At 47.2% G+C, this 105,474-nt stretch overlaps 2 protein-coding genes and 1 pseudogene across 3 annotated transcripts; 1 reads left to right on the forward strand and 2 right to left on the reverse strand.

The window, feature by feature from the left end:
- Nucleotides 1-13,738: 13,738 nt before the first annotated feature.
- On the reverse strand, nucleotides 13,739-94,372 carry LOC142578090 (uncharacterized). Of its 2 annotated transcripts, none has more exons than XM_075687508.1 (3): nucleotides 94,194-94,372; nucleotides 37,437-37,619; nucleotides 13,739-14,067 (listed from the first exon to the last, which is right to left on the reverse strand). In XM_075687508.1, exons 1-3 carry the CDS (start codon nucleotides 94,302-94,304, stop codon nucleotides 13,915-13,917), a joined length of 447 nt encoding a protein of 148 aa, XP_075543623.1. In that variant the 5' UTR covers nucleotides 94,305-94,372; the 3' UTR covers nucleotides 13,739-13,914. The 2 variants fall into 2 exon arrangements, with proteins under 2 accessions (XP_075543623.1, XP_075543622.1); XM_075687507.1 differs by lacking the exon at nucleotides 13,739-14,067 and adding an exon at nucleotides 34,208-34,488.
- LOC142579986 (uncharacterized) lies at nucleotides 75,110-80,419 on the forward strand. Its single transcript, XM_075690693.1, has 4 exons — nucleotides 75,110-75,859; nucleotides 76,383-76,635; nucleotides 78,487-78,596; nucleotides 79,384-80,419. Exons 1-4 carry the CDS (start codon nucleotides 75,715-75,717, stop codon nucleotides 79,581-79,583), a joined length of 708 nt encoding a protein of 235 aa, XP_075546808.1. The 5' UTR covers nucleotides 75,110-75,714; the 3' UTR covers nucleotides 79,584-80,419.
- On the reverse strand, nucleotides 80,853-81,831 carry LOC142578089 (uncharacterized; annotated as a pseudogene).
- Nucleotides 94,373-105,474: the final 11,102 nt, after the last annotated feature.

The raw sequence follows: 105,474 nt of genomic DNA on the forward strand, positions 1-105,474 counted from the left end.
ATAACAGCGGAAGCAGAAGAATATGCCATGCAACTCGCCTCGGCGAACTGGTATGCATTCTCCGACTCTTTTGGTGGCACCCTGGGTACGGCCATTACATGTCACATCCTAAAAGCCATCCTGAACCCTAGGAAAACCAAAGGAGAATGACAAGGCTCTGGAGCGGTTACTACATGCCTACCTAGGTAGCCAGCCGGACCTCACTGGCCAGTCCCACAAACCTTGTGGTTCCAAGCTATACCAACACGAACCCAAGAAACCTGCTCGGTACCTCGTCACGTCCAGGAAAGGTATCACGGTGCCCCAATACCACGCAACATGAACCCTAACCTACACTCCTGCAGGACGAGAGCAAAGGCCCAGTACATGGAGAAAGCATTCAGGTTCAATACCGCGGCCCGTTTTACGGACACCGCCATGTATGGAACGTACAACAAGGGCGCAGTGGCACTCGTATGGGACCACCGAGGCCACGTTACCTCCGCTGCGTCGACCCGCCCGTGCACGATCACGGAAGTCAAAAAGCTCGCCATCGCGTTAGCCATCCGCGAAGGTCAACGCGCAAACAAACCACTGACGATCCTCACGCATTCTCAGTAGGCCTGCCGCAACTTCCTACAGGGAAGAATTGAAAGACCTGCTGCACAAGTCCTAGCCGAAATACTAAAGAAGGACCCTGAGGGCATCACCACCCAAACCATCATCTAGATACCGGGCAACACTGGCATTACGGGTAACCTGCAGGCCGCCAGATCAGCTCGCGGATCCTTGAATAACCGAGCACTCATCATGCCGGCTGCAGAAGGCCCGGACCCTGTCGACCTCGAGTATTCAGCCATAATAGCCTACCACAGAGGAAGTCGCTTGCGATATCCACCAATCCATCGAAATCCAAAGACAGAGGACGCGTCTGCCTGTCGTAGGCTCCAGACAGGCACTTAGACGAACCTACTCATATTACATCGGATACACCCCACAGCCTCCAGGGACGAAGGCCCATGGGGCGGGGCCACACCAACCTATACCACATTACGTGGGAGTGCACACTACACAGCTAGAACACCCCGACACGAACGCCCCGAGGGAGCAATGTGAGGCACTGCTGTCCTGCTCGGCTGTTGACGACCAGCTCAAGGTGATAGAGCTGAGAAGATGGCAAGAGCCAGTGGAGCCCTGGACTAGGGGCCCGACCATTAGCGACTCTTCTCATCAGTCTTCTATTAGTCTATCTATAATCTATCTATATATATATCTATCTTACACGCCGCCCGGCCTATCGGTATCCTGCCTTACACACTGCTCGCTCGCCCTCCAGTGCGGTCGTTCGCTCGGCGGACACCCATAGAGTTACAGGTAATGAGAAATTAAAAATTCTTGTTGGGTACTTGCGCATGGATTTTCACCGTACTCAAGGTTTCTTTATTCTGTGTTGGGCTAGCAGTGATAATGGAACGCTGTGAGACTGGCAGAAGGAGATGATCTTTGTGCTTTTTCAGCGAGTAACTACGCACTTGTTTTGCCGCTTCATGTTGGCTGCCTACTTCTAGTTGGAAGCCTTGTGAGGCTAGTTTGGTGGACAAATTACTTTTAGTGTCGTGTTCCAGCACAAAAATCACTTTTTGTCTCGACAATAACGCATACGTGATGTACACGATGCTCATGTACCTGCCACGGCTTTATTTCAGTGTTGTGTCGTCCACGATTAATGTACGTGCACGCAAAAGCACTGTTGCGGCTATCAGATCAAGCTGCTTCTCGAGATATTTCTTTTCACTGATCAGATTCTTTATTTGCCTTTCTAAAGACACTTGCCCGGCGAGTCAGGGCTGCGATGAAGTCAAGGCTCCGCCGGTAGCGGCAAAAGGCGATGCATTTGCGTGTGTGCAGCACTATGTAGCGGCAATTCAATGACTTGGATGTGTTCAAGCTGTTCGAAGTGCGTACGTGTGTTCTTGCGTATACCCGATCGACTGCCGTGTGTCGAGCTTCTGCAGCTTCATAATTTATTCATCTTAGTACCATGATGACCTAACGTAAGGAGCGACATATTCGCCTGAGTAAGGTGAGCTTCATCAGGAAACGTGCGCGATCAACGCGGAGCATTTCAACTATTCTCGTCATTTTTTCATGATGCTGGCATCTCTTTATGCAGTGAAACGGGTGCCATTGGCTCTCAAGCCGAAACGTCACAGTGAAACCTGTACTTCATTTGTAAATAAAGCATATGCAAGGACGAAAGTTACACTTATAAATGTTTTCCATCAATGAACACTTTCCCTATTTTTATTGCGCAGTTCGAAGTCAACATCAGTCAAAATCGTCCAATGCTTTATTCTGCCGAGACGGCGAAGGGTAGAAAGCCTGCTCACAATAGTAAAAATAATTTCTTCTTGATAATGAACAGCTTGTCCTCACAAAATATGTTTGTGGCATCTCACAAAAGCATGGACTGATAAATCTACACACTCTCCGTACTAAAACTATAACGCTTGTTACGCTACCAGCGTGATATATGACAGAACACAGCCTACGCACCCCGTAGCTTCATATACCTGTAGACCATACCGTAAGCAGGAAAACAAATCTGAACGAGCACCCAGAAAAGCACCCGTGCTTGTGCTCCGCACAACGTCAACAATAAAAAACTCCGTTCGTACATGTTTGCACCTCCAATACTCTTAAAATCAGTCCCTAACGTAAACCAAACCAATTGACTTCTCCAATGATGCGGTTAGGCACGAAACTGAGCCAAAACACGGCATATCTCTTGCGAATGCCTCGCCACGGAGACTCGACGACCAAATGTCATGGTAGCAAGCGCGCCTAGACGCAATATATATATATATATATATATATATATATATATATATATATATATATATATATATATATATATGTATGTATGTGTATATATATATATGTATGTATGTATGTATGTATGTATGTATATATATATATATATATATATATATATATATATATATATATATATATAGAAAAGGACGCGGCAAATACCCAGCTGATGGAGCGCAACCAATTGGAAGACGCAGACCTTCTCTCCTGCCTCTCCGCGTGCTCGTCGCAGCAGCGGCAGCGGCAAGGTGAAGGCAGGGGTAGCACACTCTAAAGTTCAACAAATGGCCACAGAGGGCGAAAAAATCGACTGCGCGCCGCTGCTAACAAAACCAGCGTAGTAGAATCACTTCGGGATGCTTTCGTTAGTTCCAACATTTCCCGGTAGAGGCGTCGTAGTAAGCGCAATTTTATCTTACAAACTTTCTCTTACAATTACCGAAGCATTTTCTTTTACATAAAAACAGGGCAAAATTATCATTGCTAATTAGATATTGTACTCTATATCTACTCTTCGCCATTATAAACGCAAATAGCGTTCAGCATCATCGATCTTTCACGTGACCTCTGGCCTGGATTTAAAATTTTTACCGGTGTTTCCGAGTGCACGGCGGCACGGATTCATTCGTTCGTGCACTCAAGACTGGTTGCTTCTTTGTTTCTAAAACTAGTTTCTTGCGCTTCGATGTCTCGCGTTATTTAACTTGGGGTGAAGTTACGTGTTTGCAAGTGGACATGTGAGCCCGGCAGTTGGGTTTCGGTCGTGAGCCATTCGGAACAGGTCTGCATCGAAACGGGAGCTGGATTTTGCTGCGGCTGACAACGGCGATAACGGTGAGTCGTTTAACACCGCTGCTTGAATCGTTATATAATATCCGTCTAATTACCTTCCAGGCGGGCACAAGTTAACGAACTAGATCCTGCATTACATATGGGCAGTGAGGATCTCAGTTGCTGTTTCCTAAATAAACCTTTACTTGTGAGGCTGTCGTTGAAAGAGCGATATCGGAACGCGCGTCTCATTTTTCATGTTATTGTAGCCGTGGTAGTAGGTGACTGAGTAGCCTTATCAATATACATATTAAACTTTCTTTTCGAGTCCGCCGGCAACGTCTTTCGTCCACAAAACCGAATAATCCTTTGGTAAAATGAAGTGAAAGTACAGAATTTAATCTATTAAACAGTTCCAAGCATGATAATTCACCCATATTTCGTACTTGTTGGTTCCAAATGCTCTTGCTGTTCAGATTGGTTTACCGTAGGGCATTTATTTTTGCAGTAGTGAAGCGGTGCATCACGTTCGTGCAGAAAAATAATGCATCAGTTCTAATAGCTTCATCACTTTCATGCATTTCCTTGTGGAACTAGCAATGTTGACATGCATTGTAGTTAGGCAGACATCAATTTTATGGACAATAGCAATATTTATTTAACATGCTGCTTAAGCACCCTAGAACAGACAGTGTACATTTGCATGTGTTCTGTAGTCGCAAATCATTACAACATATATGTCACACCTTTTTGCATTTGATATTGCAAACTTTGCTTTTTCAATTTCTGATTCAGTCAAAATTTCTGTTCCAGACATGCAGGAATGAGGACGGCACCAGTATAAAGCAACATACTCCACGCACTAAACTGAAGCTGCTGCCTGCTACAACAAGGTCATTGTGTGGACATTGGCTACTACTACAAGGTAAACAACACATGGCTCAGAAATAAATCTTTGATATATGCTGTATTGGCTTGCTGTTTGCAGCAGATATGAATGCTTGTTCATATTTATGGTTCAATATAATTGGTTCGAACATATAAAACACACATACATTTGGCTAATCTGTGCTATATCTCATGTCACCGTTTTGCCCCAACAGAGTCTATGCCAAGCACATCTTGGTTATCACAGGAGCTCCTATCTGCGCCAACAGGAAGGGGCTGGAGCCGAATTTGCAAGGCTTTTACACCAAGAACAAAGCACATGCAGAAGAATATGAATGAGATATCAAGTCTGCAGAGGACTGTGTCAAGACTGAAAAGAGCTTCAGCCACCATTCCACCAGCACGGACATTTGGCTGAGTCATCCAGGTAACTCAGAAAGGGCTTTCTAGAAATTTTTCGTCTTCAGATGCACCTGCAAAATCTGACCAAGCACGGACGACGCTGGCCAAAAGATCGAGTTCCATCAGTTTGCCCTTAATCAGCTTCCTAGCCATGTTAATTCCGTTTAGGCCAAGTGTAATTTTTCTTCTATAAATGCAAGCTTTCTCATTGCCCATTTTTGTTAGAGACCATTCATCCTCATCCAAATATAAAGGTCAACCGATTGTTCGCTGATACTTAATACCAGTCACTGTCTAGCAGCCTAACATATCTGTAGCAGTATCTTCTAGTGTATGTTGTCATGCGTAATTCCTTTCCTGAAATAGCTCATGCAGCATCGGCATGCGTCTTGCATTAACCTATGCACATGTGCTATGCACCATTTTACTTTTCTTGATGTTTTTAGCCTTCAATGCTTGCAGAGCAGAGTGGCTTGTCTCTTGAATGCAAGCTTTCTTATTTTCCATATTCCTAGTCTCGTTGATGATTGCTCCTCTTCCTTGATAGCCTGGGTCTTTGTGCAAGCTACACCGAAGTGATTGATTCCATAATCTGGATTTGCTGCCACACTTCGTTGTGGTAACTGTGTTACGTTTTTCAGATGTGGGGGCCTGGTCAGTTGCATTGGTAAGCAGTCCCTCGAGGTAAGCATTTGCTCCTGCAGTCCGCAAAGCGACATAGACTCCCAGTATACAAACACCATAACTGGCGCGCCCCGTTCGTTCTGGCCTGCTGCAGCCATGGGCAAATTGTGCTTGTGGCCTACCTCGGCCATGATTTGCTCAAAACGGAGACCAGCATATGTGCTTACATGGTTCGAAGTGTATGAAGTTGATAGCCGTATGGGTGGAAAGGCCCGCAAGAATGGCTGCCGAAGGTGATGCCCACAAAAGTGTGGGCCACACATAGCGGCCCCCGAAAGAAAATAAATGTGCAGGTTGGAAAGGAGTTAACGCTAAAATGCCGGGTAGTCCATGTCGCTGTGATGGTTGCGGAAGCAGATGCCTGCGTCACCTGATTGCTTCGCAATGGAAGTTGCTCAGCTTCAACGGCAACTGTTGGTTCAAACAGGTGCGAGGCTCTGTCCAAACTGTTTGTACCGCAGGTTGTCGCTCGTTACCAGACCACCACATGCGACAAAGGCAAGCATTATGCGTATAAGATGGTTCGTGGCCAATGGATAATGTATTGTCTGAACCTCATGCGGTGACTGATTGCTGTTTAATTTTGCTGTTATGTCACTTGGTTACGGTCGCAGTTTTATGTTTTTCGAATATTGCGGCCTGGTCGGTTGCACTGGGAAGCAGCCTCTCGTAGTAAGCATTTGATCCTGCAGTCTGCACAGCGACATCGACTCCCAATTTACGCACACCGTGATTCGTGCTCCCCGTTCACCCTTTCCTGCTGCAGCCATGGGCAAATTGTGCCTCTGGCCTTTCTCGGCCGCGATTAGGCATGAACGGAGACCAGCATAAGTGCTTACATGGTCGGACGTGTATGAAGTTGGGTGGAAAGGCCCGCAAAAGTGGCTGATGAAGGTGATGCCCACGAAAGCGACTTGTCCATATTGAGACAATGTGGGACACCAAGTGTGAGCCACACGTTAGCGGCCTCCAAAAGAAAAGAAACATGCAGGCTGGAAAGGAGTCAATGCTAAAATGATGGGTAGTCCATGTCGCTGTATAGGCTGCGGCAGCAGATGCCTGCGTCACCCGATTGCTTCGCACTGCAAGTTGCTTATTTTTAACAGCGACTGTCGCTGCAAACAGGTGGGACACTCTGTCCAATCTGTTTCTGCTGCTGGTGGTTGCTCGTTACTAGACCACCACATGCGACGAAGGCAAGCATTACGCCTGTAGGTAGGCGGCTGAATGTACCGTAAGAGACCCGTGTATGGGAATGCTCACTGTTGCCATATGGTTTGTAGCCAATGTATAATGTGTTGTCTGAACCTTATGTGGTGATTGATTGCTGTTAATTTTGCTCTTATGTCACTTGGCTACGGTCGCAGTGTTATATTTTTAGAATATTGCAGCCTGGTCGGTTGCACTGGGAAGCAGTCTCTAGAAGTAAGCATTCGCTCCTGCAGCCTGCACAGCGATATAGACTCCCAATTTTCATGCACCGTGTTTCGTGCTCCCCGTTCGCCCTTTCCTGCTGCAGCAATGCGCGAATTGTGCCTCTGGCCTTTATCGGCCGCGATTAGGCATGAACGGAGACCAGCATACGTGCTTACATAGTCCGATGAGTATGAAGTTGATAGCCAGATGGTTGGAAAGGCCCCCAAAAGTAGCTGATGGAAGCGATGCCCACGAAAGCGACTTGTCCATAGTGAGACAATGTGAGACACCAAGTGTGAGCCAAACATTAGCGGCCCCCGAAAGAAAAGAAACGTGCAGGTTGGAAAGGAGTGAACGGCTAAAATCTGGGGTAGCCCATGTCGCTGTGTAGGCTGGAGCAGCAGATGCCTGCGTCTCCCGATCGCTTCGCAATGCAATTTGGGCATTTTTAACGGCGACTGTCGCTGCAAACAAGTGGCACACTCTGTCCAATATGTTTCCGCTGCTGGTTGTTGCTCGTTAACCTGACTACCACGTGCGACGACGACGGTGAGCCGTTTACGAGCTCGCGTCAATGATTCCAGCGTATCTCGACATGCAAATTTTATTTCTGCTATTGCACGAGAATGTACACTGCTTGTCTTCTGCCAATAAAGTTGCGCGTTCTGTTGACTCACTTGTGGCTTGTTTGTATGGGCGTCAGTAGAGGCTTTTGGAAATTAGAACGCACCAGCTACGCGGCAGCGAAGGCATTGAGGCATGCCGCATAACCTGCAGGGCAAGGACGGCCGCGACCGGGAAAAAACGGCCATATTGGATTTTGCTCTAAAAAAAAATTGCACTTCCGCTTCCGGATTGAGCAACGTCATCTGGCGTCCGCCTAAGTAAGTTCCATGCGCTGCCGCTGCTTATTTTCGAACCAAGGCGGAAGGTACAGTTTCGCTTCTCTAAGTTGGTTCTTTATTCTATGGTAAAGGTATGTCGCTACCTTTGGTTTGATCTAGGGAGTGACTTCGCCGCCCCAAGTATAATACCCCCCCCCTCCATAACAACGGCGGATCTTCTCTCCGTCGAGAATAGCTTTCAACATAAATCGGCCCAAGCGGGCAAGAGTGGGCGCACGCGCTGCCCAGAACATGCACTCCCATCCGTTCCATCCGCCCACTTTCCTCTCTTTAGTGCTCGAGAGAGAGCAGCGCTATCCGGATCAACCTCGCAAGCTTTCACTCTCCCACACAGACAGCAGACGGCGCGCGGCGACGATTTTATGGCCCTGGGACTTTATATGGAACCACACGGTGACGCCGACGCCAAAATTGTGCTGAGAATTCCCAAATAATTTGTATCGCAATAATATAATTGCATTGGGAGGCGACAGGGCAGTGCAACCAGAAGTCTTTTCTTAGGTCCAGGACATTGTGGCTAGGTATGGAGCTTTTGCCACGTGCCCTAATCCCAAGCAGAGCAAGACAATACGGAGTCAAAATTTTCCATATCTATATCACAACCGACAGTTCAGCCAATACAAAGAGAACGAGGTCACCCCCGCTATAGACGGTGATGCAAATCACATGAAAATTATCGTGAACGTCAAGTGCATGCACCGCTACCAACAGAGAAAAATATGTCGAACCTAATCTTACAGAATATAACATTGCGACGAATACATCGGGACTCAAAACGGAGTCGTATGGCAACTTTTGTGTACTTTGCAAACGCGATGTTAATGCAATCATTGGTGCCTGCTTGTGGCCTTAATGCATCGCATTGTATGTAAGGCAACGAAACTTGGGCCACAGCGTATTTTCCGTCAAAACTTGTATGCAATACATTGAAGAAAGAGGGTTAACCGAGGGGCCCGATTTTTATTATTCATATCATCAGAAGCCAACAAACACTGACACCAAGAACAACATAGGGGAAATCGCTTGTGCTTAATAACTAAAGTAAAGAAAGGATACATTAATGGAAATTAAAGCGGATGAAAAAACAATCTGCCGAAAGGGGGAACGGAACCGACAACCTTCGCATTTCTACCAATTGAGCTACCGCGGCTTTTTTTCCCCCTTATTTCCAGCTTGGCTACAAGCCTCAAAAGAGTTTGTGATCATAGATCACACTCGTTTTATATGTGTCAAAGTATCAAGTATTGACACCACAGCTTCATCACAGCCATTCCCTTTGTACACGTCACATACCTTCACAACCATTTCCACAAAATATTCATAAACAGATCGACCTTTAACATCACAATGTCTATATGCCAACAGACTACGCCAGACTGCGTGCACCCCAAGTAAAAAGATAACATCCCTCTGTTCAAAATCGCGTTCAGGTGGTAAAAAACGAATGCTATGTGGATTGAGAGGTAGGTCTATCTTTAACGTCCTCGGTAATATATCCCAAAAGAATATGGCATTATTATAATCAATGAAAACATGTTCGATCGTTTCAGCTTTCTTGCAGAGAAAGCATCTATTTCCGCGTGGCACATAAATAAGCTTGACGAAAAATATTTTAACGTTTGCCGGTATACAAATATTTTGAACCCTTTCAGGTATGTCTTGCCCAGGCCCTCCTTGCAAAATTAACCGATACACTGGAACAGGGAACACATTTTCAGTGAGATCCTTCATAAGACGCTTTCTTTTTACATTGGAGAGGTACTCAAGAGAAAATCTCGTCCTAAGGAAATGTTAAGACGTTGCAACTTCACGCAAGAACCTTGAAATTGTGTTGTGAGGGCCAATGGCTGAAGAAGCAAAAAATAAATCAGGCATAGAAACTGTTAACATAGATTGAAAAAAAACACAAACGGGTCTCTTTCGTCCCTTATCAATATGAAACGTTATACAACTTGCTGTAGAAACAAGTGGCACACCGACAGACCACCTTTCTTTACTCGACGAAACAAATTTGTCCTTGTTGTGCGCTCCCACGTAGAACACCAGATAACCGTGGCAAAGATTCGGTGAAATTTTTGAATGTGCTTACGTGTACAATACAGTGCCTGATGAAGATACATAATTTTCGCAGCGAGAAAAACGTTACAAATAGTGGCACGTGCGAAAATCGATGATTCACGGCCACCTCATGCTTCGGGCATCGCACGCATTACATGCATGTTTTCGAGCCAGAGTGACTCGTTCTCACAGAACCCATCCAAAGGTACCCCCAGGTAAGTACTAGGTGTCGTGAACCACCGGATATTTTCAAAAACACCGGGCGTGGCATTCCAATGGCCATGCCAGAGACCAATACTCTTTCGCTAATTGATTTCACTGCCCCTTTTCTCACAAAACCTTTCAGTAATTCTTAATAATGAGCTAACACTCTCCCTATCTGCCGCAAATAGGGCAACGTCATCGGCATAAGCTAGAACACGTACTTCACAGGACTGTATCTTAAACCCCCTGATTTCTGTGCTATTAACTATTTTTCTACAGAGCGGCTCCAAAAATAAAGCAAAAAGTAAAGGACTTAACGGACAACCCTGTCGAACGGAAGAGAGTATTGTACGCGTTGTGAGAGTTCACCGTTAACAATTAAATTGGTACATAGCTTTGATATGCCCTTTTGATGCCTTTACACATGAGGGAACCAAGTCCTACATAATTAATAAAACGAGAACACTATGTGGTACCATATCAAAAGCCTTAGCTAGATCCATTTGCAGCATCGCTACCTTCATAATAATAATATTAGGGGTTTTACGTGCCAAAACCACTTTTTAATTATGAGGCACGCCGTAGTGGAAGACTCCGGAAATTTTGACCACCTGGGGCTCTTTAACGTGCACCTAAATCTAAGTACACGGGTGTTTTCGCATTTCGCCCCCATCGAAATGCGGCCGCCGTGGACGGGATTCGATCCCGCGACATCGTGCTCAGCAGCCCAACACCATAGCCACTGAGCAACCACGGCGGGTCATCGCTACCTTGAGGAGAGCGTTATCGAAATAATCTAAAATGCTTCTAGCTGTATGAATATTTGTAAATATTTTCCTACCTCTGATGCCGCATGTCTTATGCGGCCCAACTAACTTCCATATAACTCCCTGCAGCCTTGATGCAACAATTTTCATGAAAACCTTGTACTAAACATATGTCAACGTAATTGGCGTGTATCCCTTCACTTTACGTAATATATTTTTATCTTTGCCTTTTGGGATTAGTACTGTGTGCGCACGATTGAACGATGGACGTAAGGTCTCCCGCTCAAGTGCCTCTGAAAACTCTTCATGGTGGTCTCGAATCCGGCAGCATTGATGCCTTCAGGTAGCATGCGTGGGTTTATTGACCAGTCGCCTTCACCCAAAAAGATCACGTACTCGTGACGCCTGCGGCAAAAACGACGTTTCACGTCCGCCGCGAAGGTCTGTGAGTGGTGGCGCTGGTTAACACTCCCAAGGTTCTACTAGGACACATATATACACAAGAAATCTAGATGGGGAGACAGCGCCGCGGTAGCTCAAGTGGTAGAGCATCGCACGCGGAATGCGAAGGTTGTGGGTTGGGTTCCCACCTGCGCAAAGTTGTTTTTTCATCCACTTTAACTTCCATTAATGTATCGTTTCTTTACTTCATTTATTAAGCACAAGAATTTTCCTCTATGTTGTGCTTGGTGTCGGTGTTCGTTTGCTTTTCATGATATGACTAATAAAAATCGGGCGCCTCGGTTAACCGTCTTTCTTCTTGTTTATTACATAACGAGGGTCTCGAATCCAGCAACATTGATGCCTTCAGGTAGCATACGTGGCTCTATTGACCAGCCGCCTTCACCCAACAAGATCACGTTCTCGTGACGCCTGCGGCAAAAACGACGTTTCACGTCCGCCGTTAAGGTCTGTGAGTGGTGGCGCTAGTTAACACTCTCAGGGTTCTACTAGGACACATAAATACCCAAGAAAAGTGGATCCGGAAACAACGCCACGGTAGCTCAATTGGTAGGGTATCGTACGCGACATGCGAAGGCTATAGGTTTGGTTCCCACCTGCGGCAAGGTGTTTTTTCATCCACCCTAATTTCCATTATTGTATCGTTTCCTTACTTCTTTTATTAAGCACAAGTAATTTCGCCTATGCTGTCTTTGGTGTCAGTGTTTGTTGGCTCTTCATAATATGCAAAACATTGTAGTTTAAGACATCAAATGTTCCCTACGACCCCAGAGGAAAGCTCTGCACGGTGATCATTTTTAGGTTTTATGAATTTTTCAAATTTAGCCTGTTGCTGATAATATAATGTTAGTGCTTGAGCTGGATGATTCAGAGAGAGCGGACATCAGTTCCACAAGAAACCGAAACACAGATTTAAATCATTATTATAAATTTACTAATTACTTTGTTAAATAATTACTCGATAGCTTATGTCGCAATTTACGATTTGTAACCGGTCAGGTTCCACGGCGTACCAACTTGGAATGAATTTCTAGAACGACACCAGTTTGCAGATGTGAGCCAAGAAACCTGCTGTAAAAATGCACTATTCTTGCCCTTTTTTCAAAGAAAACGCTCCTTTATGCATTGGTGGGCAAAAGTAAGTGGAACGCCCGTGTATTTTGTTCGACACTTGGAAAATAATATCTCGAAAGTGGTGTCATCCCGCAAATATTTACAAGCGTTATACCTCTTGCAAGCTCATCAGCACCAATATTTAAATTGCAACATGTACCGTAAAGTAATTAATTAAATATTATTGTCCTTTTTTATTATTTGAACATGCGCTTGGATTAATCGTGCCACTTATGTCCCTGTCTTGGAATAATCCAGCTCAATGACAAAGATTATGCTATCTGCCACAGGCGACCTTTAAAAATTCTATAAACCTTAAAAACGATCACATTGCATATGTATATTCATCACATTCATCATATGTATAACATCACATTGCATATGTTTTTAATACGAATCCACAGGCTAAGTTTTGTAAGAAATTGTAACGATATCTTTGTTTCTATCCTTATCTTCTGTAACCCCTCCTTATGTAATAGCCCGACAAGGGTCCTTAAGGAAAAATAAATGATAATGATGATGTATATGTATCAGTGATGATGATATGTATCAGTGATACGACTGATACTTCGCCAACCACAATGTTTTGCGACCCGCCAGCTAAAGCAATTGAGAAGCCATAGCTGATACACTTTACTGCATGAGGTGCCTTTAGTTTGCATCCCACATTGTAGGTCCAGTGTGCATGGAGCCTTGCATGTTTTAATAGTGGTGACAGAATTTTATTACCCTTTTCCGTCACTTGAGTTCCTTTGCGATAACTTTCCATTTTTCTTGCCGATCTGGAATATCTATCTTGAGCGAAGTAAACGCTGCGCCTCCAGTTGCTCCTTGCGAAAGCAAGAGCGACACCTTCAGGTCTGTAGTAGGGGCCTTGGGAGCCCGACTTCACCCCCCCTCCCCTAGCCTCCCTATGACATGCGAACGCGTCAGCGCTGGCACAATCCAGTGCGCGGCAATCCAACCCCCCCTCCCGCCCCCCGAACATTCAGTACTAGAAAATCTAGAAGGCTGCGGTGGACGCTGCCATGATCAAAACCTGACGACGCAAACGAAGTGCTAACTCCAGCCACTCATTGGTAAAAGCACGAAGATCACAATTTGCACTACTTGCGCCAATAAAGAGGACGCGTGTGCACATTTCGTCAAGTGTATCAGTTACTTGTGAAAGTATTCCGCTCATATTAGTTGCGCGACGTCCGAATTATGCATCTTTATATCGTATTTGTGATAGTCCCTTTTTTTTTGTCCTCTACGGCGTTCCCCCGTACAAGATTGTCTCGTTGGCGAGATGATGTGTCATCTATTTCAGCATGTCTTGTCAGAATTTGCCGCTTGAAAAGGAGCACTATGGCAGCACCGTCCATCGACCATGAGAAGCCGCTGTGCGGTCAGCCTATGATTTCACGCATCTTGTGGAGGCGGTTTGCTGCGCCCCCGCATTCACTCCGGGCGAGGTTAAACGTAAGGTTATGAGCCAGCCATCCAACTACATGGGTGGCAACAAGGTTCAGCTGCTGGAGCTTCAAATTCGTCTTGTTCATCTGCAGAGGAAGAGCAATACGTAAAAAGTAAATACAGATGTACAAATCTTTAGTTGCTTATCAGAGATACGAATTTGATACCGCACTTCCTCACCTGTGCAAACACACTGAAAATTTACACCAAATACTTTCTTTCACTCGAGTGGTCTATGAACAAGACTCTATGGTCACGTAGGTTGTTCAACCTCTCATCATATTCTACTGCATGATTTAAACCATATGAACTTTCCGCAAAGACAGCCATTGTGACATAGCCAGAAAACTGCCGGCCCAACATATGCGAGTACAACAGACATGCTGTTTCTTGTTTCATGTTATCAGCGCAGTAGTAAAAGGAGACGCAGACAGCAATATTTTGTTCAGGTCTATTAAGGACTTACCTTGACACGGTATTTCTTGATAGCAAGTCACGAGAACCCTCGAAATATATATCTATATTATTACGATATTATCGGTAGATACCCGAGAGACGAGCCGCCGTGAGAACGACGACGAGGTGGGTCTGTGCCCTAGCCGCGAGTGAATGTCGGCCTGGCGCTCTGGCTCCAGTCTAGTGTAAATAGTCTGTAAATAGCCTCTTTTGTCTGTGTCTTTCTACACGTAACATTCTGGTGGAGGTGAGCGATCCCCGTCCTCGCCACGGAACTCCGGAGTGGTCGGTACGTCGAGCTTGTCACTATGCCTCCCGGTGAAGAGCCCGCCTCTGCAACGGCTTTGGCTGCTCCGACTGCTCCCGTCGTCACGGTTGCTCAACATCGCGACCCTGGTGTGTTCTCTGGCCTGGGGGGACAGGACGTTGACGAATGGCTCAAGCTATATCAACATGCCAGCGCTAATAACAGGTGGGACCCAACCATTATGCTCGCCAATGTCATCGTTTATCTTGTCGGCACCCCACGCGTGTGGTACCAGACGCATGACGAAGAGATCAGCAGTTGGGACTCTTTCAAAGAAAAGCTACGGGATCTGTTCGGCGACCCCATTGGCCGCAAGGTTGCCGCAGGAAAGGCTCTTGCGTCGCGCGTTCAGACAACTACACAGCCGTACGTTTCCTACATCTTCGACGTCTTGGCTCTATGCCGCAAAGCTGACGATGTTATGTCTGAATCAGATAAAGTGTCACATGTCCTAAAAGGCATCGCCGACGACGCTTTCAATTTGCTTGTTTTCGGCAATGTCTCGACAATCGACGCCATCATCAAAGAATGCCGTCGCCTTGAACAAACCAAGAGCCGTCGTATCACACACAACATCACGTGGCTACCCAACACCGCCTCTACGCCGACATGTGATTGTTGATCGCGTCAGGCTACCACCTGTGACGACGTCACCCGTATTGTTCGCCGCGAGCTTCAGGCCGCCTGTTCGCCAGCTTTCTCCACGACGCCTCCCGATCCGCCAGCACCCACGATTGCCATGATTCAGGCCGTAGTCCGACAAGAATTTGAGAACATGGGTCTGAACTCCGTGTGTTCAACATCTCAACCCAGCGTTCCCCAGTTCTCCGCCGGCCCTCCTCTTCCCCGACAGTCCTTTTCCCCCACATCTCGCAGCAACCCGTCCGATTGGCGTACCCCTGATGACAGACCAATCTGCTTTCACTGCTGTCGCATCGGCCACGTCGCTCGTCACTGCCGCAACCGATGGCCTCCGCCTCCTCGGACATACGCCGCCACTTATCCCGCACCTTTGGACCTTCTGTTCCCTATGCCACCCGCCGTGAACCCACTGTCGCTGATGCTCCTGCTCCGAACCTTCGCTACAGCCGCTCGCCCTCACCTCGACGCCGTCAGTCCCATTCGCCCCAACCCCGCCGCTTCTCTTCGCCGCCTATCACCTCACGGGCACAGCCAGAAAACTAGGCACTGCAGCTTCTGGAGGTGAAGCTGCGTTGTCGACACTGCCCTCAAATCCTCTGCTCACGTTAAACACGAACCAAAACCTTCTTGACGTTGACGTTGATGCATATCCTGTCACGGCGCTCATCGACACAAGGGCACATCTTTCTATTATGAGTGCTGCCTTCCGACGACGATTGAACACGCTCCTCACCCCAGCGTCGGCACGCGTCGTCCGTGTTGCGGATGGCGGTACTGTGCCTATCATCGACATGTGTACGGCACGTGTTAGCATCGCCGGCCGCCACACTCCTGTCCTCTTCACCGCGATTGCTCATTGCCCCCACGACCTTATTCTCGGCCTCGATTTTCTCTCCGCGCATTCTGCTCTTATTGACTGCTCTGCCAGTACCGTTCGCCTTGAGTTACCGATTCTCGCAGAACCTTCTGACTCACCCCAGTGCCGCCTACGCCCCACTGGCTTTATTTGCCTGCCGCCAAAATCAATAGCCTATATTGAACCCTCGTCTTCCCCACCAGTCCCTGATGGCGAGTACCTCGTCACTCCTCTGCGCGACATTCTCTTACAGTATGACGTTACCGTGCCTCACAGTATACTTACTATTAATGCGAACCGCACTTTCATGCCTATCTAACTTTGGATTGGCGAAGCAAATTCTACCACAAGGTATTTGCTTTGCCAACGTTGATTGTCTCGGCGACCATCACTTGGCAAATTTATCAACCGATCCTTCTTGCGAGCTGAGCAGGCCTCTCGTGCCAGCCTCGGCCGACGATCCCAAGATACAGAAAATGGTTGCGACGGACCTATATATATATATATTCTGCTTTGCGCTTTGTGCACACGCTGGAGCAAGCATTTATGACACGAATGGGCACAGACACAGCTCTCCTAGGACTTCTTCACGGAGAAAGTTTTTCTTTATACGAAATCTGACGGAACGTGCCCTGCACGAAGAATGGCTATTTGGGTAACCGTACGGCTTGGGTACTGAGAGGTATGTAGCGGGTCCTTGGCGATTCCAAATATCATGGCATCTGGTTGTACGCCAGTAGTGTCCACATTATGCTCACAGATGACAACACGGCGGTCGCAGCTTCACACTTAGACCAATTCAGTGCTATTTCACCCGTCGAAACACGTCAATAACCATGCAGACGAGTTGAAGGTGCCGTTCCAATGCAGTTGAAAACACGATTAAAACGTCCTAATACCACAGCGATGTGAACCGCTTGAGTCCGTGAAGAAGGGTCTATCGTTCAGTGAAATGGGGCTGGCGCACTACACATACTCCAAGGCATGAGCATTAGGAGTGACAAATACTGTTTTGACTGGCTCCATATTATCCACCATAATTTTTCATATCCAGAGTGAAGGTGGTTAGAAGAGAAATACGCAGCGCAATACATGCAATCAAGGGCATGATCAATTGTGGCAAACGGTCTGCATCTTCGTAATGCTGTTGCCGTGGCTATAATCCATGAAAAAGTGCTATGACTCAAATTTATTTATAACGGCCGCAACCAGGGATTTCCAGACATAGGAGGATGGCTCGATAAGGCCAATGGCAAGTATGTTCGCGCTTTCTGCTGGATGACGCTGTTCTAAGGCGCAGACGCTGACTGGATAGGGGCACCGGTGAACAAGGCTGGCATTACTAGTGTGTATGCGCGGCGAGACATGTCTAGGCGAAATGCCTATTAATTCTAAAATTCCTGAATAGGACACGACAAGCAGCCGGCGGCCTTCAGGGTGAGTAGGAGGAAGACCTGAGATTACACTGTGGATTTTGTACCAACCACTAGTTAGCAACGTCGGTGTGCCCCTCTGAGGGAAGGCAATGTTCGGTTCATGGGTTCGGCGCGGAAGCATTGCAGTGCAAAACGGCGAGGCATGGAGATCCCCTGTGGTATGTCTCGCTTGGTGAAGCCAACATTCACAACTTGAAGGATGTTTCTAAAAGCCAAGACTGACCTTTGCAATTTTTAACACTCGGACCCTCTCGAGTGAAGCTAGCCTAGCAGAACTCCTTGAGGAAATATCAGGCTCTGTTTGGAATATCATTGGCCTTAGTAAGTAAGGTAAGAAGAACTGGTGAAGCTGTTACAGTGCTGACATATGGCCACGTCCTATTCTAAAGAGGACTAGCAGATAAGAAGCAGTTCGGAGTAGGATTCCTGATCCATAAGGTCATAACAGGCAAGACTGACGTATATTACACATTTATTGCGAGGGTTGCACTAGTCGAAAGAAAGCTAAATAGGAGGTATACTATAAAGGTAGCACAAACCTATGCTCCTACCTCCAGTCACGATGATGAAGAAATAGAACAGTTTTATGAAGACGTTGAATTAGCGATGCGAAAAGTGCAAACTCAGTATACTGTAGTCATGGGCGACTTCAATACAAAAGTGCGGAAAAAGCAGGCTGGTGAACCAGAAATTAGCAATAATGGCGTGGATTATAACAGCACTCGAGGAGAGATGTTGGTAGAATTCGCGGAACGGAATAAGCTGCGAATAATGATAACCTTCTTCAGGAAGCGTTGGAATAAAAAGTGCACCTGGAAAAGCCTTAATAGTCAAACAAGAAATGAGATTGATTTCATCCTTTCTGCTGATCCCAGCATAGTACAGAATGCAGAAGTGTTAGTTAGGGTAAAGTGCAGTGATCATAGGTTAGCCAGGGTTAGCATTCATCTGAATTTGAAGAGAGAAAAGATAAAATTGGTCAAGAAGAAACAGGCCAACCTAGACGCAGTAAGGTTGGCACTTTCGAACAAATTTGCAGCCTTAAAAGAGAGAGATGAAGATTTATGTTACATTAGATTCATAGAGGCAATGAATGAAACCGTAGCAACGCTGGCTCCAGTAGCAGAAATTGAAGTGGGAAGTCATGCCCCAAGGCAACCAGTAGGTAAGCGCTCCCAATGAACAAAGGAACTAATAAATAAACGACAAAGAATGAAAGTGTCCAACTCAAGAGATCAGACGGAATTCGCGTAACTGTGAAAACAAATCAAGAAGAAAATAAGGAATATTCGAAGCTATGAGGTGAAAAAACTAAGAAAGCAGTAAAAAAAATTGACGCAGCCTGAAAACAGTCAGAAGGAAACAAGGTATTGGACAAACCAAGATGTATGCACTGAAAGATAGGGTAATATCATCAGCAATCTCGAAGACATAGTACAACCGCCGGAAGAATTATATAGTGACCTGTGTGTACGCAAAGCAGAAACAATACCTCCATTCATATTAGTAATGAACAGGTTAGAGAGGCTCCTTCTAAACCTAGCGATGAAGTTAGAAGCGCCTTGCAAGGTAGATCTAGTGGCCCTTTATACGAACTGCCTATAGACTTCAAGGATCCCAGAGAACTGTAAGAATGCCAAAATTTTACCAATCCACAAAAAGGGAGACGTTAATGAATTGAAAAATATGTGCCCATAACCTTACATCCAATATTATATAAAATATTCACCAAAATAATCTCCAATAGAGTAAGAGCAACACTAGACTTTATTCATCTAAGCGAACAGTAGGTTTCAGGAAGGGGTACTCTACAGTGGACCACATGCATGTCATCCATCAGGTAATCGGCAAATCCGCAGAGTACACTCTGCCTCGCTATATGGCTTTCATAGATTACGAAAAGGCATTTGATTCAGTGGAGATACCAGCAATCGTAGAGGCATTACGTAAGCAATGAGTGCAGGACGCTTACGTAAATACCTTGGAGAGTATCTACAGAGATTCCACAGCTACCTTAATTCTCCCCAAGAATAGTGGGAAGATACGTATAAAGAAAGGAGTCAGACAAGGAGACACAATCTCTCCTATAATATTCACCGCATGATTGGAAGAACTATTCAAGCTTTTAAACTGAGAAGGCATAGGAGTAAGTACAAAAGACGAATATCTCAGCAAGCTTAGGTATGCAGATTACATTGTCCTGTTCAGCCACACTTGGGACGAGTTACCACAAATGATTGAGGACCATAACAGAGAAAGTATAAGAGCGAGGTTGAAGGTTAATATGCAGAAAAGACAGATAATGACGAATAACCGTGCAAGAAAACCAGAGTTCAGTATCGCCAGTCAGCCCCTAAACTCTATGAATGAGTAGGTTTACCTTGTTAAATTACTCACAGGGGACTCCGGTCATGAGAAAGAAATTCACACAATAATCAAAATGGGTAGCAGCACATACGGCAGACATTGTAATATTCTGACTGGAAGTTTAGCGTAATCATTGAAAAGAAAGGTGTACAATCAATGCATTCTATAAGGGGTAAAAACTTGAGATGTACAAAGAAGCTGGAAAACAAGTCCAGGACCACGCAAGGAACGATGGAACAAAGAATGTTATCCTTAATGATAAAAGACAGGAACAGAACGGTGTAAATCAGAGAGCAAAGAGGGATAGCCGATATTCCATTTGAAATTAAGAGAAAGAAATGAAGCTCGGTAGGCCATTAAAATGCATCGGTTAGATAACCGGTGCACCATTAGCGTTACAGAATTGGTGGCAAGGGCAGCGCAGTCAAGGACGGCAGAGGACTAGGGGGGGGGTTGAAATTAGGAAATTCGCAGGCGCTAGATGGCATTGGTTGTCGCAGGACAGGGGTGATTGGTGATCGCAGGGAGAGGCCTTCAACCTGCAGTGGACATTAAGTAGGCTGCTGATGATGAATGGTCAGTACGGCACTGCAGAGAGGAGCGACAGCGTAAGGGGCGACATGTACTACTTTCCATGTAGAACCACAGGCAAAGATGGTACCTCGGCAGGCGTCCCAGTTTTATTCGACAAGTGAACAATCTCGCTGGAATGTAAGTGACTCAGAGGTCGGACGTAGACGTAAAAAAAATTCTACGCAGTACAAGGTGCAACGCCCCGGTGAAGCCATCGGTCAGATTGAAATTAGAAGAAAGAATATGAAGTCTTGGTATTTTGTCAAGGGGCTACTGCGTAAGGACGACAAAAACCTGGTGACCGGTAACCGTAATCTGGATTCTGCTCAACCGAACAAGAGTGACTCTCGCACCATCGGCGATGCGTACGGCTTGTGGTATAGGAGGTGTTAAGATCTACATTCGATGACGAAAACTTGTACTTAAAACACAGATGTGTACTCCGGCGTCGGTCATAGCTCTGATTCAAAGGTCGTTGATGTATACTTCAAAGATATTCCAGTCGGAAAGTAATTTAGCAGAGCGTTTCAGCTCAAGCTTCACTTCCCGAAACTCTGTTGCGATACCGGCGCCTATGCGCGTTTTGCGTGCCGATGGACGCGCCACTGGTGGCGGCCTTGCGCAGAACACCGGAAAAGGAGCCAGGAGCGCGCCGTGGTTTTCTGCGTCTCTGAGCGTGCTTCTCTTTCTTATTCGCGTTTTCAGACAGAGCAAAATAAGCAACAACCTTCGCATGTGTGGCGTGGTCAAAGCTTCAAAGAATGTCGAAGAAGAATTCTGGCATGGTGGGTGGCTCAAATACCAGCAAGAACGTGCCGACGATACGGTTTTAATCATTTCCAGCAAACGCTCATCAGCGCGAGCAACGTTTGTAATTAATCGCCGCCGTTCAGCGGCAAATTTCTTGTTCTTATCCTTTTCTTTGTCATGTCGGTGTTTTTTCCGTTCGATAATATTTAGATGGGTAAGCGGTCAAGTTCGTCCGCAGTGATGCATGCCATTTAAAGGAAATTCGCTAAAGTTCTGAATGCCGTATGCCGGTTCATTACCGCGTGCGCTAAATAGGCAGCTGAATGGCTCGACTGAACGAGTGCGTCGTGTTGTGTGTTAAAGCTACTAAAGCTTGCAAAATCTAAATTGTTGGTTTTATGCGGCCCGGTAAATCCTCGCACTAGCTGTCGTGCACTTCATGTTTTTGCATTTGTTTTATGCGCGATATCGCGCACAGTTGCTTCGTGCAGACCTGTTGTCGATTTCTTGAGGTGCGAGATTTTGACCCTGCCTCGTTTGTAAAGGGTCTAAATCGCGCTCATAGATGTTGTGGTTTTTTGGGAAATGTGTTTAGAAAATAGGTAGTTCAAGGTGAGTATTACTAACAGTTGTTGCATATGCTATTTTTGTTCCATTTTCGTTGAAGAGGTTGCGTCACGTTTGGGGAGCCGTCACACCTAGATGCTGCCTCAGCAGATTTACCACGTCGGTTCATTGGTTTGGTTTACAACGTAGTCCCTTTCTGCATATTAATGTTGTGCTCAATTGAATTATTTCTTGTTATGCTTATGCCGCAGGGTACTAAACCTTGCATTGCCGCCAGCGCCCATTTGCTTCGACTGGCGCTGCTCTGCCTTTATATATATATCATGTGGAATATCCCTCTAGGAACGTTAAAAAAAAGTACTGAAAAGTTGGCGAGACTTTAGCTTTGTACCTTTCCAAGCAGCTCCCTTAGGGAATTTAATATTACAAAAAGGCCAGTGGGTACAGCAGTTCATCGACATATGCCGCAGAATTGCTTCGGCGGTACAGCGCTAACACTCAGTCTGATTAACCCTTGCGTTTGCTTGCTTCGTTGACTAGCGTACGCGTTTCCATCAATAAATTCGGAAATACTCTTCTTGAGTCGACTTTTACTGTACTAATTCGTCGATGTCACTTCTACTGATTGGCAGAAAGATCCGAACGGCATTGCACCGTGCGGATTTGTTCCGAGATGTAAGTCTTCACTAACGACGAGTGCTTATTATTGAGGTGCAGAAGCAGTATTATGGCGTGGGTATCATTAAAAAAAAGCGATCGGGACATCGCCTTACTCTATAAAATTTAGCGGCTAGTTGACGTGAGCTCCACATCGTTTATATGGGGTTCATGGCGTTTGTCTGCGGAACGCACCTGGCATGTATGTGGACCGGGTAGTCCCAAACATGGGCAACATCGTGTTCATGCCCGCTCCCACAGAGGCCCGCGTATTCCCTAGAGCTGTCAACGCAGAAGAAGCAGTCTGGCACCCAAACAAAGGAGAAATCGCAGCCGCTAACTTCTGCTATTCTTGCTGCAAAGTGTTGCCAGCCGCTACTACTCCTGTGCGTACAGTTGGAAGCGCCCTCTAGGTGGCTATCAGTGGCGCCTCAACTTTTAGCCTTACCAGGCGGTACGCTATGCGCACAGGACGGGGAGGTAGAGCGATGGCTTGCTGGTGAACGAGATGGACGGTGGAGGCGACTGGGCATCGCACGTACCGCCCTCGGGAACTGCACTTGCAGATAACTTGTTGTGGGACGGAAAAGTCGAGCAATGCTGCAGGGAGCGAGATAAGCGCGAAACGGAGAGGTGACAGAGAGGGCTTCTGGCCACGGTAATAGAAAAGGTGGTGTGCAGCACGATTAAACCGGAGGCATACAAGCTTATTTACAGCTCTTCATCATAAAGACGATTCCTGGCACGACAAAAGGAATACGCGCGGCCTCGACACGCTCCATCGAGGGTACAGCACCATGAATATTATTCATGGCGCAGACACTAAACAGGTCCATGTCCAGGAATTTCCGAAAAGCAACGGCTTGGATCAAAGAAATAGCCAAAGTCGAGGTGTCTGAGAGCACAGTGTTATGAGCATCCGGATAAGCTGCCTCGAGTTTACATCAGGCCATACGTGCAAGGTCGTCAGATGCAGACAGTTGACAAGTAGTTGCCTCGTATCCCGAAGTTGGAGCGGTGCTCGGGAGAAGCCCGAAGTGATGCGAGATGAGGTGGCTCTTCAGTTCCTCTAAGCGGTGGCACTATGATTACGCTGCCAACGGTCACCACGTTGCTAAGGACAAGGAGACGAATGCGTCGTCCGTGAGGGCTTTACGTTTGTGAGTCATCTGGTCAGTCACAGACATCGTCTAATGAGCTTCTTCACACAAAGCTAGAACGCCATTTATGTACGATAAGAAAGGCTCAGTTCACGTGTGGCTATGTAGCACCAGTTGCTTCTCCTCGGCAAAGTGGCAATCATGTGGTTTCCTGGAAAAGTGACAGAGGTGCTCTCTGAAAGCGTCCCAGGTGGTCTAATTGATATCGTGGGTCTGGACGTAGACGCCAGCAGGTCTGCCAAGGTGGAAGATGACGTAGGTCTACACGACGAATGAATCCCCATCATGGTTACTGTCACACTCTTAGATGTTAAGCAACTCGTCGACTTCATCACCGTCCATCTCCAACAATATGCCGAGATCGCCTGAATGTCAGAGGGTGGTGATCTGAATAGCTTCAGACGCAGTAGGCGGTGACGTGTCTTCACTTGGAGGCCAGGTGGTAGACTCTATGTGGTGTCCAAAAGAGCCCCGCCATCAAAAGAGTTACGAAGCACCTCCATCAAAACTCTAACCTGGAATTACAGAAAGCTGCTAACTGTTCTCACAGCGTATTTACAAGTCTGGCCTTGGCAAACCCTGGCCAAGATTAATGCCAGCACACATGCACATGTGATGCAGTAGCGGCTACCTTATTTTACAGTCATGTAGCAATAAGAATGATCATATTTCGATTCAAGATAGAGTTACAATAATTTTTTGCTAACACTAAGACGCACAACTTTTAAGCAAAACAAATGCGATTTTTTAAGGTTGCCTATAATACTTTGTTGCAAGTTTCTTTCTTCGAAGCTCTCTCTCCAGTCGTTTCTATTCAATTTAATTCTGTTGATTGAACATCTTTTCATGATGCCAAGAGCAGAACAAAGAAGCCATTTCGATTACTGGCTTGATGAAGTTACTACTCATTCACGACTCAAGGGGTCATTACTCAGGGTATATTGCAGATACAGGCTTAAGTCGGAAAGAATGATGGCGAGCAGCTTTGAGAAGAAGTAAATATCAACACCTTATGGGTATACACGTGGTGATAGGAAAGTATATAATAAATATTTCATGGGATTCTTCCAGACATCCGAACAGCCAAAAAAAAATTCTGATATGCCGCAGAACAAAGCTTGCGCCTCAGTCGCAGAAACAACAAAATGGACACGAGTCGTTCAAGCTGTTTCACTTCATTTGTTGATACCACAAGGATTGTTTTCCTCTACCCTGATACGTTGTGTTGTGAACAACAAAACATATTCCATGCCTCCAGTTTCGCTATGGAAAGATTCAGCCAATAAGCATTCCTTGTTTTGAAAGTTGACCGCGCCTGTTTCGTTTACGATGGTCACAAGTCAGTGAAACGCTGGTATTTTTCGTTGTGGATCGAAATGTCCCTGCATTCTGAGGAAACTGCACTAAATTCATGGCATGTCATGATACCTACAAGCACAAACAAATGCATCCGTAGTGCAGCGAGGGGGTGGAAAACTGGGCACGCCCTCCACCCCGACCCAGAAATTTCTGGGTTGGCATGCGATCGCCCACCCTCCCCCAGTTACGTGAGTGCTTCCCATGAGAAATTCTTCTGGCGACGCCACTGAAATGCACATATAGGCACCTATAGCGAACCATTTATGTAGCTACACCAGGCCATGATACGGATAAGTAAGCATCGGAAGCACACTAAGGCTAGCTTTGTACACGTGTGCTACAACAGTTGCTATATTTTAGGTCGAAGCACATATGACCATGCTCTCGAAATGAGGAGCTAGACTTGCGGCATTCGCAAGTGCTAAAGAGCACCGCGAGATTCAGACAGTCTCAGTTTCGATAACATCGTTTACGCTTCTCCATAAATTTGTTACGCGTTGGCCCTTTATCTCGTGTCCAACTCAAGGGATGAACGGGCATGCGTTCCTGTTGCACCAAATATTGCTCTTGCAGCCTCAGAAGTTAAAAGTGAGCCATTTAGAAAAGCTGGCGGGATAAATGAAACAGCCCTTATTTCATTTCACCGGCGCAGGAGACTTGTTCATAAATAGTGTGATGATGACTCGCGTTTATTTACTGGATGGAAGATGATAGCTCATCGTAGGCCGTTACAGAGACGCTCACTGTACATTACAACTTCATCCTCTCATTCTATCTTACGTTAATACGTTTCATTTCCCCGTTCGCAGACGATGACCACTGAACAACTCGGTCATGGGATCGATGGCGGTAAGGCTTTAGGCACGTGATGCCAGCGGCGAGCACCACTAGTGAGACGAGACATTACATACGTTGCGTCACTGAGACGATCCAGAATCACGAGTGGATCGGAGTAGTGCACCGATTACATCTGGCGCAAATGTCACTTGCAGAGTTGTGTACAAAATCAAACCTGGTCACATTAGGATAAGAAGTGTGTCGACTGCTGGTGTCGTAGCGCGCTTTTGACACTGTTGGGATCCCAGAGAGCCTAGGTGAGCGATAAGACGGGCCTCTCCTGCATGGTATAGCAAATCAGCAACTAAGGTATCCACGTCGAGTGTGAGAGGAAGAGTGGTGTTGAGACAGCTGCGAGGCGAGCTAGCTTAAAGAAAATAGATTGGAGGGAACGCGGTAGTTTTAGGCTGCACGGTGCTCTACGTGTAAGTCATGCACTGTAGCACTTTGTTCCACTTTTGTTGTTTAGAAAGAACATAAATGGATAGCATGATCGTTATAGTCTTGATTGGGCTTTCGACGAGGTCATTGATCAGTAGGGGACGTGATGTGGCATCATGAAACTGGCAAGGAGACACACGGAAGATTTAATCAGTGACGACAGCGACGAATGGATGTCCCCGATCGCTGATGATGACGCGTGCAGGGCCATGACGAAGAATTATAAACAAACGCACGAACTAAGTAAGGGAAAATCAGACATCCACCCGTTCGTAGCAATTGCTAAAAAGGTTTTCCCTTAATTATCACTCTGCACCTTGCGGGCTTCAACCTGCCAAAGCAGGAACTCTGAAACAAGCAAAGCCTTTGCAGGGCAGGTATTGCGGCAGTTTCTGCGTAGCGCGTCAGAAGGCGGACGCAGAAACTCACACACACCGTCCACCGTCCAACGGTGGACGGTTTGTCATCGTGCGAATGCGCTTAGAGGGTCCACACACATTCTCAAAGGGAGAATGAGGTGGTGGCACAGGATGAAGACCTGGCGGCATAGTTGGAGAGTGCTTATGACATTTGCATTGCTCGCAACCTGCAACGTATATTAACCTAACGGTCGTAACGTTACGGTCGTAACACTATATTAACTTAACGACGTAACGGTCAGCATATTGAGTAGCAGGACATTGCTTGTATGTGATGCAACACTGGCGAAACGAATGTGACTACAAGTTGGGTCACCTTGCATGACGCAAAAGACGTGTGAGTGTGTGGTCAGTGGAACGAGGAGCACACGGACTCCTTGGCAGGAATAACTTTTCTCGTAAACGCGATCGTCGTGAACCACAAAATAGCTTCAGCTTACATTGACTGGCCGAAGCGAATAAATGATCTAAGCTATGGTCGTTGTGCTTTGCTATGCGGAAATTAGCAATGTCAGGAATCGGAGAGTGAATAGCGGTAAGATGATCAATGTTGTCAGCATCACACTCAGTCGTTGGCAGAGGAAAGAGCGAGGGGCAGTCAGCGTCAGCGTGGCGGTTACCACTCTTGTAGTATACCAGAAAGTCAAGCTATTGCAAAGGTAAGCCCCATCCCGATAGAAGGCCATATGTCTCTCGTAGGCCACCCAACCAGCAAAGAGAGTGGCAGTCGGTGACGACTTAAATGTAACGGCCACAAATGTACGGACGAAATTGGCGAACGGCTAAAACCACTGCGAGGAAGTCTTGTCCTCTGACTATATAATTGCGCTCCGTTTTTCTGCACAAGTGGCTGTCATAGTAAAGTGCATGTTCAGCATTGACTTAGCATTGAATTAGCACTGCGCCGAGACTGATTCCTCTAGCATCGGTATGGATTCTTGTGGTAGCCGATGGGCAAAGGGTCGTAGCACTAGCCCTGAGGCCAGTACAACTTCAGCTCTAGAAATGATGATTCACAATACGGTGTCCTGTGGAAATGTACGTCCCTTTGCAGCAAGTCAACCAGGCAGACACACTACAGATGTCACGTTGTAGGTCAAGAACACAGTAGCAAAACTGTATGACGAAACCAACTTTTATTGGGCGAACTTGTGCCCTCAAAACAGGCGACACTCGATGCGTAACGATAGCGGCGAACACGGTCGGCGATCGTCGAAAATCGGATCTGCCGGTCAATCGCGTCGGCTTTTATAGATGAGTGATTGAAGTTTCTAGAGTAATCCCTGGAGCCCGCGCGTCTTCCAGAATGTGCTAAACAATTCGCGTCGCGCATACAATCAGATTACACAACTTTCGGTGACAACACAACGGATAGAACCGTCGGCAACATTCCAGTAAGTTCCAATCATGCTGGCTCGTCTTGTGCTGAGTGATAACTTTAAGTTATTAGTGGTTGGAAAGCAGTCCACGAGAAGGGAATAAGTACACGTGTGAATATGTCTTCTCAGCGAAATTGGGAACAAAGCGCCGGAAGTACGAGCTAAGGCTCAGGAAACTTCGCAGCTCCGGAGAGATACCGCGGCTAATTGAAGTTGCTGACAGCGGCAACTTAATGCGAGTCTGATGTAATCACATCCTTCATCAGAAGTTGTCTAAGAACCAGTGTTTCGAGTTCTCCAAAACGACATTTCTTTGAGTTCAATGCTAGCTCACCTTTAACCAGACAGGTTAGGGCAACGTCAAGGCAATAGTTCCTGAATCGTATGGCCAAAGATAACCACATCGTCCAGGTAGCATAGACAAATGTCCCATTTTAGGCCCCGAAGTACTTTTTGCATATATATCTTTCAAATGCTGTGCTGGCACACGCTGAACGGCATGCCATTAAATTCAAGCAAGCCATCTTGTGTAACGAAATGCGTCTTTTCTTTATCAGTTGGATCCATTGAATTTGCCGCTGACCAGATCGCAAATTCGCTGTACAAAAATAAGACGCTGAATGTGGGCAGTCCAAGACGTCATCAATGCGATGAAGAGGTTACACATTGTCTTGGTTATAAAGTTGAGAAGCTTCAAAATAGAATCAACCCCCGGAAGGTGAGTGCTAGTTTCGGTTTTAAGGTACGCGAGCGCTATAAGCGGCTGCCGGACATTCTAACGTCCTTTATTTCTCTTTTTCTGAATGGTAAATCGGGCGAAGCGCGGGCATTCGAAATCACCCACACACGCTTGCCACTCCCTCAGCGATATCAAAAGTCGGATCGTGGTTGGTCACGTGGGGCGCGATCGGAGATCTTTGTTCGATAGGTGTTCTTTTTGGTTGCCGCAACGTCACAACGTGGCCGCATGCAGAATTTCTGAGAACGGGGCGGAGAGAGCAGCCAATCGGCAAATAGTGACTCCCAGAAAGTTTATTTCCCTCGTTTGTCGTCTGGTTGCAAACAGTATACTGTAAAACGAAATGTTTCTCGTCTTCCAAATGAATGAAATCTTCATCTAAAAAATTTATTTTTTCCTTCGCTAGCCCAAACACGCTTTTAAATAGTACTACGTGTGACTACTGCAATATATAACAATTAGTTTCTCTGCGTCGTGCGTAGGTGGTGTGGCCCACAACGAGAAGAAAAAAAGAGCAAAGAAACGATGGGAACAGTGGCGCACTTTTCAAGAGGCAGCACCAACATGCCAGTGGAACGCTGGCACCGATAATGGGGTCAATTTCACTCTGCAACCAACGCACTATTTGTTTCGAGAAACGAATGTGACACCGAAATTCGCTTTGTGCCGATTCATCAAACGAGTTTCGCACTTACACCCGCTCTCTTTCCTCCTCGAGCAACGCCAGCGCAACATCCTAATTTCCCAAAGCACATGCCATTTTCTCGAATTAAACTATGGATTGGATCCGAACGTGCCATTCCGCAGCCGACGGTTGGATCCAATCCAATCCACCACACGTGCCATGCGAAGCCGGTCTAGTAACGAGCGTATGATCGCTCCAAACTTCACAACTCCCGTCGGGTTCGGCGGCTAGCAGACGACGTGCTCGGTTGCACGATGATTGACAGGAGCGTGTAGTCATTGTGACGTCACAAAAAACGTGGCTACGCCCCGCGGCTGGTGGCGTCGGCGCGAGTTGTCCAATCGCGCGTGCCGGTAACCCTCTACATTTTGGCCTCATCTGTGACATCATGGAAGCACTGCATTGTTTGTGAATTATTTCCAGTAAGCTATCCGGCAACCGCCAGTGGCGGAAGCGGCACTGCTGCCGCGTATCGGCATGCGACCGGGCGTCGCAATGGAGGTATAGGGAGTTACCGCCCCCTGACAGAATCTCCAAGAATCGTATTTTTTCTTCACCAGGATGACAGGCGGAGCCCAACGACTTGTATAACTTGCATAAATTCTGCAATTTGCGTATCGCTAGTTTGCTGTGAGATTACTTTGCACACTGACGAGGAAATTTGGTAGGGCGTCAGTCAGACAGGGTGGATGCATCCGGTGTTGATCGTTTGACAAATGAGCGCATTCGATGCGTGATTTTATGCGCCTTCTGAGCAAAATCGAAAATTTAGCGCGTCTCGACAGCTGCGTAACGAAGTCTTGGCGCTTCTACGAGGAAATAGCCTTGTTGATTATGCTAAACAACTCAGATTCGGTTGAGCAAACAGCTGTAGATTCCAACGTTATCACGTTGCATAAGGTTCACATGCAAACGCTGTTATATTTTGAAACTACAAGACGCCTACATTCCGGTAGTGCAACGGACTTGGATGAACAGTTTAGCACCCATAGCTAAGCTCTTCCGTCAGTGTGAGAAATTTCGCATTGCGAGACGGGGATATTTTTCTTCGGCGAAGGCAAAGGTAAGAACTAAATCATGGCGTCAAATGATTTCGCGTAAGTTTTAGAAGCATTAACTGACGCGCTAGCTGCACTATAAGCCAGTAGAAGGGCATCTTGAACTACGACATCCTGTCTCTGGGACAAGTCGGCTGTTTAATAAAAGCGCACAAGAGACGCTCGCCTGTTCCTCAGTCGACAGCGGCACGACACTCCTGCATAAAATCAATCCCAAGGATTATATCGTGCGGTAAATGAGCAAAGACTGCTTATTAGACGTTAACGCCTTGCGAGTGAAACAGACGGACACCGTACACACTAACTGGGCGTTACGACTCGCGGCTCACAGCCCGAAAGGTAGCAAGTTTATTCCAACCAAATATAACATTGCAGCGAAATCGTTCATTAGAAACATAATTCATCAGCTAAGCAGTTGCTCCTGTATCTATCGAAGCCATCGCAAAAACATCCCCGACAAACACATGAACCTTGTCTTGAAGCACTGAAGCTGGTAGTAGCTTACTTTTGTGCAATGTGGTATTTCCTGCGACTTCACCTCCAGTGCTCACTCCAGCTGGTTTCCCAGTAGTTTGGATGTGATCCGTGGTCGCGACCGTGACGAAGGGTATCGTCGCTGGCGCGTAGCAGCTGGCGTTGAACTTCACGAAAAGGCGGGCGAATCGCTACGCAGGTTCTGCTAGGGCATCCTCTGCAAAGAAGTGGGTGTCCAAGGCCACTTGGTGTAGTGGGGTCGTTGGCTGCGCGGTGGACATGTTATTGGTCGATGCAAAAGCGTCGCAGGTGGTGGTCGTCCAGTAGGTAAGAAACGAGCGATTTATCCAGGAATGCCGCAGTGGAAGTGTACATTGATACTTTTTGTACACGTGGAGTGGTAAAATTTGCGGCGTTCTGAGGGTTGTCGACGCACTCTTCCCACTGCTCGGCTAAGAGAGGTGGTCGGATAAAGTTGCCTCTGGGGGGGAGCAACAGATGGGTCGACGTAAGGAACATCGGGGAAAACGGGGTGCCTGAGCCGCGGTAGCAGTTTAGGACGGTCGTAATCATCGAATCTCTTGGCATTGATAGTTGTAGACACCGGTTAACATGGCCTGTATCTACTTTGTATGGGGAGGGCAGCATGCCGCCCAAGTGCCCTGTGCAAGATTGAATGGATGATTCATGAAAAGTGGCAAGGCAGCGAATCTTGTCTCACGTCGATGGTAGCCACCCCCTGGCGGCGTTGGCTAGTCAACCGAACTTAGATGTGATGCGACGTGTTTTCACAGTTTCGGAAGTTCCACAGTAATTAATAACATCAGCTACGCACTCCGGATTCTCATTCCCGATGAGGGAGTGATAAACCTGCTCGGCGCTACCTTAAAGAATGCGGTCCACTTTGTCCTCTTCCGCCATGAGGACGTCCACATACTTGCGCAACTTCAGTTCCTTTTGAATGCATGTTCTGCATGTCTCGCCAGTAACCTGAACAATCTGCGACATCTATTACGCGCATTTCTTCTTCGTTGCTTGGCCTCCAAACACTTTCTAATTTCTTCCACAAATCGTTCCCAGCTATCCAACGTGTCTTCGTGGGTCTCAAATCAAAACAACACGGTGAAATCAACGGACGACCCAACGTAAGGTAACTGGGTAGCAGTATTCCAGCCGTTCTTTATATTGGCTAACACGCTGATAGTGGCTGAGCCACTCGTCCACATGGTCGTCTGGCTTTTCAGTGAATGTATGCGGCTCCCGGTAGTGGTGTGCCAGCGTCCATGCGGAAGGCTGCTGGGTGTCTCAATCTAAGCACACCTGTTGTGGTAGCGGTCCGAGGCCGTCGAGTCGGTAGCCATGGCTAACCTCGTACTGCTGCGTTTCAGCCGTTTGTGGACGGCGATCTTCCGGAATCGATTCGTAATGGCCTACCCAGCACCTCGATCATATCTGCGGCGATGGCTCGTGTTTATTTATATGATTAAAGACGCCAGCTCAAGTTAGGCCATCTAAGGAAACGCTCGAAGTAGAGTACAATTTTATCCTCTCCTACCTTCCACTAGGACATTTCAGTGTGTTAGAAAATTGCTGATCTAGGAAACAGAAAGTTGAACATCAAGGAAACACATGAAGGAGAAAATTTTCATGTGTTTTATTGTGTGTCTTGCAAGAAAAGTGCTGTGGATCCGACTGTAAAATAATAATGAAAGGTAAAGCTTCCAATGATTTTCGCAGCGTAAATTCAGACGTAAATGCATGCACTCTTTCACGTATTATTTTCCCGGTAAATGTTTGTGGGAATGTGGCGACAGAAATGAGAACCGGAACTGCCAAGTAATAAATCAACAGCTTCAAGAGCGGGACACTACAATACTCAAGAACTGGAGATGGAAACTACTGTTTCTGATTCCTAATCAGACTAACGTGCACAGGACGAGTGAATCACCTGACTACTGTAAGTATGCGCACTGTCATGGAGTGGAGAAACATGCCAGGAGACGAGCAACTGAAGTCGCCTCTTCAAAGGTTGACGGACCGCCAAACAAGGACCAAATTGCCGGTTCTTCCCCAGCACCTCGAACCGCAGACTGTGATACCACAAGCCGTTCGCAATCGCCTCCAGGAAATAAGAGAAAAGCAGCGGATCTTCCACAAGCGGACGGCCAAACGTGCGCCCCGTCTTCGCAGCGGGTCTCCAGTATCAAATTCGCAAATGAGGAGGAAAAGCAAGACCTCGATAAGCTCATTTGAAAATTCGAGGCCCACTACAAACCAGCAAAGAATCTAACGTTCAACGAGTTTCGTTTCGGCTCCCGATAACAACGTGAGGGCGAATCTTTTAACGAGTGGCTGATCGATATCCGAACTCTTGCTCGCTTGTGTGAACGGTAGGGAGGCAGGGAACAAAGTGTGTTTATTATCAGACAAGGGGCTGCTTATATAAGGACCGATACAAATATGAGCATGCGGGATTCGTACCGTAAGCGCACGTGTTAACGTGACAATGCGCATACTTACAACTAGCATTATGAAAACAAAAGCACTATCAAAATAAGAGCATCACCAAAAGCGTCATCATCGAGATCAGCATCGAAAATCCTCAGATGAGAAAAAAGTAATGTCTTCGACATGAATGGAAAAAAAATGTATATCTCAAAAACAACGACCATCTAGCATCGCTGAATTTGGCCAGAGCACACGCGTGGGGCGTAGCCTTGAGCGAATGACAGATCATTTTAATTGCGGCGAATAAACTCAGAAGAGGCGCTAGAAACACGATGATCACTGCGACTTTAACGAATATTTTCACATATCGATTATTTCTACAGCGCTATTGCAATACACTTTCACCTGTGTCAGCACTAAATAAAGGAAACTAGCAGAATATTTTGACGCAGGTATAATTTTTGATGCAGGATAGTGCCAGAGTTTCATACGGCCGTTCGACAACTTTCATTATGTAGCTGTGTCTTTTTTCTCCTTTATAGTCTATTTAAATGACGAATGTCAGCAGCCATGGCATATGTTTGACTAACTGAGATACTTGTACTTCTGCCCGCTAACACTTACTCAACAACGCCAGCGCCCCCAAATGTCGAAGAGCCTTCATCCTCCTATCGAGCAGACCAATGTTTTTACGAATTTCGTGAAATTAGAGATGAAGAGCGCACAAAATTCTTTTACGCTATAACGTACCTTATCCTGTATAGACTGAGCCGTTTCAAAAGAAGCAACTCCGCTATAGAATTGATCGTTGAATTTGGCGAAAGTGCAACAGCCGTCGGGAAAGTACTTGAAGTTTACCCCGTTCATGTCGCTTTTGTACACACCGGTATAGCAGACCTGCGAAGGCAGAAGCAACAAATGTAATTCTTATTCTCTAAAACCGAGATGTTTGAAGGAGCATATCATGCGTAGCGTCCATTTGCACCACTTATTTCAGGGCTTTCGTCTTTGTAACGTGCGTGGACAACTTTTTGAGCGAATTACGCAGCACTTCAAAAGCTGTGCTGATTGCTCTGAATGACCATGTGATTTACCGTTTTCGCAAAGCCACGAGTGTGTATTTTTGTGCCTAGAGGGTTTACTTTGGCAGTATTGAAACGAAAGAAGATTCACGATTTCGGCAGATCACGCTGTCCAAGGGCCCTATAGCTTAAAATTATTCCAATATGTTTTTATTCCAATGTCCGAAATCAAATTTGCGTAACTGCCGCCGCAAGCATCGGGCGTTGTCCCGAAGGGTGGTCTAGAAAGACCAATCAAACGCTCTCCTCGTTCATAGGTCACTTTTCTTTGCTTGAAAAACAAATAATATGGCCTAGACTGAGCGGCTTGTCTTATCTAATTGACTGGCCAGAGACGAGGAGCGCGCTGGAGTTCAATGGGGCCGAGCAACTGCACTGAAACTCGATAACTCGATCAAGATGATGGTGCCGGCGTCTGCGGTTTGTCCATTTTTCCTAACTCTTAGCTTGCGGTGGCTTATCGAAAATCGCGGCGGCATGCAATGGAAGCTTAAGAATGACGCTGAAACGGATGCTCAGCAAAGAAAGAGTTGGCAGAACGAGGTGGTAAACGTGTGGAGAGTGCTGGAAAATGTTACACAGCCACGCAAAAAGTTTTGTTCTACGCAATTAAGCCCATGTTCTCCAGCAGGTGCGCGTCGCCAGTACCTGAGCGATCGGTGGCATCCATCTTTGATTCCTTTCAGAATGGGGCAGCCTGCGGCTATTCCGAAGAAACGTCAGTTTTCTTCGGTATATTAATGCATCTTTATCGCATACACGTCACTTTGACGCGGTGAGTTTTTGAGATTTTGTGACGTCGCGTGACAGGCGGGTGAAGTGGGTGCAGACCGAAAACTTTTGACCAAAGACGGAGGGCTAATGGCGAAGAGGGGTCGAATCAGAAAGAACTAGTTTCCCTTTGTTCGATAAAATCATACATAATCAGTGTAAACACATCGTATCAGAAGGGGACCTATCACGGTTTTCATGACGTCACTTGACAGACAGGTTAAGTGGGGTGGTCCAAAATGTTTTTGACCAATCGGGGATGGCTGATTGCAGAATTGAATAGAAAAGTTTGGAATAGTTTTGCGTTATAGCGCCCCAAGTTCCTGTTAACTATTAGATGATATGAAGTGTTGTTCTGCACTGCCACAGGGCGATATGTTCTAGTGAATTTTCTGCAACGAAACGTACCATGAAAACAAAAGTCATATGCGAGATGTTCCAGCTCTATGCACCGAGTTACAAAAAAGGCACGCCTTCTTTGCGAATCGTGTTTGAACTAATTCACTCGTATGAGGTGCTGTAGAGCTTGTGAAAAACTTCTTAGGCTGGAAGTTTTTGTTCTAATTTGCAGTGATAGCATATTGCTGCTATTCGTATTAAGTGAAATCCTTTAACACGATGAGAACTGTTTTGTTACGAACAGACCTGTTAATTTTACCAGGATTCAGTTCTTTCATATTAATAAATAAATATTTAAATAAATATGATTGGTAAAAGCTCTATATAAAAGATGCGTATTCGCATTTTCATTGCATGATGGTGGCACACGTAATGAGTGTCGTGTCTTGGTTAACAACACAGAGTGTATGAGGAATGTAAGCACATGTTTACACCTGCTTTTGAGTGTAGACTCAATGTGTATGCGCTACGACAGTGCAGCAGTCAAGTGACAGCTACAAATTAGGTTGAACTCAGGTGCGATATTGACAGTACGTGGTACCAGTGTTGATACTGGTACTGGTACCGGATATATATATAACAACGTGACCGGCATGCCAAACCAGAGGCATACGCTTTTTTGTAGTTTCACATTCATAATGCTGCCGCAATAAAGCGAAATCAACTACCGATCTGCAGCCTGAGCCTGTCCAGCCTACACACTTGCGAGCGCATCAACAAACTAGAACAAGTGTTTTCCAACGTTCGTTTCAGCGCTACAGTTCTCCGGTAAACACAGCGTCGCTTGTCTCATTGGCGTGTTGGCGACACTACTTTCGTATTGGTGCGCGAAACTGCGAATGAGAAAAAATGCTGCCTATAGTGTCTTAAGAATGACCGGCAAAAATTTCACGTTCTTCCTTCAAAGTTTAGAGGTCGGCTCATCGGATAAGCGAAAACGCCAAAAGAACGTGCCCCGCAATCTACCTTTTTCGCTAGAACTCGAAGTACGGGCTCGAGTTTCGCCAGCTGTCTCAAAAAAGGGGGAAAGCACGCTCTCGTAAAGGAGCACAAACAAGAAAAAACAGCCCAGCCGGGCGAATGGCAAACGAGAACAAAATAAACGAGCAGAGGCAGCGCGCCTGAGTACCAAACACTGTGTCAAGCCAAGCTGTGCTAGGCACAGTTTAGGGAAATTTAGCCGAGGAGGGTGTACAGAAGACAGGTTGTTTTGAACACCTTCCTCTCCCTTACCGAGGGAAGTCGCAGGACCAAACTGTAATTAAAATGTCCTTCTTGGAATACGCGCGTTTCCACCTTGGCATCCTTAGCCCATCACTAGCTCAGCACATCGGCGGCGGCCGTGCATTAACAGGTGCCATCGCTGGCGAAGGGAAGGGGGAAAATGTCAGTAGAGTGGGCTGCGAGTTATCGACGCAGTCTTTGCCATTGATGGCCAGTTGCAAGATATAAAGAACTAGAAGATTGATGTTTAGACAGAAAGTACGGCACGATATTACAGAGGACACACGCATTGTACACTGGAATAAATGAATTATTTTTTCATTTGCAGTTCAGAATTGTAGCCTAGCAATGCACTTTTTGTTTACTTACATGATTAAAGTCTTGAATTATGTGATTGCTGCTGGCTCCCACGCGTTCCAGGCCCGGCGTAGTTGTCTTCTGGCGAATTTGAGAGAGTTGAACCTTTGGAAAAATGTCGATTCGAAAGCTTATTGCGAGAGCAAACATATTCATGGGTGGTGTCACCATGCTGATAAGCCGCACCGCATCCTCCTGGGAAGATAAAAAAAATCACACCGCTTTCAAAATTCAAAACTTTGACGTGGGCATGCACAAATAAACTCCGATAAAACATCGCAACTGGGCATCTGTGAATTTAGAAATGTAGAAAGCGATCTAACATCTGAAAATGGATCTGGCCGAATCAAGCCTCGCAGTCCGAAAGTATTGTTTTCAAAAATGATGGAAGCGCTCCCGCGCTATTTGTGTACACATTGGACGCAAATATGTACACTCTATACAGGGTGTCGCAGCTAACATTACCCTGAGTTGAAAAAATATCCGAAAGCCATGTAGCTGTACAGGACCAACCCGTACAAAAAAAATTATTGAAAAGGCATTGAATTATTATTGGTCAATGTTGAGTTTGTTATTGAGCAATTGTGGAAATTTCGTTGGAGAATTGTTAGGCTGATTGTTGAGTGGTTTTGAATATTGGCCACTGAAATTTATTTATTTCGAACACCATTGGGTATCTCAATGTTGGATAATTGTTACGTTACCATTGAAATTACATTGAGCTTAAACTGCTCGTTGTGTTCATTTTGTTGAATGGTTGTTGGGTTACCATGGATAATGCATTGAACTGACGTTGTGGTAGTTCTGTTGACCTGTTGTTGAGTTACTGTTGTCACAGCACTGAAAAGTACGTTGTGGCCCAGTTGAGATGGCATTGAGATTTCAGAAGTGGCCATTGAAATATGATTGACATTTCTTTGGGCTAGTGGATTTTTATTCATATATTGCAATTGCTTTGCTATTCACATTTGCATGCCCCGGTGCTTGTTCATAACTTTCCCAAACAAAAGCAAAGGAGACTGATCAATTTGAAGTACCTTTATTTACACTAAAGATGCATGACCATGAAACATTACAGTACATAAGGCACCACTACATCGAACCTGGAGACATAGGCTAGTACCTACAGCACTCTTAACATTGTAAATACATCTGAAAAAACTTATACATATGAATTAAATCAAAACGATCATTGTGGTCTTCCCTTGCGACTTAAGTTTATGACTAGCAGACAAAGCCACTCAAAAGGCAGGGTTTAAGCATACCCTTTTAACAACCAACTTTGAACACATGAAGCTGCTTGCGTGTGAACACACACAAGATATCTGAATACGTTACATTAAAATGTTTCACACACTAACCCATCACAGGAACAGTTACGGCGGATTGTGAGAAGGCGAAATGACAGACGTGAAACAAATGACTTCACGTAAATATATACAAGCTTTAGCACACGTCTTTCACCGCGATTAAAATTGAATGAAATACCAAAGTAGACTTGTCTGAGCTTTTTGTCTTCGAGATGTATATTGACACGTGTACTTATCTTTATCAGGCGACCACGTTTCGCCGCTTAACAACTGTAATCGCAAAACGAGGGACGCGCCTGCATGCATCCGACGTTTCTGGAAAGTTATTGATGCTTCTACCCGGCTGTCTGCTGTCGCCGAACATTGTGTTATCTGATTTCATCGCGTAACGCGAATGGTGTAGAACTTTGTGGAAGACACGCGGGTATGAACGATTAGTCTGGAACATTCGACTGCTCTATAAAAGCCGACGCGCTTGACCTGCTTGACCCGCTGATCAGATTTACGACGATCGCCGACTGTGTTCGCCGCTCTCGTTGTGCTTTAAGTGTAGCCTGTTTTGTGGGCACAGGTTCGCCCAATAAAAGCTAGTTTTTGCCTTTCACAGTACTCCTACTGTGTTCTTTGACGTCACGACCACGTGACATCTGGTGGAGGTGCTTGTGCGTTCATGTACCGAACGCCCCCGCAAAGCCGCGATCCAAGCCCGAAGCCCGAGAACAAAACCAACGTCGTCCAAGACCAGCGTGCTAGCCGCCGACTGCAAGGACTGCCCCCAGAGCACGGACTTCTACCTGAGACGAGCAGGAAGATTGCCACCAAGTCCACCCCAATGGCAGCCCCAGCATCCCCCGTCGTGCTGCAGCAGCCCAGGGAGCCCCCCACGTTCCGCGGTTCAACATTCGAGGACCCGGAAACCTGGCTTGAGACGTACGAGAGAGTCGCTACATTTAACAACTGGAACAGCGACGACAAACTGCGATATGTCTTCTTCGCTTTGGAAGACGCAGCCAAGACGTGGTTCGAGAACCGAGAAGCCACCTTAACGACCTGGGAACTTTTCCGAAGCGGCTTCCTGCAGACATTCGCAAGGGTCGTACGCCGAGAACGAGCCCAAGCGCTATTAGAAACCCGGGTGCAGCTACCTAATGAGACGACCGCGATCTACAAGCAAGAAATGAGCCGTCTCTTCCGCCACGCCGACCCTGAAATGCCCAAGGAGAAGAAAGTCCGCCTGCTGATGCGTGGTGTGAAGGAAGAACTTTTTGCAGGAATGGTACGAAGCCCACCGAAGACCGTCGACGAGTTTCTTCGCGAAGCCACCAGCATCGAGAAGACACTCGAGATGCGAAACCGGCAATTCGACCACCGCACGAACTCGGCAAACTACGCCGGAGTTCAATCACTGGCCACCGACGACGTGTGCGAGACTATCCGAGCGGTCGTGTGGGAGGAGCTACAAAAGCTGTTCCCACCATCATAGCCTCAATTGGCTTCGATTGCCGACGCCGTGCGTGAGGAGCTCCAACAACAACTTGGAGTAGCCCCTGAATCGCCCCAGCCTGAGCCGCAAGCGACGACCTACGCCGCCGTCGCACGCCGTCAAGGTCCCCCTCCGCGACCGCGCCAGGGCGCTGTCACGCCGCAGTTCCGTCGTTCGCCGCCGCCACCGCCAGCACGACCACCCTTCGCCCAGCGCACCTACGCGAGGAAGACGGACATTTGGCGCGCTCCTGACCAGCGCCCGCTCGGCTACCACTGCGGAGAAGTGGGTCACGTTTACCGACGATGTCCATACCGGGAGATGGGACTGCGAGGTTTCGCCGTGAACGCTCCGCGCCCGCAGCAAGGTGAACGCCCCCGCGATATCGGCATTACCTCGCCGCTTCTCAGTGGAGCTCTCGACGACCGTCGCGTTCGCCATCACCAGGCCGCTACCTGTCGCCGCAGCCCCGACCATACACTGGCCCAGCCCGAGGCCGGTCAGCGAGCCCATACCCAGAAAACTAAAAGCAGCAACCGATGGAGGTGCGGTTGCTGTTCGTCGAACTGACGAAGATCCTCCGCCGCCGACGAAGACACCGAAGAAACTACCTCGACCACATAACGACACGCCGCCGTCCCGACGAAATCAGGAAGCCAAGACTACACCAATGAAAGATGACTTGACAACGCGACGTTCCAGCTTCAGTTCAACGCGACGCAGCCGTGATTCGACGCCAAGACCCAACTGCAACGCCAGACAAAGAACCACCGACCTCGACGTACTTCTCGACGGCCACGCAGTCACTGCCTTAGTCGACACCGGGGCCGATTGCTCCGTAATGAGTGGACACATCGCCGCCCAGTTGAAGAAGGTTAAGACTGCATGGGAGGGCCCCCAAATTCGGACCGCTGGAGGATACCTGATTACGGCGACTGGAATCTGCACAGCAAGAATTACCGTTCATGACCGGACTTACCCTGCCACCTTCGTTGTCCTCCAACAGTGTTCACGGACGTCATTCTCGGCATGGACTTCCTGAATCAACATGGCGCAATCATCGACCTGAAGTCGAAATCGATAACGCTGTCACAAGATCAAGCGATACCGCCGGAGAGCTGTCGTAGTCACCACGCCTTGAGTGTGCTTGAAGATCAAGTGAGCATCCCGCCGCGCTCCAGCATTATTATTTCCGTCGGCACTGAAACACCCGCTGACGTAGAAGGCGTCATCGAGGGCGACCAACATCTACTGCTCGACCGTGGAATTTGCGTTGCAAGAGTCCACTCGCTCGACTCCACGGAGGGCAAGTGGAAGTTATGCTAACCAACTTCAGCCAAGAGTTCAAGCACATCAACAAGGGCACGACAATCGCATACATCGAGGAAATTGTGGAAACCAGCAATGCCTTTGACCTCTCGGATTCAGCCGCATCTACCCCGATGAGAATTGTCCCCGAACCAGACTTCGACGTGAATCCAAGTCTTCCTACGAGTAAGCAGCAACAGATCAGAAGTCTTCTCCGACGATACAAAGACTGCTTTTCGACGTCATCGAGGATTCGACAAACACCAGTTGCAAAGCATCGCATAATAACCGAAGAGAGCACTCGACCACTCCGCCAGAGCCCTTACCGAGTTTCGACGCGAGAACGTGAAACTATTAGGCAACAAGTCGACGAAATGCTGCGCGACGACATCATCCAGCCGTCGAAAAGCCCGTGGGCCTCTCCTGTAGTCCTGGTAAAGAAAAAGGACGGAACCCTACGCTTCTGCGTCGATTATCGTCGACTGAACAAGATCACAAAGAAGGATGTATACCCCCTTCCACGGATAGACGACGCATTGGATCGGCTCTGGAACGCTAAATACTTCTCGTCGATGGACCTCAAGTCTGGCTACTGGCAAATAGAGGTCGACAAGAGAGATCGCGAAAAGACTGCCTTCATCACGCCAGACGGCCTCTACGAGTTCAAGGTCATGCCATTCGAACTTTGCTCGGCGCCTGCAACGTTTCAGCGCGTCATGGACACGGTGTTAGCCGGACTGAAGTGGCAGACGTGCATTGTTTACTTGGATGACGTTGTTGTGTTCGCCGGAAATTTCGACGAGCACCTTAGGCGGCTTGCGACAGTGTTAGAAGCCATCAAGTCATCAGGGCTCACTCTGAAGCCGGAAAAGTGCCGTTTCGCTTACGGTGAGCTTTTGTTCCTAGGCCACGTGATCAGCAAATCAGGAGTACGCCCCGAACCACAGAAGATAGCTGCCATCGCAAAGTTCCCGCAGCCAACCGACAAACAGGCAGTGCGCAGATTCCTTGGCATGTGTGCCTACTATAGGCGCTTTGTCAAGGACTTTTCACGCATCGCGGAGCCGCTAACACATCTAGCGAAATGGGATGTCGCGTTCAAGTGGGAAACGCCGCAGGCCAAGGCATTTCAAGAACTCAAACGACGCATACAGTCGCCGCCGGTACTTGCACACTTCGACGAGGACGCCGATACCGAAATCCACACTGACGCCAGTAGCCTAGGCCTCGGTGCCGTCCTAGTCCAGAGGAAAGAGGGACTTGAAAGGGTGATATCGTATGCTAGCCGGTCGCTGTCAAAAGCGGAAAGCAACTATTCTACGGCTGAAAAGGAATGCCTCGCCATCATTAGGGCTACAGCTAAATTCCGCCCTTACCCCTATGGCAGGCCATTCAAAGTCGTCAGTGACCATCACGCATTGTGTTGGCTAGCTAACTTAAAGGACCCTTCAGGACGGCTGGCGCGATGGAGCCTCAGACTACAAGAATATGACGTCACGGTAATATACAAGTCCGGCAGAAAACACTCCGACGCCGACTGCTTATCGCGCGCCCCCATCGATCCCCCGCCGCAAGACGACGAGGACGACGACGCCTTCCTTGGGATAATAAGCGCGGAAGACTTCACTAAACAGCAACGAGCCGACCCGGAGCTAAAAGGCCTCGTCGAGTATTTGGAAGGGAACACCGACGTTGTCCCTAGGGCATTTAAGCGCGCGTTGTCTTCGTTCATGCTACAAAACAACCTGCTCGTGAAGAAGAACTTCTCACCAGTCCGCGCCAGCTACCTTCTTGTTGTACCGTCAGCGTTGCGTGCAGAAATACTGCACGCCCTACACGACGATCCAACCGCTGGGCACCTCGGATTCTCCCGGGCGCTGTCGAGAAAACAGGAAAGGTATTACTGGCCGCGTCTGACCGCCGACGTCGCCCGTTACGTCAAGACATGCCGAGACTGTCAACGACGCAAGACACCACCGAAAAGGCCAGCAGGATTGCTACAGCCGATCGAACCCCCTCGCCGACCATTCCAGCAGATTGTGATGGATTTGTTGGGGCCGTTTCCGATATCAACATCGGGGAATAAGTGGATCGTCGTGGCGACGGACTATCTCACCCGTTTTGCTGAAACTAAAGCTCTACCAAAAGGCAGCGCAGCCGAAGTGGTGAAATTTTTCGTGGAGAACATCCTGCTGCGACATGGTGCCCCAGAAGTCCTCATCACCGACAGAGGAACGGCTTTTACAGCAGAGCTCACCCAAGCCATTGTGCAGTACAGCCAGACAAGCCACAGGAGGACAACTGCCTACCATCCGCAGAGGAATGGTCTCACGGAGCGCCTGAACAAGACCCTCGCCGACATGCTAGCAATGTACGTCGACGTCGAACACAAGACGTGGGACGCTGTCCCGCCGTACGTAACTTTGCGTACAACACGGCGGTGCAAGAAACAACACAGATCACGCCGTTTAAGCTGGTTTACGGCAGGAACCCGACGACGACGCTTGACGCCATGCTGCCGCACGTAACTGACGAAGAGAATGTTGGCGTCGCTAGCTATCTCCAGCGCGCCGAAGAAGCCCGACAGCTCACCCGCCTGCGAATCAAGAGCCAGCAGAGGACCGACAGCCGACACTACAACCTCCGACGACGCTTCGTCGAGTACCAACCTCGCGACCGTGTATGGGTGTGGACCCCGATGCGCCGACGAGGACTCAGTGAGAAACTACTCCGACGCTATTTCGAACCCTACAAGGTCATCCGACGTATTGGCGCTCTGGACTATGAGGTCGTGCCAGACGGCATTTCGCATTCACAGCGGCGCCGCGCACGATCTGAAGTGGTCCACGTGGTGCGCCTTAAACCCTTTTACGGACGCTGACGAACTTCGCCATTTTTATTTTCTTTGCTACGAGTGCTTTTGTTTATTACCTCCGTTTGTTTGCAGCATCGGGTCGATGCTTTTTAAGAGGGGGGTATTGACACGTGTACTTATCTTTATCGGGCGACCACGTTTCGCCGCTTAACAACTGTAATCGCAAAGCGAGGGACGCGCCTGCATGTATCCGACGTTTCTGGAAAGTTATCGATGCTTCTACCCGGCTGTCTGCTGTCGCCGAACCTTGTGTTATCTGATTTCATCGCGTAACGCGCATGGTGTAGAACTTTGTGGAAGGCACGCGGGTCCGAACGATTAGTCTGGAACATTCGACGACTGCTCTATAAAAGCCGACGCGCTTGACCCGCTGATCAGATTTACGACGATCGCCGACTGTGTTCCCCGCTCTCGTTGTGCTTTAAGTGTAGCCTGTTTTGTGGGCACAGGTTCGCCCAATAAAAGCTAGTTTTTGCCTTTCGCAGTATTCCTACTGTGTTCTTTGACGTCACGACCACGTGACAATATATCAATATATTTTCTGGTTGCCCAATTATTTTATAAATAACATTACTCAAATTAACTATTAATTGATGGGACATCATTTAGAAAGTTGTCTAGCATGGTGAACACCTGAATCATGTTTCTGACGAGCCAGGCTTGCAAGAACAGTACACCATTTGTATATTTTAAGTTGAGGTACAGAAGAGTTTGTTGGTGGTATTTCCTCAATTTAGTGAGCTCATTTTGAGTTAATTTTTCTGGACTTGCACAAAGCTAACTAGAACACTTTTTGGAGCCTTTTTCACTATAGCCAGCAACGAAGTGGTGCCTCAGTCAATAAAGAGATAAGGCAAGGCTAATACCTTGAACGATAAGAGAAAACAATTATTTAGCACAGAAAATTGGTAGTTACACACGGCTAACACAATTCAAAAGAGCCATATATATGGTCACCTGCACTTGCAATATAAGTACCCCAGAAATCGTCATAAAGGATGGGAAAAGGTTTCCATGACTGGACAGCCAGATTGGTGAGACAGTGAAAAACGCAAATAAATGCGTATACGAAAAACCAATCACCTCAATTGCGCAGGTAAAATGTTATTAAAATGCTACCAGAATTTTATTGCATAAAATACATAAAAGTTGCAAAAAAATTGGGACAAAGCAGTAATAAAGACGGAGGGAGATACAGCACCTGTGTTGAAAAAGAAATTACAAGTGATATACATGCATATTTAAGGTCAAGACAATTTTTCCTCCAATATATACAAAAAGAGCCCATGCACTGCCGGCATAAAAGAAGGTTCCTGCGCCTGGAGAATGCAGCACAGTACAAAACAGCGTCATGAGAACCGAAAACTAGAGCTCAGCATGTTTAAAAAGTACGAATACTTGCATACCTACAGGCTTGTGACATGTCATGCCTTGAATGGATGAAATTCATAAATCTCACACAAATGAAGTTACCATCACTCTTATTGGCTCACTCAGGAGACTCCTTGAAGTTGAACTAGAAAAATGTACATCAGTGTTAAAAAGAAAGAAGTCCCTATAGCGTTCTTCCTGAAATAAACGGCGCAAATATTTCATGTATGCATTCTATGGACACTTCGCCAATTCGGTGTGCATTGTTATTTGACAACCACCCAAACAGAGACGAGAAAGATGAATTATGGTAGGAACACACATGAACGCTGACTCAACTAGAAGTTTATTCGTGAAGCAAAGATTTTAAACACACTGGCCAACTTCACAAAGAAAAAGCCATGGATGTGCAGCAGAAACAGCCCGGCAGAACAAAAAAGGACCGAAAGACATGTCCTGTAGGACAAACATGTGCGTCAAAAACAAAAAAAAAACACATGAAAAGTGAAAGGTTTGTCCTGTAAGTGATATTAACGTGAAATACTGCAGCAACTCTTTCCCACTAAGGGTCACTGAAATCTTGCTTATGAATTTTTCTTCGTGATAAATAAATAATTCTTCCATAAGTTCTCTTGTGTTCTGGTCTTTGTGATGAAACAACCGTTCTTTCTGCTCTATACTTCAACATTAGAGGAGTTCCAGAAGCAATATTTATTGATCGCAAACGAAACAAATGCATAACCAAGTTATCTGTTGCCCTTAGTGGGAAAGACTTGCAGTTCTCAAGAGTATTTCTCGTCGGGTAGTATCACTCATCAAACAAATATTTCGCTTTTTCAAAAGATTTGTCCAATAGTTCTCGTTTTTCACTCATGTTTATTCTACATGACATGACTTTTTCATAATTTTTTTTCTTGTCGCTCGTGGCTGTTTCTGCCACGCATGCACGGCTCTTTACCTTTGTCAAGTTGACCAGCGTCTTTAATACCCCTGTCTTCAAAAAGAAACTTAGTTGAACTTGCGCGCGTGTGTGCTCCTACCTATTTCGTCGTCCATCGTCAGCCTCTGTTCGCGTTGCTGTTTCCAGTACGCACGTATCACTTGGTTAGGCTGGTAAACATTTTCGCAAGCAAAAGGAAATACCTCCCTCAAAAGGTAGCCTGTCCTTCACTACTAAAAGCCAGAGCAAATCAAAAGTAAGCCCTCATAGCGTCCATGCGGCAGCTAGTGCACCACAGAGCAGCACAAAAAATAGAAATCCCACTTGATGGAGAGTGGCAACAGAGATGCGAGTTGGCTTGTGAATCAGCCACATATGAACGGGTGTCTCTTGCACGACGCCAAGATGCTCTTGACGCACAACACTTTAGCATCTGGGCATTTGCTGCATGTGTAACCTGCGAGAAGGGAATGCGGCCAGAAAATGAGATTGCGCGGATTCAAAATCTGCCACACACTGCACATAACTACGCACAAAATAGAAGTACACACTATACTGGCAAGCAAAAATTTGCGACTCTTTACGAGTGCTGTCTAGAAAAGGAAGTGGGTCACTAAGGTAAATGTTAGCTAAGACACGCACAGCGATGTTTCACAGCGGGGAGAAATATTCCCGGCTCTCTCGCAGAACCAAAGACCACGCGACAGTGCATAGCCAACACCAAGCAGATATCGAATCTTTGGGTAGAAGTCCAGCAGCAGGAATGGCCTAAAGATACGCCGAGAGCGATGCTAGCGTGAGCGTGCCTGTACGATTGAGAACATGCACTGCTCCTTTGAAACTAGCCGCTCTGGCGTGTCTCCGATCATTCCACGCGATTTTGTTTGCAGAACGTCGCGTACACGCCCTTGCGCGTTTTGCGCGGTAGCGTCTGCGCAGTGAGCCAGCTTCATGCACGCGTCATTCTTCACCGCGCAAACGGTGCTCGAGGCGACACCGCGCCGAGTGGCGCTCCTTTCGCTTCTGCAAGCAACGCACATTCGGATCGGTCCAACTCAAAGAGGCAGCAGAGAACGGTGGCATGTTTCTGTTATCGCCAATTAAAATTGTAGAGTACGCCTTCAACAGAAACGCGCCGCGCTAGGTAAAGATGCTTACTGCGGTAGTTTTGGCAGTAAAAGGCCATAAGGCGAGCCCGTCGGCGGCTGTGTTCTTTGCCGACGTCGTCACCACACCTCTGTTCATTTGCGCTGTGTATCTGTGAACAGTCACCGTGCGGAAGCTGCGACTTGTCGGTTGGCCGTTCTCCGCAAATCCCAAAGAGGCGAAATATATTTTGCGGTGCGCCGCACCATTAGGCGCAACCTAAATCGAGGCGCGCTTAACCGCTACGGCACAAAAGGTGATCACACTAACCGTACGGTATACGATGAGCCACTACGGATTAAAAAAAATCATTATGATGTCTTACGTACGAAACCAACGATCTGATTACGAGGCAGGTCGTAGTTGGAGACTCGGTATTAATTTTGACTTCCTGGAAATCTTTACGTGCATACAATGCACAATGCACGAGCGTTTTTGCATTCCGCTCTTTGGAATGCGGCAGCTGCAGGGATCGTATCGACGACCTCGAGCCCCAAATTGCCACGGCGGCCGCCATAGTTACGAAATTCGTAAGCGTGACGTGCAACACCGCCTTCCCGTACGAGTGTGGTACAAACGTAGCACAGCTGCACACCTGCTGCACAATTATTTGTCGCGGTTCTCCTAAGCTCGTAGTGTCTGCCTAAATACCTTGAAAGGCAGCGCGTCTGTCACGTATCGGAGCGCGATAACAAGCGCATAGATAGCCCACGTGAGCCCCTATGAAAGATGGCGTGGCCACTGTACAAAATTATCACTGCACAGAGAAGCTGATCCTTATGTTCCAATTGTGTTCTCTCATACGAATTAAGGAAAGGTCATTAGGCAGGAACAAATGAAGCAACGCAATTTTACGCACGTGGGGCGCCGCTGCCTCTTCCCCTACTATTGTTTCAAACGAAGTGACAGCGGCAGCGAGCGTTAGTATCGCGCACTTTCGCTCAGGAGCACACGGTTTGCTTGAAGAAAGTGAACGGTGTGCTTAACAGCTCACGCTTGTCAATGTCAAAATAGAAAAAAGGCTACGTGCCCAAGAAAACGAGATTACTTACCTATCTGCAGAAGCTCGGCTGCGTCTCTTTCGGGCTGCCTTCTCTCCAACAGGCATCATGACCTCTGCTGCGCAACTCATCAAAACAGCCACGCTCGCACATCAGTCGAAGACTAGTAGCTTGCTCAGCCAACGACTTCAACGGATAAACGTCCCACTTATTCTCGATAAAGCATTTCACTAAAATGTGCGTCATGACGTCCGAAAAGGAAAAATACTTTAATCGAAAAGTACGAAACGTGAACCACCACACAAGGCAACCAACTAACTGAGTCCGAAAGCCGTTCACAGCTTCACTATCGTATGGAGCTATAAAAACATTTCAAACACAAAATAACCGCACGGAAAAACGACTAATTAATTAGCAATAATTTTTCATCCACTAACCTTCGGAAAGCTTTAAGAACAACCTAATTTGTAGCGTAAACAACAAATACTACGGCCAAAATATGCGGCTACGAAACTAGCAGTAACGATGTGTACTGGTGCGAAAGTGTGCTCAAAACGAAGCTACGATGGTTGCAACCGCGTGCGCACACGCACACACCCGAACGCTGCCTTGACGTTAGTAGCGCCACCTAGAAATAAAAATTACTACTAATTTTATTATTTTTACAAAAGTAACGCTATTGGGATAGTTTATAGCACCTTTGCAGATGACGAGGTGACAAGTAAGGTGTGATAAGAGTCCGTTAACTGTATTTCTTTCATTTGCCTTTAGTGTTGTTCTATTTAACTGAACATACGGGACCTGTCCTGCAGGCTTGGGAGAGGACAGCAGTTCGGCGAGGCTCAAATAAATCGCATGCTTCTTGCAAGGCGAGAGTCGGGAGCAGCCACAGATACAGCGATTAGCTGCGATACTGTTGCGGCTGTTTCTGAATCAGAAGCTCTTTGAAGTCGATGGTTACAGCGGCTGCGCGCTGCGATCTCAAAGCATGTTCGTTGTTTTATCTCTAGTACCACGGCCGTTGGATAAAAATAGCTATATTTACTTTCCGGACAGAGGGTGCGTCGCAGGAAATTCGAAGATCTCTCACGTGTATGTTTGCAGCATGTGCGCCGCTTCCATCCTACGGTACCCACAGCGCGTCGGACGCTCGCAGGCAGCATCGTCGCGTGTCGGCGCCTGTCTTATCGCCGGCCGCGCTGCCGCCGTGTCTACATTTGGGGAACTCCACATGCGCGTAGTCACCGTGTTTGCGAGTGAACTTCGCACTCTTCTGCTCCCCGAAACGTGCTCATTTTGGATCGTACCAACTGCTATGTCATCTAGTGTATGTAAAAACGACGATGGCATTTGTACACCGGCGAAGAAATAAATCGTTATGAACTTGGGTGGTCATGAAGCTAGTCTAATGCTGAAGTTTTTAGAGAGAGGAAACGGCTACGAAAGTGGGGTGGTCCCGGAGGTAGGCGCTTGAAAACGCCAGCTTTAGCGACAGCACGAGGAAGTGGCACGCTGCGCACGCGCCAAGCATTCCAGAACTTACTGGCTGTCGAACGAGAGGAACATGCGCGCGTTCGTGGCCTAATGGTTAGAGCAGCGGGCTCAACGGCCGACGTTCAATGCCACCCCATCGGTTACACATTATTTTCTTTAGACGAGGCGAAAGAAGAAACCTACCTGCCGCAAAGCGACAGCAATGAGGTTGGAACTCTTCGCATTAAATTCTTGGAATGTCTTCATATGCGAGTCCTAATTATTGGTGCTGGGCTCGACTGCTACACAACAAAAAAACAACTACAAAAATCAGCACAAATTACCCAATAAATTGTTTATTGAGAACACTCAACGGTAATATTGTTGTGCAAGCGTTGAGCGAACTCAATTGCCTTTGAAAACTTCTTGAAGTCCGTTGTTTCAACAATTCCCCAACAATATATCAATGGTTAATCAATAGTCATTTTTGTACGGGAAGGTAATGTTATTTGCCGTGAGTTGGAGATGCTCAAATTATTTTCTTTTCATTCCGCCAGATTAGATCATCATCCTTCATGAATTCGTCAACTTCTAAGATATTATAATTAGAAGAAAAGTATCAACGAGAAAATTGTAGAGCGACATGAGAAACTCTCTATGCAGCTTTCAGTTGCTCAGTACGTTCTACATAAAGATGTTTTTCCGAGCGTGAAAGAAGCTGGCAAATGCAGGCGAAATTGCCGCGCGACTGGCCGCTCGAGGCACTTTGCGTGTGTAGGCGGGCTTGCACTACAAGTTCGGCCCTTTCTCTTTTAGCGACGCTTGTGAAAGTCTTGAGGGGCTCGTTGCCTAACAGTTGCCACGTCGTTTACGAGGAATCTCCATTTTCGAAGCAAGTCCTGGCGAAAAATAGAAGTGATGAAGCTCGTTCTCAGGGATCCACTTGCTGTAGGTTGACACTGTCTCGAACGTATCGAGCCAGGTCTCCTGGTCTTCCGATGAAGCTCCACGGAAGATAGGTGGCTACCTTGGTCGCTCAACAACAAACGTTGATGGCGACGCTGGTGTTGTCATTATGGCTGTTGACATGGTACCAATCTTTCTGCTCTGCTCGGGTAAAGGTCGGTGCCCCGGGGGCAAGTTTTGTAGTCTGCGGCTTGCTCGATGGTCCGGGGTGGCGTTGGTGTTATTACGGTTCGGGCTGGGGTGCCGGCTTTGCGGGGGTGTCCGGTACGTGAACGCACAAACGGCTCTACCACATATCGCGTTGTAGTCACGGTGAAGAACACAGCAGCACAACTGTAAATAACGAAACAAAATAAAAATAAAAATTACATTATTAGGTTCTACGTGCCAAAACCACAATCTCATTATGTAGCACGCTGTACCGGGGCACTCAGGATGACATGGGGTTCCTTAACTTGCCCGCAGATCTAAGTAGACGAGTCTTTTCGCATTTCGCCCCCATCGAAATGCGTCCCCCATGGCCGGGATTCAATTTCGCGACCTCGTGCTTTGCAGCCCAACACCATAGTCACTAAGCCACCGCGACGGGTTAAACCACGATACGAACGCTTTCATGGGCGAACCTGTGCCCATAAAAGCAAGTGACCCTCAGAGCACCACGACAGCGGCGAGAGCAGTCGGCGATCGTCGAAGCCAAGCGCGCCGTCCAACGTCCCAGCGTAATCACTGGTGCCCGCGTCGCTTCCATACAGTACTGCACAATTAGCGCCGCGCATACATTCAGATTACAAAAGGTTCGGTGACAACAGCCCATCGATAGAACAATCCGTAACATTCGAGAAACTTCTGATGTATGCAGATGCGTGCAGTGGCGACCGACAATGTTTACCATTTGTTAGCCGTTGAAAAGTGGTAACCGAAGAAAGATAAATATGTGCGTCATATAATGCAAACACGTTAGAGAGTGCAGTAAAAATGCACTTACACGTGCCCATAAATTTCTGGTAGCATTTCGTGGTGAGGCACGCAATAAACATTAACGTACTGGACAGAACGGTTTCCGTTATATGCCTTATCTCTAATGTTTAAGAGAAATACACGATATTACATTTCGTACCGGAACTTAGACAACACATTACAGACTACTCAAAATAGCTGTTCCGGGAAGGTTACGCTATCTTCAATCGCAAGCTGTACATCTCAAATTTCAAGGCCCTGATATTACTGCCTTTTTTTTTCACTTGCGTTTTCATCTTACGCCAAAGCACGCCTATACGGGCAAACAGCGCAGAAGCTTCGCGTGCGAGCAGCTGCGCTGTGTCACACAGCCTAGCGAGTGGTGGACATAGTTTCAGTACCACGTACCATAATTTCGTGTCACCAAGTTCTCTGATCGTCCCGAGACCGAGACACACTTTTCATGGTTCCTCACATGACAGGGAACCAACGTGCTAGTACGTAGCAGCGCATGCACTCAACGCACCGCGTATGCCCATGGACAGAACTTGGCTATCGGGCTATGCAAAGTCGACGTATGCGCACGTGTGTTATCCTTAAATATGTTGTGCGATCTTCGCAGCCTCCCCATTGGATAGTGTCAGCATATTTTAGTTGCACAGTATAACTGTTGGCGCGACTCCTGGCCAGCGCTCCATGGTTCCCCATAGTACGAAACTTCCTAGCCTGCACCATCGAATCAGCGAGTTTAGTTCTAGACATTCCGAAAATGTGTAGTAGTAGCAATGAACAACTACACCGAAAATATTCGAAGCCTACATAATAACAAGAATTAATCAAAAACAGTGTGTCAAATTCGCTAATTCTCAAGGAAATTGCAAACCTAACTACAGCAATGTGGCAACACACCCTTGCCACACGGCCGCATCGTTCGTCGCGACTGCCTCGCGCGTCGTTTTTATGATCACGATGCAGCTTTCAAGCGTATTTACTCGTTTGACTCTCGCAAAATTATATCATTTGCTAAGTTAGCGGCATCGTGCCCATTGATGCCTTCACTTCGTCCTTTGCCTCAGCGCTCTCCTCACCGGCAAAGGAACTAATGGTTCTCTGTCACCTTGTAAACAAGCCCGACGTTATACCAGACCCACGAAAGGTAGCCGCAGCGAGAATTTTGAAGTTTGTGGCGGCAGCTATTGTGCAGACATTAGAGGCGAACTCGCGCCGTAAGCACTGGAGACTTGCCTCCAGGCGCGCGCGGCGACCCGAGCCAGGTAGAGCGCCCGTACTATCGGCGTCAAATGAAAGTTGAACAGCGGAGCGCGTGGACCAAGCATAAGTGAAGATATAGTGCGCGCCGTCCAGTCATCACCATTGACAGGCGCGCACATCCGGTTTGGCCGCACTGCGCGATCCCCCTCTAGTGAGATAATGTCGCTTCTGTTCTGGTTCTTACAATTGAAAGGGAGAAAATGAAAAATAAAGCTAATAATAATAATAATATTTGGGGTTTTACGTGCCAAAAACACTTTCCGATTATGAGGCACGCCGTAGTGGAGGACTCCGGAAATTTTGACCACCTGGGGTTCTTTAACGTGCACCTAAATCTAAGCACACGGGTGTTTTCGCATTTCGCCCCCATCGAAATGCGGCCGCCGTGGCCGGGATAAAAATAAAGCTAGAATATTGCAGTTTACGGCGAGTCTTATCGCACAGATCGTCGAAAGAACAAGCGCTGTCGGCGCGAAGAGCGGTGCGCGTTGTGCAGTTTGCACCGTCATCGCAAGGTAGATTCGCCCGCGCGGTTTGCAGCTTGCGCGCCACATTCGCTCTTTCGATCGGCAAACTTGCGCTGCGCGGTATCGCTGGCAGGCGCGACGGCGGCCGGCATGCCGAGCGCGTTTGGCCGTTTGACATGGTTTCACTCCCAAACCTTGCGCAGTGCGGCCAAACCGGATGTGCGCGGCTGTCAATGGTGATGACTGGACGGCGCGCACTATATCTTCACTTATGCTTGGTCCACGCGCTCCGCTGTTCAACTTTCATTTGACGCCGATAGTACCTGTCATGAACAGGGCCGGTACTTACAAAAAACTTGTTGGGGGTCGCTTAAGCTTCGTCCCTAATAAAGCCCGTTGATCTAAAGGTGACATCTCTCCTCCTCCTATGCCGGCGCCCCCTCCTTCTCTGGGCTCCTCCCGGGCGCCGATGGTGGCGGCAGCCTGGAGGGTTTGGTTGTTGTGTTCCCGACAGGAGAGCTTCATAAAAGAGTTACTCCAATAACTGCCGGTATCCACGTTTCACTACTTTATCGAAGCCCCTTCCACTGCCATCATTTCGATTGCGTTGTCAACGGTGGCGTTGGTGTGCTCAAGCGAGCTAACGGAGTGTTCTTTCTCGAACGGCGCCTTTTGATCAGCTTCATTTCAACTTCCAGGCCGCCAAGAGAAATTGGAACATGCACTTTGTATGTGGATATTTACCGTTTACTTTTTTAAACACAGGCACGGGGTCTAGGCTCCGTAAGGAACGATGGTGGTGTACCACTTTCATAAACTGTCAGAGGCGCGTTTCGTCGTACTACAAAAAGGCTTGGTAATGCATCGGACCTTCATTTCTCGATGCCGTAATTCCGAAGGATGTGGCTTTCAAATTTACCTTCGGTGAAGTGATCCTCAGATGAATAAACTAAGATTTGGTATGGTACAACTTTTTGAGAAACGATACTAGGCGCAGAAGAAAAATATACACCCTGACAGTTCACAAATAATCTGAAAAAGAACTGTGGGCATGTCAGCCCGCCATGTGCGTGGCCACAACAATTAGATCAATGTGGAACATTGAAAATGGTCTGGGTCATAGCGTGCCCCGTCGTTAAGGGGCTCCTTTAACCAGATCTATCCGCGTTAAAAATGGTTCAACCAGCTTAGATTTACACGACATCTTTGAACCCATTATATTTTCGGCTGTGTTTAGCAGATGTCTGGAGACTGATTTATTATACGCGCAGATATAGCCTGCTCACGATACAGCTGCTGTTACTGTGCCTAGGCACAGTAACCTCCGATTTTGTTAACGACCCCCCAAATAAATATTACGCGCAGCGATGCGCGCTACATAAAAGCTAGACCTGCACCGCGAGCAGCAGGAACACCGTGGGCCCAAACGACGACAACTGTCCTTTTAGTCGAGTTCGTGAGCAGACTCCAACTAAAAAAAAAACGTCTAGCAATACGCGTCACTTCAGAGGCAGACCTGAACAGCTAGCAGCGTGAACAGCGCGGCCGAATTAGCATATCAAGCGCAACTTTCGTGTCTGAGCCCAGAAACGGTTTCAACTACAGCGGAACGAGTGCGCCAAGCAACGTCCGCGACATCACAGTAAGGCCTGCCCAACCAGGAGCGTGAACGGCGAGGCTCCGACAACACGAAGCACGGCTTCTGTAGCAGCGAGTGAACGTTTCCAACTTCAACCATGCTGAACGTTATGTATTGCAAAGAAAGGCGGCAGACGCCCGGGCTTCTCACCAAATCTTGCGAAAAAATACGAGTGATTTCTGATGAATGGCACTTACCACCCACAGGCGCGGGTCGCACGCATTTTCTAAGCTTTCCTGTTTTCTCATCGCGTTTTCTCATATATTCAAATTACAATCCGATGATGTCATGTCTGTAGGTTGTGTGTGCCCTACTTTTCAAATTTTGACGCATTTTTTTCTTTGAAACATTGAATTCCTTCACTAACGCCTATGCGCCTCGCGGAGGGCCTGCGTGGTTCGGGAAGGTTTTTCACTGATGGACAACGCCGCCGACAACTGCACCAGATTTTCGGTGACATGGGGTCCTCAAGGCTATCGTGTTAAAATGTTATTAGGCAAAAACTGTTCATAAGAGCACGTGCTAGTCAATCCTACTGCTGAACATATCATCAATGAAGGCGGCTGGCCAATCGGAACAGCACTTACAAAACAAAACTCGCAGTTTCGCCCGCCAGACGAAGCATCGATTGGGACAGCAAATTAGTGCACGGCTGTATACGAAGGAAGGATAGTAATTTTATCCGCTGCATAAACTTGAAAACATTCGCTTACTAACTGAATTCATAAGCATATTGCGTCAGCGTGCACGAACAAACCTGAACACATCACAGTCGACGAGCGCGGACAGTCGTTGTCAAAACGCTGATGTGAGCAACGCGGAACCAGCAGCCAGTGAAGTGACCTTGGTGCGGTCTACCGCTTCAACGCAAGAGCGGTGAGCCCACAGCGCGCACAAAGGTATGAGCCGTCTGCAGATCATTTGCAAGATGCGGCGCGCGTGACCGCGCGCGGCGGTGCAGAGTGCACACTGGTTGACGCAGTCGAAGCCGCCCCCGACCCTCCCGCGCAGCCTGCACGCTTGTCTCCATATATGGCGCCCATGATTGAGCTGCGACCATCACTTGCCCTTGCTCTAGGTCAGGAAATGCGCAGTTTTTGCCACAACACAACCTCGACACTCCCTCCCTCCCTCCATACCCCCACCGCCTTTCGCGCGACGGAAAACGGCGCGTTTGCACTCCGCTTTCTTCCTTCGCGCATTCTATATTGAGCCGCGATCGCCGGCTTCCGTTGCGTGCTTTCACTCGCACCTACACCATACGACGCGCGGCGACGGCGCTCTCGCCCTTGGACTTTATACAGAAAATCACGGCGATGGCGATGCCGACGGCAAAAATCCGCTTGGAGTGTCCATATAATTGCTATCGCAATAAAATATTTCTGAATCGGACCCCTGACACCTACGCTCGCACCGCGTATCTACGTGCACAAGCCGTAGATACGCGGTGCATATGCATATGCGCACGCGCGCTGCCCGGAGCTGGCCCACGCAGCCAAGTGTACATGTGGCTTGGCCATTAGGACGTATTGGAGACGCGAAAAATGTGCAAGGCGTTTGCTTGGAGGTACAACCAAGCCCACTGGACGTACCCTCACGCTCGCCTCATCGGCTGTGCTGCGGAGGCAAGGTCATGTCCTGCCTGCTACTAGAGGCGTGAGTATTGTGGGCGCAAACACCGGTGTTAATGCTGGGCGGCTGCGTCGTACTGTGGTGCGCACGAAGGTTTCAGCAGAATGGACAGTACACATCAAACCAATAAAGTTTAAGAGGACTGACGTTTGCGAAGTTGGACAAGCTTCACCATATGTTGAGAACAAAACACACAGACGGAAACGATGACGGCTGTCCTGTCATCTTCGCTTCCGTCCATGCGTTCTTGCGCTGCACATACGATGAAGTTCAAACCTGCTAACGCTAACATCTCTCTAATTGTACACCATTGACGTGAACTCGCCTAAAAAGCTGATGGCGGTGCTCCTCATGACGCCAGTGTTGGGGCAAACCCGAGACCCGCAGGTGCGCTGTTCCTGAGGCGCATCAGACGTTGCATCACGTGCTGTTTCCCTGCGTGTTCATAGAACGCCGTCTAATGAATTCCAGCTGAACGCCAAATCATTATCTCTCTTCTGGAGGACTGCCCAATTCTTTTTTTTTTCATGCGGGAGCAGGGGTGCTACGCATGAATAGACAGTCTTCGAAAGCCCCTCCCGGACCACGCCATAGTGTTTCATTTGCTGTAATTTTGCCGTCCACATGTTTTTGTTGTAGTCAGTCTTGCCGCCCAAAATTTTTTTCGCGCAGACTTGCCGTCGTCATTCCGCAACGGTCACCAACAACCATTCGGTCTTGTAGCATGCTGCCGGGTCCATCCAGCTGTCTACTTTGATGGGAAAGAGGTTTTGGAAATCTGACTTTCAAGTGTGTTACAAAAGTGGCCACCGCCAAGCTCACCATGATTGTCTTTAGCGGATTCCGCACCGCACCACCGAATGTGAGGCCCACAATTTCGACGAATTTCTTGTTATTCTTAACACCGTTCCCCAGCGTTGCTACTTTTCATGCACATTAACTCAACGACCACAATTAGATGCCTTGCTTTCATAGCCATTCCCGAAGGGCACGATCAACGCAGCTTCCTTACACCAGATCGCCTCCTCCAAAAGCAAGATTACTCCAAGCAATCTACATTTTTGTCTGTTCGGGGAGTGTTCCGGCGCGATGTGCTCCCCAAACACGATTGTTCGATGCGCGCAGATATTTGTTAGCGGAAGCCGTCACAGTTCCACTGGCTCGATATCATCGTAGACGGCTACACTCCTTGCCAACCCCAAGGAGAGTGAATGACACAAGCTTCTGGCTAGTTCATAGCCGTACGTGCTGTTTTACACTGCGCCACCTCTCGTTAGCCGTTTCTGATGTTTGACGTCGACCTGATCGGCCCCCTAGCGCAATTCGTCAATACAACAGCTAGAACTAAATTGTTCTCCACCTGGCTTTATATGACGAAAATGCATCTATACCTGTGGTAACACTAGTGACATCTTGCACTTAATTGTGACTTTATTTATTTTACGTCATCGCTCCCTTTCCCCAATAGTGCTATCGTTAATGCACATGGCCACCAGGTCGATGCCGGTGTCGTCGAGAACCTGATCCTTCTTTCAGTGTCCGAGTTTCGTCATTTTCGTCGTTTCGTACTACCGACACACCGACGGTCTCACTGAACGTGCCAACACAAATTTCATCTAGATGCTTTTCACGTGGATTCGAACTAAAAATATTACAACACAGGCAGGTCCATGCAAAGGCGTCGGAATGAACAAGCACAAACATTGCAACTGAACTGTAATCACACAGTTTACAGAGGCAGCCATACACTTCGGCTACATTGATACGCACGTAACAAAAAATGTCAGCTCAATATGACCAGACCTGGTGAGGGGCCCTTCAATATTTATTAGTCGCAGGCAATTTTAGATAAAATGCACAAGCTGTCAATATTATGGTTCGTGACACTTCTTTGCGTGCTGCCTTTCTCAAAATTCTGAAGAATAGTTCCTTGAGAACCTGAGACCTCGTATGAGCAACTCCAGTAATAGAAGGTGTAGTCGTATAACCCTGATATGCGGCATACGAGTAACCTACGGATACTTATATATGTGAGGAGCTCCATGGCAACGCCGACGACGAAAATTCGCTTGGAAGGTCCATATAATTGCTGTCGCAATGAAACGATTTCACTTTTTTTACGTATTTGAGTAGAAACACCCGAGTTAAACTTCCTCTTAAGACAATGAAGGTTACTAAACAACCTACAGCCAATTACTAAAGTTCCTATAGTCCGTGACACCGTAAGAATTAAATTAAATTATGGGGTTTTACGTGCCAAAACCACTTTGATTATGAGGCACGCCGTAGTGGAGGACTCCGGAAATGTCGACCACATTTAACTTGCACCTAAATCTAAATACACGGGTGTTTTCGCATTTCGTCCCCATCGAAATACGGCCCCCGTCGCCTGGATTCGATCCCACGACCTCGTGCTCAGCAGCCCAATATCATAGCCCCTGAACAACCACGGTGGGTCACCATAAGAATTGCAAGGCACATGTACGCTGTCCAACTTAAAAATTATTTCCATAGATTAGCCAGCCAATTAGGCTCGCTCATTTGCTTGATGTAAAGCAGTTACGCGTGTTTTAAGCAACTCGTTTCTAAGTAGAATTCGCCCTTTCTGTCACCAGATTCAGGATCAAATCTGAATGACTAGGCAAATTTTGTGGGCGATCTTGATATCACTGCTCACCCATCGCTAACATTTTAGCTTGAAATACCTAACTTTTCTTATATAATTAGCCTAGCACTTCCGCCAGCTCAGCAAAGTCATCAAACTGCGAGTGGACACCAGCAGGCTCCGCCCTCTTTCAGAGATGAATGGCAGGTGCGAACGTTTTTTGCCGAGGAGCTTGTTTGTAATCTGTGCGTTGCCATAGAGAGCCTGGATTGTTTCAGAAGGAAAGTAGAAATGCGTAACATGCATGAGCAATGGCTGCTAGTTGTAATCTACCTGATGCTGTGCATAGTACACATGTAAAGGAGCCTACAGGCGAATACGACGGGTTATTATCTCTCCTAAAACAAGCAAGTGTGGTGGCACAGCAATCACATAACGGTTTGTCGTATGTAAACGACATTGCTCTGTTTGCGGTGGATGAAAAGGACAAACGAAGGGCTGTCAGAAGACTACCCTTCGATGTGCGCACACAGAACTGATTACGAGGCAGTACACGAAGACGTGCTGGGCGACCTTAGAAATTCAGGAGTGTGATAACACAATCTGCTTGCGAAAAGCGATTACATGTTATGAAGAAAAACCGGATCCGAAGCTCGCGTATTTGTGCTTCACGCTTTTAGTTTCGGATTATAATTCGTAATATGGACAGGCCGCAGCCCCAGTGTCAAAGACTGCGACGGGGCCCTCGGGTGAAAATAAAAGACATATACCTATGAAGAGACGAGCAAGCAAGGGAAATCAGAGCAAAATATTAAATAAAGAAAATAACACACAATGCCGTGAAATACAACCTAAGAAAAATGAAACAGATCGAATACAACATCAGTATTGTTACGAACGGGATGCAAGGGTACCGAGCTACAAAATTTCCCCAGCCAGCTGCACCGGTGTGGGTGATGATATTCGGAGAACCAGACCATGGAACGCGCCCAGTCCGCTGCGATGACTCGTTCTGGGAAAACAACAATACGCCGAGTCCCCAAGCGAGCGCCGCCGCTATGACTAAATGCGGTCGGCGGACCAAGTATTGTTAGTGGATTCGCCGTGGCCGCCGCGGCTTGTTAGAAGCGGTGGAAATCCTGGGATGGGTGGAGATGTCTTGCGGCCGTTTCACGGGGCTTAGAAGTCATGGACAGACACGGCGGCCATCGTCTGCAGAGTAAACACTGGGACGAAAAGGCGCCGGGTCGGAGCAAGCACCGTGTCTCCGAGAACTTACTAACTTTGGCGTGGTCAGTGAAATATGTGCGGAAGTGTGTGTAAGCCCTCCCCCTCAAAGGCGGGTCGGCTACGATGTCCTTGAAAGCTCCGAATTGGTAGCAGGTTGAACGGCCTTTTTCCCTCACCTAGTGATCTAGGGAGGACATAGTGTATTTAGGGAGCCGCTGGCGGCTTCTCAGTGTGCATTTCTCTTTCAGTCATGTTAGACTGATGAAATGTAACGTTCTCATGTTCTCATGAGAACGTTCTCAATGAGAACGTTAGTTCTCAATGAGAACAAGTCTGTCCCTTCAAGAACGTCCTCAGCGTGGATAAGTTGGATGACGGCATGGGCCAGCTACCATATATTTCATGCCCGACCCCAAACATTACAACTGGCTGACAGTGGTGAGGCGGACTTTGCGACGTGATGCTGTGTCTGGGGTGAGTGCTTGGTTCTTGCTTTGACTCTCTAGGCTTCATTCTGTGGTTGTTCTGTTTGGAACAGTAGGCAAGCTAGATTGTGGATTGTTAGCTAGCGTGCGTTTACCTAGGTAGGTTAAGCGAGCAGGATCAAGGCAGTAAAGCAGCAATCATGGAGTTAAGGACAGCGCTGAGAGACGAATTGTTGATTGTTGGTGAGTAACTGGGCCTTGAAGTACGCAAGGAAATGCTAAAATCGCAATTATTGCAGCTAATTTCCGAAGAGGCCAGTGAGGAAGACATCGAATTTGGGTTACAACTTCTTAGGAAAAGAGATGAACGGGACAGAGAGAGAGAGGGGACGCGAGAAAGCTCGCGATTTAAGAAAAATGCTACTTGAACTTGAAATCAAACGTTTGTAGTTGTCTCAAGCAAGTGAAGGAGCTCTAGAACGATCAAGTGAGGCAGAATCATACCGCATTGACAGCCTGTTAAATCCACTTGAGGTTGGGAATGATATAGGCTTGTTCCTAGGAAAATTTTGAAAGTACTTGCGAAAAGATGAACTTCGGTTCTAATACTTGACCGCAGCGGTTGCTGTCTACGTTGCCGTGTGAGGCTGCCGAGTTAATCGCCAGACTCAGGGCGCAAGATGCGTATGATTGTGCAAAGGTTAAGGCTAGTCTTTTGAAAAAGTACCGCGTTTCAGCCGAAGCTTGTGGTCAGAGGTTTAGGAGCACAGGCAAGAAGGATAACGAGGGATATCCGGAGTGTGCATATGGCTTAACGTCAAAACTAGTCGAGTGGCTGAAAAGCGCGGAAGCGTACGAGAGCGGAGATGAAATTATTGAATGCACGTGTTTAGTGCAGCTTTACAAAAGCATCCCACAATGTGTGAAGCTTTGGGTGCAAGACAAAGGAAATGTAGATTCTGTGTAAAGGGTGTCTGAATTAGCCGAAGAGTACGCAACGCGTAGAAAGCTGTACGCCGAGGACGGAAATTGGGACAGCGGAAATGGACCACGGAAGCCATTTGCGTTCGAAGAGGGTTCGCATACTGGACGACCGGAGCCTGTAGACGTGGAGGAAAAGCCCTCAGGAAAGAGCGAGGAGAAATCAAATGGGGAAGCCGTACAAAAAGAGCAGAAAAAAAAATTCGAATCTTTTAGACCCATTCCCTGCTATAAATGCCACAAACTGGGACATATCGCTGTAAACTACAGGAAGCCTAGCGTAGTTTTTTTCTACGTGGACGAAAAAGACGAGAATATAGAACTTTTAGGCCAATATCTTCACAACCTCCAAGTTAATGGGAAGCCTTGCCGGGTGCTGCGAGACAGTGCCGCCACGATGGACATGGTCCATCCATCTTACGTGACGGTAGATGACTTCACTGGAGAATTAGCATGGATCAAACAGGTTGTAGAAGAACACAGCGTGTATCTGCCCAAGGCCAAAGTCAAAATCAGTGGACCTTTTGGGGAGCTCGTAACCGAGGCTGCATTTTCCAATTTTTTTGTCGCTGTAGTACCCTTACACTTCTTCTAATTGGTCGGATCAGTTACTGTGTGACAAAGGGCTTAAATTTGGAGAGGGCGTAGTAGAGGCGCTGACGCGAGGCTAAGCTCGTAAGATCGCGTAGCTTTCGGCTGAAAATGCAAAAAGCTGCTGCAGCGGAAGTAGCAAAAGAGGTAACTTCAGTAACCGAATCCGAGCTAGGCCCGAAGGACGAAAAGACGGTTGAGGAAAGCCTGCCAGCTGACCAGCTCAATGAGAGCGTATGACTAGGGTGTCAATGTTCACGCCTACAGGAAGAGCCAGCTGACGCACCCGCAAGCGAGACAAGGTAGTTAATATAACCGGCCTCAAAGAAATTTGATCGGCTTTTACGTGTGGTCAGAGAGTCACTGGCAGCCGAGCAAAAGAATGACGACAGCTTTGATAAATTGCATCACACAGCTGAAGAAGACATTGCTAGGCGCAACGTGACGATACGAGAGAGAGGAGGATTGTTGTACCGGCACTACAGCGACCGATAGGTTAGGATTCTAGATCAGTTCGTAGTACCTACTAAGTACAGGGAGGACCTTTTGAGTATCTGTCATGGTAATGGGTGGTCCGGCCACCTAGGCAGGAAAGATCGCCCATGGAATACTACTGGCCTGGCTGTTTCAAAGACGTAGAAAACTTTGTAAGATCATGGGGCGCGTACCAGCGCTCGGGTAAACCAGGAGAAACATGGAAAGCTCCACTCAAGGTATTGCCCTTAATAACAGAACCATTCAGACGAATTGAAATACACATGGTAGGGCCTCTACCAAATACAATGTCGGGTTAAAGGTACTTGTTTACCATGCTGTGTCCGGCTGCAAAGTTTCCAGAAGCAATCCTTCAGAAAGAGCACAGCTCCACTGAAGTAGTAGACGCGCTTTTAACAGTATTCGCAAGAGTTGGGTTTCCAGCCGAAATTTAGGTGGATCCACGGTCAGTATTGACCAGCGTACTGACTTCTAAATTCTTGCAAAAGTGCGGGGTAACGTTTATGCACCGTTCCGTCTATCACCCTCAGTCAAATAGTGTAGAGAGGTGGAATTCAGTGCATAAACGAGTTTTGCGGGCGCTTTGTTGCGAGCACAAGGAGGACTGAAAGAATAGCCTTCTGGCCACTTTGCTTTGCGAACGGTTCCTTATGAGGCTACAGAGTTCTCGCCAGCAGAACTAATGTATGGGAGAACACTCCGTTCTCCACTGAGAATGTTAAGAGATGTGAGAGGAAATAGGAGAGAGTCCAACAGTGTTAGAATACGTACTAAATCTGCTGGAACGGCTAAGTACAACCCAAGAACTACTCGAAAAGAACATGGGAGTAGCTCAAAGGAACGCCAAGTTCTATTACGACAATAATAATAATAATATTTGGGGTTTTACGTGCCAAAACCACTTTCGGATTATGAGGCACGCCGTAGTGGAGGACTCCGGAAATTTCGACCACCTGGGGTTCTTTAACGTGCACCTAAATCTAAGCACACGGGTGTTTTCGCATTTCGCCCCCATCGAAATGCGGCCGCCGTGGCCGGGATTCTATTACGACAAAAATGCGAGGCTTCGTACGTGTAACGCTGGAGACCAGGTAATGATCCTCAAACTTTCAAGAAAGAATAAGCTTGAAGTTTACTGGGACGGGCCCGTTAAAGTGTTGCACAAACTTTCAGATAGTAACTATGCTCTGAAAATGCCCAGTCACAGGAAGGAGGTGAGGGTGTACCACTGCAATTTGATGAAGCCGTACGTAGAGCGGAGCGGAGTCGTTAACTGTACCGTCAAAGGGGAGGATGACGCTAGTACCAAGTTTAAGGAGTAAAAGGCGACCTCCATCTCTGACGTCAGCCTAGAAGAAGTAAAACATTCGGCAAGCTCGCACGCTCTTACCCCCAAGCAGCTAGATGAGCTAAAAGGGGTGTTAGGGGAATATCTCGACAGATTCAGCGATCGGCCAGGTAGAACCAAACTAATAACGCATGAAACAGAGCTGACATCAACCGAACCCGTAAGATGAAAGCCTTACAGGCTGTCTCCACGACAGAGAGAAATTATGGAGGCAGAGATGCAGCGCATGCTAGAGTTCGGAGTTATTGAGCCTGCTGAGAGTGACCACACGTCACCGCTAATAATGGTAGAAACGCCCAACAAAGACCCTCTTTCGTGTATTGATTACAAGTTAAATGCCATCACCAGGGATCCGCTGTACCCGATACCCAACATTGAGGAATGAATCAAAAGAGTTACCGCTGCTGAATACATTTCAAGTAGAGATTTCGTGCGGGGAGACGGGCAAGTTCCCCTTTCAGAAAGTTCCAGCCGCTATGCCGCCTTTATAACACCTGTAGGCATTTTTCACCCTCTCGCCCTCAACTTCAGGCTGAAGAACGCGCCGTTTAGCTTCTCTAAGTTAATGGATATTTTCTAAAAACTTGCAGGAGTTCGCATTTCCATATCTTGACGATGTAGCAATATTTTAGGACAGCTCGAAAAAGCACGTATCACACCTCAATCAGGTGTTCTCACGGTGGAGGGAAGCCGGCTTACGATGAAAGCGGGAAAGTGTAGGTTTGACTGCTCGCAGGTTACTTATCTGGGCCATGTTGTCGGTCAGGGCACGAGATGGCCGGCCGACCTGCAAATAGCTATGATTGGAGAATTTTCACAGCCGCGCACGAAAACAGACATTCGTTCATTTTTGGGACTTGTGGGGTACTATCAACGATACATTTCAAATTACTCGCAAATGGCAAGTCCTTTACCGGACGGCCTCCGAAAGAGAGCATTGAATAGCGTGCACTGGGATGAGGACAAAGAGAACGATTTCCAAAATTTGAAAACGCTACTGGTTCCTCGTCCTGAGCTTCGCGCGCTAGACTACGCAAAGGAATTTATAGTTCAGTGTGACGCAAGCGACAAGGTTGTGGGCGTGGTACTTAGTCTCGTCGGCTACGATAACGAGGAGCATCCAATCCTCTATGCCAGCCGTAAACTAACTGTAAGAGAGGAAGTCTATAGCGCTTCAGGGAAGGGATGTTCTTGTATAGTTTGGGCATCCCAGAAGTTGTCGTGTTACTTTTACGGAGCGAGGTTCATCTTCGAGACTGACCACTGTCCTCTGACGTGGCTCAATCAAATGTCACACAAAAATGGCCGCTTGCTCCGGTGGATCCTCACTCTACAAAAGTACAATTTCTCCGTTAGATATAAGGGCAAGTCGCATAGCAATGCGGATGGTTTGAGCAGGCCGATTTGAATTCTGCGTTTAAGGGTCCCGGCGAAATCTTGCGGTTGTTATTTTTAATTTTGACAAGCCAAGAAGATCCCCTCTCATTTAGCAGGACTCCATCCAGGATTGCTCAATATGTCACCACGAAATTGCTTCAAAAATTGGCGCAGCGAAATGCAGCATTTTTTGTTTCTGCACTTATGTTTTCTTTGAAGCCTAGCGAGTCTAAAGTGAAATCCAAGAAGGTCATCTCGGCGCAGAGTGGTGTTGTGATGTTCGCTTTGCAGTTGCCTCTCCTTGTTGGATGTTTTGGGGCATTGTAATCATTTCACAGCTGGTCGCTGCAAGTGAAGCCATCTGCCCCTTACCACCAGCCTTTCTCTTCCTGCCCAGCGGTTGTCAGCACTGGCTAGTCGAGATTTTCCGGGCCATGGAGGAGCTGCTACGAACGGCCTGCAATGGTACCGAGCTACAAGATTTCCCCAGCCGGCCGCACCGGTGGGGGTCGCGATATTCGGAGAACCAGACCTTGGAACGCCCCCGGCCCGCTTTGATGACTCGTTCTGGGAAAACAATACGGGGCGTCCCCAAGCGAGCGCCACCGCTATGACTAAACGCGGTCGGCGGACCAAGCATTGTTAGTGGATGCGCCGTGGCCGCTACGGCATGTTAGAAGTGGTGGATATCTTGGGAGATGTCTTGCGGCCGTCTCACGGGGCTTAGCAATCATAGACAGAAACGGCGGCCATTGTCTGCGTAGAAAACACTGGGATGAAGAGGCGCCTGCTCGGGGCAAGCACGGTGTCTCCGAGGACCCACTCACCTTGGCGTCGTCAATGAAACCTGTGCGAAAGTGTGTGTGACTCCTCCCCCTCAAAGGCGGGTCGGCTACGATGCTGAATGCTCCGAATTGGTAGCAGGTTGAACAGCCGTTTTCCCTCACCTTGGGATCTAGGGAGGACATAGTGTATTGACACGTGTACTTATCTTTATTGGGCGGCCACGTTTCGCCGCTTAACAAATGTAATCGCACAGCGAGGGACGCGCCTGCATGTATCCGACGTTTCTGGAAAGTTATCGATGCTTCTACCCGGCTGTCTGTTGTCGCCGAACCTTGTGTTATCTGATTTCATCGCGTAACGCGAATGGTGTAGAACATTGTGGAAGGCACGCGGGTCCGAACGAGTAGTCTGGAACATTCGACGACTGCTCTATAAAAGCCGACGCGCTTGACCCGCTGATCAGATTTCCGACGATCGCCGACTCTGTTCGCCGATTTCGTTGTGCTATAAGTGTAGCCTGTTTTGTGGGCACAGCTTCGCCCAATAAAATCTAGTTTTGCCTTTCACAGTATTGCTACTGTGTTCTTAACGTCACCACCACGTGACATCTGGTGGAGGTGCTTGTGCGTTCATGTACCGAACGCCCCCGCAAAGCCGCGATCCAAGCCCGAAGCCCGAGGACAGAACCAACATCGCCCAAGACCAGCGTGCTAGCCGCAGACTGCAAGGACTGCCCCCAGAGCACGGACTTCTACCTGAGACGACAAAGAAGATCGTGGTCAAGACAACCCCAATGGCTGCCCCAGCGTCCCCCGTTATCCTACAACTTCGGGACCTACCAACCTTCCATGGAGCAGCGACTGAAGACCCGGAATCATGGCTGGAGACCTACGAACCAATCGCAACATTCAACAATTGGGACTCCGACGAGAAGCTGCGGCATGTCTACTTCGCCTTAAAAGACACCGCCAGAACTTGGTTTGAGAACAGGGAATCGACCTTGACAACGTGGGACCTGTTCGGTACCGGCTTCCTACGCACCTTTACAAGCGTCGTGCGCAAGGAAAGGGCTGAAGCTATGCTGGACGCCCGAGTGCAGCTGCCAAACAAGAACGTCGCCATCTTTACGGAAGAAATGAGCCGTTTGTTCCGCCACGCCGACCCGGATATGGCTGAGGAGAAGGAAGTCCGCTTACTGATGCGTGGTGTAAAGGAGGAACTTTTCGCCGCGATGGGAAGAAGCCCACCGAAGACCGTCGAAGAGTTTCTTCGTGAGGCGACGAACATTGAGAAGACACTCGAGATCCGGAACCGGCAATTCGATCGCCGCATGAACTATACAAACTACGCCGGGGTTCAATCACTGGCCACCGACGAACTACGCGAGACTATCCGAGCTGTCGTGCGGGAGGAGGTACAAATGCTGTTCCCATCATTACAGCCTCAAGTGGCTTCGATTGCCGACGCCGTGCGTGAGGAGCTCCAACAACAACTTGGAGTAGCCCCTGAATCGCCCCAGCCTGAGCCGCAAGCGACGATCTACGCCGCCGTCGCCCGCCGTCAAGGTCCCCCTCCGCGACCGCGCCAGGGCGCTGTCACGCCGCAGTTCCGTCGTCCGCCGCCGCCGCAGCCAGCACGACCACCCGTCGTGCAGCGCACCTACGCGAGGAAGACGGACATTTGGCGCGCTCCTGACCACCGCCCGCTCTGCTACCACTGCGGAGAAGCGGGTCACGTCTACCGCCGATGCCCATACCGCGACCTGGGACTGAGAGGGTTCGCCGTCAACGCGCCGCGTCCACAGCTTGGGGAGCGCCCACGTGAAATCGCCGATTACCTAGCCGCCACTCAGTGGAGCTCTCGACGACCGTCGCGTTCGCCATCACCAGGCCGCTACCTGTCACCGCAGCGCCGACCGTACACTGGTCCAGCTCGGGACCGCTCTGTGAGCCCATATCCGGGAAACTAAAAGCAGCAACCGATGGAGGTGCGGTTGCTGTTCGTCGAACTGACGAAGATCCTCCTCCGACGACGAAGTCGATGAAGAAACCATCTCGACGGCCTAATGACGACACGCCGCCGTCCCGACGAAGTCAGCAAGCCAAGACTACACCGACGAAAGACGACTTGACGACGCGACGTTCCAGTTTCAGTTGAAAACGACGCAGCCGTGATCCGACGCCACGACCTAACTGCAACGCCAGACAAAGAACCACCGACCTCGACGTGCTTCTCGACGGCCACGCAGTCACTGCCTTAGTCGACACAGGGGCCGATTACTCCGTAATGAGTGGACACATCGCCGCCCTGTTGAAGAAGGTTAAGACTGCATGGGAGGGCCCCCAAATTCCGACCGCTGGAGGACACCTCATTACGCCGACTGGAATCTGCACGGCAAGAATTACCATTCATGACCGGACTTACCCTGCCACCTTCGTTCTCCTCCAACAGTGTTCACGAGACGTCATCCTCCGCATGGACTTCCTGAATCAACATGGCGCAGTCATCGACCAGAAGTCGAAATCGATAACGCTGTCACAAGATCAAGCGATACCGCCGGAGAGCTGTTGTAGTCACCACGCCTTGAGTGTGCTCGAAGATCAAGTGAGCATCCCGCCGCGTTCCAGCATTATTATTTCCGTCGGCACTGAAACACCCGCTGACGTAGAAGGCGTCATCGAGGGCGACCAACATCTACTGCTCGACCGTGAAATTTGCGTCGCAAGAGGGATCGCTCGACTCCACGGAGGGCAAGTGGAAGTTATGCTAACCAACTTCAAGCACATCAAGGGCACGACAATCGCATACATCGAGGAAATTGTGGAAACCAGCAATGCCTTTGTCCTCTCGGATTCAGCCGCATCTACCCCGATGAGCATTATCCCCGAACCAGACTTCGACGTGAATCCAAGTCTTCCTATGAGTAAGCAGCAACAGAAGTCTTCTCAGACGTTACAAAGACTGCTTTTCGACGTCATCGAGGATTCGACAAACACCAGTTGCAAAGCATCGCATAATAACCGAAGAGAGCACTCGACCACTCCGCCAGAGCCCTTACCGAGTTTCGACGCGAGAACGTGAAACTATTAGGCAACAAGTCGACGAAATGCTGCGCGACGACATCATCCAGCCGTCGAAAAGCCCGTGGGCCTCTCCTGTAGTCCTGGTAAAGAAAAAGGACGGAACCCTACGCTTCTGCGTCGATTATCGTCGACTGAACAAGATCACGAAGAAGGATGTGTACCCCGCACCTGCACCAGATGTCACGTGGTGGTGACATTAAGAACACAGTAGCAATACTGTGAAAGGCAAAACTAGATTTTATTGGGCGAACCTGTGCCCACAAAACAGGCTACACTTATAGCACAACGAAAGCGGCGAACAGAGTCTGCGATCGTCCTGATCCTCCCGATTTAGTATTTAGTATTTAGGGAGATTAGTATTTAGGGAGATTTAGTATTTAGGGAGCCGCTGGAGGCTCCTCAGTGTGCATTCCTCTTTCAGTCATGTTAGACTGATGAACTGTAACGTTCTCATGTAGATACTGTAAATAAATCCCATATTTGTCGTCCTCGATGAGAACAAGTCTGTCCCTTCAAGAACGTCCTCAGCGTGGATAAGTTGGACGACGGCATTGGCCAGCTACCATATATTTCATGCCCGACCCCGAACATTAAAGTATACAATGATACAGTGCATAATATACTGTAAATACACACATATGCAAAGTTTGTATGATGAACGGTGTATGCTTAGTGGTACATGGAAAATGCTGGAAACATAAGACAGGACCCATCTCATGACGTCTGTGGACAGTAATACGTTACGAACGAATAATTGTAGCCATACAACGTATTGTCACCGTCGAAGCCAGTTACGTTTGAGGCTTGTAATGCAGCGGGACTCCTCTTCAGCGCTTCTCTAACAACGCTCGGGGCCATTTAGTGCCGCGGCCGCGAAGCATGGGATGACATCCGAAATGCATGGCGCACCGGTTATTTCGACCCCTGAGTAGAGCGTCCAGTGACAATCTGGATTGTCTCTAGCGCTTCTTCCTCGACACGCTGGGCCGTCTACTGGCGCTACCGAGAGGTACGCGCTTGGTCTAGGGCACGAGAAGCGTGACGCGCTGGTGCCTCAAAGCGCTGAGAATCATTCACTCGCTTGGCGCACACTCAGTGCACATGCTCAGCGACTCAAGATGGCAAGACGCTTACTGAAGGGTGATATATATCCAGTGCATTTGTGGCGCATTCTGCAAATGTGTTGGGTTTCTGTCGTTGAGGAGCCCTTGTGAACTGAGTTCGATTCCGCTGAGCATCGGATAAAATTAAGGGATCTTTTTCGTCAGTGTAGAGGATCCGATTCCGCCGCCGCCGCCGTGAGCGTCTGCACAACGAGAGGATGTTTAAGTTCGCGGCGCCGACCTCCTCGGCGTGGAAGGCACGTACAATAAAGGCTCAGTTTCACCGCCGCTCGGCTGCTCGCCGGTTGCTCTCAAAGTTCGTTCTCCTCTCTCTGCGCGCGTCTGTCTATAGCGGACGCAATTCGCGCCCCTATAGCTTGGTGACCCGGACGTAGCAAGCTCACGCAATGGAAGACGAAATGAACACTACAGTGTTCAGCAACGATGCCCCGATCTTCAGCCCCAGTCAACAGTGACAGGCGACATCCCTGCCCCCAGCGCTGCCATGGACGCCATTTCCAATGCCCAGCTGCGGCTGCCGCCGTTTTGGCCGAGGAATCCCGCAGTGTGGTTCACGCAAGTAGAAGCCCTCTTCGATCTTCGGCGCATCACATCGCAACGTGTGATGTACCTGCATATCGTCTCAGCACTTTCCTCCGAGGTAGCTGATGAGTTCGACGACGTCATGAGAGCCTCACATCCGGCCGCACCCTACGACCATTTCAGGGCCATAGTGCTCACACGCAAAAGCGTGTCCGAGAGAAGCCGCTTGCATCAACTCCTCAACGCGGAAGAACTCGGCGATCGCCGACCATCGCAGCTATTACATCGGATGCGGCAGCTGCTCGGTGACCGTACCCAAGACTCCGAGAGTCCACTATTGCGCGAGCTGTTTCTGCAACGCTTGCCTCAGACACTTGTCGTGGTTTTAGCAGCTGCGGATGATATGCCTCTTGACAAACTGGCAGAGCTCGCGGACCGCGTTAACGACTACGCCGGCGCAAGCTCCGTGGTGTCCTCGACCACTGTCACATCAGACCTCGAGGCCCGGTAATCTCGCCTCGAGGATAAAATTGACAGGCTGATGGACACGATGGCAGCAATGCAGATGGACACGCCTGATCACTCTCCACTGGCTAGGGGTGGCTCACGTTCGCGTTCCCGTTCCCGCCCAAGACACACTTCTGACGGCCTCTGCTGGTACCACACCAGGTTCGGCGCCAGCGCTGCAAACTGTCGACAGCCTTGTCGCTGGCAGGGAAACATGGAAGCGAGTCACTAATGGCGGCGCGTGACTCAACCGCTACGGGAAGCCGCCTATTCTACATCACAGACAAGATCGCAGGCCATCGCTTTCTTGTGGACACTGGTGCAGAGGTAAGCGTCATTCCTGCCTCCCGCCACCGTTGTCCAAGGACTGCGCCTTTGCAAGCTGTGACTACATCCACAATCGCAACATATGGCCAACGCTCCCTCACCATTTACCTGGGCCTGCGTCGCATATTTCGGTGGATTTCCATCCTCACCGACGTGCGCTTCGCCATACTAGGTGCGGACTTTCTTACCCATTTCGGTTTGAACGTGAATCTCCGCTCCCGTCAACTTGTGGACTGCACGACCAGCCTCTCCGTGCAAGGCATCCTCGCACCGCTGTCCGCCTCTACGCAACCAGCTCCGCATTCGCCATAATCAGAATTCGCCTCTATCCTCAGTGAATTTCCTGAACTTACCAAACCTAGCAATTTGGAACTTCCGATGCGGCACACAGTGACGCACCACCTCGTCACCACGGGTCCTCCAGCGTCCTGCAAGCCACAGCGTCTTGCTAGAGACCGCCTCGCCACAGCTCGCAGAGAATTTGATCACATGCTGCAGTCAGGCATAATCCGCCCATCGTCAAGCAGCTGGTCATTTGCCCTGCACATGGCGCCCAAGCTTGACCCCGGAGGTTGGCGCCCTTGTGGAGACTATCGTGCATTGAATGCCCGCACCGCACCCGACCGGTACCCGCTCCCGCACATTCACGACTTTGCTACCACTCTTGCTGGAACAACCATATTTAGCAAGATTGACCTAGTCAAGGCATATCATCAAATTCCTGTGGAACCAGCGGACATACCGAAGACTCCCATCACAACACCTTTTGGCCTATTCGAGTACGTCCGCATGCCTTTAGGGTTACGTAGTGCAGGCCAAACTTTCCAACGCTTCATCAATGAAGTCATACGTGGTCTGCACTTCGTCATCGCCTATCTTGATGATCTGCTGGTGGCAAGTTCTTCACCAGAGCAGCACGCTGACCACCTGCGGTTGCTGTTTTCGCGACTGCAGGAACATGGCTTAACTATCAACACAGCCAAATGTGTCTTTGGTGTGGACAACGTCGAATTTCTTGGACACCTTGTCACACCTGAAGGAATCAAGCCATTGGACAGGAAGGTTCAAGCTCTGCGGGATTTTCCAGGCCCAACGTCGCTTCGCAAGCTCCGCGAATTTCTCGGGCTTCTTAACTTCCATCGTCGGTTCCTGCCTAATATAGCGCGCATCATTCTACCTCTGACCGACATGCTGAAGGTGCCAAAGGCACGATCTGCGATCTTGTAGTGGACATCCGAAGCAGACGCCGCCTTCCAAGAAGCCAAGAATGCCCTGGCACAAGCCACCGTCCTAGTGCATCCCCTAACTGACGCGCCCATGCGGCTCATCACCGACGCCTCCTCCAGTGCCGTTGGTGCAGTTCTGCAACAATTCCAGCAGAATTTGTGGTGTCCACTCGGTTTCTTTTCGCAGAAGATGAAGCCGGCAGAAACTCGATACAGCACTTTCGACCGCGAACTCCTGGCTGTCTACCTTGGCATTCGCCACTTTCGCCACCTTCTCGAAGGTACCGTGTTCCACGTACTGACGGATCATATACCACTGACATTCGCTTTCCGCGGAAATCACAGCACACACACGTCCGGGCAAATTCGGCACCTGCATTTTATTTCCGAATTCACGGTCGACATACGGTACATCGAAGGACCCGTTAAAGCGGCTGCCGATGCCCTGTCACGTGTCGACGCGCTTTCCACTGCTGCTGTGGATTTCGACATCATCGCAGAGGCACAACATTCTGACAACGAGCTTTGTGACCTGCGTGCAGGGTCCACATCTCTCTCGTTTGCTGAGGTGCCACTGCCGCTCTCCTCCGGTACGACGCGACATGTCAACAGGCTGGGCCCGTCCATTTGTGCCTTCCTCGCACCGTCGTCAAGTTTTTGGCAAGCTACACGACTCGAGCCATCCTGGTGTTCGCGCCACTCAGCGCCTCATCACCTCCCGTTATGTGTGGCCCGGCATCAACGCAGATGTCCGCCGCTGGGCTCGAGAATGTCAACGCTGCCAACGTGCAAAAACGACCCACCACACCAAGTCACCACTTCAACCCTTCCGTCCGCCTGACTCTCGCTTTGATCACGTTCACATCGACATTGTCGGTCCGCTGCCTTCATCGCGCGGTAAACGATACATCCTCACCTGCGTTGACCGCTACACGCGCTGGCCTGAAGCGTTTCCCGTACACGATATTACGGCGCCAACCGTGGCGTCCGTTTTCGTAGCCGGTTGGATATCTCGTTTCTGCTGCCCCAGCGTGGTAACAACCGACCGCGGACGACAATTTGAAAGTGAGCTCTTCGGAGCGTTAACAAGCATCCCCGGTATCCGCCACATCCACACAACTGCATATCATCCGTCAGCAAATGGAATGGTGGAAAGGCTTCACCGCCAGTCGAAACCCGCCCTCATTGCCCGCGACGCTCGAACTTCATGGATCGACGACCTGCCGCTAGTTCTACTAGGTATTCGGTCGGCGCTAGAAGAAGACCTAGGGTGTACTGCTGCCGAAATGGTCTACGGGACGACACTACGCCTACCCGGTGAATTCTTCGCACCACCTGCAGTCCCCAACCTCTCGCCTCCTGCCTACGTTGAGCAACTTCGGTCGCTCTTTGAGCGTTTGCGACCAACATCACCTCGACAGCCCTCCACTTACGACGTTTTCGTAAGCAAAGACTTAGCTGCCTCAAGTCACGTTTTCGTGCGCCGCGAAGGCATCCGGCCCGCTCACAGTGCACCGTATGACGGCCCGTTCGAAGTGCTACAGCGTGGAGAAAAGACTTTTACAGTTTTTGTGAACGGCCGTGAAAACTTGATTTCAATCGACCGTGTGAAACCCGCCTACATGGCAAACTTGTGCGTTCCTCTCGCACTCCCCACTCGTTCCCCGCCCGATTCTCCCCCATCCGTACCCTGCGCCGTGAGTAAGCACGTGTCCTGGGCATCAGCGCGACACCAGCGAGCTTTGTATCTACGGGGGGGAGCCCTGTAGAGGATCCGATTCCGCCGCCGCCGCCGCCGCCGTGAGCGTCTGTACAACGAGCGGATGTTTATGCTCGCGGCGCCGACCTCCTCGGCGTGGAAGGCACGTACAATAACTTCGTCGCACCGCGTAGCACGGTGTTTGCGTTCGCTTTTTGCTTGCAGCAAGCTTCCCATCAACGATGAAAACAGCAGGGATCGTGTTTCAGGTAAGCAAACAACATTTGTGTGTACAATCGTCCTCAATGCGCGAAAAAGAAACGCACGCGCTCCGTCGTGCACGCTTGGAAAGCGATGCTCGGGCGATCGCTTTCGGATATAGTTTCACTTTCGCAAGAGTTCTCCGCATGCGTCCGCGTATCTGTCCGACAGCGTTTTCTTTGGCAGTGCGCCAAGCTTTCTATCTAAGCACAATGCCAAGAGCGCTGTCAAGTCTCGTGAAACCTACCGAAAGAGACACTACATCCGAAAGTGATCACCATAGAAAATTCCATCCCAGCTGTTGTGCCAGTTTTCTTGTATGCTCACTGACGCACCTTGTTTAATTTCATGTTTACCTTGTAATAGCTAGCTGTTATCGTTTCTGTTTATGTACACGAACGAGTTGAAGGTGGTAAATTCTGGAGTTTCTTTCCTGCTGGCCGCTCGTCTCAATTCGTGCAGTGCCGCAGCAGCCGCGCTGTCACATGTAATAGTTTACATAACCTGCTTGTAAATTATTTTTGTTCGCAGTTGCATTACCGCTGAGCAGCATCAACCGGTATGTGGCCAAGGCGTGCGAGACGAGCCGGTGCCTCACTGAGGCGGAGGAGGTTTATTATGCGGGCCACGTCTTTGAGTGCGCCGTCGAAACAGCTGAGAACGCTCGTTTCGACTTTCTGGCGTTCGTCTTGCAAACGACTGCTATCAACAGTGCTCCTCATGAAGTGAAGATTACTGTTTGCGACGCGGTGGTAGATCGAGCCAGCTGTTCGTGCAAAGCAGGGTATGACTACTCGATCACTGGCCGGCTGCTGGGAAGAAACCTTGTTCAAGTATGCGTAAGCATACCCCCTAATTTAAGTTGGCCTACCCCTAAACTTTGGTTGGGCCACCCTCAAATTTAAGCTGGCTCTCTTGCAAATTTAAGGTTGGCCTACCCCCAACTTTTAAGTTGGTCAACCTCCAAATTTCAGTTGGCCCAGCCTTACCATAAGCTTCCCCGTGCATTTTCCATGAATCTCTGTATCTTTACCTTCCTTATATCCCCCTCTCTCTCCTGTATACTTAGGGTATTATTTTATTTCCTTTAAATTGTTCTTTATCGCTTATAAAGCTACCCATCTACATTTACACTATTATAATAAGTACATGTAATTTTGCATATTACGCATTTCTGAGCACACAGAAGGCATTACACTTTTCGCGTGACGGCACTAGGGTACTCGCAAAGAATGCTTATGCCCTAATACTTAAGTTTCCATTTGACATCCGAAAGCACATGTTGCACTGTGTGATTGGCACTGTTTTGTTTGATACTTAGATATCCTAGGTGATTTTTTTATTGCAAACAAATCTGTTTAATGTCTGCCATGGCAGATAGCGCTATTCTGTCAGATCAACTGTATTATTGGAAAGGTGCGCATTACTTGCACGATAAATTGCAACATGGGTAGGTAACATCAATGATTCGCTAATTATCTTCATCATTAACTTTGGGGCACATGTTCCAATTGCATAATTCAAGCCAAGCACTATTCAAGTCACATCCATTTAGCAGAAATATTTGCCTATCACCAATATTCTTTTGTATATGTGGTGAAAACTACCTATATAAACATATTTTTAAATGCATTCCTGTTCCATTTAAACTAGTGACTTTCTTTTTTTGCAGCGAAGCTGTTTTTGAAGTGTCTCTTTTTACTAAAAAGTCACCTGTTGTAGGCTGCAAGGAGCATTAGTCTTGGCAGAAAAGTTATTCCTTCAGACTGAAACTTCACATCAGTCATTGTTCTAATGCATGGTAACAAGTTTAACGAATGTATGATTAGGCATTATTTATCGGAAAATATTATGCTTAAAGACTAAGAACAATTTGTGAGGTTTAATGTCTTTGGAACTGATATATCCTAACCATTTTTATTTTACAGAAAATACGAGTGTAAACACATTGTAGCTGTACTGCTGCATATTAATGCTGCCAGGGCTTTCGACAAGCTCGCGCCAATTGACCAGCCACAGAAGTGGGGTAAGGAGCACAAAGAGCGTGTTAAACAAAAGTATGAGCCAAGAGCTATAGTCGACCTTCCATGTGCAAAGAATGTTTGTACATATATTATTCCTTTAAAACTGAGAGGAATGAGAGGGAAAACAGAAAGTCCAATGCAGAAATGAAGGGCAGCTCACAATTTCTACTTTCAATGTTGGTTTGGTGAAAATGCTCTTGTAGGTAGCCTTGCTGTTTGCATTTTCTTAAGCTGCAAGAACAGTTTCATGACTTCAACAAACGCACTAGCTTTACTGTAAACTATCTACTGCAAATGCTATTTACAGATGCATTTGTCATAGGCACAGAGTACGAATGAAGTCATTAGTGCTAGCTGTTGAGTATAGTTAACAATATGCACACCTTAGGTGAATGCTTGACATATCATTCTAAACAGAGGTAGGATGTAGCACTCTTTGATGACGTGAAAATATGAATTTTTTGCTTGCTTATTAAGTTTGAGAGGTGGGAAATTGAATTCACAAACCTTAATAATAAATGCTCAACTATCGAATGGGTGCCGTGTTTACAACTAAGAAGTTTTCATCTAGAACATAACATTGGTGCTTCTCTTGTTGCTACATCTTCCAGGCAAAAATCAAAAAGACCCCAGCTGGAAGGCAACATACTTGAAAGACTTCTGGAGAATGTGAGCTATCAATATGCAGCAAAAATGCACTCAGACAGAGGTAATGAATTAGGTATGCATTCAAATTTGGTTTGAATTTTTGAATCTGAGTCTCATAAAGGACTGGCCAGCAGCAGCTGCTTGTCCCCTCAGCATAATCTGCTTATCAAGCGGCAATAATGCAGTGCGCAAACATGTCCCAATACAGCAAAAATTTAATTTTGCATGTCTTTCCTAAATTGAGTATTTCCAATGTAGTCGATGACACGCCTCATGAGCTGCACTGCAACATATTGCTTAGTCAGGCAGTGTGCAGTGTTTCGCTTTGGTTGCAGCATAATTATTTTAAAAGAAGCCCATTATAAATAACCACTGTAGCAAATAACCAGTTTTAAGATGTGCCAGCTGTATTTATGTGAAGCTTTAGGCAGTTCACTGAGTTTAGCTAAGCCTGAAAAATATTAACCATATTTTTAATCACACATCTGAGGATGTGTGAGGCGTAAGTAAGGCTCATGGCTTCCAATATCCTTCATAGGCAGCTACATGTAGCAAAATGTAATGTTTACTGCACCAAACCCTGCGACTCTTTTGAATAGACTCAACGTGTCTTCAAGGCATTCCTCCAGCTACAAACATTTGCTGCTAAGGATATGTTCCTTTGAAACCTTTAAACAGTGTCCGCTGTTCAAACGTAGCTGTCATGACTACAGCAGCAATTAATTATCCAAGCATCTGTGTACATTGCATCCAAGAAAAAAAAGATTTTATCTGCTTCATCATGTTTCTTGTGCATACCAATTTTCTCAATGCTACAGTGAATGTTAATTGTGCATTATTTCTGGAAAAATGTATTTCAGCAACAGAAGCCACGCTGGAGCCAACCATAGAACCAGGATGTTCCACTTCTGAGCCAGCACCCAGAGACTTAACACTCATTGGTTGTTTGAAGGAGTTAAGAAATTTTCTTGGCATCAGTGGTGAAGTGACAACAGAAGAGCTACTTGAACAATTGCAGGAAAGCAAGAGTCACGAAGACATTATAATGATTGAAAACTAACCACGAGATCAGGCAAAATCTAGTCTTTGTTTCTGTTATTGTGGTAGAGAAAGAATGCAATTTTCAGGAGCACTACATTTTCTAGTTCTGATGTACTGCGGCCTATTTTGTCCAACTGTTATACTAAAACAAAGATATGCTGACAAGCATTACTGTGATATGTAGTGACGTAACTGCATCATGAAACAGAATAACAGTGAAGAATGCAGGCACACTGTTTTACGCATTGCATTTCTCATAAAATGTACAAATTGAGATTGGAATTATTGAAATAAATGCAAGAGTCGTGCATTTCTGGTGCTCAGGAAAACTAAAAGTGGTGCTTCTTGACAAGCAGAAAATCTCTTCTTCCAGTTTGCTTTACTAACCTATTAGTAGTGGGTAGTTCTGAAATAAAACTAGTTAAAAGGTAGCAATTTGAACAGGTAAAAGTACTACTCTTGCATGGATATTATTTTTCAAAGCATACACCATGAGTACTGCATTTAAAGGCCTTCAGCTGCTGAAGCAGTTTTATAGTAGCTACAAAAATTAGGTGTTCGCAGATCGAAAAGTATGCCACGAAGCAAAGGCTGAAAAGCAGTCCATGCTAGATGGTGTTTACTGCATAGTATCTTGTTGTACACATTCTGCGAGCTCGTTGCCCATTTTGTTGACAAGGTCACTGCATTATTGTATCTTTAAACATAAGGAGAGGTTGCTACCAGAATGTGCCATACCATGCAGTCTTTTTTACATGAACAAGTGTGCTGCTTTTTTCCATAAATGTAACTGTCCAAGGTCTTTTTTACAGGTTTCACAGCGCATGTTATAGTTCCTGCTCTTCCTTTCGTGTTCTTGGCAGGGAATAAAGATATTTCCAAGCTAGCAGTAGTACTTACTATGCCAAATTCAATGAACAACCTGAAAGCTGGTCACTTTTGGTACTTATCTGTGCATATGTACTGCTACAACAACAGTACAGTATGACAGACATTTCTGTGTGTGCCTGTATAAGCCTAAATAACTACAGCCTCCACAAAACATTTGCAGAATGGCTCTCATACAAACTAGAACTACGGACACTGCTGATGGTATTTTGTGCATTTTTGGTGTTTGAGGACCACCACACTTGTTACAGCCAGAAATTTTCCTTCCACTCAGACTATCCACAGTGTAAGTGTGCACATTGACAAAAACTTCACACTTTGAGCGGCTCCTTGGATAGATTTTTTTATTATTAGACAATTCGTTCATTACATTTGTAAAAGTTAAATATCACACTTTGCCTGGCAGCTCACAAAGCTAATTGGTAAGAGCCAGTTATCACTGCAGAATTACTTCGGAGAGAGTTAACCTGATAAATACGCGCACCGACATTATCAGTTGAAAAGGAACTTGTTGTTACTGAACAATGGCCTTGAGAGATTCATACTTCCAGCAATAATTTTGAATATGCTGTCAATGTATGGCACAAAGTCGAGATCAAACCGATTTTTAAAATGCGGTACACTTTCATCCTTTGAATGGCCCTCTCCACATGCACGCGCTTGCTATGGATTGGTTTCTCCTAGCTTCCTCTGCAGTGAGCTGTTTTTCCATGAGGAATGGAGGTCTGATCATTTTGATATTTTTTTCTTTGCAAACTTCACCGATTAGGAAGCCTTTATCTACCATCACACTGTCAACATGGGGAATACACTTGTCAAGAACTCTGCACTCCTTTGTGATGTATGTGTCAGATGCTTTCCCTCCATATGCCTGACTTACATAGCTAATTAAGCTTCCTGGTGTCTCACTCACCAGGACCTTTGCAGTGTACGTGCGCTTATAGTGGCTGTATGTGAGGAGCCTTGGCACTAGATCTTTTGGGCGCTCAATTTCTATTTCAGTGCAGTCAAGCACCATCCTCGTGTCTTTGTATTCTTTGCAATGCATTGTGAGACAGTTCCCAACTGCGGTCTTCATTGGCCAGAAAATTGCATGCTTAAGAATGCTTGCTAGAATTACAATTGAATCCATGAAAATGTTCGACACAGTTGTACGGTGGACACTAAACAACACCGCTAACAGAGAAAATGTTAAGTCATGATAGAGCTTCATGTATGTGAGGAGCCCAGCATCATCATCACTTAAGAATAAGCTTCGCGTTCCTTGACGCAACCGCATTTCTGTGTAAAGTTCTGTTGTAGAACAACTCGAAAGAGCCTATGCTTGTGAGGACAACAAGACTATGCTCATCGTGCACTTTTGCAATTGTGATAAGCTGCTCTCTTGCAAATAGGTTGTTTCTAGTGTCGACCTGAATTACAATTTCTTTAGACAGCTCCTCAGCCTCGGCACTTATCTCTAAAAGAAAGAAAGGACAAATTGAGCGTAACAATAACATAAATTATAGCAGTCTCAAGTATTAATTAGTATTACGAACAGCAGTAAAAGTGCTGCACTGTTTGCTGGATACCTTCTGATATTGGCGTGCAATCACCTGGACTCGCAGCTAGAGCTTCTGGAGGATGGAAATCTAAAATAAAATGAAACCAAGTAAAAAGAGCAAAGTACTATACACCACAGTTAATGACGTGGGTGCCCGAATGGAACACAAATTTGGCACATCAAATTTAATATTACTTAAGGGATAAACATACCATCACACTCTACTGGTTCTCTCTCTTCGGCCAGTGGTGCATCACGTTCCAACATCGCGCTGCTCGAGCTTTCCTCTGCGCCTTCTTCGTATTTTTCTCCAGCATCAGTGCAAATGGAAAATGTCTGTGGCAGCTGGTAAGAGCGTATGGGAATGCCTCTTTCCTCTGAAATTGAAATCCAAGCTTTTCTGGACATTTTATTAATAGATAACATTAATGTCACTTCCGACCGCGATTGAGGCCGATCGGGATCGGAATTATCGATCACGATTGAATCTTTTCGGTAGATTGCGCGAGGGGCCAATCGCGATCGATAATTTAGATTCCGATCAGGCTGGATCGCGGTAGAAAGTGCCCAATGTGGCACACGTTTAAGATAGCTGCGGTGCTCTTTTGATACGCATACAGTAATGACTCGTTGCTACAGTGAATTAAACGGAGGAAGCGCTCGTGCGGGTACAAATGCGCGATCAACATTGCTTCTGCATAATCAAACGCGGGCGATAGGAGTTCCGCCGTGAGTCAATGTGTTACCCTGCTCGCTCCTACACCGAGCAACGCCGGAGCAAGCGACAGCACATTTCGCCTATTCTGGCTATCACAGATCGTTTTCGATTATTTCTGGCATCTACATATATGAGTAAACGACTTGTTATTGCTAACAGCACAGAGAATCAATATCGATACACTTACGCCGTCTTATCGCCGCTCGCACAAGCGGCCGCCTCGCATCGTGTGGACGTACAGGCAGGTTGACGGACGGAACTGCTTCCGGCGACAACTTTCGGTACTTGTAACCTGGTAATAAAGTGACAGACACGTTGACTGCATGCAAAGAACCGAAAAGTACACCCGAAATGGCCTTACCTAGCGTCTTGTATACGGGATATACAAAATCCTCTTCTCTGAAGTGCTTGCTGCAGACGACGGTGTGTTTTGACGGCAGCTTGCCCATTCTAAGCTTTATTAACCAAACATTCTTAAGCTTCGTCGACTTCGGATAGAAGTGAAAACTTACACCATCGTCCTTGCGAGATTTACATTGCGGAACAGAGCAGTAAGTAACCATCGTATCGCACAAAAGCGGGCGCGGGCGGTGCCGATCTAGGAGATCGTCGGCGGCGTAGCAGGAAAGTCCTTGCCGTGGCGTTACATCGCTGCAATTGCAGCGGCGCCAGTGTTCGTTCTCGGGGCTAATAGCGGACGCAATTCGCGCCCCCATAGTCAGTGTAAGGTGGCAGGTTCCCAGTTGCACATAATTACCTAATTTGGCATCAGAGAGGTTCATTGAACACTAACACAGAAGGATTGGCGCATGACCAGTTTTCCAAATTGGCACCGAATAGTTAATAATTAATAGTGCATAGCCAATCCCGCTACCGCAGTTATACACATCGGCAATAAAGAAGTTCGTTAAAGAGTGTAGCATATGTGCACATGCTTAGTGACTCAATTGTTTCAACGGTTGTCCTTGAATCCTGTTCCTTCAGCTAAGCAGACCGATGCCTTATTCATTCGACCATGGACTACTCGGCGACACAGGCTGGAGTCAAAACGGTTAGAGATACAAAGGTAGATATATGGGCCGTTAACCCCCGGGAATTCCATCAACTATCCTATTTAAGTTAAAGTTGGCGGCGCTTCAATCCTTTGGAGATGATTGGTGATGCTCATGCAATTAGGAAACTATCGTATGATTGGTGTGTAATTTGCGATACGTGCAATCTACTTCATGCACTTTCCTGAACGAGCTATCTATGTTTGTATGCCTGTATCTATGTTTATTTTTATTTATGTATACATATTTGTATCTATCCATTTTCCTGCCTGCCTGTGTCACTGGGTTATCCGTGATCGAATGGCTAGCGCATTAGGCTGCTCTTCTGGGGGCATGTTCGAAACCAACGATCGGACCGAATCGGGTAACTGGGCACGTGGCCATATGTACGTGTGCGGAGGTCTTCAGCGAACGTCTTTTACGCTGAAATTTTGTCACTGAAGATGGGGAACTATATAGCTGCTCGAAGAAAGTCTTTCAGGCCGAATTGAAGTATTGGGTACGTGCGACTCGCTCTATGCTGGTCTCCAATGTACAGCTTTGATGCCAACTTGGGTCACTGGGCATGTACCAGTAAGTGTGCGTCCCTCTTCAGTGAAAAATTTTGACGCCAACTTGAGTAAATAACTAAGAATGTGTGATGCTACAATGACGGAAAAGGTTCCTTAATTTTCTCCGATAATGAGCGGATTTGAACCGACGGAACAAGTGTCCCTCAGGGACAGCAATCCGATACATTAGCAGGCTGCTGCACAAATTAACTGCGCACGTCCCACTTTTCAGTGAACGCCTTGCATGCCAACGCTTCAGGGAGCTGCGCCATAACTGCACTGGGTATGTGCTGCTCTTCAATGAACTTATCGTTAACTTGGAACACTGAGTATGCGTCACTGAGTGCGCGGTAAGTGAGGGAACGATTCTTAGCGTTCACAGGAAACGGCAGGCCATGCTTATTTCCAAGCAGGGCACGCGCGGGCATTCTCGGCAGTGCCACTAGAAGGCACAGCGTGTCCAGAAAGAAGCGCGAAAAAGGAGTCCCGTTGCCACGTGACGTGCTTATCGGCGGTCGCATGCACCGGTGCGCCATGTATTTTACAGGTCACAAGCGGGCTGTAGGCGGCGGCACCAAGTAGGGCTGTATCAGAGGAGCAGGTGTTCCGAACGAGCGTAGCTCACCCCCTCTCCGCATCATTGCGCAAACTGTCGCTGCTGTCAGTAGAACCGTGCTCCTGCATGCGTTGTCCGTACACAGTGAAGATTATGGTACCCATAAGATGCGTGTTAGAGGATATCGCTGCCACTGGTTTCGGCTATAATGTACGCTTCAAATACCATTCTTAGAAGTGAAGAAGTTCTTAGAAGAATCCCAGAGCCATTGGTGGGAATCGAACCCATGACCTTAAGCAGGAGTCGCATACACGATATTTGGTGTTAATGCGCTTTTTCCGTGTCGGAACAGCGCACCTAGTGGACGCCGCAGACAGCAAAACTGGTGGCTCCTAGCCTCCTCAATCCACAACGTGGTGCGAGTAGCTAACCGCGGAGGTCATCACTGGTATTATTTGCACTCCAGCGCAGTTAGGTGTCGGCAATCGCTAGTGGCCCCTCTCGTCGCACTGGGTAAAACGCTCACTTCGTCGCTGCGTTGTGAGCACAGAAATTTCTGCTAAATGTATACAAGATGACCGCACAGAATGAGTTAATTCCCTGTATGACTCGGGAGGTGAATGAACGAGTGCCAGCTTGTGTGACCCGACCCACCCGACGTGCCATGGACGACCACTCCGCTTATGTGTTCACACCGCCAACAACGCAAAGGGTGGACTTCCAAAGAGGAAAGACACATTCGCCGCATCAAATGTATAAGTTTACCGCTACTCCTCGGACTGCGACATGGTCGTCGCGTGAGATATATGCCTATGCTCAACGAAGCCTGCACACTAAAGGCAACTTGGTGCTCTGCAGAAAGCGGATACACAGGTCGTGCAAGTGTACTGCGACTGTGTTGCTGGATGAGTAGCCATTTCTTCTCCTGTGCTTAGCATATGCGGAAAAACGCGTAGATATTCTCAGTCATGTTATGGTGTAACTGATCATTAGTATCTAAGGGTCCTGTTTTGTTCAACGTCGGTCAGTGTCGCTGTTAGGCCTTTCATGACTTGCGGAGATGCTAAATAGTGGTTTCAAATAAAGCACTTTGTGAACGTTTGCGTCTCTGACAATATTCCGATGCGTGCAGTAATACATCCAAAGTCCGCAGAGTGGTAGGAATCCCTAAGATTGGTATCGCTGTGCGACCGTTTCCGCCTTCACATCGACGTCCTTTAATAAACGTCGTTTCTCACTTCCAAAGGAATACCATATACGATTTCTTGCAGGTGGAAACAATGTTCCTTTGCTAAGCCTCCCGCGTTGATTTATTTACTTCCATTGCTCTCACATTTTTCTACGCCTTCTGTCGTTCAACCACAACATGGCATGTGTGCGCAATGCATGCCATGTGTAAAAAAATCTAGACTAAATAGATTGTTATGTTTCTTTCACCACTCTCATCGTTCACTGCTGTCGCTTCACCGTAAGATGATTGAACTCAAAATCGACAATCTTTTATTATATTTAAAACATAAGGTATTGCTTTTCCCACAACTCGGCGACACCACCTTCAAAAAGAATATCATGAACAAATTTGTGTGTTCTAAAGTCAAGCATCGCCTTCTACCTACACTGCCCCCAAAAGAACAAGACGCGCACAAAAGGTTTGCTCTACAAATTGAAAAGGTTGCCCCGAATATCATTTGAAACACATATAGTGCAGCGACGCCACTACCCCATCAAAACTTGAGCATCCTTCCGGACACACAAGACTTTCATTCTTAAAGATGCTTACACATGTTCCTGTCAAATATGCAACAGCAGGCAACGCAGTCATCAACAAATAGAGCCGGGATTTGCTACAGACACTTGGCCGAGGCCAGAACTCCGAATGGACGAAGTAAAGGGTTGACCGACTGACAGCACCTAATTACTACAGAATTATTCAGTGCACAAAGCCCGCAGACCTAGTGAAAAACATCCTGCATCATACGAAACAATGATTGCTGGGACCAGGTGACCCGAGCATTTATGGTCTAGAAAAATGGGGCAGTTGCTGTTGAGGCCTACAGCTCCAAACTGCATTTATATTATACGGACATAGAAATAAGTGAAACCGGACTCCATATCAACGAACGATACACGTTTCTGGCAGCCTCTCCTGATTGTCTAGTCAGACACAGCAATGAAGCCGGATTGCTGGAAGTGAAGTGTCCAGCGTCAAAACCAGGAAAAGCAGTGCATGACGAATACCAAAACAGCTTGTGCGGAAGTTGTCAATGGTGAAATGCAGCTAACGAGGATGCACGCATTTTTTTTCAGATCGAAGGACTGCTAAGCACCACCTAGAACAGTGCGCAGTGATTTTATTCTGGGGACAGGGCATCTTTAACCTCATCAGCGGGTGAATGTGGAGCGCATCTACCCTGACGAAGTAGTGTGAAAGGAAGTGCTTGAGGGCCTTCTGTGCTTGTATAGAAAGGCAGTATTGCCTCAGCTGCTCACGAGACGCATAATGCATGACGGTTTTCTGGACACAAGTGGTGAGGGTTATGTGCCTTTTAAAAATACACATGGGCTCTACATTTGCAAACAGGGAATATTGAAGATAAAGCTAACGAAGCTAAAGTAAAGACGAGAAGCAATAGCAAAAGTCATGGCTAGGTGCATATTTATATGTGCAATATTATATTGATTTATTTAAACGATATAAAGTGCACACATAGCTTTGCAGTATTTAAAAGACTAAATGTTGTTTAGTACCATGGAGTCGCAGGTGAGACCATCAGTACTTGACTGGCCATTGATTGACATAAAGCAGTCATGAAAATCATTTTTACAGGAACGTTGCCGAAGCCAATGTTTCAACAAGTGTAAGTACTTGTAAGGCAGCAACTTCGCAGCGATGGCTCCAGCGACATTCCCTGTTCAAAAAATTTTCATCACTTCAAGCCACCATCTTTCTCTGAACTTCTTTCTTGTTTGACGTAAAGTAGGACACACGAGCGGTGACCTTACGAATAAATGTTTATTATTCAACTTTGAGCTTCACCACAAGGAGCGGAGCAATACACACAGAATACAACAAAAGAAAATTGCAGCTCACTATCACAACACTCATGGCTAGGTGCATATTTATGCGGGCAATATTTTATTTATTTGTTTAAGTGATACAAAGTTCATATATAGCTACGCATTATTTAAAAAAAAACAAAATTTCTGTATGAAATTGTGCCTTTTCTGTTGTTTAACACCGTGGAATCGTAGGCGACACCATGAGGATATGACGGCCATTGAGACGTATTTAGACAAGTTGCTTTCAGATACTTTCACAAAGGCCAAATGATGACAAAGTTGCAAAACAAGTTTATACGTGATGAAATTGCACTAACCTTTCTTGTTTTCGTATGTCAATGTTTCTTTGGCGTTTTCTGCGCATTGTTTCAGTCTTACGCTTTCAAATTTTCGGTTTGAAGTCGTTTCATTCATTGAATGTAATGTGTATAACACTTCCGAAAACAACACTTTCCTTCTTTCTAAAGTTACATTTTTATAAATATTACGAACAATTGAATAATAAAAATGTGAAATAATTCAACGCGTTTGCTAGTTTAGCTTGTGCAGATATGTTAGGATTGTGATTATGGAAATACAAATTACACTATGCTAAACTGAAAAACTCAATATATTTGTCTACTAAGGGCTCTTGCAAAGAAAACAAACAGGGAAATAAAGTGCTGAAGCTATTTAAAATCTGATTCTGCATCCCTTCTTTCATCTAGAACTCGGACTACTCTATACTTGGACAAGAAATGTGCATGTTGTAAACACAGCAACCGCTAAATCAAACGTATTCATTGGCTCGCCTGTATTCAGTTCGCCTGTCCTAAAGCTTAACAGAAAATCTTTACAACCACTGACGCCATAGGTGGCATCATTTTGTCTATTTCAACAACAAGGGAACTTAACTTTCCCACAGAGGTGTGGGGTGCAGTCGTCCGACCATTGCTTGTCAATTCACACACTTCCAATCAAAAATTTATTAAGGGTAAGTTTGCAAACTAATTGCGCACAAAGAGAAAACTTGGCCACCGTGGAACCATGCACTACCAGCTCCAGTGACCGAGCACGACGCAACGCGTTCGCGATTACAAGTTCTGCAAGTGCCGGCACCGAAGTCCTGACATCGCAATTTGCGCAGGCTTCATTAACAGCTTGTTGCGGTAACTTCTTCGAGTGTTTTCGGTTATAATCACGCTGTGTTATCACAGTCCCCAATAGCTCTCGCTCTTCATTTCCCAGGCACCATATTATAAATTTGCGTGGAAGGACCATATTGTCGCATCTTTGCTACACCTCTCCTTGTTCACCACTTGGATGAAATCGTGCTTGAGGAACTGTTCCTAAAAGCGTTCCTAAAAACTGTTCCTAAAAGCAGAAGTGGTGTCCGCTGCTGATTTTGTCGGCGTTAAAAAGAATGCTGATTTAGGCTCCCCTGGCTTATAGTTCTGAGGGAAGGAAGAAGTGGACATAATTTCCTTCTTTGAGGCAGAAATATCGGCACTACATGGTGCGGACTCCGCTTATTCAGCCTTGAAGATGAGCTGCCGCTAACCATGCCGCTCTCTTTTTCGTCGTATAAACTTCTACATCGTTTAGCCATTTGCAAACCTCCAATTACAGATGACAGGTTTTCACTGTGGGAGCTCTAATTACAGCGCGCCGTGTGCCACAAGTACAAGACGACATGCGACGCAGAGCACCGTTGTATCGCCTTTATGCGGAGCGCAGCGCCATTTTGCGTCACGACGCCGAGACATAGTGAGCTACGCTCAAGACGGGTCAGTCGCCACAACATACCGTCGTGCTCACCTGTAAAATAATTCCTCGCCGTTTCTCACTCTCACCCTGGAAAGGATCCCATCCTTTTGTTACCTTCCGTTTCCACACAATTTGCTGGACCTTCCGTTTCCACACAAAACCGGTTGCTCGACCTTCGAGCTTAGTTTGCGTCGGTGATTGTCTTGTGTCCTTCCTACTGTCAAGTCGTGCCTCACTACTTTGCTTTTAGGCACTTGACAATAGGTCGGCCAAATCAACGGTGCTCACTCCAACTCACTCAAGATATACATTTTCACTCAAGGCTCATTCAGACCAGCCAAAATTATATTAGGCCGGGCTCACTCGGACTCAGACTCGGCAATCTTTACGTCAGGCCCTCTCAGACTCAGACTTACCAAAATACTACACAAATGCTTGGCTTTCCCATCCAGGCGCAAGTGCAGTGTAACATTAATACGAGGTCTGGTTCTTGTATTCGTGGCGCTAAATCCTTTCACGCCTATCTTAAATTCGCACAAATATGAGATGCCACTTAAGATGCAAATATGATATCATGGCTGAAATTTCTTGAGTGCATGTCAACCATTGTGGCTCAGATACTAATGCCGCTTTTCTCAAGCACGAGGTCACGCCTTTCATTCGTGCCACAGCGGCTGCATATCGTCAGTCGCCAAGTTGAAAGAAAGTCGCGGTTCCGCCCGAAAGGCGAAACGTCGATCGCAATAGAAAATAGTACGCAGCTATACAAAATAAGCATAGTAGGTTTATCAGCGGTATAAACTTGTAAGCATTCGCTTATGATCTAAATTAACAAGCCTGGTGTCACTTGGCCACAAACAAACCTCAACACACCTCACCCAACGATTGCGGAAGCACTCTGTAAAAACGCTGGCGTGAGCAAGCGCGGGAGCAGATGTGTGCGAATTAACCTCCGTGCTGCTCTCGCCTCAACGCGAACAAAGTGGGGAAAATAAAGCGCACAGGAAGCTATCAGCAGTCTGCTTACTCTACATTCAGCATAGGTCTTTCAAGAATGGGCCCGCGCGGTCGAGGCATGCGCAGCAGCCGCCCAAGTAGCTCACCCTCCCCCCAGGTGCCCTTTGCGCGACGAAAGACGGCGCGCTTCCTTGCCGGTTTCTTGCCTTGTGCGCGAGACTGAGCCGCCACCGTCGGCTCACCCTCGCCCGCTTTCACTCGACATGCAGCACAGGGCGTGCGACGACGATGTTGTCGCCCTAGGACTGTGCACGCAACATCACGGTGACGACGGCGGCAGAAGTGCGCCTGGAGTGTCATTATGATTACTATCGCACTCTAAACACCTTAATTGTAATTGCTACACTTAGCTGGTAGTTAAATAAGCCAACATTATTGCAGTGAAAAGCCGAAGCGAATACTTTTCCAGCAATAAGTACGTTTGTGATGATGATGATGCGCGGGGTTTTATGGCGCAAGGGCCAGGTTTGGCCAAAGAGCTCCAAGCCAATGGTAATTATATCGAAGTGAAGGAATATATTACGAGCAATGAATGTTATGGGGCTGTAAAGGGGCCTAAAAGATGGCCACTGTAAAGTTTGTAAGAGCTACATGTAATAAAACTATGACAATGACTATGAAGTTTGCCAAGGACGCGAAAGGTCCATTGTAAAAGAGTTACGATGTACGATTGGTCATTTGGATAACAATTCGAAAAGCACTACTGCCCTAACAGATTCCTTAAATCGCAAGGCCCTGAAGGCGTGTGCTGCACGAAGACTAATATCTCAGCACCATCCTCTCTAGAGAGGATGTGCTACGAAACATTTGGACTATTAACATGCAAGAAAGTATGTTTGTAAGCCGCATGAACCTGATCATTATTTTTTACAATCGCGCCTATAGAAGGCGGACTAGATGGAACATGAATTTATGTACTGAGTTCTCTCTTGCTTCTAATAAATCACTAGGGATATTTCTTATGCGGTATGTTTCTGGCCGGTTACGGGGATTTGGGAACTGATCACTTATCGGAATTCATGAATCTATACAAAGCAATAACGTGTTGATCTATTCAACTATTCTGTGCTTTTTGTTGAGAATCAGTGCATCATCTCAACGTTCTGGAGGCTGAGATAAAATAATTAAGCTGAATGTTTTCTGTGAATAAAGTAGCTCGACTTTGTTGCCATGTGGGTGCTTAAGTGTAAAACAAACAAGCTTTCGTAGTACTGTAGACGAGCTATAGCTATTTTACCAAAATGTTTTTTCTTGATCTTGATGTTTCCTTTAGTTATGTCAGCAAACGCTTTCAGTGGCAGAAAATCCTCATACTAAAATTTGTGTGCATTTAATTAGAACAAGAAAAATTATGCAGATCCCACGTACTGTGGGAATCGATGTAAGCGAAGTTTTCTGTGCTGGTTGATTTGATTGACGTTAATTAGCGGTGATGTTGACGGCGAAAACCTAATTTCTTCAACGTTTAGTCTAACATGAGAGTGGTGAGTTGATGCTAAACGTTAGCTTGCGTGCACCACGGCTGTTTATCTGCGTAGTGCAGAGAACACAAAGGGAGAAGTGTTTGCTTGAGGCGTTGTTGTGCGCCATATTTCATAACCTCTGAGAGGGTTGAGCATTGTCATTGCCACACATGGCACATCGTACTGTGGCAGAAATATTGACCTTGAATTGCATTATGGGACTGTACGTGCCAAAACGAAAATTTGATTGTGAGGCACGCAGTAGTGGCACATTACGGATTAATTTCGACACCAAGGTGTTCTTTACTGTGTCCCAACACCAAAGTGCTCGTACATTTTCTATTTCGCACTCGTCGAGATGCGGCTGCCGCGGTTGGGATCAAATCCGCGACCTCGAGCAATTCCATAGCCACAAAGCTACCGCAGCGGGCACAAAAGTGTCGATTTGACGTGCGACCGCTTCCGTAGTGTCGTGTGCAACCTGCGGTCCGCTTTAATGAATGGGGCTCTGCTGCTTCACGCCCTGCGTCAGTTGTCTGCTTGACATACTTGCATGGTGCTTATTTCTCAGAAATAGCACAAACGCACGGTACCGTATTTTGAGCTTAAGCTTATCCACTTTCTCTGCAACCACCGTCGTGCTATAGTAGTAGCGTTCCCTTGCCTTATCACGTTACCCCACCCCCCTTTGTAGGGGAACAGCCTATTCTCCCCCCTCCTCTCTACAATTCAATCTATGTCCCCTCTGGAATGGCACGTTAGTACGAAGGTAAGAGCTACAGTTTATGCAAGGCTTTTTTCGGGCGGTCAGTGATAATAAAGCTTTGCTGTCATGTGTACTCACACTTTGAACTACCCCCCGACGTGGTGTGCCGGGCAGCAGCAGCAACAGAAGGAGCAGCGGCATAAGTGCATAAGTTGAAGGAAAAAGCAAGGAAAGCTTCTCTTTAAAAGGTCAATTTCACAGTGTTTACCGCGGATGAATGAGTGCGCTGATCGGTGGTGACCAGCGAAAGAATAATAATCTCGGAGTGACGCCAAAGCCTCCCCGTTACTTCTGTCGCTCTCTTTGTCGCTTTCAGTGGCTACAGTTTTCAATAGATCTAGCTACAGCAAGTATAAACCGCTATTTATGACTTTAGTCAGGTGAAAGTGGGCTTCGACGTATATCTGCGGACACCTGAATTCCTGACAGCGCACTTTGAAACTTCAGAATTTAAACCAGTCAGGCATACGATCTGAGTGCTTTTCGGCAGTTCAGTAATATGAATCGCCTTTTCCTCATTTAACCTAACATCATCACCTCATCCTCACTCGCCCTCACCTCACAACGTCCGCCCTCCCTTACCTTAACCTCACTAATTTTCTCGAAAGCGATCCGCACCACACTTTCACTTCGCCCCGTGAGGGTGAAGGAATGTGATGATGAGGAAGGCCCTAGTGAGAGCTCTCCCTCGTGAGGCAGCGAATGTCCGCTCATACATAACTAGCTTCATCTGTGGCAATCAAAGGTGTCACTATATTGATTCAGTGCTAACACATTACCGTAGACAGTCATCATGAGATGGATTCTGCCGCAATTTGTTATATATTATGATCATTGTTATAATGATTGTGGGGATTATTATGTACTTTCACGAGAACTAAACAAAGTTGTGACGGTCACAAGCGCAGAACGTTGATTAGAGACTGAGGTGATATCTCTTTTTTTTTCATATATACATACATAACCTATGCCACATACCGAGTGGCAGAGTGTGTGCGTGCGTGTGTGTGTGTTTGTGTGTGTGTGTCTGTGTGTGTTGTGCGTGTGTGTGTACTGTCTGTCATGTCCGCATGCTTTCTACCGGCTCTTACTTCCACTCAACGACATTGCATGATGCACCAAATGAACCATAAGTCAACGCTTCTGCATCACACGGTGTGTGACATACACTACACATACTACAGAGTGGGCAAATTTCCCGAATAATGTTAGCCGCATTCATATAGCGCCGAATTGAAAACATGACGTTGTGGTGCTGGACGAACTCACAATTCTGGTTTGCGTATTGAAGAACAGGCAGCTGCTGTCCCAAGCGCCTGGCGGCTCCGGCTGGCTGTTGCCGCCCTCCGTAATAGTCAGAATGATTATCACGCTCGCCATCCTGCGCAGAAAAAGCACGATTGTGTTGCCATCCGCAGTTGACTACTGCAGGCGCGCTGCAAAGCGAAATCTTGTTTCTATAGGTTGGGGAAGCACTATGATACTGCGAAGGGAGAAATCTTGTTCTGATATGCCACAGGCTGAAGGTTAATTCTACAAAAGAACTGGATCATTAAGAAAGATGGGCTTGAATACTGGAATTGTAAAATTATCAGTCTCGAGCCATGCTTGATGCACTAGCAAGAAGCATTGTTTAATTGTGTCTGGCAGTAGTTTGTTAAGAAACTAATAAATACACTAATCATAACGCGTTCCGATAGGCAAACGTAATTTGAGCTGCTAAGATAAATGGCAATAATAAGCAGTGGTTCATAAATTGTCAACATGGTATCACTGACACATACAATTATTTGCAAAACTCAACCATCCCTATTCCCTGCCACGCGAGTGTTTAACACGCCTGTATGCAGTTTTCAAACAGCATCTAATATGACGTTTAGCGACAATTTTCGATACACTAGACAACAGTGTAAAGAATGAACGCTTGAGTTTTGCTTTATAAAAAGCCAGCATATTTGCATGAGCTCTTAGCTATCCAACGCAATATAATTTTAAATTTGGCATGATTAACACACCGGCACCCATCTTTGATGTTCCATCTATAATTACCAGTCTACAAAAGTCATCGAAACCACATGCGCTGTGGGATTCAATGATATACGAAGCATTTGCAGGTGCCCTGTTGTGGTGTTTCGTTTGCGGTCTGGAGAAAGTTACCAGTTGGTGACGAATATTTCTATAAGGCGAGCAATTGTGTAGGTGTGACGAGAGCGGGTCCGTTACTTCAGCAGCAAGACGGCGGTGATTGCATAACGGCTATGTCATGGCCCGCATTTATTGTACTCAGCTGAAGAGACGTTACAATCTCTTGCGTTACGACCTGAACCAATAAGAAATGCGGTAAAATATTTGAAAACAAACAACACTCACACTCTTATAATATTCTTGCTTCTATGCGACCAAAGGAACGCGAAATGTAGTGGTAACGTTGAACTTAGCTGGTGTGTTCCCTTCATCTGTCTGATGTCACACCCACATGTTATTCCTTCTTTATTGAAACTGGGGCCCTATAACGTAAAACTATTCCAATATGTTTCTATTCCAATCTCCTCACGTCACATTTGCGTAACCACTAACGCAAGCACCGGGCGGTCACCCGCAGGGTTGTCTGAACACACCAATCAAACGCTCTCCTCGTTCATAGGAAGTCACTTTCGTTTGCTTGAAAAACGAATAAGATTACCTACACTGAGCGGCTTGTCGTATCTAATTGGCTGACAAGAGGCGAGCAGAACCCTCAAGTGGAGGGGGATTCGATGGGGCCGAGCCACTGCACTGAATGTCGATAACCGGATGAAGAGGGTGGTGCCGGCGTCTACGATTGGTCGGCTTTCCCTTACTTAGCTTGCGGTGGCTGGTCGAAAATCGCGACGGCATGCAACGGTAGCTCAAGAATGACGCTAAAACGGGCCCTCAGCAAAGAAGAGTTGCCAGAATGGGGGGGTAAACGTACCGAAAGTGCTCGAAAACGTTACACGGCAACGCAAGAAGCTTTATTATGCGGAAATATACCCATGCTCTCCGGCAGGTGCGAGTAGCCAGCGTCTGAGCGATCGGCGGCAGCCATATTTTATTCCTTTCGGAACGGGGCAGCCTGCGGCTAATCCGAAGAAAATTCAGTTTTGTTCGGCATACTAATGCATCTTTATCGCGTACACGTCACTTTGACGCGGTGAGTTCTTGCAGTTTTGTGACGTCGCGTGACAGGCAGGTGAAGTGGGTGCAGCCCGAAAACATTTTACCAATAGCCGAGGGCTAATGGCGAAAAGGGGTCGAATCAGAAATAACTGTTTTTCTTTTTTCTGTCAAATCATGCATAATCAGTGTGTACACATCATATCAGATGGGAAGGTATCGCGGATTTCGTGACGTCGCCTGATAGACAGGTGAAGTGGGGGTGGTCGAAAAAGTTTTTGACCAATCGTGGAGCGCTGATAGCAGAATTGGAATAGAAAAGTTTGGAATAGTTTTACGTTATAGCGCCCCTGTTTTATGCAACCTGATTCATGGACCATTTTTTAAGCATTAGTCTGCTTTGACAAGAAAGAATTACGCATGCTTCCTTGGCGCAAATAAATCCATGGCCCTGGTTCAATCCCACCATAAAGCAAGAAACCTCTGGGAAGCGGAAGCCCTGATTTTAAATAGTCTGTGTAAGGCTGAAGTGATCAAATTTCACACCTACGGTTCTTGAATGACGCCTGTATAGTTAAGCCGTTAGCACGTATAACAAGGCCTATTAACCATCTAAATGATAAATCTGCCGAACAATATGCGGTGTTACACTAACAGAAATGAGCGATTCAAGTCTATCTGAACTCTACTCATATACCGTCGGTGCTTTTTTTTTAAGGGGCACCCGCCGTGGTAGCTCAGTGGCTATGGTGTTTGGCTGCTGAGCACGAGGTCGCGTGATTGAATCCCGGCCACGGCGGCCGCATTTCAATGGGGGCGAAATGCGAAAACACCCGTGTACTTAGATTTAGGTGCACGTTAAAGAACTCCAGGTTGTCGAAATTTCCGGAGTCCTCCACTATGGTGTGCCTCAAAATCAGAAAGTGCTTTTGGCACGTAAAACCTCATACTACAATTTTTTTAATTTTTTTTAAATAGTTTTTAATTTACTATCATTTAGCCTATCCTAGAATGCTTTTTCAACTATTCGTCTCTTCAGCGAGGCAGACATGAGCACCCTAGCAATCTGTTCGATATTTAACTGAAATTCTTTACTGATATTTTTGACTGCTACTGCTAAACTCAATGATCACGCGTCATTGAAGGAGGGCATGGTGAGAGGAAGAAGCAATTTCCACAATTTATAGCGCCATCTATTTTCTGTGTGAAAAGTTCCTCTCTTTCTACTGTAATAGCGAAACTGGCCGCACAAGCAATGTCGGAAGGATTGGCCACGTGATGCTAGCTGCCTCGTTGAGTCCCTTCACGCGAACGTGACCTTCGTTTGTGCACCGCTGTGATCTTGTAGAGCTGATTTTGATCGATTGATCTTCGCTTACAGTTCCAGCACGTGACAACACACTAGATGCCTCAACAGGCCTCATAGCCGAATGTTTTTCGTCACTGAAGCATCGAATGACGCGGACAACTCTCGTTTCGTGCTGTATGAGATTCGGCGGGCCAAATGGCGTACTTTTACCGACAAATCTCCGAACCATCAATGACCATTTAAGACTGCCCAACTTGACCAAGTCTCGCACAGAGACACGCTGCAATACCGTTAACTTGATTCCATGAGTGTTAAGCACGGACCAACTAAGGAGCGGGCTTGGTCCTTTGCTTTTTTGATATCTTTGAGCGATTTACTTGACTCCATTTCTTCCCAAATCAGACTTTGCGCTAAAGATTATGTAATTTACCGCAAAATTTATTCTCACCATGACCTCTTAGCCTTACAATCTTACTTCGATTCAGTAACAGCATGGTGCTCTGCCTGTTTCATGCAACATAACCTTTCGAAAACAGAAGTTATGTCTTTTACTAACAGTGAGTCTTGAACCGAAACGGCGCACACCTTAAATAATGCTACAGTCGCATTGGTAACTACATATAAGTACCTCGGTGTTCACGTTCATTCAGGCCTAACAGCGAGCCACCATATTAACCTAATTCGTGCATCAGCTAATCGGACATTAGGGGGGTGTTCTGTAGAAGCCCACCTAGTGTAATGTCTATTTCGGCCACTGCTGATTGGCTTGGCCCACTCGTCTCCTACTCGCTCGAACAGCGGCATCCCATCAGCAGCGGCCGGAAAAGACAGTCCGCAACTTGACTCTTACGAAATACCCCCCCCCCTCTCTACATCTCCTAAAACGTAATTTGAAGCATGATCCATGTGACCTTTGATTACGGGCGTTCTTTACACTAATTGAACCTAAAATTGATTATGCTTCGGCTATATGAGGCCCTCATCACGCATATATACTAAATAAAATTGCACCATTACAGAAACTCGCGCTTCGTTTTATTTACTCTGATTACTCGCGTCATAACTGCATCACAGCATTTAAGAAACACGCAGAGCTGCAAGAACTATGTCACCACCGAGAAGCTGTGCGTTTGTCACTTTTTCATAAGCTGTATCATCACTCAACACTTCATAATCACATTTTTCGCTTGCCTTCCATATTTGACCGACGCGACCATACGTTTAACGTTCAGCGCTTCTCATGTCGTACATTTAACTACCCATATTATTTCATACCACGCGTCGTAACTGACTGGAATGCTCTGCCTCCACGTGTTGCTACTGCCATTCATCCCGACAAGTTTTGCAATCTGTTGTCTCCCTTAATGCTGCTTAACATGATGCGTATATTACTATCTCATGTTTGGATTGTTTGATTACTTTGTATTTCTAATAATGTAGATATCGTTGTTTCATTCATTTATCCTGCTGTTTGGAAGATGTATGATTGGTATAATTTCTTACTATTGCCGTGATCATGTTATTGCTTGTTTTCTTTCTTGTTGTGCATGTCGGAATTAACAGTATTCGGTACGAATATCCTAATGTCACATGACGTGTGCTAAATTTTTTCAGTTAATTTGTGCTGTATTATATATTTATCTATTGCCCATAGCCCCCCTCCCCATGTAATACCCTCAACCGTGAGGGTTTTAGGGGTATTTTCTATAAATACATATAAATATAAAATAAGCGAACAGAATAAGATGCATAATGCGTGTCTAATGTCGTCACACTGAATTGACAAATACGGAAAAAAGCGTAGTCGCATCCTTAAATCTTATTTTCAGAAAATTTGTTTTGAATGACAAGGTTCCCTTGAACTATGTCTTCATTTTTTCCTTAATTACGAGAACACGGAAGCGCTCACTTGTTGTACTTCGCATTTTCAAGCTGACTCCTCCACTGTTGAAAGCCAGATCGCATATATGAACAAAGCGAGAACAATGCTTGCACGTTGACATGTTCACTTCTTAAGTTGTGATCTTTATGAGTTCGAATAAAGTGGGACTGTATTCACAAAAGCTCAAAAGAACAAATTTCAGCAATCGTAATCTGAACATTTCATTAGCGAAGACGGCTGATCAATTCCAAAGTGCGCGTCCGAACAAAAAAAAAAGTAATTGTGGGGTCGCAACATTCATATGGGAACCGATTACCAGCGAAGCTGTTTAGGCTTCATACATGGGCACATACATGGGCTGCACACGTTATGAATTAAATCACAAATTTTTTATAAGGAACTCCAATACACCGACACAAATGCCGCCGCGGTCACCGCACCTCCCATGCATTTGCCGCGACTGCTGCTGTAGCCGCGCCGGTAACTGTGACGTGCGTGACGTTATAACCACAAAAGCGCAGGTCACGTGCACAGGTGCCGTCGCCACACTCTTTCCCCATCTCCCCAAACCTGTCTCCATCACTGGAGCGTGGTTGCCGGACACTTTCCCCATTTCCCCCTACCCGTTTCCCTTGCTGAAGCGTGGTCACCACACTATTTCCGTCTTTTCCCTACTCGTCTCGATTGATCCAGTGCCATCGCCACACTTTTCCTCTCTTCCCCAAAAATTGTCGGCTGCGCGCGCATTCCTGTCCACGCGCCGTGTCTCCAACGCGGACGCGATCCGCCCAGGAGGAGGAGGAGGAGGAGGAAACAGTAATAGACGGAAAGACAGGAATGTTAGCCAGTCCTCAGACAGCCTGGCCGTACTGGAGTAAGGGGGCACCGGGAATGAAAGATAGCAGGGAAGAGATGTTACAAAAAAATCGAAAGAAGAGCAAAGCAAAGGAAAAAAGAGAGATAGGAAAGGACGGCACGGCATTGTTTAAATGCTGTCTCTATGGCCAGTAAGACCACTTCTCCCCAAAAAGCGCAACAACGCTTTCAAAGCCTTCTGTGTGGAGAACGGTCTCAGCCAGTGTCCCAGGGCCCTTTCCTCCGACAAAGGGCGTTTTTCAAGACAATCTAACACTTCTAGAAGTTCTTTCGTGGGCGCACTGAAGCGGGGACCCTCACACAGAAAGTGGGCGATTTTTTTCCTCGCAGCTACAGTTATCGTATGTAGTGCTGTTGGTGATTCGGATACGAAATAAGTGAGCCGCCCAGCGTACCTCCTATGCCAAAGCACGCGGGGGACACATTTGCACCGACGATTCTGAAAATCCATAATACGAAATTTGAGCGCCGCTATACACGTGTGTTAATTTCGTGATATGTTGGCTGGCGCAGACAATCTGCCTCGTGCGGCAGACTGCATACGGTGCTAAGTGTGGCGCGATGACCTCGCTAATTGAGAGATCGCGAAAGGAAGTGCGTGAGTGACGCGTGGGTGCGATTCACAGCAGCACCGCAGACAACCTGTGCTCATGCAGCGCTTTGTTTTCATACAGATAACGCACGCTACTACGGTGCCATCTCGTAGCTGTAGTCACCAAAAAGCCCCAACATGTGCCATACTATGCTTTTCTTCTCACGCTTTCGTCATACCCTCCTGTTTCGCTTTCCTCCTCGCGTTCTCTTCGTTCTCGCCACTTTTTTCATCCACCGCTGCGCTCCGCGTTTGCTCGCATTTTTCACTGTGGTCCTTCGCTCGGTTATTAGGGAGGACGCCGAAGCCGGTGCTCGCCGCAGCAACGGGCGACTAAGAGCGGCGCTTTAAAATCGCTAATTTGACTCCTTTCGTAACACGCACACAATTGTGAAGTGTGTAAATGTAAAGGTAGTGGAATATTCACACCAATGTTTACTTCATGTTTCTCGTGAGCCTGTTGTAATTCATTATTTCTACATTTCAAATTTAAAAGAAAAACTAATTTTCCTTGCGCTTTCTTTGGCATCGTGGTTATAAATGGCAAAACATAGAGCCACTTCAGGCCCGTTGACGTTCTCGCTTAGTGTGCGATGTTAACTTCAACGCTGTCAAATCTTGCTACATTGTCGAATTCACTACTTTGACGCCTCCAATTGGCCCACATGGCTTTTGTGTGGCCTCTTTGGTTGTCTAAAAATCCCTGCTTGTCAGAATTCGACAGCATCTTAAATTAAGAAAGAACGCTGCCCTCACTGTTATGCGAGTCACATTGTCCTGCGTGAAGTTTCGGTTATATCATGGGTACGCTGGATCGGGGCAACTGGGGTCGTGATTTAGCAGTTCTAGCTCGGTGTGTAATCTAGGTGCACCTCAGGCCCGCAGTGCAGTGTACGGCAAGAATTCGCACCCACCCGCTGAGCCATAAAGGCAAGCAATGCTCGTGCCGGCAACAAAAAAGCATAACGGCGTCTTCAATCCGCTGTCCAGCCATTCAGCGGAACACGAAGGCCTGTTCATTTGGATGTTTTGTATTTGACCCAAGTTGAGCGGGCGTCTCGAAAACGCGCTTCTAAATATGTGAAATCAAATCGTTCTCTGCAATGCCTGGCCCGGGAAATGTGAATGCTTATTCAGCAAAGAAACTGCGTGCTTAGAAGTATATCGAAGAACCTGATGAAAGGTAATCCGGCGCGCTCCCCTGCGGCGACCTTTATGACTTGTGCGCTTTGGTGGCGTTAAGTCCTACAATTTGGTTTTGTTGTTTGATCACAGATGCACTGTTTGCAATGGAGTGAGGAGCTCGCGGATGTCCCCATGGTAAGGTTCTTATGATGGGCTGTCCCTTCTCTGTGTTTCCCAGTGTCCATTATGCGTGCAGGTTAATTTTGTAACCTTGAAATAAAGATCATTTAAATACCATAAACTGCTCAGCTCTCATGCTTCTCCGAGTGGCTAAATATTTATACTTAGCGGCGACCCATGATGTTCCGTGCCGCTGGTTAATTACTTTCACATTCATACTTCAACACCTTCACAGGTAGCGGAATTTTGAGAATTTCGCCGGGTTGGGCGGGTGTTCGAATTTTTTAAATAAAGAATATAATATGGTTCTATTCGATAAGGTCTTTGGACGAATATTCAATATCTATAAAAGCGAATATTTTTCATTAGTTTTCGACTGTTACAAATCGCTGAGTGGGCACATTTTAAAACAAAATTGGACCGAAATACCGATAAATGTCCTCCTCCTCGCTCAGATACCTGCTATAAAACATGAGGCATTACTTAGAAAAACACACTAATTAGCACAGGAAGCCATTTTCTCTGGATAAACAGGTATCAAGCACAATCATTAACGAGTGAACACTAAGTGAATGTGCTGTTTATCTGCGCCTAGTTCTCCATTTCTTATTTTAATAAACAACGTTTAATAACGTGCAATGCATTTGTAGAAACTGTTAACGTTGGGTATATACTTGAATTTAAAGTCTGCTTCCAACTAAGAGTAAAAAAATTACTGCTGATTATTCGAAAACTGTTATAGATGTATTCGACATTTCATTGCATTTGATTCCCTCCTAGCCCTATTCAATTCTCATTCGACTGTATCTGGAAACTTACTCTTCGCACACCCCCTAGCTTCTTTTGTTTATTAGGTCTTAACACGTAGCGTCGCCATATATTCAAACGGGGAAAATTCTGAAACTGCACCAATGATCATTTTTTCGTTTTATAATTTCCCTGCATTCGTAGCAGTGGCCCAATTCAGACCCTAAACCGTAAACTGCAAGCAACTCTATGCTTATACCCAAGCTACAAGGGCAGCTTTACTGTCGTCAAACATAACTGCGGCTAACTCGTTCCACCATGGTTAATGGCAACCGTAGACGACCAGAGGTTACACGAGCTATCCTGTTCACGGTTAACCACATGATGACATGTCACGTGATCGTTTGCGTGCAGGCTTCAGTTTGGATAATTGTCCTGCAAAATCCCATTACAATAGCTTTTTTGAGCAAACAAATTGCCATATATAAGAGTACTAGTGTGTACAGAGATTTCCGCGTTTAATTCCTTATCTAACCTAATTTTAAAATAATCTGAAATCAGTTGTCGCAATCGGCTGTAAAGTTGTTTTGACGGCCGAGAAAATCCGTTGGCCTCAAGCTGTTATCTGGTTCAAGTTCCTACATCGTGTCTATACTGAGCTCCATGCGCAGCAGTCGACGCTGTGGAGGCTACAGAGACTTCTTGCAGTGGCTTCGTTCGCACTTGAATATAGTTCGCTGGATTTTGACCGCAATTGTGTGCAACTTCTTTTAACAACATTTAATTAAATCTTAGAAACAAACACACTGCGGTATACGGCTGCTAATGTGTTGTGTTAGAACATGTTTATTTTTGTTGTTCTTTCCGGGTTTTTTTTTATTCGCAACCCCTCGGGTGGAGCTTCACGTGCATGCTCGCGCGAGTGGACGCTGTTGGCGCGCAACCAAGCGTGGACGGAACGCGCGGAATGATAAATTTTCTTGGCCGAACTTCTTGTGTAGTTTCCACAGCGTTGACTGCTGTGTATGGAAAGCAGTACACGTTCACGTTTCGCTATGTGTTCTTTCTGTGGCAAATTGACGTGTCTGATTGTTGTCTTCACCATTTTTTTCTTCTATTTGTTGCATCGTCATTGCGCTGTGTGTCTTGTTCCTGGTGAACCGTCGTCTGTTTCCTCACCATGGTTCTTCGCCCGCCGGAGCAGCGTCTCAGTGACGATCGGCTTTTGTGGCCCGCAACGTTCAAGCTATCCAGGACATGGAACAATAGAGTGGGCTGAGCAATGGTGCCGCCAACTAATGCTCGCACCTTTGCTATTTAGCGCAGACGAAAGGCCAATATGGATGTATCCGCGTGAAAATTCGTGGCACGAAGCAACGACGGGTGACGTGCTGTAGCAAAATGGAATCAAACCTCCATTGGTCGTGGCAGACCAAATGATACGCCTGTGGGGAAGACGTTTGCGAAGCGCCAGCGCTATGTTCGGGAGAAGTGCCGTGCGCCATTTGGCCCGTTTCCGAAACGTCGTTTACCCTAAGCCGATGTTGACAAGCCCGTTTAGCGGTCAACCGCGGTTAGCGGCCAAACCGCCGTTTAAGCTGCCGTAAACCTGCGCTAACCACGTTTAGCGATAAACGCAGTTACGATAACTTCTGTTAAGTTCGTCAAAGAAGATATCGCATGACACGACAGTCTTTCGAATAATTAATGGGTAAAAGGTGTTCGCTCCCACTGGCGCTTCAAATTCAAATGAAGGTACATCACGTGGCTGAGGAGATAGTATGCCACTGAATGACGCTTCCATACCACTTGGGTGTGTTGTGTTCTTAAATAGCGCTGATGCGATTAGTCGTCTTTGGAAGAAACAAGGCGTCAATGGTTTTGTCTGCTGAAGCCCGCTCGAAGCAACATTCATGGATGCTAAATGTATCTCGGAACTCCTGCGGTTCTTGCAGCGCTTACAGAATGAGGACAAATAGAAGATTTACGATGGACATGCGCTGACTCAGATCCATGTTTATTACTGGAAAGCATTCGCATATATAGGCATGCAACCACATTAGCAGAAAAGCAGAAAGGCATCACACGGAAAACATTGTACATGAATGCATCACTACATTATCGCTGTTATCACAATTTACACGTGCTAGTGAGGTAACTAAATGCAACGTCACTCAGTGTGGTGGACAGTAGGCTTACAAACCTACATATTTTTCGTATTATGTAGGCAGCCCCGATTACTTCCTTTGCAAGCTGCTGTCTGTGAATGTTCTGACTACCTGCTGTCCAGTGAAAATGGTTGTGCACCTATGCCTTAGAAGCCAGTGGTCCTTTCACGGCAAGCGAAGTAATCGAGGCTCCTCATATCAGACGGAACGGAGAGGGATGTGCTAGCATGCCGTCCATCCGCCTGGTGACACTGAGTCTAAGTACCTCGCTAGGGCGAGTATTATGGTAGCCTTGATAACGAAGTTATGCATCCAGGTAGAATTCTTTGGGTGTCATGTCATTCGGTTCTTCTGCTAATGTTATTGTATCCCTATACACACGAATGTTTTTTAATAGCGAAATATAGTTGCTTCTCCCGGCATATCGAGTGTGCTTCTTCCCTTAGTGGGCGCTTTGTGAGCGCTGCGAGAATTTAATGTTCACTGCGCACCAACTTGCTCAGTTTACAATTGTGATGTGTCCCAAACTTGCTCTT

The sequence above is a fragment of the Dermacentor variabilis genome, chromosome 4 (assembly GCF_050947875.1).
Source record: "Dermacentor variabilis isolate Ectoservices chromosome 4, ASM5094787v1, whole genome shotgun sequence".
NCBI classification, from domain to species: domain Eukaryota; kingdom Metazoa; phylum Arthropoda; class Arachnida; order Ixodida; family Ixodidae; genus Dermacentor; species Dermacentor variabilis.

Coding starts and splice junctions, on each gene's coding strand:
- LOC142579986 (XM_075690693.1), top strand. CDS start 75,715: ATGTTTATGCTCGCGGCGCCGACCTCCTCGGCGTGGAAGGCACGTACA. Junction 75,860..76,382: donor CAGCAGGGATCGTGTTTCAG/GTAAGCAAACAA, acceptor TTTTGTTCGCAG/TTGCATTACCGCTGAGCAGC. Junction 76,636..78,486: donor AGCTGTTCGTGCAAAGCAGG/GTATGACTACTC, acceptor TACATCTTCCAG/GCAAAAATCAAAAAGACCCC.
- LOC142578090 (XM_075687507.1), bottom strand. CDS start 94,304: ATGGCGAGCGTGATAATCATTCTGACTATTACGGAGGGCGGCAACAGC. Junction 37,620..94,193: donor TCAATACGCAAACCAGAATT/GTGAGTTCGTCC, acceptor TTATCTTCCCAG/GAGGATGCGGTGCGGCTTAT. Junction 34,489..37,436: donor TAATTCAAGACTTTAATCAT/GTAAGTAAACAA, acceptor CTGCCTTCGCAG/GTCTGCTATACCGGTGTGTA.